Source organism: Rattus rattus, chromosome 1 (assembly GCF_011064425.1).
Source record: "Rattus rattus isolate New Zealand chromosome 1, Rrattus_CSIRO_v1, whole genome shotgun sequence".
Taxonomy (NCBI): domain Eukaryota; kingdom Metazoa; phylum Chordata; class Mammalia; order Rodentia; family Muridae; genus Rattus; species Rattus rattus.
In genome coordinates, this window is record NC_046154.1 from 212,016,213 (window position 1) to 212,135,321 (window position 119,109).

The window sequence follows — 119,109 nt, forward strand, 5'->3', positions numbered from 1 at the left end:
TTTTTTTTTTCTTTTTTTCGAAGCTGGGGACCGAACCCAGGGCCTTGCGCGTGCTAGGCAAGCGCTCTACCACTGAGCTAAATACCCAATCCTGTTATGTATATTTCTTAAGGGATGGATTTCTGTAGGCAAATTTATCTTATCTAGGTGGGTGGTTTATATTCTTAGCAATTGGTTGTGAGTTTATTATGTGGATGTATTGTGGACTGAGAATTTAACATATAAATCTGATTGTTGGGTTGCAGTTTGTTGAGTCTTAATTTTACCGGGTGGATGGAACCAGAGAGTTTATGGCTAGCAGAGAGCTGCCAGGAGAAATACTAATTATGTTTTGTTCCATATGGCCCTATGGGTGCTGGAGCTAGGGCAGGATAAAAGGTTACCAGTTTTTTAATATTTGCCACAACAGTAAAATAGTGCAGTTGATGTGAAGAACAGTATAGTGTAGGTTTTTCTCAAAACGCTCAACTTAAATTACTGTATGATTCAATAATTCCACTCTTGGAAACATCGCTGAAAGAATGTAAGACATGTAGGAAACTAAATGTGTGCACACGAATGTCTATAGATGCATTAGTCCCAAGGGAATGCTATAAATGAGTTAACAATATAGCATTTGAAGACAAAGTGTCTTCAAATTTTATAAAAAAGAAATAACATGGGCCTCGGCAGTTAAGAGCACTGATTGCTCCTCCAGGGGACCTGGGTTAACTCCCAGGATCCAGTGATGATATATGTTTACAGCTGCCTTGAAAAGTGCATTCACTTACTCAAAATAGGACTAAAATTGGTAAATAAACTTTATAGAAAGCAGAGGGAGAGGTGGCTTAGCAGTTGTACTGGATAGTTTTACGCCACCTTGTTACAAAGCAAAGTCATCTGAGAGGAGGGGACCTCATTTAAGACAATGACTCCTTAAGATCAGGCTGTGGGCAAACCCATAGAGCACTTTCTTGGTTGGTGATTGATGTGGGAGGGACCAGCCCATTATGGGTGGTACAATACCTAGGCTGGTGGCCATGGGTTCTAGCAGAGAGCAGGCTGAGAAAGCCATGAGGACCATGCCAGTAAGCAGCACCCTCCACAGCTTCTGCATCAGCTCCTGACTCCTGGTTCCTGCCCTGTGTGAGTTTCTGTCCTGACTTCCTTTGATGAAGAATAATGTAAGCCAAAAAAAAAAAAAAAAACCTCTTTCCTCCCAACTTGCTTTGGTCATGATGTTTCATCAGGCAGCAGTAACTAAGTCAGCAGTCTAAAGTACCTTCTGCTCTTTCAGAGCAATTGTTCAATTCCCAGTACTCACATGGCAGCTCACTTAACTGCAGTTCCAGAGACTCTGGTGGTCTCTTCTCCTCCATAGATACCAGGCATGCCATGGTACATAGGCATACATGCAGGCAAAACACTTAGACACATAAAATAAAAATGTTTTAAAGAAATTCCAAAAATAAATTAAATATTGACCCATCTATGATAAAAGCAACATCACAACCATCATACTAGTCAGGAAGCTTGATACAAAAGCTCACGCATTGTATGGCCTCCCACTTAGATGAGATACTAGAAAAGCCTATAAATCCACATGGATAGAAAACAGATTAGTGGTTTCCCCGGTTTTCAGAAATGGAGAGTGGCAAGCAATTACTTAATAAGTACAGGGCTTTCTGTTAGGATGACAAAAAATCTCTTAAAACTTAATAAACTATCAGTTGTAAAGCAGTGTGCACACATTCGATGTCACAGAAATGTACATTTTAAACAGGTTAATTGTGTACAAATTTAACCCTGATTTTAAAAAGTCAATAGACAATTGTTATTGAATGAACTGGAATGCAAATTTGAAATTAGACTTACTGGGTAATCAATATTTAGTTCAGACAAGTGATATTAACTTGAACTTTTCTTGTTCTGAGTTGCCAGTAAGCCCCTTGACTGTGTTAGATGTTGAAGCTGATAAGACTGTATGGGACAGATCAGGAGCTGTAGAAGCCCATCCATTCTGTGGTGTGCTAGTTGGGGGTCCACAGGGAGGTTCTTGGGAAGACTATAATGCTTTCTACTGAAAGCCAGGCAGATCTATTTTGGAGACACAGACTGAGGGTAGAAGACCTAGGAAGCTTTACCGGGAGGCTGTGCTTTCTGTTTCATCAAAGTCAGTTTCACCAACTTTTACAGAGAATGCCTTGCTGCATGAAGTCAGGATAAATTACCCAGACCCCTATTAAAAGGGATTAACTTTAAATTTCCTCCTTTCTGACGTGTGACAGACCTCATCTCCAAACTGGTTCAAAGCTATTATCACTCTAAGGATGATTCTTGAACTTGGCTACTACATGTATGTTTTGATACATTGCTCATTTGTACATATATATCATCGAGCTAGGGTTTCTTTTCCACTTGTTAAAAGAAAGTCTATCTTATTTTTAAATTGGAAAAAAAGGAAAAATTTAATGATTATTACACATGGGGCAGTCCTATCTAGTATAGATAAAAAAAATAAAATGAACAACATCCATCTGTCCTTGAGAGTAAGGGTGGATTCTCAGCCTGGAACATGAAACATGTTTTCCATTGGGATGTTTCTCAGCTGTAAACATTCGGAAAGTCAAACTAACAGCAGATTAAATGTAGGGACTTCTTAAATATAATTTGAAGAGATGTGACAGGAGGTTATCTCTCTTGCTGAATAATGCCCTACTTCTCCGTAATGTCCTTTTCTATATTGCCTTTCTAATATAAGGATATTAAAAGATATGGGATATTAGAATAAGGGTATTACAATAATAAAAATACATAAAATAAATATAAAAATAATGATATTAGAAAGTGTCATATTTTTGAGCACCTGGGCCTGGCATGTCACCAGAATGGCAAATAACCTACGTAATTTAAGACAAAGATGAGTGGAGCCGAGAGTGGGGAACACTAAGCCAAGCTTCTGTGTCAGGCATAAGACGCTCTCCCAGGAATCTCATAGTGCCCTCTGCTTAGCAAGAAGAGACTCATACGCCTCTCTCAGGATGCAGGGGAGGCAGAAAGACAACTCCAGCCTCCCACAGGTAGAAGGCCAGGAACAGAGGAGGGTCTGGGCATGGAGTTTTAAGTTAATCAACCTTAAATTTAAGTTATTTGTCATTTTTTCTTGTAAAATGTTGAAGATATTCTTAGATGAGATGCGTCTGTGTGTGTCTCTGTGAGTCTGAGTCTGTGTGTGTGTCTCTGTGTGTGCCTCTCTGTATTTGTGAGTCTGTGTGTGTGTGTGTGTGTGTGTGTGTGTGTGTGTGTGTGTGTGTGTGTGTGTCTGTGGGTAGTTCTGTGTGTGTGGTTGTCTGGGCAGGTGACTAGACGTGCCTTCGGAAACCAGAAGGTGTCAGATGCCCTGAGGCTGGAGTTACAGATGCTCGTGAGTCACTAGATGTGGGCTCTGGGAATCAAACTTGGTCCTCTGGAAGCATGGTCGCTCTTACCTCTGAGTCATCGCCCCATTCTTAGTTATCAGGCACACTTGAGCTTGTGCCTGAGGAACAAGAAGACTGGAAGAGTAAGAGACATAAAACAAGCTTCAAAATCATTTATTTACCCAAATACAATGCTTCAAGAAGTCTGGTCTAGAGCTTAAGATACTTGATAATAACGTTTAATTTGAAAATTAGATTTTCTCTGTAATCTTTCATTCCTTTAAACACCCAATTAGTCACATGTACTTATGCAGACACACACACACACACACACACACACACACACACACACACACACACACAGAATCAGAATGAGCAGAAGAGAAGGAAGCCATTATTTAAACCTTGACCTGGGTAAAGAAAGGTCATGACCGCATGTCTAAATGCCAAAAAATTACCATTTTCCTACAGAATACAAATCTATTTTAAGTTATTACACCTGAAAAATGATGTATGCAGCAATATTTCAGGAAAGGGCAGTCAGATTTATGATGACCTAAAATTCATTTAATTTACAAACAAATCCAGCTTCCTCTGTGTTACTCACCAAACCTATCTTATCCAACCAGGCAGAGCAAGTCCAGCCCTGACAGATTCTCCCCCTGCAGCAAATGCTTGTGTCGACTGGCAGAGTCTCCCAGCTGTGGATCTGTAATTACTTTCTGAATTGTGAGGAACAGATTAAATGGCTACATATGAATCTGAATATTACCATCTACAAATCTCTCTGCTAACTGATTACCGTGAGCTATTAAATGAGTTTCCCATGCTCCCAGAGCATTTCCTGTGCTGCTGTGTCCTTTGTAGTGGTACATATTTTGCCTCTGACAAATGAATCAAAAAAATAAAATGTGAGCTTCGAACAAAATGAAGCCAGGGATGTAGTAGAAGGGATTTCAGGAAAGGTGTGGATATGTCTTGTGGGAGAACATTAAAATACATTTTCAAAGGCAGAGAAGGGCAGCTTTTAACATTTACTCATAAATATTAGACTTCATTTACCAAAAGAACAAAAGTCTTCATAAAGTACGTTTGTAGGTTTTGAGCTTTAATAACTTGGGTTACAACTATGAGAAAGATAATCTGTAAATATCACATACAGGGGAAATTCGGCCTCTTTTGTTTGGTTGAAATGGACTTCTAATTTGCTATCCCTATGGCAACCATCTTTTCCATTTATTATAGCATCTGGAGAAGGAGCGTGGCACATAGACAGGGTAGTGCAGTTGTTCTAAACTTTAATGAGTGTTCTCTTATGTGACCTTTTACAGATTGCCATCAAGTCTACGGTCATACTCATTAAGGTTACAAGGTTCACTGGGTCTTCATAAAGTCCTTCTGCAGATACCTAGCTTTATCAATCCCCATCAGCAGGCTCCCACAGTACAATGTGCTGTGCTTGGAAAGTAATTCTGATCACTTCTGTTTATCTTCTCAATATCCATTATGAGTGGTGTCACCTCTGAACAGGATAGTGATGGTTAATATGGAAGGCAGAGGAAGCTTCTGGGCTTTCACAGAGACTCTACCACAGTCCAAGACTGAGAGAACAAGTTATCCTGTTGCAAATGTCAGGCAGACTTGAGAACCTCCTGTTAGAATGTAATGAAAGAGTTAGACCTGAGTACTAGTAGTGGCACTTTGGTGAGCACGGTGTCTGGGCACTAGGATAGTAAGTTATATACCTTACAACAGCCCAGTGCAGAATAGACGATTACCTTCATTAAATAAGTCTAACATGCGTCTAAACATGACTGAGTAAATGAGTATCCTTCACTGAATATTGTCAGAGTGGAAGTTACAGAGAAGTTATCTGACTCTTACTGGTATAATCTCATTATCATTTGAAATGAGCCCCCCTTTCAAATATAATGTAGGACTATTGTGGGAATGCATTGAAAGGAAATTGTGTAAAAATACTAAGCCCTACACTCACAGAACTATCTTTGCTCTACTGATGACTTGCAAATTTGCCCACTGACAGATTCATTTTGAATGCTTGGCCCCTGGGTGTTGGTGCTATTTTGGGAGGTTCTAAAAACATTGGGAGGTAGGGTCCCCACTGGAGAGCCTTTAAAGGTTACAACCCACCCTCGCTCCTGCTTGCTGTCTCCTTGGTCTGCAGTGACATGTGCTGCTTTTCTTTGCCATATGCAGCATTGTTTCTCCGGCTATTTTGGCCACAAGGCAAAATTAAGTAGTGCAGTGTAGCACAAGGTCTGTTCGGTTAATGACAGCACCGAGTACTTGCGTGGAATGAGTTGTCTATAAAGACTGTCCTGAGTGTTGACATATTATTGTATCACTTAACTGGCCCAACATCTCTAGAAGAATTATAGTTATAATAATGAGAAAGCTAAGTCATCGGTAAATGCTGAGAAGTTAGTACATAGGAAGGCCTGTCTCAAGAGGGGGAGGGGAAACAAGAGGGCTGAGCAGGTAAAGACCTATGTTTGATCCTTGAAACCCATGGTGGAAAGAGAACTGACTACCAAAAGTTGTCTTCTAACCTTCACTCACACCCACACCTGTGCTCACACACAGTACACACACACACACACACACACACACACACACACACACACACACTAATACTAATAACAAGGTAGAGGAAGAGGAACAGTAAGAGGAAGAAGGAGGAGGAGGAGGAGGAAGAAGAAGAAGAAGGAAGGATTTAAAAGATTTGAAGGTTATTAGGAGATATCCAGAACTTTACAGATAGTATAGAGACAAGGAGTAGCCAATGGCGTGTAAATAGAAGTCTAATATCAGAATGAACCAGTGGAGCGATGCTGTCTGCTGCTGGACCAGTAGGAGAGGTAACCAGCAGGATGCAGGATGAAGGACGAGCAGCATTGGACGGGGTGACATGCAGGGTAGGAACTGTGCTTGCAAGCCGAGTCTGCAGGAAGAGACACTCTCCGGAATCCACTTAGTAATGCAAAAGTACTTCTTGACCATTTTACTAAATTTCATCACAACTGGGACTTACCATTCAGAACAGAATTTGAGGAAATACCATTGTCCCTCCACATCTATGTTCTTTCCATCTGTTTGTTTACCAACTGCAAAAACAATTTTTTAAAGGCATCTCTACAGATGTTTTACACATATTTTGTATTAGTCCCTAAATAATGCAACACACTAAATATTTGCAACTGATGATGTAGTAAGTATTTTAAGTGAACTATTGATCACGTAAAGCATATGAGAGGATGTATATAAGCCAAACATAAGTCCATGCCACTTAATACAGGGGACATAAGCTGCCATGGGGCTTGTTACTGGTGGTGAACTAATCCCTGTGGACAATAAGGTGTGATTGAGTTTTAAAATAAAAACCAGTAAATGTCAAATTTATATCTTCAAGACATATTAGCTTAGTGCCTTCTTTAGTAGCTCAAGTCCACTTTGAGAAGAAATCTCTTTTACTTAAGCCTTCTTCGCAGGCAGTTCACAGCACACTGAAACGGCCTGACTATTTCACAAAGAATATTTGTGGGACTGCAAGACAGCTCAGTGATCAAAGTGCTATGTAAGCATTGAGGACTCCACTTTGATTCTCAGGATCCATGTAAAAACGTCAGGTGTGCAGTACACATCAGCAAGCCCAGCGTTGCAGACACAGAGGTAGAGGGATCTCTGAGGCTCACTGAGGGATCCTGCCTCAGAAACTAAAGTACGCCATGATCCTGGGTAAAAGTGTGTGCACACAAATCTAACAATCTCAGCTTGATCCCTAGAGCCACATCAATAGCCAGATGCGAAGCTACCATTAGTGATCCCAGCACTCCAATGGTAAAAGAGAAGGGGTAGTTCAGAGAATCATCTGGAAGCTCAAGTGTAAGCCAGCCTCAGTACACCATGCAACAGCAGAAGCAAAGGAAATTTTGCTTCAAGACAAATGGAAGGAGGGAGCCAACTGACCCCCAAACTGGTCCTCAACCTCTACACATGCACTTGGCCTGTTAAAGCACACATTGCAACTCACATCATTAAAGTAAATTAATTAATTGAAAAATAAAGTAGACAGGGCATGAGGAAACCACCTGATGTCAGCTTCCAGCCTCCACAAGCATGGGTACACAAATGCTCACTCTATTTTAAACCTATTCACACATAAATATTATATACATTATTCACACACATAGGGAGGGAGGGGAAGAGAGATTTGTGTGTGTGTGTGTGAAACTACTGTTTCTGGAATCTTTTCCTAATGGAAAAATCAAGTTATAAATAATGGATAAATTTCAAATGTGGCTCATAAGAACTTCTTTTAAATCTTAATGCTGCTAGAATAGGGATTTATACAAATCATCTTAAAGAGATCCCTCACAAGTCTTCAACCAACTCAGCTGAGTACCTTCAATACAGCAGATGCAGCATATGTGCTGAGAAAGTGTAAGTCATACAGGGCTGTCCTTCCTGTAAAGCACTGTAGCATATTAATTACTTTTCTCATTGCTGCAACAACAGGCCTGACAAAAGCAGCTTAAAGAAGGAATGCATTTTAGTTACAGTTCAAAAGTATAGCCCATCATGGTAGCAGGAGGGTGAAGTAGTTGGTTGTGTTGTACATGTGCTTGCAGAATGCAGAAAAAGATAAATGTTGGTGTTCAGCTTGCTTTTTTCTTAAAATGCTTTTAAGTATTAAAAAGTTGTTTTGAGTGTTAGTGTGGCCTACACAGCTTTCTCCTTTGTATTCAGTTTGGGGTTTTGTTCATGGAATGATGCCACTCACAGTTAAGGAGGGCCCATCAACATCTACTAAACCAATCTAGAAAATCTCTCAGATATTCATTTCCACAGGTTTGTTTCCTAGGTTATTTTAGGTTCCATCAAATAAGCAATTGTCTTAGTCAATCTTCTATTTCTGTGAAGAGATACCATGATCACGGCACCTTTTATAAATAAAAGCATTTAATTGAAGCTTATAGTTTACGATTTAGTCTGTTGTCATCATAGCAGGGAGCATGGTGACAGTGCAGACAGACATGATGCTGGATAAGTAGCTGAGTTCTACCTCTGGTTCCATGAGCAATAGGAAGACACTGAAACTGGCTTGGGCCTTTGAAACCTCAAACTCACACCCAATGACACACTTCCAACCACAAGGTCACACCTCCTAATCCTTTCAAATAGTGCCACTTCCTGGTAACCAAGAATTCAGATCTAAGGTATGGGGAACATTTTTTATCCAAACCACCACATTCCACTCCCTGGCCTCCATAGGCTTCTGGCCATATCATAATTCAAAAATCCATTCAGTGCAACTTCAAAAGCCCCCATAGATTATAACAGTCTCAATGCTGTTTAAAAGTCTGAAGTCTAAAGTCCCTTCTAAGACTCAGGCAATCTCTTAACTGTAATCTCTGTACAATCAAAATGAAAAGGCAAAGCATATACTTCCAAAGCATAATGGCAAGGAATATACATTACCAGCCCACAGGAAAGAAAGGAAAGGACAGCTTAGTGAAGAAATACTTGACTGAAGCAAAACTGAAAACCAGCTGGGCAAACTAATTCTGAATCTTCAAGATTGATGTAAAAACATTCTTCAGCTTTTCGAGATCTGAAGCTTTCCTGACTGCAGCAGACTTCTCTCACTTGGGCTGGTTTCACACCCAATTTCCATCTTCCCTTGACAGATGTCCCATGACTCTGGCACCTCCAACATAATCTAGGCTTCACTTTCACAGATCCATGCAGTGGCCTCTCTGGAACCCCATACAGGGACAACCCTGATATATGCCTGACCTCAGTAGCCTTCCTTAGTCACGACCCCTTCTTTCCTTTTTGGGGCTGAAACTTGGCCCCTCTTTCAATGACATTTGTATCAGCTTTCTGTTTGCAACAGTTTCCTTCACTACTTAAGCTTTTTTACAAATGCCTTTTCCCAAGTTGCAAGCTTAGGTGGGTAGTCTTTCCCTGAAGTCACCACTCCCTTTATTCCATTTAGCATCAACTTTTTAAAAAACTTTATATTTCCTTGAGCATAGATAGGACTTAGCTCCATGACATTTCCTAGTGCTCCTTTTCTCCTCAAACTGTACATTTTCCTTTACTCAGCTTGCCCCTTTTCTTTGTAGATCTACAAAAGAGTCTACATTAATAACCACATGACATAGTCAATACTAAATTGTCTTGAAATATCCTCTGCCAACACCATTAGTTAAATACTCTTCAATTTAGCCTTATGCAGATTTTTTGCACAAAGTCAAAACAGCAGCTACATTCATTGGCAAAAATATCACTAGAGTGGTCTCTAGGTTGCTTATTAATTTTCTCACTCTCTGAAACTTCTTGACAGGGCTGTCCTAGTTCACATTGCTCTCAATACTGTTGTCTATGCTCCTACTAGTATGGCCCCTTAGACGCTGCTTTCCTAATCCAAAGTTCAAAGTCCACACTCTGGCAACGAGCAGTAAGGGCAGGCCTGTCACAGCAATACTCCATTCTTGTTACCTGCTTTTATCTTAGATAGTGTTCTATTGCTGTAAAGAGACACCATGACCGCAGCAAGTCTTATAAAAGAGATAATTTAATTGAAGCTTGCTTATAGTTTCAGAGGTTTATTTCATTGTCATTATAGCAGGAAACATGGTGTCATGCAGGCAGACATAGTGCTGGAGAAATAGCTGAGTTCTACATCTGGTTCCACAGACAGCAGGTAGAGAGTTAGAGAGACACTAGGATTGGTTGGGGCTTTTGAAAGCTCTAAGCCTATCCTGCAGTAACACACTTCCTCCAACAAGACTTCCTCATCCTTTCAAATACTGTTACTCCCTTGTAATCAAGCATTCAAATCTACAAGCCTATTGGGGAGGGGGCATTCTTATTCAAACCACCATCAAAATATTACCTATTGCATAAGGCAATATTTTTTTAAAAACATTTCTCAGAAGGACAAGATTTACTTAAAAGTTAACAAGGGCTGGGAATATACTTCAGTCGTAAAATGTTTGCTTGTGAACATGTACAGGGCCCTGGACTAGATCTACGGCATGAACAAAAGAGACAAAACGTGCTCATAAATTAGAATTCTTTCTAATGTAACTAAAGAACTATGAGACTATGTGCTTGGTTACAGCAACAGAAACTGACTTTTTCGAACTTCAGAAGAAAGGGGACTTGTTGGAAAGGTATACAGTAATCTACTCGCTGACTAGAAGGACTGGATTCCAAGACTGGAAATTGAATAGGAGCTGGGGGAGATAAGAGCAAAGTCTCATTGCAGAAATGATGTTTGAAATGTCTCCATGTGCATGACTGCTGTACTTAGACACTGCTAGAAGCTCTTCAGTGAATTGTTTGAAATTTGCCCTATACAAAATCATCACTAAACTCAAATTCAAATTCTTGGGCAGGAACATCCAATTGCTTTTGTTCAGATCTTTAAGATCCACCATTTCTAAGAATCACACAGCATGGATTCCATCAAAATAGATTCTGGGTAGTCAAGAAAATAAAAATGTTTACTGCACATTACTTGTAACACTTTATTAAAGCTTTATTGAAATAAAGACAGATAATTCCAATGTGGTTTTTTTAACTGTTTGCAAAGGCAACAGAAGGTCTGCTCAAGAATTACATCCATTGGAACAAGGGATTGTGTGGTTCCCAGTCCCAGCTACATCTATACATCATCTATACATCTACCCGCTGCACTTGAGGCTTGTGGATAACTGAGGAAGAGGGAGTGGAATGATTGGAAGATCCAGAGGAACAGGAAGTTTGCTGAGACCAAGTCTCCTAGAAACCCATGAAGTTTCATCAGTATGGGTGCCTAGACAACATCTGGATGAGGACAAAACCAACAGACATCCAAATATGGAAGGAGCAAAGCTCAAGGTCACAACCTTGGAGCTAAAAGCAACTAAGTAAGGACTGTTAAGAGTGGGGGAAACAGGGGCTGGGGATTTAGCTCAGCGGTAGAGCGCTTACCTAGGAAGCGCAAGGCCCTGGGTTCGGTCCCCAGCTCCAAAAAAAAAAAAACCAAAAAAAAAAAAAAAAAAAAAAAAGTGGGGGAAACAGTCTTCCCTGGGAAGAGCACACCAATTTGCCATCCAATATCAAATGGTCAGGCCTGAAAATATACATACAACTAATAAAGACTGAACAGGATGTGTGTGTGTGTGTGTGTGTGTGTGTGTGTGTGTTGTGTGTGTGTGTGTGTGTGTGTGTGTGTGTGTGTGTGTGTGTGTGTGTGTGTGTATGTGTGTGTTCAACAAAAAAGAAAAAGAGGCCAGGAATTTGAGGGAGAGCAAGATAAAATAGGTATGTGGGAAAAGTTGGTGGGCATGAGGAAAGGAAAACAGAAAAATATTTTAATTTGAAAAACTGCCTTCATTGGCCAACTTAAACACCATCCTAGGTACCACTGATTTTTTTTTTCTTATATCTTGAAGCAAGCAACTTCATCAAGATTTCGATTTACTGAGTTCCATTTTTTATCCAAAATATTCATGTATATAAAGGTGTAAGTACATTTTACATATGATATGACAGTCTCAGAGAAGGAAACTAGAAGCAACTTAGTTATTATGGATTATAAACAGATTTGGAACATTAATTTCTTCTGTCTTATTTACTCTACTTAATCAAAACTTAAGTAAAATCATTCAAAGATATAATTTCCTGTAGGAAATGCTTGACATTTATTTTTATGAGTAATAGCAATTTGAAAGACACAGATGGCTGATGAGAAAATTTACTACAAATGAAATTGAATTCATTCATTATAATCCAGATTGCACAATGCTATTCAAAGCTTTACATTTAACTTGGAAAGAAAACTAATTATTAAGATTGCTTTTTACAAATTAGTCTTCTGGCCCATTTCTTTACAGAATTGAGACTGGAGCCAAACCTATTTGTTCTGACTTAGTTATATCTGAGTTTGAAAGTTTTATATCTGGGTCTCCATACATACTTTAATAATACTTTTAAACCCAAATGAATTTTATATTAAGATTATAAAATTTGAGAATAATTTTAGAGGAACATGCATTACTGTCATGCCAAACTCAGTGTTTGGGTCCCTGACAATTTTAATTATTTAAAGGAATTTCCTCATTACCTAATATTTTCATTTCTCCATCACTTCCATCTTATTTCTGCAAAGGACAAAGATAAAATTTCCTTTCAGGTAATTATGAAGTCTGCACATTGTGTCCTTATTGAGAACACAGAATGCAGGGACTCAGTTCTGTCTGGGAAAGGGGGCTTTGGTTGATGAGAATGGCTACAGTGTGGTCAGTAGTCCAGTGGTTTCACATGCTTGGTCAAACTTCCAAGGCTCATCAGTAGAAAAGTAGATGGCACAAAGGGTTTCCGTGTGGTTGTTTGGTTTAGCAGCCAGATGAGGTGAGCACACAGTCCATTGTGCAAGAGACCTGCCCTTGGCTAACTGCCAGGAGGAAGCAGCTTTGGAAAGGAGGGGCGCAAGTGGAGCCAACTGGGGAAAGGATGGAAACAGAGGTCCACTCCTGGGGAGGAGGATGCTGAACCTCAAACCTTTATATCCTTCCCATCTGTTAGGAAGAACAGATCAGAAGACACCTAGGCAAGTATTTACAGGTGCATATCCAGAGACAAGCTAGAAAAACAGGTCATCAAAAAGTTCTAAGGTTGACATTTCCCATAACCTTTCATCAACTTAGCGATGACCAGCCCCAAGTCATCCCAGGTACCTTCAGAGTTTTCTTATGATATCACTCTGTTGCTATTGATTTTGCTGATTAGCTAAAATGTCCTGGGCTTGCTTGTTCCAAGGTTCCCACTTCTAGGTCATGCTAAATCAGTGGCCAGAACCAGATGTCTCCGCTGATAACTCTGCTTTAAGGACTCCACTCCAAATATAAGCAGTTCTACCCCTCAGGAACTGAAATGGAAGGCAGACAGCCAGGGGTTCATTAGAACTGGAAAGTGACACCAAGCCAGGCTAAGGCAACTGCATTGAAACATGCAGAGCTGAACAGGAGAACAGAAGTCAGCCTCTGGAGATCATAGAGTATGCAAGACTCAGCTGAGTCAGGGATGTTTGCTTCAGCTGTACTGAAATCCTGTCCCTGGGGTCCCACTGCTCCTTCCCAGAGATTTCTTAAACTCCCTTGAGGCAAACACTCATTGTAACAGGATGATCCCCGTCTCCAATCATGTATTAACTAGAAATGGTTTTTATCTTTATGTTGTAATAGATATTCACCCCCTCTCCCTCCCTCCCCTTCTCTGTTGTGACTCCAGCAAGTGAGCTGATATTTGAAGAATGTTCTACCACATCTTCCTTCGAGCTTCTTCTGATCCTCCTGCATCCACCATTCTAGTGCTGGAATTACAGGTGGGTACCACCACACTTAGTTTTATGTGGTGGGGATCAAACTTAGAAACTCATGTATGCAGGTGAGAATTTTACCAGCTAAGCTACATCTCCAGCCTATTTAGGCTTACTTTGAAAGCTGGCCCTAAAACTGATTTCTTTTTCTTTAGCGGGGTGCATTATGGGACAAAGACCCAAAGACCTCTCCTTCCCTTCTTCCGTTTTTGTGACTAGATTTCTCGGCTCCTTTGCGAAGCATGAGGTTGTGTATGTAGACATTCGACTTGGCTTACTGTCTCCTCTTTTGACCACTTTTACCCATGCTTTCTGCCCTCTGCTCTAAGGCTCCTCCTGCATGTTGACCTGTGTGATCCATTAATCTCTACTTCCTAACTCTTCTCTCTAGAGAGACTATTAACTCAGACTGTATATACTGACCTGGGACAGGAAGTTTTTAATAACTTGGCATTGCTGGAAGACATTTCCTTCCTTTTTTTTTATTTAATTTTTTAAATTTACATTTCAAATGTTATCCCTTCCTGGTTTTCTATCCATAAACTCCCTAGCCCATCCCCTTTCCCCCTTCTTCTATGAGGGTGTTCCCCCACCCATCCACTCCCCAATTCCTGCCACTCTGCCCTGACCTTCCCCTACATTGGGGGGTCCAGCCTTGGCAGTTCCAAGGGCCTCCCTTCCACTGGTGCCCAACAAGGCCATCTTCTGCTACATATGCAGCTGGAGTCATAGGTCTGTCCCTGTGTATCCTTTGGGTGGTGGTTTAGTCCCTGGGAGCTCTGGTTGGTTGGTATTGTTGTTCTTATGGGGTTGCGAGCCCTTCTCTTCCTTCTTTTTTAATGAACACACTGGAGAGTCTTGAGTTTACTTTGGAAACATCCTTCCTCCACTTCTAAGCATCCCTGCCAGGCCAGAATCAGCAGGCATTTGGTAAACACTGCTCTTCTCAGGGGGATGGAGGGATGGGAGAAGGACCGTGGGAGGGGGTGACCAGGAGGGGGTCAGTAAAGCAAATAAATAAAAAGATTTAAATTAAACTTAAAAAAGAAAATGTAGTAATAGTATCAAGAGGACCAACAGAGTCAACTAACCTGGACCCTTGTGGGCTCCCAGAGGCTGGACCACCAACCAAAGAGCAAACATAGACTGGACCTAGGCCCTCTGCACACATACAGCAGATGTGCAGCTTGGTCTTCATACAGATCTCCCAACAACTGGAGCAGGGGGCTGTCCTTGATTCCACTGCCTGCCTGTGAATCCTAGGCCCCTAGCTGGGCTGCCTTGTCTGGCCTCAGTGGTAGAGGATGTGCTCAGTCCTGTGGTGTCAGGATGTGCCAGGGTGGATTGGTACGGGGTGGGGTGGGGTTCCCCTTCTCTGAGAAGAGGAGGGACCCAGTGAGGGGATGATTGGGAGAGGGGGCTGCAATCTAAATGTAAAGTGAATAAATTAATAGAAAAAGCAAACAAAACAACCACTGCTCTTCTCCGGAGGTCATCTTCCTTCCCCAGCAATTAATTACTTATTTTCTTTGAGACTGACCCCTTCAGATTATGTAGATTGAGTACAGACTATTTGAACTATAATAAGAACTCCCTTTGGGGGTTCTAATGAGAATTCGAGGTAAATTTACTTCAAATAAGTGGATGTAAGACACACTGTTTAGAAACTAGCAGGTCGGGGTTGGGGATTTAGCTCAGTGGTAGAGCGCTTGCCTAGCAAGCGCAAGGCCCTGGGTTCGGTCCCCAGCCCCGGAAAAAAAAAGAAAAAAAAAGAAACTAGCAGGTCAACAGATACTATTGTTACAATTATTAATAAAGCCTGTAGTCAACAGATACTATTGTTACAATTATTAATAAAGCCTGTAGTCAACAGATACTATTGTTACAATTATTAATAAAGCCTGTAGTCAACAGATACTATTGTTACAATTATTAAAAGCTTATACAGGATTTTTAGAGACTCTCTGTAGGTGGTAGGTATGGTATTCAAAATGAGAATGCAAGATACGACACTGAGGCTTGAAGCAAAAGAGCAAGTTCATTTCCAGACACTTTCATGAAGAAAACCAAGCACAAAGCTGGCACTGCCCTTGGCTTTAAAATTACACAGACACAGACAGACAGACAGACACACACACACACAGGGATGGGGGTTGGGGACAGAAGGGCATAGACACATGTGTGAGCACCGGCTTGCTAGGACTCAACCTAGGTTAATGAAGAGAACACTCATTCAACAGACACGTTATCTACCCACTCACAATACCCAAACACCGGCAAAGACCAATTCACCCGCTTCAAAGTCTCTGCCCTCAAACACTTCAGTTCTTTAACTCTGATTTAACTACACAAAGGCCCAGCTGCTCCCCAAAGACATCCTGATTACCTAATGACTTATACCCATGACAGGTCATTCCTGAACAAGACAGTGGGATAAACAAGCTGAAGAGTGACCTGCTTTCTGTTTCCATCAAAGAGAAGGATGGGTCACACCGGCCACACAGCAAGACTTAATACAAGGCATTTGATACAGGGGCAACTCTATGCCTTCTCTACTTCTGCTCCTCTCTCTCTTGAGCAATTTCTCATTACCACCAACCTTACTCCCTTCATTCTACTCTGCAAATGTCACTTGTGAAAACCTACCTGTAGATTTTCTTACAAGACACTGTGAATGCCAAAAGTGACTTTTCAAAAATGGTCAGAATCATGCTATGTCTAGATTAGTCTAGGCTTGAATTACAGGAAACTGCTCGTGTCTCTCACTAGTCAGGCTTGGTGATGTGCAGGACCCTGAAATCACTATGGAAACCAGGTTGTGTGAGGAAGTAGGGCCAGTGACTCAGCAGGTGGCACTTCTCTACATGGCAGTAGCATCCAATGCTCTGACAAGACACCAGGCAGACACAACAAGGTTTCCTTTGTTACCTAACGAACAAACTGACAAGTGATTTGGCTATTGTACGAGCAGCTTTTAGATCAGCCAAAGTGTACGTAGTAAGAAAAGCAGAGAAAGCTGAGTCAGGCAGTGCAAAAAGGAAAAACAAACAAACAAACAAACAAACAAAAAAAACCCAAAAACAAACACACATACACATACAACTGCAGTGTTTACTATTAACCAGGGCCAGGACTTTTATTTACAGAGTTCCCAAATCAAAATAATTATATATCAAGCTTGGTAGGAAGACAAAACATTATTTCACAACCGCCACTACGTGTTTCTTCCTCTCTGACACAACTGGCACAGATCCAGGCTTGCTATGTTTACGACGATTCATTTCCCTAGAAAAAATAAAATATATAAAATGAGCAAGTACATAAGAAATTACCTCAGCCAAAAGAAATTAAATCATAAAGCATTTTCTTTCATTAGAAGAACTACTTAAAAAAGAATTTTCCAATGAGAATAGGCTAAAAGTTACATTCCACTTTTGTTATTTAACTGCTTTATATTAATAGTGTCTAAGGCCAGACCATTGGAATGCACCTGGTCTTGTGTGACCTTAGAAGCTAAGCAGGGTCACGACTGGCTACAGGTGGTGGGAGCCCACCGGGGAATACCCCTTAGAGCTGTCTGCTTCAGAGCCGTGTGTGTGACACAGGCCTTTAATCCCACCCTCAGGACCCAGAGACAGGTTGATCTCTGAGTCTAAGGCCAATCTGGCTCGGACCACCACACTGCAGACTCTCAAGAAAGAACAAAAATAAACCCTACAGCCCAGCATCCTTTCCTAAGTTTAAAAACAGTACAGTCAGTTATTAAGAGACATAAATATGATTAAACATGTACCCAAAGAGCAACAACAGTGACCCATAACAAAACCCAAAGCCTGAAGAACTTCAACACCGCATTCATCACAGGCTCCAGAGAGGAATTCTACAGGAGAAAGTGTGGGGGCTGGGCGAAGTTCTTTGGATTCAAAATGTTAACTCTTCAGAAGGTTGAGGAAGGAGGGTCACTTTAGCCCAGGCGGTCAAAACTAGCTTAGGAATCACAGTGAGTCCCTTACCTCAAGAAACAAGACATTAGCTCTCAAATGTTATGATTTGAATTTTTTAAAGAAATGATTGTTAAATATGAGTTTTTAAAATTCTTTGTAGTCCAGACTGGCTTTGAACTCATGGTCCAGAGTACTGGGATTCTAGGTATGTGCTACTGTACCCAACTTCTCTGAATTATTTAGAAAATACACAGTGTTTTATAATAATAGCTATATTACAACTGCTTTGTTTTGTTTTGTTTTTTTAAGACAGGGCTTCTCTGTGAATCTCTGGCTGTCTTGGAACTTGCTCTACTGACTGGGCTGGCCTCAAACTCAGAGTTCTTTCTCCCAAGTGCTGGAATTAAAGGCATGTGCCACCACTACTAGCTATAACTGATTTTTTAGCATTATGTCAGTAATTATAGCACTGGAGAGATGGAGACAGGAGGACCCCTAAAACTCACTGGCCAACTAGACCAGCAAGCAGCTGACTTCCAGGATCCCTGAAAGACTGTTCCAGACAGTAAGAGGGAAGGTGACACAGCAGAACACCTGACCTTGGCCTCTGGCCTGCACATGTACTCACATACATGTGCAAGGTCATATTTTAAAGTGGAACATTGTATGTTTCATTCGTGTCAAAGATGCTATGCCTGTACTGTTCCAAAGTTACCATATCTGTTGCTCAAACAAGCACAACAACACATTTTAAAGTCATGTACAAGTTTTAAATGTGGGCCTTTCCCTCTACCACCCCCTTTCTTTCATCCACACTGGCAACTGAACCCAGGGGCTTGTGCCCACGTACTTCCTCTACCATGATTCTGTTTCTCCAATGGAGAAGTGGGTTTTTTATAATTATTCACTTTTATCATTTGTACTTTAAACAAACATTCTCAAAAATAAATTATCATAATCTTATGAGATTATGTCTCCCTCTTTTTGGGAAAACCCAAGAAAAGTCATTCACACATGTGTCTAGTACATCAGTGTATAGACCACTCATTATGAGAAAGCTCTGCTCATGAGGGATGAGAGAGGGAAGACAGCTAAGAGCTGAGCTGAGAGTCAAATGTCTCAACACATACTTGCGGCGACGAGCCTCCTTCATAACACGCTGCTCCTGAATCTGGCTGTAGATAGATTTTGGCAGATGTCGGTGGCGAGCAATCCGTTTCACATGTGGATGGTACTGAAATTTTTCCTTTAACTTCTGGTTATAATCATTTGCTGCTCTTTCTCGTGATGTAAGCTAAAAATAAAGTGCATTTTGGTATCTCAAATTGTTTATAGTTTTTTGAGTATAAAAATCTAGGAAGCACCCTTTTTCCCCTTCTCAAAATTCAACTTTTACTACACACAAACAAAAGCAGCGGGGAGCTTGTGGACCTTACAAAGTTGTAGTATCACTCTGCAAGCAGCTACTGCTCTAGAACCAACAACGTGACAGGACGCCAGAAGGCGAACACAGCAGTGTCCGGAGTGGGCCGTGCCATGTGACCTGCTGGGGCCAGGCTGGTGCAGCCCTCAGAGGTTGAGTATACGAGGCACAGGGTACAGAAAAGGCATCCAGAACAATCAGTCAATTTAGATTTTGGTAAAAATCTAACTACATGAAAATAAAAAAGTATGCAACCCCATAAGGAGGTTTTGTTTATCAATGCTAAGAATAAAAGAAACACAGTAGAACATTTCATAATGAATGGAGACTGAGACATAGTGAACACCTAATGACAACCGAATTTAAAATAGAATTACCTTTGATCATTGCTTACTGCTGCTTGACTTTCCTGCCAGGGCTAAGCAGAAATCATTTCAAACCCAACATCCCTTCTTAGTACTTGTCTGTCACATAAACATGCCGCACAGCCCACCCGGGAAAGTGGACATTTAGAAAATATCAATAGCGACAAAACCCACAATCATCTTACAGCCCAGATGTAGCTGCACTTTCATGGAATCTATTTTAAATTTGGGTTTTCAGGTGTTTGCCATCAGATGATCTCTCAGGGACTTGCAGCCTTTGACATGTCCAATCATTACTGTGTAACAAACAGTAGAGGTGTACATCTAAATCCTAGGTTACTACTCTCTACATCATTTCCGTGTCCAATCAAAGAAAACAAAGAATGAGTGAATGTCAATTGATAAACCCTTTTGAAAGTGCATTTGTGTGTGCGCACCGATACAGCAGGTGTCTGTGAAGGCTAAAGTCCACACAGGATCTTCCTCCATTGTCCTCCACCTTATTTCTGGAGAAAGGTCTGCAATTCACCTAGCTGGTCAGCCACTCTAGCTAGTGAGCCCCAGGGACATTCCTGTCTTCTTCATGACACTGGGAGTGCTGGCCTACTGCTACGTCTGGCTTTTTAAAAACAAGAAACAAGAAAAGAGAAAAGAGAGAAGAAGGAAGAGGGAAGGGAAGAGGGAAGGGAAGAGGGAAGGGAAGAGAGACGAGAAGAGATCTCAGGTCCTCAGTCTTGCTTCCCAAGCACTCTACCAATGAGCAGACTCCCCAGCCTTGAAGGTGACTTTGATAGGAAAAAAAGTACCAGTGAGCCCTTGTTTTATTGCTAACTTTCTATGACAATGGTGTTATCCTGATTAAGTATTTCAAAAAGCTCTTAACCATGATATTCAATGAAATCGAAACCTGATTCTGTAGCTGTGAAAGAAAATCGGGCCTTACCACACCCAATTTTTCAGAGGCATTGGCTTTCCACAGCCGGATGTTCATCTCATCAGACCCACACAGAATGTACTTGCTGTCAGAAGTCCATTTCACGCAAATAACATGCTGCATGCGCCTCGTATGATACACTTCCCTGTAGAAAAGGAATTAAGTTTGTACCTTCAGGAGATGTAGAAGAGATTTTCTTTAAGCACTATCTACTGATGACCAGAACCCATTTCTGTGTCTGGAGGAAGTGTAAAAGGACGACTCAATTGAAACTCATTGTGTTTCCATTGACCTTAACTAATCTGGTTCTATTCTAAGTGCTTGAGAATTAGACAGACAAACAGACAGATAGATGGCCTGAAAGAATTTATAACTTAATAATAGATCTCTCCTGAGAGACACAGCCAGAATATGGCAAATACAGAGGCGAATGCCAGCAGCAAACCACTGAACTGAGAACAGGACCCCGTTGAAGGAATCAGAGAAAGGACTGAAGAGCTTGAAGGGCTCGAGACCCCATATGAACAACAATGCCAAGCAACTAGAGCTTCCAGGGACTAAGCCACTACCTAAAGACTATACATGGACTGACCCTGGACTCTGACCTCATAGGTAGCAATGAATGGCCTAGTAAGGGCACCAGTGGAAGGGAAAGCCCTTGGTCCTGCCAAGACTGAACCCCCAGTGAACGGGATTGTTGGGGGGAGGGCGGTAATGGGAGGAGGATGGGGAGGGGAGCACCCATATAGAAGGGGAGGAGTTAGGGGGATGTTTGCCTGGAAACTGGGAAAGGTAATAACAATTGAAATGTAAATAAGAAATACCCAATTTAATAAAGATGGGGGAAAAAATTAAAAAAAGAAAACAATATAAAAAAAGAAAGAAATATAAACACGCTAAGAAAAACCATACATAGAAAACTTGACAAAAACCGGCTTCTCCTCCTCCCTTCTTCTTCCTTTTTTGTTTTTGGTTTTTGGTTTTTTTTTTTGTTTGTTTGTTTTGAAACAGAATTTCTCTGCGTAGCCCTGGCTTATCCTACTCTGTAGACCAGGCTATCCTTGAACTCAAAGATCATCCTGCCTCTGCCTCCTGAGTGTGCCACCACTCCTGGCTAGACATAGCTTTTTTTTTTTTTTTTTTTTTTTTTTTTTTTTTTTTTTTTTTTTTTTTTTTTTCGAGCTGGGGACCTAACCAGGGCCTTGCGCTTGCTAGGCAAGCGCCTACCACTGAGCTAAATCCCCAACCCCGACATAGCTTATTTTTAATATTTACTCATCCCCAATTTAATTTGGATCAACAGTCACTCTCTCTTCAATGCTATTTTACTGGAAAATAAAATGAACACAGTGGCCTACCTACACAAAGCGCCCTATGTGCTCAGTCCAGCTCTCATTTTTGCTTGGGCACACTGTTCTAAGAGCCTAACTGAAGTGCGAGTTTATTCACAGGTGTGAAAATGCAGGGAGGGCTGCAGAAGTGTCTGACGGGCTGAGGTAAGAATCAGTTAATAAATGGCGATGTCAAGTCAGACCTATTTGGAAATGCTGTGAAACATGCTAAATGAATTCACAGAAGATACTATATTGGGAAGTGTTAAGAAGAGCGTTTCAAACAAGTAAAAGGTCAAAGAAATTAAGATGATACTTCTTAATTCCAAATACAGAAAAAAAAAGTCAAAATGCAGAGGGTATGACAGAAAGGACCCAAGTGCACAGTAAAGTAAGAACTACAGGACAGCCACATCAGATATAACCTATGTTTATAGACCGATCTAAAGTGCACTCACAAACTGGCCTTGTTCATTGCTTCTAAGATACATATTAAACATTAAAACCTTCAAGAATGTTATTTTTAAAGAGGGGACAATAGTTATTGAAATGAAGCTTGGATAAAAGACTCTTCCCTGCAACGTCCTGCTTTTTGTCTGTTGAGCTCTTACTATCTTTTTTACTTTTTTTTTTTTTTTTTTTTTTTAAAGGGGGTTTTTTTTTTTTGTTCTTTTTCAGAGCTGGGGACCGAACCCAGGGCCTTGCGCTTCCTAGGTAGCGATCTATCACTGAGCTAAATCCCCAGCCCCCTATCTTTACTTTCTTAAAGACCACTCCCCTAACACACACACACACACACACACACACACACACACACTTTTCACAAGGTGGCTCGAGTTACGACTGAAATTCAATGAAGCTTCAGTAACCATCAAACATTACTTGTTCACCTCTAGGCATTTCAGTAAGTCAAAAGCCTCCTCAGTGGTGAACTGTATGGTTCTTAACCTCTGTTGCAATATGCCACATGTATTAGGTTCACTAAAATCTGTATCAGGAGACACTTTTAAAAACTTAAAATAGTTGGAAGTAAATTTATTTTCTCATGCGATTGCTACTGATTTTCTTTGCTTAGTAAGTACTGAATGAAATCTCACTAGAAACATACTTCCAAATACCGTTTTTATTGAAGTTTAAAAACGTGGGTAAAAAAGAGTTTGCTGCCAATATAATGAATTGAGTTTAATTCCTGGAACCTGCATAGTGGAAAGGCCTGCACTGAGTTCCACAGTGGTTCTCTGACTCCACATGTACACCACAGCAGGTGTGCAAACACACATATACACAATAAAGAGACAAGTATTTTCAACAATGAAAACAAATTTACTCTTCAAGGGCCAGCACAATCTATATAGCCCACCAGCAAATTTACTCAATGGGCTGGGGAGGTAGCTTTCTGGCAGGCATGAAGCCCTAGGTTTGCCTGCAGCACTGTATAAGACCAGGCATGGTGGTGGGCATGTGGTGTATGCCTGCAATCCCAGCACTTGGGAAGTGGAGGCAGGATCAGAAGTCCAATGTCGTCTCTGGTTAGATAGCAATTTTAAGTCCAGCCTTAATACAAGATATTCTTCAAACAAAACAAAACTATACCTAAAACCAAAGACTGAATTTCAATCACTTTAAAGTCTTTCAAGAGTAAGCATTTAAAATACAGGCATTCGGGGTTGGGGATTTAGCTCAGTGATAGAGCGCTTGCCTAGGAAGCACAAGGCCCTGGGTTCGGTCCCCAGCTCCGAAAAAAAAAAGAACCAAAAAAAAAAAAAACAGGCATTTGAGGCATTGGCTAAGCTTGGTTATACAGGCTCTGTAAGGAGAGAAAGGAAGAGCAGACCATGGGAAATGAACTGGAACTGGCTCTCAAGCAGATGAAAGAGAGGAATGACATGTATCTAACAGAAAGAACACTCCTAAGACTGTATGTTCCCATGACAGCAGGACAAAATCCTTCAGCAATGGTACATAAGAATTCCTTTCTACAACTGCGGAACCAGCCGAGCTTTCTAGCTAGACCTGCATTTAGAAGCTCATATGGCTTTGGAGTAACTCCTGAATGTGGCTGCAGGGCTCAATGTACCCTGATGTACTCAAGCCATCCATTCTGCTCCTCTGGCTTGTTCTATCCACTCTGTTTACACAGAGTCTTAGTATGACCCTGCCACCTTTAGAAGACTGGGTGCCAAATAAATGATGGACTCTGACTCTTCACACTTCTAAAGGGGAGACTCTTGTAGGAAATGATAAGCTATGCAAAGAATTGTGAGGCCACATAAGAGCCACCTAAGAACCACCATCAGCAGTTTCACCGGAGACATGAACAGAGGTAACTGAAACTATCAGAACATTCTCATTAGTGTGCATCTGAGTCGTCTCATCTGTGATGACAAACAGTGATGGCAACTGTCTGCTGGTAATGATGGGAGACACAAGAGTCACATGAGAGTGGAGACAGATACAACCATCACACGTTAGAACATGGAACACTCTGGCTAAGCAGACTGCCTCCAACTGCAAAGGAAGTTCTCGGCTCTCAGCTGGGACGACAGAGACCAGCGTGGTAGGCCTTCAGGGAGGTGTCATTCTCTAGGTGGGCAGAGGCTCGCTCAACACTTGCAGAACTGAGATTAAGAAGCTTCTTCAACTCTACCCTCCACACCCTGCCTAGTCCTGACCCTGTCTCACTGAATGGAGAGTGAGTCAGGAAGGGACAAGAAACCAAACTTCATTCTTCCAAATGGTCCAAAAGCCTTTGCTACAGGAGGGGGGCTAGTTTATTACTAGGAATAATGATCTAAATTCTCACTATTGCACTACAATGGTCTGTTATCTTCATCCTGTACTAACTGCATCATCAAAGTGGTCGTTCTTTAAAAGGAGGTGAAAGGTTCTAGAAAAACTCTTCCAATCTCTGGAAAGTTATAAGCATGGCACCACCTCCTCACAGAGCTGACAGTAGCACCCTTACCACCTCCTACCTCCCACACAGGCTCTGTCTTCTCCTTACCATACACACTTTCTCCTTCTCTTTCCCATCACCGACAATGTCTCCTCAGTGTCTTCACCTAATTATAATCTTGTCAAATAAGCCTAGGCACTTAACCAAGAAAGGGTACACACACACACACACACACACACACACACACGTATGTTTATGTATGCATATATAAGTATATATACATTTAGTTATATTATAATGTGCGTTATAAGTAGCCATATATCTTTGAGTGATACTATCAATCTTTTAATAGTTTTTGTTTTATTGTGGTTTTAGAGGGTTGCCCAGGATAGCCTGTGTGCTGGTCTTTGTCAACTTGACACAAGCTAGAGTCATCTGAAAAGAAGGACCCTGAGGGGTTGGGGATTTAGCAAGCACAAGGCCCTGGGTTCAGTCCCCAGCTCCGAAAAAAAGAAAAGGGAAAAAAAAAAAAGGACCCTGAAGTGAGAAAAATGCCTCCATCAGACTGAGCTAAAGGCAGGTGTGTGGGGCATTTTCTGTAATGACTGATGTATGAGGCCCATCCCACTGTGAGTGGTGCCATCCCTGGACAGGTGGTCCTGAGTGATTAAAAACAGTTGGTTAAGCAAGCCACTGGGAGGTAAGCCAGTAGGCAGAATCCTCCATGGCCTTTGCTTCTGTTCCTACCTTCAGGTTCTTGCCTTGAGTTCCTGTCCTGAATCCCCTTCATGATGGACCAACTAGGATGTCTAAGCCAAGTAAACCCTTTCCTCCCCAAGTTGCTTTTGGTCATGATATTTCAGAACAGCAAGAGTGCAAGCCGAATACTGCCTGACGATCTTCCTGCTTCTAACTCCTGAGTACCAAAAGTAAATGCTACCAAGCTTTGCTATCACAATTTTTATGAGAACAGTTGTTTTGGTTTCCTTTGGTTTATGTGTACGTTTGGGAACATGTCTAAGCATTACTAAAGAACAAGGAGAAAGTGTATGTAAGTGCTTTGAACACCACAGCACATGAATCAGGCTTTAAGGAGGAGTAAATGGTCCAAGGGAAGGACTCACTGGTAGAACATTCTCCTGAGGGCTCATGTTCAATCTGCAGCATCACAAAGTCAGCCAGTAAAGCAAAACATAAAGCACAAAATTTCCCCGAAGTCCCTTAGAGGGCCATAGTTTTCTATAAATTACCTCAACACAAACAGAAATCTGTTATGGTATAATACATGGATGCAAACATGCTATACTGAGTTATATACAATAAGCAGTAGAGTTAAGCAGTAGAAAACAACATAAATCTTAAAAACAGGAACGACAGTAAATCTGCCCACAGACTGAGATATACAAATGGGATGGCTCAGCACTAACTCTCCAGCTCTCAGTGAAGTCACTATGGCAATGGCATCTTGTCCCCACTTTGTTTCTGTCTGCTCAGAATACTTCCCAGCCTTCCTTCCCAGCCAATATTTGGGGACTGCCCATCAATCATGGTCCAGGTTATGTGAAAGCTTAAACAAAAAAAACCAGAAATAACTGTCATGCAGTTTTCAGGATATACTGCTGAGCTTTGCGAGAGAGCAGATGTTACTAGGCACTAACCCACACACGAGCACTGATGTAATTGGGACTTTGTCTTTAAAACTGCTGTACCCAAGCTTGGTCACCAAGAGACTTTTCAGAGGCATAAGCCTGCTGTAGGTCTGGCCATTAATAAAATGCCCAAAAACTTTTAATTGGGTCACTCAGCACGGTTGTCAATAACTACTATATCATGTGGTTCAGAACTTATTACTGAGTAAACTAGAAAGGAAGGAAATGAATTTACCAAATAAAACTGTTTTCCTTTCAATCTTTGGCTGGTTAAATGAGTTGGATTTGAATGTATACAAAACAATATTAGGGAATATTACTTATTGCTTTAAAAAATACTCTCAGCACAAAAATCCCTGAAAGAATTACAGGAAAACACAATCAAACAGGTGAAGGAATTAAAAATGGAAATAGAAACAATACAGAAAGCACAAACAGAGACAATACTGGATATAGAAAACCAAAGGAAGAGACAAGGAGCCGTAGATACAAGCATCACCAACAGAATACAAGAGATAGAACAGAGAATCTCAGGAGCAGAAGATTCCGTAGAAATCATCGACTCAACTGTCAAAGATAATGTAAAACGGAAAAAGCTACTGGTCCAAAACATACAGGAAATCCAGGACTCAATGAAAAGATCAAACTTAAGGATAATAGGTATAGAAGAAAGTGAAGACTCCCAGCTCAAAGGACTAGTAAATATCTTCAACAAAATTGTAGAAGAAAACTTTCCCAACCTGAAGAAAGAGATGGTCCAAATAGATTGGACCAGAAAAGAAACTCCTCCCATCACATAACAGTCAAAACGCAAAATGCATAAAACAAAGAAAGAATATTAAAATAATCCCATGCTTCCTATCAGACCACCACAGGCTAAAGCTGGTCTTCAATAACTATAAGGAAAGAACGCCAACATATACATGGAAGTTGAACAATGCTCTACTCAATGATAACCTGGTCAAGGAAGAAATTAAAGACTTCTTAGAATTTAATGAAAATGAGGTACAACATACCCAAACTTATGGGACACAATGAAAGCTGTGCTAAGAGGAAAACTCATAGCGCTGAGTGCCTGCTGAAAAAAAACAGGAGAGAGCATATACTAGCAGCTTGACAGCACACCTAAAAGTTCTAGAACAAAAAGAAGCAAATACACCCAGGAGGAGTAGAAGGCAGGAAATAAACTCAGAGCTGAAATCAACCAAATAGAAACAAAAAGGACTATACAAAGAATCAACAGAACCAAAAGCTGGTTCTTTGAGAAAATCAACAAGATAGATAAACCCTTAGCCAGACTAACCAGAAGACACAGGGAGTGTGTCCAAATTAACGAAATCAGAAATGAAAAGGGAGACCTAACAACAGAATCAGAGGAAATTCAAAAAACCATCAAATCCTACTTCAAAAGACTATATTCAACAAAACTTGAAAACCTGCAGGAAATAAGACAATTTCTTAGACAGATACCAGGTACCGAAGTTAAATCAGAAACAGATAACCATTTAAACAACCCCATAACTCCTAAAGAAATAGAAGCAGTCATTAAAAGTCTCCCAACCAAAAAGAGCCCAGGTCCAGATGAGTTCAGTGCAGAATTCTACCAGACCTTCATAGAACACCTCATACCAATACTATCCAAACTATTCCACAAAATGGAAACAGACGGAGCGCTACCGAATTCCTTCCATGAATTACTCTTATAATTACTCTTATACCTAAACCACACAAAGACCTTGAAGAGAACTTCAGACCAATTTCCCTTATGAATATCGATGCAAAAATACTCAAAAAATTCTTGCAAGCCAAATCTAATAACACATTAAAACAATCATCCATCATGATCAAGTAGGCTTCATCCCAGGTATGCAGGAATGGTTTAATATACGGAAAACCATCAACGTAATCCACTATATAAACAAACTGAGAGATAAAAACCACATGATCATTTCATTAGATGCTGAGAAAGCATTTGACAAAATTCAATACCCCTTCGTGATAAAAGTCCTGGAAAGATCAGGAATTCAAGGTCCATACCTAAACATAGTAAAAGCCATATACAGCAAACCAGTGGCTAACATTAAACTAAATGGAGAGAAACTTGAAGCAATCCCACTAAAATCAGGAACTAGACAAGGCTGCCCACTCTCTCCCCACTTATTCAATATAGTTCTTGAAGTTCTAGCCAGAGCAATCAGACAACAAAAGGAGATCAAAGGGATACAGATTGGAAAAGAAGAAGTCAAAATATCACTATTTGCAGATGATATGATAGTATATTTAAGTGATCCCAAAAGTTCCACCAAAGAACTACTAAAGCTGATAAACAATTTCAGCAAAGTGGCTGGGTATAAAATTAACTCAAATAAATCAGTAGCCTTCCTCTACACAAAAGAGAAACAAGCCGAGAACGAAACTAGCGAAACCACACCCTTCATAATAGTCCCAAATAATATAAAATACCTCAGTGTGACTTTAACCAAGCAAGTGAAAGATCTGTACAATAAGAACTTCAAGCCTCTGAAGAAAGAAATTGAAGAAGATCTCAGAAGGTGGAAAGATCTCCTATGCTCATGATTTGGCAGGATTAATATAGTAAAAATGGCCATTTTACCAAAAGCAATCTACAGATTCAATGCAATCCCCATCAAAATTCCAACCCAATTCTTCAAAGAGTTAGACAGAACAATTTTCAAATTCATCTGGAATAACAAAAACCCAGGATAGCTAAAACTATCCTCAACAATAAAAAAGGATTTCCAGGGAATCACTATCCCTGAACTCAAGCAGTATTACAGAGCAATAGTGGTAAAAACTGCATGGTATTGGTACAGAGACAGACAGATAGACCAATGGAACAGAATTGAAGACCCAGAAATGAACCCACACACCTATGGGCACTTGATTTTTGACAAGGAGCCAAAATCATCCAATGGAAAAAAGACAGCATTTTCAGCAAATGGTGCTGGTTCAACTGGAGGTCAGCATGTAGAAGAATGCAGATCGATCCATGCTTATCACCCTGTACAAAGCTTAAGTCCAAGTGGACCAAGGACCTCCACATCAAACCAGATACACTCAAACTAATAGAAGAAAAACTGGGGAAGCATCTCGAGCACATGGTCACTGGAGAAAATTTCCTGAACAAAACACCAATGGCTTATGCTCTAAGATCAAGAATTGACTAATGGGATCTCATAAAACTACAAAGCTTCTGTAAGGCAAAGGACACTGTTGTTAGGACAAATCGGCAACCAATAGATTGGGAAAAGATCTTTATCAATCCTACAACTGATAGATGGCTTATATCCAAAATATACTAAGAACTCACGAAGTTAGATTGCAGGGAGACAAACAACCCTATTAAAAAATGGGGTTCAGAGCTAAACAAAGAATTCACAGCTGAGAACTGTCCAATGTTTGAGAAGCAACTAAAGAAATGTTCAACATCTTTAGTCATAAGGGAAATGCAAATCAAAACAACCGTGAGATTTCACCTCACACCAGTCAGAATGGCTAAGATCAAAACCTTCGGCAACAGCAGATGCTAGCGAGGATGTGGAGAAAGAAGAACATTCCTCCATTGTTGGTGGGATTGCAGACTGCTACAACCATTCTGTAAATCAGTCTGGAGGTTCCTCAGAAAATTGGACATTGTACTACCTTAGGACCAGCTATACCTCTCTTAGGCATATACCCAAAAGATGCCCCAACATATAACAAAGACACATGCTCCACTATGTTTATAGCAGCCTTATTTATAATAGCCAGAAGCTGGAAAGAACCCAGATGCCCTTTAACAGAGGAATGGATACAGAAAATGTGGTACATCTACACAATGGAATACTACTCAGCTATCAAAAACAATGACTTTAAGAAATTCATAGGCCAATGGATCGAACTGGAAAATATCATCCTGAGTGAGGTAACCCAATCACAGAAAAACACACATTGTATGCACTCATTAATAAGTGGTTATCAGCCCAAATGATCGAATTACCCTAGATGCACAGAACAGATGAAACTCAAGAAGGATGACCAAAATGTAGATGCTTCACTCCTTCTTTAAAAGGGAGAACAGGGAGGCAAAGTCTAGACCAGAGGCTGAAGGAATGCCCATTCAGAGCCTGCCCCACATGTGGCCCATACATATACATCCACCAAACTAGATAAGATGGATGAAGCAAAGAAGTGCAGGATGACAGGAACCGGATGTAGATCTCTCCTGAGAGACACAGCTAGATTACAGCAAATACATAGGCGAATGCCAGCAACAAACCACTGAACTGAGAACAGGACCCCCGTTGAAGGAATCAGAGAAAGAACTGGAAGAGCTGAAAGGACTTGAGACCCCATGTGAACAACAATGCCAAGCAACCAGAGCTTCCAGGGACTAAGCCACTACCCAAAGACTATGCATGGACTGACCCTGGGATCCAACTGCATAGGTAGCAATGAATATCCTAGTAAGAGCACCAGTGGAAGGGGAAGCCCTTGGTACTGCCAAGACTGAACCCCCAGTGAACGGGATTGTTGGGAGGAGGGCGGTAATGGGAGGAGGATGGGGAGGGGAAGCCTATATAGAAGGGGAGGGTTAGGGGATGTCTGCCTGGAAACCGGGAAAAGTAATAACAATTGAAATGTAAATAAGAAATACCCAATTTAAAAAAGATGGAAAAAATAAAAAATAAATAAAAAAAATGTGTATAGAAAAACTACTTTCAGAATAAAATTATCTGAGTTCTGTACTGTCAAACTAAATTTTTATTAATTATATAGAAATAATCTCCTAGTCAATAAAACAAACCACCTGATTTATCCTAACTTGATACTGCAGTAGTCTACAATCCATTTCACAATACATGGGTGTAAGCTATACTATATACACATAACCAACCCACCTTTTAAGAAAAGATATATCATTATCAAGAGTAAATTTCACCAAGAGTAAGTGGCTGTCTGGTGAGCACATACCTGCTTCGGCTTTTGTCCACAGGGAAGATTCTAATAGACTTATCAAAGCTAGCAGACACAAATTCCTTCCCAGTCGGAGAGTAGTCTACATCAAGCACTGCAGATACATGATCCAGGTGGACCATAACAGGAGTGTCCAGTGCACGCATATCAAAAGTATACAAGCTGTAAAACATTGTTTAAATATTAGATTTAAATTTCTAGAAAGAAGCCATATGTAGTATTAAAAGATATTAGTAAAAATAAGAACATTAGCTAAATAATGATCCTCATAATAAGCACTCTGATTCTGAATACCAGCAAGGTAGGAAGGTACAGAGAATTCTCATTACTTTGTAAGATCGTACAAAACCAAAACAACAACAAACAAAAAAAATCAAACCATTAGATGGCTCAGTTGATAAAGCTCTGTGTGCTCCTGGACCCGAGCACAAACCCCAGAACCCACATGGTAGGAGAGAACCAACTCCACACAGCACCACGGGCTGTGCATGTGCAGACACAGCATGCACGCACACATACAAACACCCCACTACTAAACAAACAAATGTGGAAGAGGCCAGAGAGCTGATTTGCTCTTTGAGGACAGAAGTTGGCTGCGTGCATTCTGGAAGACAGCCCTCTGGAGAGCCTGAGCAGTTGGCAATTCCCAAACTACGGAAAAACAATTCTGTTTTGTTGTGGTTGGTCTTGTGTGCCGTGTATTCAGATGCTGAGTTTATACCTGAGATCAGATTACAGTCTGCACATGGACATTTTATTGACAAAGGCTGCAACAAATGCTCCCCAGTAATCTGACTGGACTATAAAAGCCTGGAGCTTGTGACTGGGCAGGAGAGGAAGGTGAGTCTTGAGGTGGGGTTGGGGGGATCTCAGGTAGGGACCATAAGGAAAAAGAAGAGAGAAGAGGTAGAAAAGATGGCTGCCATGAGGTAAGATGAACCATGAGCATGTGGCCTGAGGACACACATGGACAGTAACCAGACGAGACTCAAATTCAAGTAACACAGGGCTTATGGCTGGGATGTAGGTTCAACAGCTCAGAACCCTTGCACAGTGCCAGCAGGCTGTAATACAATACCAGGATTCTGTGTCTTTTATTTGGGAGCTAAACTAGATAGAATGAGGCAGAAACTCCCCTTAAAATTACAATACTCTTTTCTTTTAGCAAATTGGTTTTTTTTTTCTAAATATATTGTCTTGTCATTGTGTGAAGGAAAAAAATACAAGTCTGTTCAAATTCCAAGCAAATAAATTCATGTGGCCAGAAATGCCTAACATTGTGAGCTATGAGAATCCTTTAGGCAACTCTCTATTCTAAAGCTCCTGACAGACAACAAATGCACTGCACTGACTGGTTTAAGTGATCTGCCTACTGCCTACCGGAATAATCAGCTGCTGTAGACCTGAATTTAGGCTTTAATTCAAAGTTATAATATTAAAAGGAAAATAAAGATACAAAACAGAGACACCACAAAAGGATCTATGTTGTCTGAGAGAAGCCTTCGTGTGGTCCTGGTCCTTCAGCCATGTATCCAGTTTTTTTCAACTCCTCCTTGGCTCAGCTTTCCCAGTGCTGGGATTACAGGCGTATGCTATCACAGACAGCCACCAAGGATATTTTAAAGATAGGGACAATTATGGAAAAGTACTAGCCATTTCTTGTGAGAAATATGTTTTGTTTTAGAAAATGTATATAAACCTTTCCAAGGGGGAAAAATGAGAAATTCTGAAGCAGCTCTGAAAGAAGATTATGTCGGCAAACAGTTAGCTTCAGTGAACTTTAGAAATCTTAGCAGCGAGGTCACCACTCTGCAGTATTGCTCGTCTTTTACTGCCCTTAATGGTAACAGCCCCATTTCATTTCCAAGCATCCATCACAGTGAGCAAAGGCTTCAATGTGGTTGGACATTGCTAATTAAGGAATCCCCTGGGCTTCGTCTCAGCACAGGAAATTCTGAGGGAGCACCCTGTAGTCCTGTGTACGATCTGTCACTGTCATATCTATACACTGGACACTATTTTTTACTTATGTGTGTGCTTCCTTATCTGTATGTGCACTACATATGTGTAGGTGCCTTCAGAAGGCATCATATTCTTGAAACAGAAGTTACAGGTGGTTGGTTGTGAGGTGCCTCATGTGGGAGCGGAGACCAGAACTCCTCTACGAGAGTATCAAGTCCTCTAAACTGCTGAACCATCTCTCCAGCCCCCGGTGGACAAATTTTAAATAAAGAAAATCTAAAGGTAAAACTTACCAACAAGCTTGTACCTTCTCAAAACATATATTAAGAATGTACTTAAAAATAATAAATACATTACAAACATAATTTTCACTAGATTAACCTCTCTGGTTGTAAATCTCACCTGATGACAACAGTGAAGAGATAAAATGAGACAGCAATGTTCAATGTCAACAGGAGTAAAGCACTAGAGAAGGACTCGTTAAATCTCAGAGTTCAAAACAAGCCTGCTAAGCCATTTTACAGGCACATACTAAACTAAAACCTGAATAGTCACTTTCTGTCTGCTTTAATGACAGCAAACAGTGTAACCACAGGATCCTCACCTGAGGGGTCACAATACTTGTGAAGAAGACACCGTTCCTAACAAACCAGCATTACATGCTCACCTTTGTTTGTTTGTTCTCAATGTCTTTCCATAGAACCCCAGCTGGCCTTGAACATACTACCTCATAATCCATGGGAGTCTCAAACTCAATCCTCCTGCCTCAACCTCGTGAGTGCGAGGGAAATAGAATGGCCCATATAAGAGAGCACTCAGTTTCTTCCGTTTGGTCAAGTGAGCCATGAGGTATTCACTGTAACTATCCACCCTAGGCATTACAAAATAAAAGCAGCCAAAACCCGTGCGTAAGCAAATAAGCATGGCCTTCCCATGAACTGTGCAAACAGGCTTTACCAGAGATGTTAGTTTACGATGCTTTGTCTAAGTCATTCTAAAATTGGACAAAATATTTTTTCTAAAAATCTCTTCTCCAATGTGGAAATTATTTTTAGCAAAAGAAATATGAAGGTTTATTTACCAAGTAAAATATATTATATTAACAAGGCAATGTGACAGAACCATTTTTGTTAGGAGTAAGTTTCTAAAAGGAGAGACACTTACTTATAGTCTTCATTGGCTGCAGTAAAATTGAAAGCTTCCATAGGGTTCCAACAGATTGTATTTGTTCTCATATCTAGGATAACCTAAGAAAGGAAGATAACATTATCCCATTACTATAAAACTAATAGATACAAAATAAGTAAATTTTCTACTTTTTTTCTGATTTAAGCTAATACTTTCGGACGCACAATACATAATGCAAAGAAGTCGGTGACTGTTTTCTGAGAACAGATTGTAGTATAAACAACAGAACAATATTTAACACCTAGTCCCTGAACCTCAAATAACAACAATTAGTTAGAAACTGAAGCATGTATTATTTTTTTAATACTTTTAATACTTCTGAATTTATCAACACATTAGAAAATGTTTTGTTTTTCTTATTCTTTTGACAGAGTCTTATGAAGTCCAGGCTGGCCTGAAACTCAGTGTTTCAAAATGACCTTGAATTCTGGATTATCCTGCCTTCACCTAGCAAATGTTAGGACGACAGACCTGAATCACCGCATTTAGCTATCTTCTGTTATATGTGAACTGTGCCAATGGACTCATGGTACATAAATGATATCTAGCCCTTCTTCTGCTCTAGCAATAGTACAAATGCTTGCTATCAATCTTATACTCTGCTTAAAACAGCAGTCCATTCTATATGCAAACAGTAGTTCTCTCTCTCTTGAAAGTCAGCATAAGGAAGCATTAGCTTTGATAGCTAAGTCCTGAAATGACCATGGTGAATGAAATGACTACTAAAAAGCCTCTCATCAAGCAGAGTCAAACTAGCATCAGCATATAATTAAAATAGTTCATTATGTGAGTGAGTTCTAAAACTGTCTTGAATAAAATGCATATATCATGTGATAATCAAGCCCCCTTTCCCAAATACCTTTTACTTTAAAAGTTTCAATTTAGCAAGCATTAATTAGATGCCTAAAATGTACTAGCATTATGGAAGTCACAAAGAAACAGAGTCTAAAATCAATGGAGAGTTGAATGTTAATATCATCATTCTGGGGTGAGAGAACAGCTCTATGAATAAAAAAGGAACTATGAAATACTGATTCTATTTTTTCAGTCATTTGATATATAAAATGCCTTAATTGTATAAAACAAAGACAAGACTGAAACCCACCTTTTTCAAAGGAGTAGCTTGCCGCATATCATACAGTACTATATTCCTATCAGAAGCACAACTTCCCAAGAGATATGTCTAAAGATAATTGAAACAATCACCAATTAATCGCCAGGATTGGAAGCAAATGATATCTATTCAAAGCACAAATTATTTAATTATCTTTAATATTTATGTTAAGCCCTCAAGCTGTTACACTCAATACCACTTTATGAGGATATAATATATCACCCATAAGCTCAGCTAAGTAAAGTATTTTCATGGTTACATCTCCAGTAATAACAGTGTGTCCTATTTATAGCAGAGCACAATTTACTTACCTGCTCTTCAACTTAAGACTAACTGCTTTTGGCTATTATAAGTAACACTTCAGTAAAAATTTAACTCTTCATTTGAATTTCCTTAACATAAAATTTCAGGCATAGCATTAGTGAATCAAAAGTGTAAACAATTTTATGACTTGACATTTAAGGCTGGTTGTTTTTTTTGTTTTGTTTTGTTTTTTTAATTTAACAATATCACTGTAATGTGAGAGTGTAACTTTTATCATAACTGGATGAAATCAGACAGTTGTTTAAATGCTCTACACAACAATATTTCCTAAAGACTCAAATTTACAGGCCTGATTTCTCTCCTACCATATAGGTTCCAGGAATCAAACTCAGGCTTCATGCTGGTGGCATGTAGGCAGTGTGCTTAACTACTGAGCTGTCTCCCCCATCTCCCAAGCCCCTCACTTTATAGTTATAAAACCCTTTTAGGATTCATTTATTTTGTGTGAATGACTGTTTTGTCAGCATATATGCTTGTGTACTACATGCATGCCTGGTGCTGCTGGACTCAGGAGGGGGCTGCTGGATCACTTGGAACTGAAACTACAGATGGCTGTGAGCCACCATGCGGGGGCCGGGCACCAAACCCAGGTCTACAAGAACATCAAGTACACTTAACCACTGAGTCATCGCTTCAGCCCCCTACTCACCCCCTTATTTTCTGAGATAGTCTCTCACTGACCTTGCAGCTCACCATTTTGGCTAGAAGGCTGACTGGTGAATCCCTGGGATCCCTGTAGCCACCTGTAATGTAGGTTACAGACCCACCTCCATGCTCAGCTTTTACACAGGTGCTGGGATCCTAAATCAGTCAGTGTGCTTAGACAGCAGGCACTTTACCCACTGTTTCTCCAACTCGGGACCCCACTCACTGCAACTCTAGTCTTCCTTATTCATGATTCCAGGTACCATAATTCTTGGCTTCTGCCTAATGTTACTTCCTACTGCAAACAAAGCAGTAAAAGTTATTTACTAAATAGCTGTATGGCCAGCTAACACCTACTGTGTGCATACAGTTTAAATAAAACATAACTGTTTATGATCCGGGCTCCCTTCTCAAACAGTCTCAAAAACAAAGCTCTGAAGTCCCAGAAGACGTCTTTTAGTTGCCCCTTAAGCTCTTAACCTTTACTGGCTTTTCATAACGTTACTTTTGGCAAGACAAGGGTCAATTTCTAAAACAAAGACTTTGATCTGAACATAGCAAAAAGTTCCACCTAGACTGAATGTAAACTTTCACACTGCAAAATACGGCGATCCTCAGTATTAACTTCTGGTTTTACCAGAATTTTAGGCTTTAATATTTTAACAGAAAATTAATTATTAATGAATAGAGGAAATAACTATACTCTATTTGTTCACAGCAATCTGCCCTGCCCTTTCCATTAGCTTTCACACAGGGTAGGGGACATGTAAATAATCTGCTTTTATCACCAAGTCAAGTCATAAGATTAAAAAACAGCCAGTGGACAAATAAATATCAAATAGGCAAGTTTCAAAAACATAGTCGAAAGGCCATAACCAGAAATTATGATTTTAAAATTAGTCCTCAGCTTTTCTAACATGTTCATCAAAATAGGAAAGAAAATATTTGAAATTCAAAAGGAGGAAATCACTATCTGTGTTTACTGTTGTTTGATGACAAATTGCCACCTTGGACTTAAGATGTTTAAAATGTTCATATCTATCATCACAATTTTTCCCACAATAAACCTATAAAGTACAATCAGAGACATAGTCAATCTCCTATTTAAAACAAATAAATACAGAAAATTATGACTTGGATGAGGTGGGTGGTAAGGCAGTAAGGTAAGCTTTAACACGTTATTTGTAACTGTAGCCTGTTCTTCTCTCGTGTTCAAGGCCAAGCTCAATAAAGCTGGCTTACCTCTCAAGGCGGAGCTCACTTCTAAAACCAGAGTGAATATGGGAAGTGAGAGAGAGGCTGCAGCCAGGAACACAGAGCTCAGACAGAAATCCCAGACTAGGGATCAACAAACTTTTTCCATAAAGAAACAGAAAGAAAGTATTTTAGGTTTTATGAGCCAAGTGATTCCCAGAGCAATTATTCAATTTTTCCACTGTAGTATAAAAGCAGCTGCAGATAGTACAGGAAGAGGGTCTGCCTGTGTTCTGGAAAGGCTTTATAACATGTGGGGAATACACTGGCAGTCCCTGCTCTAGACCTGTATGTAGCCTCACACAGAAGCATGCATACAGGAGCACGCTAGTGCAGGATAGCCTTGTCTGCTTGCCTCTTGGCAGCACTTCAAGCCAAGCTCACACTGTACTGCAGCACATCATGTCCCAACAGCACCCCATGAACAGTCAGTACACTCTGCCACCTCGGCTTAACCTCCCCTCCCTCTCTCATCACGTTGGGTCTCTGAGTACAAAATTTACATTTCAGGATTTTCTCTTATAAAAATTAACATGGTAACTTTCTATTAACCCTGAGGCAAAAGAAAAAGCATCTTGACTGAGTCTTCTGGACAATAAGGGTCATTATTGTTATGTGTTCAAAAAAAGATCAGAGAAAGATCTGGAGCCCAAGGACACATTAGCCCCCAGTTCAGCCCCTCTTCTTAAGTTCACATACAAATATAGCATGCAGTAGCCGACCTCCAAGTCCACTGAGACTAGGAAGAAACTCAGATTGTAAAGCAAAAGAAGAAAACCTAATAACTGTAATTATCATGCAGCCCACAAGTGGTCATGCATATTATTATAAATACGGACAGTATGTTCAATGCTACTTTCATGACTGCCAAGAGGCTTAAGAAAAGGGAACATCTTCCTCAGAGCACAGCGGTACAATCTGATGAAACAAGAGCAGGGAAAGCACAGGAAAGTAAAGGTAATGTGAGGCTTAGGCACAAAGACCACACACTCGACCCATCTGTGCCATCCAAGGTCTGTCTCAAAATCAAAACCAAAAGGAGCCAAGTATTCATTTGGAGTCTACTCTGATGTGCAGCTGAAATTTCACAGAACACAGGTATAACCTGGAAAACACATTAAAGCTAGAAAGCCATTAAAATGTAGAAACAGGGATACAATTTCATGGCAAACAATAATCAGAACACATTATTAAAAAGACCATTACCTCAATAGGGTTAAATTTAACACTACTTATACTGTCAAATCCCCAGTTCATTGAGCACACGGGGCTGGTTCTTTGTTCATCCCAAATGTCTACTTGCTGTCCACACGTGGCAAAGGCCGGGTCTTTCCAGTGATGATCAATGCCAGTATATACTGTCTTTAAAAGCAAAGAGCGTGTTACATAGGCTCATTACTATTTTAAATCAGCATATTTTAAAATTTTTTAAAGAAATTCTTGCTACAAAGACATTTCTCCCCTCTTCTCCCACCACCTTCTACCACAACTGAGTCACCTATATTTTTGGAATGCAATAGCTTCACCTTGAAAAAAAGTCTAACTGATCATGGTATTCCCCCTAGAGTAAGTCTAAAGAAATTCTTTTTTTTTCTTTTTTCTTTTTTTTTCGGAGCTGGGGACCGAACCCAGGGCCTTGCAAGCACTCTACCACTGAGCTAAATCCCCAACCCCTAAAGAAATTCTTTGAGACCCTTCCTTAAAGGGAAAAAGAGTATCATAAAATGCTAAGGCGTTTTATAAAAATGAAATGGAATTTGCTTTGGAATTACTAATTTGTTACACCTGGGCATTTTCCCATCTTGCACACATTTCCTACCTCCATCTCCCTTTAGGAATATTGATGACTTGTTGAAACCTGAAACATCACCTACATATACACTAGTGTGATAATGAAATAAATGATGGCTTTCAAAGGCACATATCTAAAGAGTAAACCTAACTTCAGGATTTTGTCTGTGTAACGTAAGAATATAAGCAGTCATTACGTAAAACATGCAGTCACATGTTCTAACCAAACCACTCTTAGGCTCTAACTGACCCCATCTGACTTGGAGAACAATTTGTGAGAAGTCTAAGATTACACAGGAAGCTTATGCTACTCTGTGTTTCTTTGAGAAATTCTGAGCTTTGTATAAGATCTATGAAGATATAAACCAGAGAGAAACTAAGCCATTATTTTCCAAACATTACGCAGTTTCTTCTGTGGCCTTCCTTTAAGAACTACTTCATTGCATCCCCTATATGACTTGTATGACCTAACACAGCCAGTATTTATTAGCCACCGAGAAGTCAGACTCTGTTACAAAGAACACCAAAGAGATGTTCATATTCTTTAGCTTCAAAGAACTTTAATCACATAAAATGTTGCATTATTATTAAAAACAAACCATCTCAGCTGTTAATTTTTTTCCCTTTTGGAATTACAAAAAGAGATACAGAATTTTAATAGGCCAAGCATCATTCAATGTGTTTGGTACCTTTCCTAACACTGTGTACAACGGTTCCTCCTCCTCTCCGTAGCCTGGTCCATCCATTTTCCACTGCTTCACAGTTTTGTCATCTCCAACCTACACACAGTTATTTTATGATGAGTCTAATGACCAATAACTGTAAACACAAATATCAAATTGCCAAGTCTCTCATTTCAAATAGTAACATACACCACTCTTTCATTTTCACATTTATCGATGCATTTATTTTCTACTTTGGCATAACAAAAATTTGTAACAAATATATAAAGCACAAAAACCCACAACAAAACAAAAACCCCAGTATGAGTAAAGCAAAAAGATAAGAACAGATCAAAGTTAGATCACATGAGAATAGTATTTCAAATCAGAAGAGAAAACTTATTACTATAATATGGGTATTGGAATATAAGATTAATCACTTGGAAAGGTCTGACCCTGGTTCGGTGGCACACACCTTTAATTCCAGCATTGAGGAGGTTAAGGCAAGAGGATGGTGAGTTTAAGGTCAGTGCTGCCTACATAGTGAACTGGAGGATGACTCCCTCTCCTATCTCTCAAAAAACAAAACAAAAAGCAAACCAAGGAGCAGTGGGATGGGTTGGAGAGAGAACTCAGAGGTTCAGAACACTTAGTGCTCTTGCAGAGGTCTGAGGATGGGTTTCCATATCAGACAGCTCACAACTGCCTCTGCCTCTGAAGGATCAGATATTTCTTCTGGTCTCACCTGCAGGCATGTAGTCCATGCACATATACTCAAGGCATACACATAGACATAAAGTAGTTTTGTTCTTAAATCTCTTTTACCAGTGTGGTGGCACAAGATTTTTAATCCCAGCTGTGAGGAGGCAGAGGCTGGTGGATCTCTGTGAGTTTGAGGCCAGTCAGGTCTACAGAGTGAGTTTCGGACAAATCAGGCTCTCTCTCTCTATATATATATATATATATATATAGATAGAGAGAGAGAGGGGGGAGGGAGGGAGGGAGGGGAGGAAGGAGGAGGGAGGGAGGAGGGAGGGAGTGTAAGATCCTGTCTCAAAACAAAACACAAAAAGCAAGGACTGGGGAGACTGCTCAGCAGTTAAAGCATTTCCCCTGCCAACATGAACAATCCCCAGAATCAATGTCAATGCCACACAGGCACGGCAGCTCGCTAGTAACTTCCACCTTAGAATTCAGAATCGGGATCCCAAGAGCAAGACTGCTAGTAGGACTAGCCCTCCAGTCGGAGCTGCTGAGAAAGATCCTTAGTATCTGGGATTGATACTGAGGCCTTTACACATATAATAATTCATATGGATACATACATGCCACATACATAAAAAGATGAACAAAGTTGAGCCAATACGATGTGATACACAATAAATTTCAGATCATTTCAAATGCAAAAAAAGGGTAAAACATGAAAATGCTTGTGAGAAGGCACTGTTGTATAATCTTGAAGTAGACAGAGCCCTTCTCTACTGTCACACAACTCCTCACTTAGCTTTCTGATCCAACTACCGACCTCTGGAGAAGCTCTCAACATCCCACAAGATCATGGCTTCTCACTGTGCTAAAGTTACAGACACTGAAAACATAACAGTGATTATACTGGTGTTACCTCAGCCCAAATCAAAGTGAGTCAAAAAACTGTGGTAATTTAGACTTGGATATTTAGCAGACATGTTTAACACAGGTCAAGTAAGAACTTAGAATGTGCAATATAATGTGGCTTGTGGTTAATAGCACAAACAACCATGTATGTGGTACTACGTAACAGTTAGCAGCCTTATCTGAAGAACTTGGAACCAGGAGTGCTCTGAACTTTGCAGTATTCACACATAGGTACCTAAGGAACTCTTTAGGAAGGGAACTCAAGGACAAACTTTTCAGCCCTATTAACTGAAGATAATTTCATATGATAGCTTTTAATTCTTTGTATATGAAGCAGTTTTACAGTCTTCCACTTCTGGCATCATGCTGATGGCTCAAGAGTGTTCTGGATTTCAAAGTTTTATTAGCGATGCTCAAAATATACCATATTCCAGGATTTAGTTTAAAATGTACATTCTATTCATGTATCACACACATTTACTCCTTCTGCCTATCTCAAAGTTTATATTACCGAACAACATCTTCTTAGTTTCTTCCCCTGTAGCTTCCAATCTAGGACTAAAGTGTTTTATAGTCTATATAAAAGTGAGATGCGGTAGTGTTCTTTTTGTGGCTGGCTTATATCACACAGCATAACATCCATCTACACTGCTGCAAAAGAAAGGATTTCCCCTTTTCTAATGGTTGAATACATCAAAATTTTCCAATCTATTCATTTGTTGATGGATAGATACTTAAGAAGGCTTTAATTCATTTTGAATGCTTAAAAATATGACCACAGCCCCCCAAAAATTATTCAGTAGGGTTGAGAATGAAGTTGAACGATAGAGCCTTGTCTAGCATGCACAGTCTGTTTAATTCCCAGCTCCATAAAAAAGGGCAAAAACATATTGTAAATAGTCTGGCTGGGATATTATTGTATCAATTCAAAATAACCAGAATGCCAACGGGAAGAACAAAAGTCTTAGCTGCCTGCAGCTCTGGCTTGCTACCAATTCCTTTTACCATTTATGGCATATTCACTGTGTTATCGGTTCTATCTGCTCTGTAGTTACTGTGTTTTCTTCCTTAAGGAGAGACATTCTTCCTCATACTGATATCATACTATACCTCAACAATTAATTCTATAGAGATGATTGATGCCAGGGTGAGTTCTGACTTTTCTTCTATGCCCCAGAACTTCACCTATAAAGGACAGTCAGCTTCACACAAATAACCTGTAGTGAGTCCAGTTCATCATACCAGACCCTTCCTCGCCCATAAACATGCTGGTAACTGCTGACTTCTCCTTTTCTATGGCAGGAATGACTGTCTTCCGGGGTACCTCTCAGTCATCTGACAAGCTCATCAAGCCTCCAAAACATTATTCAAACTGATCACTACTTTTATAGGTTTTATTCATCAGGTAACCCCCAATTGTTGCTTATGCAAACAATAAGAATTGCCTACAAGCTGAGCATTTATTGCTTTCAAAGCAATCATCTCAAAGCATAGCAGGGAATCTGTTGTTCATCTGTTATAAAACCATCAATGAACTTGAACGAGTATTGATACATCAATGTTCATAGCAGCATTACTCATAATAGCAAAAAGGTAGAAACAAACTAAAAGTTCATTGATAAATGAATGGGTTAAGAAATGTGGTATAAATACATCACTTGTTATTACTATAAAACTTCAAAAAAACTTTTCTAGCATATGCTACATCACAGATAACCTTGAATTCATCATGCTGATTGAGTAAGGCCTAGACTATTGCACATACAAAAATCCTGAGTCCACGTTTGTGGAGCACCCAGAAAAACCAAATTCTGAGAAACAAAAGTGGAAGAGCTGCTACTATGCGGGCTAAAAGGAGCATTCGGGAGCTATGACTTAGTGATCAAAGCTTTAGGGTACAGGGTGAACTCTGGAAGTGGAAAGGATGGTAGCACAATGACATATACACATCAGATGTCACTAAATTGTACACTCAAAATCGGCAAATATGCTATGGATTTATTCTTTCCTGAGCACATACTCTCCAATCCTTGCTGACAAAGTACAAATTATTCATCGTAACACTAAACATTTTCCTTAGAACGTCAATCATTCTGTCATTGCCTTAATTCCCATTAACCACACCTCTCAGTGCTTAGGATATTAGATCAATGGTGTTAAGTACTTATTTATAAAAAGGCAAAAAATAGTTAAGTATGAGTAAGGTTGAATTACTTACAGAAAATTAGTGCTTTTCCAGGTTTAATAAACTCTCTAGTACTAATGAGCTCCAAAGGCCATTGGAATAAATACATGAACTTGAAAATAATTTATACAATTACATCTTTCCTGTGCAGTTGAAGAGATAGTGAGTTAAAAGTACACTTACAGTAAAAAAAGAAGTCCCACAAAAGCGAGTGCATATTCCTCGGACAAAACCTTCATGTGCTTGTATTGTTCGGATACATTTTCGTTTAGTCAGGTTCCAAATTTTAACCTATGATTCAGAGAACTCGAAATGTAAAATATTTTAGAAATTCCACATTGAAAAGGCTATGAATCACTCTAAATACTAAAACCAAAATCTTCTGAATTATAATAATGTATTGAATATGGACAAATATATCAACAACAAAAATTCAACCTGTCAAATACTCTGCTGATTCTACAGTGTTTCAAAGTCTTTCCCCTTACCAGATTAGGAAACTAAGTGTTCAGTCATCAATAACAACTTCTGTGAAAAATTCAAGTACTTTTATTATAAACATGATAATTTATATACTGTCAAATTGAACCTTACACCACTGAACTGACACCATTTAACAGTCAGTGGATGGAAAACTACTAAATCACTTCAGAGTTTAGGTTTAGGAATTAAACTGAAGTCAAACTGAGAACAGGGAAAAGGAAAGAGGTTTGTAATAGAGTGTGCTAGTTTAAAACAAGCTTTAAAGTGACACTTGCCTCTCCATCACACGCCCCAGAAAGAACAGTAGCCAGGCTCTTTGGATGCTTGGCCAGGCAATTGACTCCATCACGGTGACCATCCAGGGAAGCAAGGAATGGTTTTGCGAACACCCGTTCCAACTTGGTAGCATTTAAAGCTCTTACATATTCTCTTGGGACTTCAAAAGGATGTAAAGTAGGATCATAGTTTCTTGGAACTGGAATAAGAATAATCTCTCTGAATAAGATAATCACATTTACTATTTCCTGTGCAAAACCCCAGCTAATTGTGTAATCTGTTACTCAATAAGCCTTTACTTAGGAATCCTGTCTTCTGCCTAGCACTATGAAAGACACAAAAGTATACAAGTCACTTACAAACCTTTTCAAATTATGGGAAAATCATAAAATATATAGTCCTGTACAAGTAGATTTGTACTCCTTCCTATGCCTAGTACAGTATCTGGAACAAGCCTAGTGCTATGACAAAGTTCTGTTTGACTAAACGTTGTGCTGCTTGTACTAGATGCTAAGCACTGCACTGACACACAACATTGTGATGTTAACTATGTAATACAACTGCTATTTATCAAACACTTCACATGTGTTCCCTTACTTGAAAGCATTGACATAGAGGTTACTCACTGACTTCCCCACACTACTCCAGATTCTTTCTTAGCTCATATTCTCTCCAAAGTACCCCACAGGTTACATCTATTCCTATCTTCCACTCTATAGTTGTGAAATTGAGGTACAGAGGGGACAAGTAACCTGCCTATGAGCCATGTTCTTTCTTAATTAGTCTGCCAAACAAGTTGTCTTAATCTAAGTCCATGTCTAACCAAATTCAATCTGTACATACACTTTCCCTTCACCATCCCCCTGCTATCTTTGCTTTCTGACTCCACACTAACAGTATATCCTATCCTGTAGGTTCATGTCAAGGTGGCACATGATTGGACAGTAGAGAGTAGTGCAGGGACAAAGTTTTTGTAAGGCGGGAGGGAGGAGGAAGGAGGAAGGAGGGAGATCAAGATGGAGTCTACAGAGAAGGATGGTTCAGATTTAGGTGAACTCGATCAACTTTATCTTGTCTAGGTGGGTGGTTGATAGCTTTATCAATTGGTAGTGAATTTATTGTGTGGATGAATTGTGGATTGAGAATTTAACATGTAAATCTAATTGCTAAATTACAAGTCTCTGGGACTTTGATTCTACTGGGCTAAAGAGTACAGTGTGTGAAAGAAATGGCTAAGATGCAGTTGGAGTGTGTAGATCTGGTTTTGTTGCCCACTCAGAGTGAGAACACAAAGGGCCTGTAGAACCAGAAATGTGTGTGTGTGTGTGTGTGTGTGCGCCAGGTGTGGCAACCATTGCCTAGGGGAGCCTTTAGAGAGGGCAGCTAAAAGGGAGACAGCGAGAGAGGGCAGCATGAGGACCAAGTGGCAGAGTAGCAACCCGATTGAGCGGAACCGGCTAGCAGGAACTGATAGCAAACAATCCTTATTAATTTTTACCACAACAATGTCCAACATGCAATAAAGCTCAAACCTTGGCCATTCCTGAATCCCATGTTCCACAGTCTCCAATCCCAAAGCTCAAACACTCATCCTCACTGAACTAGTCACCCTTCCCCTTCTTCCACGTATCTGCTAACTTAGTGTTAGCCCTTAGTACCTTACCCCTGGACTACTGTTTCACCATACTTGGTTTGGCAGCAGTTTAAACTGTTATCAGATTAATCAAGCACATGCCATTCTCACAATCAAAATCTTTTAAAGGCTCCCTGCAGTAGTCCTCAAACCTTTAGATTGTATGTCTCATTGTAACAGTTTTTGAGCTGGTATACTTAGTAAAAACATGTACTAAAGATGCTTGGCTTTCATTAAAATTTTGTTTCTAATTAAGTCCCCTGAGAGAAAAATTCAACATCTCCAAATGTGTGTCTTAACATCTGATTTTAGTGGAGAAAGAGTCACTGATTTCCACACAGTGTCACATCAATGGAGACCGAGTTCTTGCTGGCATGTTGTTCTGTGGCACACAGGTGACTGCAGTCACGAGGAACCTCTTTTGGTTTAGTTCATTCAGTGCAGAACAGAGTGAGAACTGACTGTACCTCACAAAAACAAGCAGACCCAAGCAGAGGAAAGGTGTCCACATTGATATTGACAGCTCTAGAACTGGCAATATTTATTTAGTACATTTACTTTTTGGTCATTTTCACTAGGTTTGAAAGGCTATTTAGAAATGTTTGATCTACTGTGATGTCAACAGCTATTTCTACAACTGATACTTTAATAGTTATAAGAAGGTAGATCATGCTGTTTCCAAATATTTTCTTATAATGATGATAACAAAAACCCATCATCATTATAAACAGCCCGTTTCATATAAGAGTTTTTAAATAGAAAACACATTTCCAAGTGTGTGGTGGTTTGCCCTGAAGTCATCTGTATTTTGATGCTAATTCCACTGCCCCAAGGACAGCTGCCTAGTCACAAACTCAGGAATCAGGTGACTTCACCAGAACCTTCTCCCCATTGAATTTGTAAAGTACAGGTGAGGGGCAGGTACAGGATAGAAGGAAGCCTGTCATTGGAGGAGAAGGAAGGATGGGCAGGAGAGAAGTTTGAAGGAAGAGGAGGAGACTGAAGAGAAAGGAAGAAACAGGAGACGAGAGGGTGAGAAGCCATGGTTGGCAGGGGAAGTTAAGATTCTGCTCTGTATATTTACAGGTTGTTATTAATGTTCTCAAGGGATGGATGGTACCGGGCTTTGTATGTTTAAGTGGGCAATTATATCTTATCAATTGGATCTAAGATTATTGTGTTGTGTGTTCTTTTATGTGAGGGTTTGAGTGGAGGAAAATGTGCGGCTGGGATGTGTTTCTGCCAAGATATCTAGCAGATATCTTGGGGCACCATGGTGCAGACCTTGTGAGGTAAAAGACAACTGTACTTTTTTATTTTTATATTTTTACACAAGTGTGTATTTTCAGAAGAATCTCTGAACCACACAAGATTTTTAAAAAATAATTTACCACAACAAATGTTTTTACAGTCTTTCCTTTCGCTCTATAAATTATTATACCACCCAACAAATGTAAACCACAACATGCTACGCTATTCTAAAGGCAGAAGCAATTCCTCCCTGTCAACCCTACTCTTCCCAGGATACACAGCATATGGCTGAAATGAAGTTGTAAGTTCATTAAATATCATATAAATAGGAATTAGACGACCTTGTTTGTTTGTAAACAGGGTCTCACTATGTAGCTCTGGCTTGCCTGGAACTCACTATGTAAACTGGAACTCACTATATAGACCAGCCTAGCCCCCTTAATGAAGTTGTAAGTTTATTAAATATCACATAAATAGAAACTAGACAACCCTGTCTGTAAACAGGGTCTCACTATGTAGCCCTAGCTTGCCTGTGGAAACTGGAACTCACCATGTAGACCAGGCTAGCCCCCTTCTGGTCTTCTATAACTTAGTCTCACTGTCTCATCAGCTTCCAGTACTTCCTGGAGCTCAGTTCAAGTACCTTCACTCCCTGTCACCTAAAACCAACGTGCACTTTCCTTCTATACAATAGCCTTTGCATCAGGACAACTTTCACCTAAATCTACCCAAACCTCATGCACCCTTTACAATGTTCACTTTGTCTTCTAAATCACAATCACTGTATGCACTTCCAACTTTATTCATCTGGTCACAGACAAAAAACTAACACTAATATAGCACCTGCCATACATAAGTGCTGGATACCATAGTTAAAAACTCATATAAAACTACATATATTTGTATAAGGTGCTCTTATACATTAACTAAACAAATCAGAATTCTAGAGGATATTTCAAAAATAAAGCTTCATCAGTACTTACTCAGTATTTAAATCCTGCATAAAATTTACAAGGAAATAACACTAGATAAAATATAACAGATGTGTTTCTTGCTTTATATTTTATAGCACTCCAGAAATTCTATCTTTGTTTTGCTATTATATTTCTATTATAAAAATAGGGAGATACTGTTGAAAAAAAGATCTTACTACAACAAACAGGGCTGTATCTATCTCCTAGCATGAGATTCTGTGTCCAGACTGTCACCCACTCATTCAGACACTTACAAAGTAGCTATTGTGCATATAGGAATATGATTCTTCCTCCTCTTTACAAGCTCAGTATGATGGGAAAGCCTGTTAATCAACATATAGTCATGAGACAACGTGACAACTAATTGAAATCCAAACAATGTGTACTAGAAACACAGAAGAGGATGCTGAGATTTAGGAGGGAGGGCAAGTGCAGGGAATACATATGTAAAGATTACAGCTGAGAGAAAGCTTCCCATAGGTACAGCTCCAAGACAAAGCTTGAAATGCACCCACATTGGCAAGGGTAATGTAAGCCACTGTCTTAGGGTTTTACTGCTATCAACAGACACCATGACCAAGGCAACTCTTATAAAGGACAACATTTAACTGGGGCTGACTTACAGATTTAGAGGTTCAGTCCATTATCATCAAGGCAAGAGCATGGCTGAGCCCAGGCAGGCATGGTGCAGGAGGAGCTGAGAGTTCTAAATCTTCATCTGAAGGCTGCTAGAAGAATACTGACTTCTAGGCAGCTAGGACTAGGGTCTTAAAGCCCACACCCACAGTGACACACCTACTCCAACAGGGCCACAGCTTCTAACACATACAAACCATGACAGCTATGTACCAGCAATGCACTGATTGGTGAAAGTGGAAGAAAAAAAACCCAATGAGTTCAAAAGACTCAAAATAATATCAAACCCTAGTGACAAATCTACTGTTCATTTAAGAAATATTACCATGTTAAAACACCTTGGGAATAGGGACCATGCACCACACCTTAGCAATGCTGAAGGGGTCGGGGGAGAACCTCTAGTAACCAAGAGTTACTCTCACTCTCATTTACTCTAAAGGCTCCATTTCTTTTCTATGCCTTAGTTCTATCTATTCTTGTCTTCAGTTACAATGGTCGGCTCATACAAGATTAGTCTCCTGTCATTTCTGTTACCAAGAAATAACTTATAAAGGGTCGGCATGCTAGTGGAAACAGACCAATCAAGATAAATAAAACTCACCAACTTCATCTTAACCATTCTCTCCTCAAATTCTCAAGAGTAGTTATGAGAAAACATGCTGTTTTAAATCTCTTCTAATCCTCTTTCCTTTCCATACCCAGAAGTAGATAATCTAAAGTTGTAAAGTGCCCAAAGCGCAGCTTTAAAATGTTTAAAAACAAACAAACAAACAAACGGAGAACGCTTGACTCGTGCGTTTGGCTCAAACTCCACTTTCGAACAGCTAGAAGCCTGAACACAGAACGGCCAAACAGGAAGCATTCTTCCTATACGCAATTACTTCCTACTAGAGGAAAATTCTTACAAGGGACTTAGAGGGATAAGTCATCCGCAACTCAGTTCCTCAAAAGCCCTGTATGGACATAGTAGCCTAAGCGGAAAGGGAAGACCAGAGCGCTGGCCTCCCGCCCCTTTTACTGTTCCAAAGCAGCCCAGACCCAGGGAATCCGGAAGGACGCTCCTTCCTCGGTTCCAGTTCCTCCCACCTCTTTGTATGTCCAGCTTGGTTTCGCGGACATAATTGTCAGGGTTCCGGCTCAGCATTTTCACCTTCATCTTGGCGGCTCTGGGTCTAGGACTCCTCGAGCCTTTAAGCCGAGCTCGACTTAACCCGGCCTCCACGCAGACACACTACTTCCGCCTTCCGCAGGCTTCTTCCTGTCACGTGGCTCCGCAGTGTGGCTCAGTTGGCCCCCTTGGCGTTCCGTAGTCGCTCAGGCAAGGACCTGGAGGGGGCGGTCCTTCAGCTATCGCTCGCGTCGCGTCCTGGGGCCGAGCGCGCGCAGCTGTGGGCGGGGCTAGCCCGGCTGGGCGGGGCTAAACTGGCTAAACTCTGCTTGTTCTCCTTCACGCGGCTTTGCCAGGACTGTGCCTTCTCCGCTACAGGTCCCGGGCTCCAGTTCCGGAAGTGGGTTCGCATCGTGCGGTTCCGGGCCCCGGACCGTGACTGTAGCCACGGTGGCGGCCACTACATCACGCCCCACGCCGGCGGCGCTGGACGCCGTAGTGTCGACGAGCCCGGAGCCCATGACAAGCCAGGGCCAGTCGGCGGCCGGGTCGGCGGCATGGAGCGCAGTGTTCCGCCACGTCCGATACGAGAACCTGGTGGCTGGCGTGAGTGGCGGGGTCTTGTCCAACCTGGCGCTGCACCCGCTCGACCTCGTAAAGATCCGCTTCGCTGGTAAGAACCTGCCCACTCCCGGGGCTGCTTCGCTTGGTGCCAGCCCCAGCGAAGCACTAAACACCCAAAGGAAACATTGGTCTCTCCAGACTCAGTACTACAAGGGGGAGGGCCCCGAAGATGATGTTGTGTGCCCTGTGTTACCTGGAACTAGGATTTAGGAAGGGAGTCCCGGCTTTCCCAGTGTCCTGTAACCCTAAAGGATAGAGAAAGTGGGTGAAGTTTGAGAGAAAGGAGGTTGTCACATTTGACCCTCATGTTCACGAGTTCACTTTTAGGAGTAATTTGAAGTCTTAGGGCAGCCACGTGTTTGTATAAAGTCAAATGAAAGTGCAAACGTTTGAGCTGGAGCATTGTCCCCAGTCGGAGGATAAGGTCTTAGTTTGGGATTAAAATATTCTCAAAGGTTTTTTTAGTTTGAAGTATTTATAATATGCATTGTCTGGTGAAGGTAGGAGGAGCTTTTGCACTCTGAATAACTAAGAGTTAATTAAGTGGAAATTAGCACGGCATTTTAGGAATTAATACCAAGTTTAGTTTCAAAGGTGATCCTTGGTAAGTAACTAGAAATCATTTCTGTTATTTCATTTATTGCAAGCTAAATTCTTCCTTGAAAATCAAATCTTTAGAAACAGCTTTAGTAGAGTATTCTAATTTCATTCAATTTACTTGATGTGTGTGTCTTACTGTTTGAACAATGGTGTTTGCTAACAAGTACCAACAGTTTCTTACTGTTAGAAAACTAAAAAATGTAATTAGTCTTTATAAAAGGATTCTATACAACATGAAATCAAGAGTTATGTAGAATAAATCCAAAAACAAAACAAGAGTAAAAATAGACAGTATAAAAAGACTAAAGAAAACTAGGGCTAGGGAGATGGTTTGGCACTCCCATGGCACCCACATTGGGTTCTCAGCACCCACTTTGAGCAGGTAGCTCACAGCTGTCTAACTCCAGCTTCAGGGAAACCCAACACCTCTGGCCTCTGCTAGCACATGCAATACGTACCCAGGGACACATACAGCATGTAAAGTAACAAAGAGACACATACAACATGTAAAGTAATAAAGGCACACATACAACATGTAAAGTAATAAAGGGACACATACAACATGTAAAGTAATAAAGCACATATTTACAAAATAAACATAGGTGCTTGTATGTGTCTGCAAAGGTCCCGTATTAAAGTTCTCAACAGGATTAATATTGTGGCAGTCAGAGTGAGACAAGAAGATATTCTGTGGTGGAGACTGTGATACCTGTGAAGAGTGTCCTAGAAAAGATACTGCAGAGACATAATTCCGTGGAGTTGCTGTAATAGTTATAAACATTGACAACTAATTTTGATTGAACGTGTACTAGGAATTTATTATTCCCTTTACATAGATGATAGTGATGGGGTTGAGTGAGTTGTCCAAGATAGTAAATAGCAATCTGAGTTTTGAGTTTAGCAGTTTCACTCTGAAACTGCCCTGCACTACCCACTCCCCACAGCACCTGTGAATCCCTGCTGACAGTGTCTTGAACTTCTTGAGATATTGGTCTGTGTCTTGGTGTCCCTCTTACACAGACAGTCTCCTCTAGGAGCAGAAGGTGGGGGGCTGAGACTTTTATTAAGGAATAGGGTTGGCCAGATTGGTTTTTGGACAGTGCTATGGAGCTGACTAGGCTTGAGGGAAGGGAATTCTTGGTACCTGAGAAGAGTATTGGAAACTTGTAGGGTAGATAAGGCAGTTAGTAACAGGATAAGGGATTAAGATAAGATAGTAATCCCTAATTGAAGTCCTTCCCACATCAGAGCAAGCCTGTGTTTGACTGAATGCTGATAGGAAGGAGAACTGAGGAAGATAAACAATGAAAAGTTGAGTCGGCTTTTTAGTTAGGGCTGTGATAAAACACTGTGAGGAAAGCACCTTGGGGAGGAAAGGGTTCATTCCTTATAGCTTTATCTACCATCCATCATCCAACAAAGTCAGGTCAGAAACTCAGTAGCAACCTAGAGGAGGAGCTGATGCAGAGGCCATGGAGGGGTACTGCTTCCTGGCTTGCCCCTTGTGGCTTGCTCACCCGCTTTCTTGTACAACTAAGATTTCCTGAAGTGGGGCAGGATTGAGGGGCTGCATCCCCACCTCCATACTGTGGGCTGGGCTCATCCCCACCATTAGTCAAGAAAGTGTTCTACAGACTTGCCTACAGGCCATCTGGAAGAAGGCATTTTCTCAATTGAGGTTCCACTTCCGGAATAACACTGGCTGTGCCAAGCTGACACAAAACTAACCAATACAGTTGTCAATAGGCGTTGGTACTGAATAATGCCTACATTTTTCTGCTTTCATATAATTAAGCCGTCTAGCGGTGGTGAGGAAGGTTAACCCTGAATGCATGTGCTATAAAACCAAACAATTCATTGACTCCCAAGTAAACTGGAGCTCCACTGTTGACTGTTAGGTGAGAAGGGTGAAGGAACTCATTAGGCTTCATGTGGGAAGGGAGGTGCCCATTGTGAGTTGGTCCTAAGAAAAATGACAGGGATGCAGAATTTGCCCTGGCAAAGCTGTGGTACTCTGCACTGAAACACAAAGTGGCCCAGACAGATGCCTTTGGAAGAGGTTGGGTACGGGCAGTGAATGAGCTCAGTGGCTGAATGATACCTTAGGTTGGAGCACCTGTAGGTCTTAAGCTCAAAACCTAGTATCACAAAAAAAAGGAGAGACAAACTCCACATAAAGCACAAGGGAAGGGAATTTGTTAACTAAGAAACAAGCTCTTCAGGTGTGATCAAGAAAAGGAAGGTAGAGTGGCAGGCATGTGAGGCACTTTGTCCTGGGATGGTGGGACTACACAGTTTTTAAAGCCAGTGTATTGTTGTCATTCTCAAAAAGAATTTAAAAATTAATGTCTCCTGTCTTGGCTCCTCCAATACACCAACTTTTTTCTTAAGTCACAATCTCTGGTGTGAGATCACTGCTTTCATGAACTGCCTCAGGTCATTTAGACTAAAAGCTCACTGTGCATATAATTTCAGGTCTTCATCTTTTGTTTTCTCTGGCTTCAATTCACGCTATCTGAGCACACCACAATTTCCTTTTGTGGGGAGGGGGGGAGCAAACACGTATGTATGTAGATAATGAAATGTTTTGCCTTGGTAGTAGGGCAGTTACCATATTTCTCTTTTGTTGAGCCCAGACCTAGCCAAGGCTGGTCGTTGGCATTTTTTATATTAGAAAAAGAAAGGAGCCATTTCCTTTCTCAAAAAAAGTATGTGATTATTTTTCCCACCACTATCCTCTCAAAAGATGTTCTATCTAGCTATAAACCTTTTTCACCTTCTGAAGACCAGTGCCTAATCATTCTTATCTATTATTCACACAGTCATTACTAAGATTAACTCCTTAAAACAGTAAAGCAAGCATTCGTTTATGGCCATGGAAGTCAGGGGTATTTGTCCTTTGTTTCACAATTGAATTGTGAGCTTATTATTGAGAGAAAACTGGAAAGATGCCCAGAACAAGAAAATCTGTACAGAGTGAGAAGCACAAAACCCAAGGGGCACATCAGAAGCGGGTATGCTGCAAAATGCCTCTCCTAGACAAATGGCCCTGCTATCTGAAGGTTTGTGTTTTGTGTAAACCTTACAAAATTTAGGATAATATACCCACTTTACAAAGGAGAACGCTGAAGCTCAGAGAGGGTAAGATCATGAAATTAATAAAGGAAATTTGATATGCAACCCAGACCTCTCCTGAAGCTCAGTGCACTTTAATCTCATTCCGTAGTGTAATGTTGACAGGTTGATGATGAAAGAAACGGACTGTTCCACCTTTGCATGGCACTGCTAAACAGCAATGACCTTCTTTGCCAGGCTCTATTCAATGCAGTAGGAAGTGGGGGACGAAGAACTGGACATGCTTACATGTAAGACTATAGTTTGTATGAACTCTTTTGGAAGGTACTTTTCACTGTGTTTTTAAATTATTATTTATACTCTTTAACCCATATCACTCCCTTTCTAATGGCTAATGTTAAAGAATTAATAAGAATCTATATAAATCACTTTACAGCTATTAAAGAACTTCTAACTAGTAAAAAGATGAGCAGACCAGACAGAGGGAACAAGACTTACAAAAGAAGGTAGTGGGAGAGAAGGCTGAAATAGAAACAGTACAAAAGCCAAGTGGTGGTGGCACTCTCTTTAATGTAGTACTCACTGGTGTAGGCCAGCCTGGTGTACAAAGTAAGTTCCAGGAGAGCCAGGGGTACAGAGAAACCTCTCTCCAAACCTCAAAAAAAAGAAAGAAAAGAAAAAGTATAATGATGCAATATAAAAGGGCTGTGATGAGACCCTGTTTACATATTAAACCTAAAATATGGATTTAAAAGATGAGAAGCAGTTCAGTGTGAGAAGGGAGAGTGAGTGGAGAAGTGACTTAAGAGCCTCATGGTCTCAGCATCTTACTTGTGGAAGTTTACCAGCAAGGAGAAATGCTTGCAAAGCCTAGAGTAGAGAAGAAAGGAGCCTGCAGAAGTATATAAAATAAACTTTGTATTGTGGAGCTTTATAATGCGGAATGTGGTTTTATATTCTGGTGTCATGTGCATGATGTGGAATGTTCTCTGATACTCAGATACTTAATATTCTACGTCCAGGATTAAGTGACCTCTGAAAACAACAAAGCAATTGTTAAGACTGCATTGTTCCATATTGTTTTCCTACAGCCTGTTCACAGACCTGTTAAGTAGCCTTTATTTCCCTAAATTATCTTATTTCAAATGTATTTTTCATTTCCTACAGAAGCAAAATAAAAAGAAATGCCAAATATAGCCAGGCATAGTGGCACTCTGTACTTCACAATACTACTGCTGCTTAATAACAGACAGCAACACTTCCTGAGATGCAGGCAGGGCCAGGAGAGCTTTATGTGGTAGAATAAAGAGATATAAAGGACTTTTTAAAAAAAAAGATTGTTTACTAAAAAGGGAAGGACGAGTATGGCGACTGGTCCTTGGTGGTGTGAGCCCTGCTGTAGACAGTGGTGCCGTATTGTTGAGCCATTAGGGACCCAGAATGAGAAGAGTGTGGGGAAGGATGGAGGACACTAGCTCAGCTTTAGAAAACAGTGTTCACATGCAGCACTTGGGGACTGTACATTCTGACTGAGGTGTGTATTGTTGGTAAAGGAAATGTCCAGGGGTGGGCTGCCTTCCTCAGCTCCCTTCTCTGCTGCCCCTCAGACCATGCTGATATTCTTGATAGAGTTGAAGCAGCTGACTAGGGTTTGTTTGTTTTTCTATTTATTGTATTGTATATGTCTGGGTGTTTTGCCTGAATGAATGCGGATGTACCAGTTGCATAGCTGGTACCTGCAGAATTCACAAGAGGGTGTTAGACCCTGGAACTGGAATTACCACCGTGTGGGTGCTGGGAGTCACACCCAGGTCCTCTACAAGAGCTGTCATTCCAAACCACTGAACTGTTCCCCTACACTCTGAATAATAGTTTCAAATATTTGAGTTCATAATCTTGAGTATCTGTAACAAACATACAAGTGTTTTGGGTTATTTAAAGGCTACTTCCTAAAATATTAGGGGTTTTAGTATGCTCTGGCTGAATACTTTGGTAAGTTGACAGATGTACTAATTAAAAAATACAAATATCCTAAAACAATTTCCTTTACCTGACATTTTCTTGGTGAATGTTTTTCCTTTATGGATCTCATTGTGTGCTGTGTCTATGTGTGGTTCGTGGCCAGCAGCCCTTCTCACCTGTATGCTCTTCAATGCAGTGAGTGATGGACTGGAAGTAAGACCAAAATATAAAGGAATTTTACATTGCTTGGCTACCATTTGGAAAGTCGATGGACTACGTGGACTTTATCAAGGAGTAACCCCGAATGTGTGGGGTGCCGGTTTATCCTGGGGACTCTACTTTTTCTTGTGAGTAGATCTGGGGGAGTTTACAGTATTGAAGAGGATCCTTGTTTTAATGATTTCTGCTTACCACTTTTTTATAACATGCATAACTGATGAGTCATTTAATCAATTTTTTTTTCGATCGGAAGGATTGGGAAGCAGAAAAACTTGTTAATTCCTGTGTGCCAACTGTTACAGAGATAGTGCTAACTCTTTGTAACTCATGGTGACACTGTACCACTTCAGGAATTCCAAGGGACCATATTAGTATTCTTGAGCACTTTTTTTAACAGCCAGAATAGATTAGAAAAAGGTGACTAAACCAGTTGTTTGTTAGTGGTTTTGTAAGTGTTACAGTAGGAACCTGAAACTGGTTTTTAAGATAAATCTCACAATTTCAGTCTGTAAATTCAATCCTATAAAATGAACTACTGTTGTCATGTATAAGAGATTAGTTCCAGAATATCCCCAAAGTAGAAAATGTCTGTGGAATTGAAGTATCATAACATAGTTATATATTTATCCTCAGCTAGAATAACAGAAATCCCAGATTGTTTGAGATGGCTTAGAGAAGTGCATTTGATGCATAATAAAGTTTAAATCAGAAGGGGATAGAGCTAGGAGCACCTGTAAGCACATATATCAGAGATCTCTGTTGGGAAGAGAAAGCAATGACCTGTTCCTAGAAGAGCTTGAGGTACACTCCTCAGCTTTTTTTTTCCCACCCCAACATCTTCATAACTTAATGACCTGTTAGACACCATTGCGATTTGGAATAACTCCTACTGCATCCCTTAAAGGAGCTGCTGAAGCTCTGAGCAGGTCCACTCCCCTTACTGAGTATGAAAGAACGTAGTCCAGAGCACCATGACCCCGCAGTTGTGAAGCACATGCTGCCACTGTCGAGCGTGCTGCTGGCAGGACCCTGTGTCTCAGTCACTGTTCTACTGCTGTGAAGAGACCACATCAGCGCTTACTCTATACAGAAAGCATTTACTCTATACAGAACTCAAAGTGTGTGTGTGTGTGTGTGTGTGTGTGTGTGTGTGTGTGTGTGTGTGTGTGTGTGTGTGTGTGAGAGAGAGAGAGAGAGAGAGAGAGAGAGAGAGAGAGATATAATATATATATATCCTCAAGAGGACATGCTGTGTGTAATAAGAATTTCTTACAATAGAACAGTTTGCTTCATGTTAAAATATTATGGGTAACGTTTGAAAAGTTTCCCTAATCAAAGTCTTTCAAGAGGAAAGTGGGAACTGGGCCTGATGCTACACCTCAGATCTCAGCACTCGGTAGATGGGTGCAGAGAGATCTGGATTTCAGTGTCACCTGTTACTCATAGTGAGTATGGGGCCAGTCTGGGTCATAGAAGACCTGCCTCTTAAAAACACAACAGGGACTGGAGAGCCGACTCAGCTGCCGCTCTAGAGAATCAGGCTGGTTTTCTCACCCTGCATTAAACTGCTTACAGCAACTGTAACCCCAGCTCCAGCTTCTGGGGGTACACATATAAGTAAATACACATAGTAGAAATTGTATTTACAAAACAACAAAAACAGACCTGCTTTATGTTTCCTGCTCAGAAACATCTTGTGGCTGTGCTTTTGCCAAACGAGACCCAAATCTCAGGCTGCCTGCCCTGTAGCTGCTTTTCCCTCACCGTGTTGTCCACTCTTCCTGTCACTCCCCATGTGTATCTCTTCCCTGTTGAAACTGAACCTGTCTCAATACCCAGGTCAGTGCCACTTCTACATAGGCACTTCTGGGATCTCCCTCTCTTGGGCAGTTTCTAAATGCCTTAGGACACTGTGGCCTACTAGTTACTGTTAGAATGCTAGAGTCCTTGTCAATCTATCAAAGGGGTCTGGTGCATGTTCGCCTCTTACCCATCAGAAATCAGCACAGCATCTCCTTCTCCTTCTAGTTTCTTTGTGCTGCTGTCAATTGTTGAAATGTCAGGAGCCATCTAGGAGAGGCTAAGGCTAGCAGGTGACTTCCTGGAGGTGGCCCATCTTTTTGCATGACCTTCAATGGCTGAGCTCTGAGAGGCAAGGTCCCAAGAGACTTCATCTCAGGGTTGCTTCTTACAGATGATAGGCTTTTTCCTGTCACTGTTACATAGTCCAGTGATTCCTGGGCATTAGTCCACCCTATTGGGCAGATTTTCTATAGATCTACAAAGATGTACCATTATATAGTAATGCTGTATTGACAGATTGATGATTTCATAATTCCTGATAATGATTTTATAGAATTCCTGATTTGATTCACATAATTTTAGAAAATTTTAAGACTTTTTTTGTTGTTTTACCAGAAAGATATAATAAAGTTAGAATCAAGAATAAAATGTACCACTCCTCACAGAAAATAGTAAGTAAAGGCTGCATAATTAGGGATACAGTGAGCTTTCACAATTACACTAAAAAGAGAAATAGGCTTGGGACAAATTTGTGATCAAGGAAAAACATTTATTCTAGGTCAGGTCTAAGGATGAAAGCACAGGTGTGCACTGTGATAAAGCGAGGCCATGTGAAACTGCTGCTTTGAACTTATAATGAACTTGTAGAACGAAAGACTGTCTTGAACTTAATTATCAACATCCTTGTGTAACTAACTCCTCCTTTGTGTAACATTTATCTATGAGAGAGTTTTCTAAAGAACTTTTGTCTAAGAAGGTATAAGAAGGCCAGAGAGAGGGAATAAAGTGTGGCATCTAGGGCTCTGCCCACCCACCAAGTGTGTGTGTGTGTGTGTGTGTGTGTGTGTGTGTGTGTGTGTGTGTGTGTGTGTGTGTGTGTGTGAATGAGAGAGACAGAGAGAGAGGAAGAGAGAGAAAGAGAGAGACTGTGCATATTACTTGTATAAAAGATTTTAATTTTTTTCTTTTCTCTCTGTCCATGAAATGTTAATGAGTTCTAAGCCTCTCACCTGGCCAGAGGGGTCCTTGAGCTGGAGAGAAAGGAAACCAGTGCTGATTAGCACAAAATAGTAAGAAAAGGTTACAGAAAAACCCAGTGCTCATTAAAGCACAAATAGTAAGATTACAAAGCCGGGGATCATCATCATCAGTCTGTGACCTTTGTCCAAGGTAGTGTCCCACCCATACAGGTCCCCTAAAGCTGGAGCAGGCCCCTGGCCCCAGAGGAGTGATTAGAACGTTTCGCATATATGTTGCTAGGCATACTGTTGTGTGGGGAGGGTGGTATAATCCCACAGTGAGCCATTCCTGGCATATCCATTCTTTTTTTTTTTTTTCTTTTTTCTTTTTTTTCGGTGCTGGGGACCGAACCCAGGGCTTTGCGGTTGCTAGGCAAACGCTCTACCACTGAGTCAAATCTCCAACCCCTGGCATATCCATTCTTAAGCCTTAATTTGTGTTTGCATTGACTTTTGCTTTGCAGATTATGCTTTTAAATGTACTGTTGCTTTATGACTCATGTTCAGATTAAACTTGGTCTGTGTTTAATACTTGTAGTTACAATGCCATCAAATCGTATAAGACAGAGGGAAGAGCTGAACAGTTAGAGCCATTAGAGTACCTCATCTCAGCTGCTGAGGCCGGTAAGGCAATAATATATATCATCTTCCTTGGGCAGCGATGGGATGCTTGAGTGTGTAAGCACAGGCCTCCCTCTGACCCAGATTGGGCTTGTGACCTTTTGCCTCCACGGTTGATTTGTCTTTTCTTAAAAAACTTCTCCTAATTCCCTGGTAAACATTAGAGGTTTAAATGTGCTCATCTAATCATATGAAGTTAGGAATGTCTAGACTAAGCTGATTGGGTGGGGCTGGGGAGGTGGCCAAGCACTTAAAAACACCGGCTGCTCTTCAGAGGACCCAGGTTAGATCCTAGCACCGTGTGGTGGCTTGGCCATCTGTAACGGCACCCTCTTCCGACCTCTGAGAGCACTCTATGTACACATGCTGCACATGCATATATATACAGGAAAAACACTCACATACATAAAGTAATTTTTGAAAAATTATTCTTAAGAGATGATTTAGTTATGATGTTTTCAAGTCATGTAACTTAGTAACTTTATTCTCTTACTCCTGTATGTGTGCCATCAAGGAAAAACAGTGAGACTGAATTTTCATAAAACCTATTTTGATCCATTGTATACCTTGGTTTGTTCATGTTACCACTTCTTTTAAAGCTTTTAAGAACTGTCTTAATTTTCAGATACTTAGCCATATGCAGAGACCCAAGTCATGATAGAATTTGATATTTATTTACTAAAAAATTTCTCAGGAAGCTCAACAAATGAAAAATTTAACCAGATGTATTTTTCGGTAGGGGAGGGGGTTAGTCAATTTTGGTTGGTTGGTCGGTTGGTTGGTTGGTTGGTCGGTTGGTTGGTTGGTTTGCTTTATAAGGTAGAATCACATATAAGATGCCCAGGCTGGCCTTGCAGTGATCTTCCTGATGCCCCCTTCCAGCTGCTGGGGTGTCCCTCGTGTGTCACCAGATGAGATTGTTAGCAGAATGATCACTTCTACAAAGATTGTTAGACTTTTGAAGGGATCTGAGGAGGACCGTGACAGATCTTGGGTGGACACAGATGTACACATGCAGCTTGAGGAACCACACTCCTGCTTCTTTCTCCCCTCTGTTTAACGGGTGACTCCTAAGACCTAGTCTCTGTCCAGGCTGCATGGTTAGGAGTGTAAAGAGCTTTGCTCTGTCCTTAAAAAGAAACTATTTTACATTTATCTCTTAATTTACCTCTTACTATCCACAGGAGGAACTTTTTTGACCATCAAAAATGAAATTTTCCTTGTGACTCTTGGGTAGTACCTAAGCGCTCACATCTCCCTAGCCCAGATAGAGCCTCCTGTGCTCAACTGATTGGAGGAATAGCATTGCCCCCATTTTATTAATTAAATTTAATGTCCTACTTATGCCCAATGATTGTGTCGTTGTTGTTGTTTTATTTTTATTTTTATGACAGGGATTCACTCTGTAGCTTGGGATGTCATAGAACTCTGTGGCCCAGACTGGCCTTCAACTCAGAGATCCGCCTGCCTCTGCCTCCTAAGTTCTGGGATTAAAGGTGTGCATCACCACGCCTGGCCACACCCCAGATCTTGATCAAGTGGACCTTTTTTATGCTTATGTGTACACTTTTGAAAAAAATGTTCTTTATCTAATGAACTGTTCTTAATTTCAATTTCTTGAAACAGTACCTTTTTGCTAATCAGTCTTTAAATATGATTTTAGGAGCCATGACTCTCTGCATTACAAACCCATTATGGGTGACGAAAACTCGCCTTATGTTACAGTATGGTGGTGTTGTTAACCCTTCACAGAGACAGTATAAAGGAATGTTTGATGCACTTGTGAAGATATATAAATATGAAGGTGTGCGTGGATTGTACAAGGTAACAAACTATGAATATATTTTGAATACTGGAAATTGCAATTGATACTAGCTTTTGGTTTTGCTTATGCCTTGTTTGTGAGACAAAGTCTTGCTAGATAGCCCAGGCTAGTCTTCAACTCTCAATCTTCCTATCCAAGACTCCAGAATACTGAGATGATAAACATGTTTCACCATACTGGTGTCTTCTTGTCTCGTAAACCATCTCCTTTTTCCCTTCTACACATGACCTGTATTGGTCCTAAAAAGACCACACATATTCAGGAAATAATTGGGTAAAACAGAAGTCTTCTTTATAATACTGAAATTGTACTTTAAGCTGTGCTTCTTAATTATCGTGTCTTTGTTGGTGTAAACCTTTGTCAGGTTTCTTTCCAGTGAGCCATGCAGTTAGATCACCCTTTTCTTGTTGTATCCCCTGGAAGTTGTCTTTGATAACACATGAAGAAAAGATCAGTGAGTCTTAACAGGATCTTATTTTTATTCACTGTAAATACACATGAATTTAAAAATAATAACCGAAAGAAAAATCCAGCACCTTGCCTGGTGTTTGTTTTTTTCAGTGCTGGGAGTTGAATGCAGTGTATTTAAATTTTCTTTAAATACACTGTTCTTAAGACCTATGTCATGTATATCTACATACATACATATATAATCTCACACACACATATATGTATGTGTTAAATGTATATGCTTATATTTAATATATAATAATATAAGCATAATGTGTTAAATATGACTTATTAAAATCTAGTTTAAAATATGTTTTAGGTGAACAGGTGAAGATACATGAAGTAATATGAAAATATTTTAAGTACATCTGTCATAGAAGGCTGTTTAATTTTGCTTCTCTTCATCTTCATCTTTCCTTCAGGGATTTGTCCCTGGGCTGTTTGGAACATCACATGGTGCCCTTCAGTTTATGGCATATGAAGTGCTAAAGTTGAAGTACAACAAACACATCAATAAATTACCGGAAGCCCAGCTGGTAAGATAATTATTTTAAAGTGACAGCATTTACTTTTGTGGGCACTAGACAGGTAGAGGTTTTTACAATGTGTTTACTTTGAAAATATTGCTATCATAATAAATAGTCTGTCACTAATTTAACAGCTAAATATCTTATAAGCTAATGGCACAGATGTTAACTAGAACCCCATTTAAATAGACCTCGTGTTAAAGAGAGAACTATTTTTTTAGATTATTCTCTATCTATTTTTTGCTTTTAAAGAGATCCTGCTTATGTTCTCATTTCAGAGCACAGCAGAATACATCTCTGTTGCAGCACTATCCAAAATATTTGCCGTGGCAGCAACATACCCGTATCAGGTTGTGAGAGCCCGTCTTCAGGACCAGCATGTGTCTTATGGCGGTGTAACCGATGTGATCACAAAGACGTGGAGGTGAGAGCGTGTGCGAGGAACATCAGAGCTGCACCAGAATTACTTGCATGCCCAGACTATCCACTCCATACTAGTTTCTAGGACTGGCCAGCCTGCTGTGACAGATGTTTGGCTGTCCTTGCTTTCCTGTGTACTGTATATGACGTGGTAAAATAGTGTCTCTGAAGCCTGACTGCCTCGTTTGTCAAATAAGACTGCTCGGCTCACAGAGTTGTTGTTGTTGTTAAAAAAAATGTGAAACACAAATAAGTGCTTTGAAAAGATATCAGCACAGAATTGAAGTCTCAAAATATTTGATTGACATTGGATATAAGTAGCAGAAAGCTAGTTAAATACATTTGAAAAGCCCGTATCAACAGGAAGAGATTATGCATGAGAATAATTAAATTATAGGTAGACTTCCCGTGCATTTCCCTTTCATTCTAAAAGTCCTGAAGAGACTGTGCATGAATTTAGTTTACTTTAAGAAATACTGTTTGAAGTAGGAGCAGGGGCTGACTCTGACTACATTGCCTACCTTTGGATCCCTTTCCCCTGTCTGGGCTGCCTTGTTTAGCCTCAATAGGAGATGAGCCTAGTCTTAGTGCAACTTGCTTGATATGCCAAGGTTGGTTGGTATCATGGGAGGCCTGCCCTTTTCTGAAGAGAAATGGAGGAAGAGCGGATGTGGGGTAAGAATTAGGAGAGAGGAAGGAGGGAGACTGCAGTGGGAATATAAAGTTAATTATTTTTTAAAAAAGAGATTCTGGAAATCTGTATATTAACTTACTAGGCCTTATTCCCTATTTTAGGTATTAAGGAAATAAAATTTTATTTTCATATGAGCTGTATTTAGTGTTGTGTACCACTTGCATCAATTATGAGATCCAGGACATACTGACTGCAAACAAGCATGTTTGTTTGAGATGGTCTTGGGAATACAGCTCTCATTAGCATGGTGCTTAGTGTCTAGTCAGGCTGACCTCACAGACTTTACACTTGGAAAATCCTCCTGCCCCATCTCCCTCCTGAGTACTAGGATTAGAGGCCGGAACCACCACACCTATACCTGGCTGCCATGAGAGACAGTCAAGTTAGATCTGTTACACCTCCAGCTTCGTCATTCACTTAAAAACATTTGAATGCACCACTAAAAATGCAGTACAGCACAGTTTGGTTTTGAGGTGTCATTGTTCCTATAAAGATCTATAAACAGCTCATAAATTATATTCCTTCAAGGCATTGTACACCTGGTTCAAACCCACCTGTGAGTAGGGTGAGGCTGGCCTGCTCCTTCCGTGCTCTATACTAATGAAGTGTTGGTATATTCACACTGGCTGCTTAGAATATAAGTGTATCTCTTCCTCCTTTAAAGGAAAGAAGGCATCGGTGGATTTTACAAAGGAATCGCCCCCAATCTGATTAGAGTGACTCCAGCCTGCTGCATCACCTTTGTGGTTTATGAAAATATCTCTCACTTTTTATATGACCTTAGAGAAAAGAAAGTGAGCTAAAAGAAGATCCCAGTGTATGTGCTTGAAGCAGCAGCAAACTCCTTTGTGTCTGAAACACAAAGCTCGGAAGAGTCCTGCAGAGCAACATAGCTCATAATCGCATGTCTGTGGTAGAAGTCACAGGACTGCTAAGTCATCTTGACGTTTCTGCTCTTTGCTTCTCCATATGTGTGGAACATGGCTGCCTCTCCCTGGAGTGGGTACTATCTGATAATGTTGAAACTGATAGCCACTGTGAAAATGTACAAGATCTTCCATTTTGTTGTTCAAGTAGACGCTAATTTGCAATATTTATAAATAATTTAATGAATGTTCTTTTTTTTTTTCTGAACTCTCTTGCCTGGATTGGCTTTAAAACTGACCATGTGCAATAGCGAGGAACTGGCTTCTTACAAGAATGACTATATTTCAAGGGTAAATTAAACCTGGAGACTTATAAATAAGGTGTTACCCAAGTCTAGCCCATTCTGAATGGGGATATTTTTGTTAGAAAAAGTCTATTATAAATGTGCTTAGTGTTAATCCAGCTGGAACACACCAAGTACAGAAATTGGAGAAGTCATATATTTCTCTGAGAAACATCAGGTACCTTCTGCTGTTCCATTGCTTAATTATTTACAGTGAGGTTCTAGACCCAGACCTTATATTTTGGCCCTAAACACTTATGTGTGGTTAGGATGTATGCAATCTGAACTTCCAGCATCCAGTGAAACCGTCATTTAGCATGTGCGGCTACAGATCACTCATGAGGAATCCTGGCTCATGTTTCACAGAGATGGAATGTTTGCTGTGAGTTTGAAAAACTGAATAGAAGTAAACATTCCATTTTCCCTTAATTTTTAGATTTATGGTTCCAGTTTCCAAATGTGTCTACATTGGTTGCTCAGATTCAGGTTGAAATACAGATTACATACATGTGTTTGTGGCCATTACTGGTTTGATTTCTGTGTCACTGTAGATCTCCAGGTGAAAGGCATCCCTGAAGGACGCTGGACTGACACTGACTCCTCTGTGCAGCTGGCAGTGCTGTGGCACCAGCACCTGTTGTTTGTAAAAAAAAATCTTTATGATCAAAGCTGTATTTAAAAGGTTCTTTGAAAATAAGCCTATTTTTTATATTTTGGAAATGGAATTGTTTTTAAAATAAAAAGTGAAAAGATAATTTATATTAACAAGAATGGTATTTGGTATACTATCCTTTACCTTTATTTTTTTAACTATGTTTATTCAGCAAAAAATGATACATTTTAAAATCATGATATACTGTAACAAAAAGCAAGTTTTTCAGCATTTACAAATTCCTGCCATGTAACTGTGAGATTCAGGGACAATAAATCAGTATTCCCAGGGATTCTTGGAAATTTCAAAATTACTATTTTAAATACAGTCATGCCTAAATCTATACTTTATTTGGGTATCTCAAGTTTTTGTTACAGAATAAAACACACTGAATTTAGTGTAAGTTAGTTACTTACACTAGTGAGTAAATACTTAGCAGTTTACAAAGAACTACATCCTATAGGAATATTTAAGCAATGAGAAACATAGTTTGTAATTCAGATCTCCCAGGTAAATAACTTTAGAATGTTTTATAAATTATGCGTTTTATAGTTCTGGATTATACTATAACTTGCATGGGATTTGTCCTGATACTAACATCTGTGTGGAAAAGCAAGCTACACTTGATATTAAAGGTTTAGAAGTAGAACAATCATTTGAGTTCTGTGTGCCTCAAATTAATAAGACAGATCTTGTCCTCTGAGAGATTATAAGCTTGCATACTAAATATGTTACTATAGCTTTCGGTTGACACATGACCATGTAGAGAAGTACGGTGTCCTGTAAGAGCTCTGTTAACATTCAGCCTCGAACATGGAGGTACTTCCTCTGTGTGAATGCTGCTGGGCACTGAAGGCATAACAATAAGCAAGCCGATGGGACTCATGTGGTCCTCATCTTATAAGGATACATATATGCATAATATAGTTGTGGGTGTCGATGCTGTGAAACAGAAGCAACAGTGAAAGTGGTGCTGCCATGTTGGTAGGAGAGTATGAGAAATATCCAGGCCCCGAAGCAGGAGTTAAGCTGGCCAGAGGAGAGTAGATTGAAGATGGGGCTGTTGCAGAGTTTTGAGATTACAGGTTGGAGAATCAGACTCAATTCAGATTTTAGTTTTCTGGTTTTCTGTTTGACCTAAGACAAACATTTCACTCCTGTCTTAAGCACCTTTATTTGTAAAATGGTGTTAGATCAGTCCTAGTGATTCCCAAAGAGGACATTCTTAGTGAAGTGACAGTAAATGCTTTAAGAACTCTGGTGGCACACACCTTTAATCCCAGCACTTGTGAAGTAGAGGCAGGTAAACCTCTAAGTCTGAGGCCAGCCTGGCCTACATAGAGAGGAATAAACAGAACAGCCTTAGCCTAACAGTACAGAGTATGAAGAATGGATTGAACCATAGGTGGTCCAGTCCAGAGATCACCTGTTTTGTAGACCAGGTTGGCCTCAAACACAGAGGTCCCCAACCTCTGCCTCCTGGTGCTAAGATTAAAGATGTATGCTGCCCTGCTCAAAGCAAGCAGTCATTGACTTAGGGAAGCAAGTTGTATGGGGGAAAGGGTGTCAAGGTATTACTAACAAGGGCAGTCTTCCAAAGAGTGGAGATGTGAGCTGTTAGCTAGCTCCCAGGGCCCCCAAAAGGGGGTCTGCAGATGTCACCAGCAGTGCGTGCTGCAAATCAACAATTTAAAGTACATAGCTATACTTCGATGGATTAAATGAATCCAAATAAAGAGTGTAATGCAGTAGCTGGGCTAATTAACATTAACAGAAGCCAGTTCTTACCCAGTATTGTAGACTGGTAAGAAATTTAGACCCAGAGCTCTTTCTGGGTTGTGTGAACAAGGCTACAGTTGGGATGCTTTGATGAGTATCTAGACAAGAGCTTGTGACTTCGACCTGGTAGATGGAATCAGAGATGGTGACTGATAGCTTGCAAGGAACTGGAGCGATATTTCAGAAGGGTGGTGCTGGGCTTGAAGAAATATGGCAGGTGATAGCAGACGTGGCCCGTTCTGAGCAGTGAATTATCTGTATAATTGGAAGGGCAAGCTGAAAGACTGAGACCAGAGCTTGAGAACTCTTGGAGCTTTACTGTAAACATGCTGGGGTTTGAATGGGTAAAAGAGAACACAGTAGGTGGATCAGAGAACTGTGTCTGCCTCTTAGGAGAAGCAGGAAAACACGTCAGGAGCAACTCAAAAGGAGCGGCATCAACCCTGTGAGTATTTCAGTAGGATGAGGGTCGATGCCACTGCTAACTTTAATCAAATCTGGATTAATGTGGAGATAGGTGGCCAGCAGCTATCATTTCTCCTTTTTGGAGTTTGGCAGATAAAAGTGAAGAACTATAGCTTGAGAAATAACGGAGACTGAGGGAAGGTGAAAGTTGGGGAGGTTGGCAAAAGGAAAGCCAGATCATGATGGGGGCGCACCTTTGAAGATAAAGGGCCAGCCAACAGACAAGCAGGCATGTGAACCAGAGAATGGGATCCACTGGTGGCTGCCGTGCCTGGTGAAAGTCTGTTCTACTTGAGTATATGCTTTTGAGGCCCGATTATTTAAGTTTTTTACCCTAGGGATGTGTGTGTGTGTGGGGGGGTTGTTTTACCTTAAGGGATGTATGTGTGTATGTTGTTATTATTTGTTTGTTTTATTTCTGCCTTATCACAAACGAGATGCCAACTGATGAGTGTGTTTGAGTTCAGGAGTAATCAGAGTTAGTTTTCCTTGGGATACAGGCGCCATTTTCAATAGAAAATAAAGTTCTGAAGAGAACAATATGTATTCACTTTGGCAGCAAAATCAAGCACTTACAAAATGATATGGACATTAAACGATTTGCTTAACCTTTGTGCTGCTTTCTAAAAACGTTAGGTAACATATACATACTGTGCAAGGTTCGGGGTTACTTAAAGTCTTGCATTTCTGAAGAAAAACAGACGCTGGATGTACTTGAAATAAATACATACCTATTATTAGCTTCCATTTACCTTCCTTGAAGAAGTTGTCAGATTTTCTTCTGGAAACTACCCGCTCACTTTGCTTTGTGATCTAGGGGCACCAGCCTCACTTGTGCTGGAGCTGGGCCCTCATTGACAGCACCGATCTGGATGTACATCTCTGTTTATAGTCGTAAATGAATGGCTTGAAACCAACAGAGAGAAGCAGTCCAGAGTGGCTGAAAAATTTTCTTTTCTTAGTATCCTGCACAGATTCTCTCCTTGCTTCACTCCTGAAGATTCATGTAACTCAGTCCTCCCGAGAGACAATTTAGGCTCCTGATTGGAAAACATTAGTGTCCAAAATGGAGTCAGCATCAAGAATGTAACAGATTTATAAAAAGAAATCACATGGGATTCTGGATCAACTCTTACCCTTGGCAGCATGTACCTGCAGAGTTTTTATCTAAGTGAACAATAAATTTATTCGAAAAATCTCAATTTGGCCTTTGAATTACTTGCTGTGACTAAAACTCTCTAGGTAATACAGAATCCAACCCTGACACGAAATCCTGTCATTCTTCAACCAGCTGTTATGGTGGGCCCGTGCTTCTCTGAAGATTGTTACAACTTGTATGAAGCGTATCCTCTTAGGGACCTTGGTGTGATGACATAATTTCTCTAGCGTCACTGTAGTAGCTGAGGAAAAGAGTTGGTCCTACCCACAGGATGTTTGTCCTCATTCTTAAGATGGTGCGCAGTGGCAGGCGTAGGTGAGAGACACAGATATCTTCACATTCAGAGAGTTCTACCCACATCCTTGAACAGCCTCTGCTTGTTCCCTTTCACCATCCAGCCGTCAGCACTGCCTTTAAGACAGTGGTAGCAGTCTATGTTTGTGACCGCCCTTCACTCCATACGGTGAGCACTACTGCTTCATGTTACCCTCAGTAAGAGAACTTTCCCTTCATTCATCCTTTGGGACTATGGTGCTACAGCCTGGGATTCAGCCAGCATACCTTCTGTGGGCCAATATGCAGACTTATCTATAAACTAGGTTCATTTTTTTCTTTTCCAATCAGCTGTTCAGTGACCATTCCAAGAGACCAGAGTATGACCTGTAGAGGAGCCAGCAATTCAACAGGAGTTGTTTTAGAACAGTCTTGGCCACCTGCTCATGTATCTTATTTGTAACTGGACTTCCCACTCTGTGTTCCCTAACCCTTTTACGATCACCTTCCTACACACAGCTTAAGAGATGTGTCCACACTGAGGTCATGGTGACAAAATCCAGCCATATAGGTCACATGATGTTTCTACAAGAGCTCGCTACAGGAAGCCAGAGCTGTCTTTAAAAAAGAAAAAAAAATAGCCATCTTCAGTAAAAAGCATAGTTTTCTTTCAAATCCAGCAAGTCCAGTCCCCTACAGCCCCATGCTTCTTACTTCAGATCACATATGAAAGAAGACAGAGAAAAACACACTGGCAAGACCAGAGCCTCTTCTCAGAAAAAACATGCATTTCCCAGAAGCTTCCAAGAAAGCATGCATGCTTCTTTGTGGGCGAGAGAACCTGGTGCTTGCTAAAATTGCCATTGAATACTTCTATTTGGCATAAATACTCATAGTTATCGGGTCTGCTGGACCAGAAGTACCAAATGGTAATGTTATTTCTGCTGCTGCCTAAACCTGTTTCAGAGCCTTTGGGGCTGGTTCTCCTTCAAAACCAGCAGCCATAGAGGTAACTATACATGGGTTAAAGTATCACATTCAGACGTTAGAAGCTGCCTCTAAAACTCAAGAATAGCTAGAAGTGCTGTGTTGGTGTTTTTTTTTTTTTTTTTAAGAGTTTTGTTTTTGTTTTGGGGTTTGTTTGCTTGCTGAAATAGAGTATTTCTGTGTGTAGCCTTGGCTGTCCTAAAACTCAATTGGTAGATCATACTGGCCTCGAACGCGCAGAGATCTGCCTGCCTCTGTCTCTAACTCGTCCTCTTGAATGCTGGAATACCCCTTGAGGCTTGTGTACCATGCCTGGCCTGTGATGCTGACTTTTTTTAATGATTGCAAGAATATCTTTCTAACAACCTCTTTGCCTCTTGAAGAACATATACCAACATACTTCAAATTAATAACCTCTCAAAAAGTTTAGTCAAGTTGTGAGCCCCTGTAATTTTGTAATTTTATATATTGGGATTTGGTAATTTTTTTTTAATTCCTAGGAGCTCTATACAAACAAGGGTGATGAATGAATGGGCTGTGATAGAAGTTCCAAATCAGTTATCCCATAGTGGAAGGGCAAGGAATAAGGAAGCCCAGATTCTTAGTGTTGCTCAGTTTCAGATCATGGTTCATTTAAAGATACCAATATGATATCAGTGAATGTGAAGTGGGGGAGGAGAGGTGCCAGCTGCTGTGCCACATCACTGGTTGTTATAAAACATAATAACCTTGGGGCTGGAGTGATGGCCCACTGTCTGCTTTTCCAAGGGTCCTGAGTTCAATTCCTAGCAATTACATGGTGGCTCACCACCATTTACAGTGGGATCTGATACTCTTTTCTGGCATGCAGGTATACATGCAGATAGAGCACTCATAAAATAAACAAATCTTTTAAACAAATATCATCAACATCTCTGAAGTATTCCATCCCTCCCTTCATTAAATCCTGCCTCTGGCTTGATGGCGTGCTCTGTTTTAGGTTCCTTCTCCTCACTGATTTTCCTCAATCTGAAATTTCCTCTCTTGCATGTATCTGTTTTCTTTCTTTGCAACGTGACCTCATCTCATAACTTTAATGTTCACATCTTACCTTTTTACTTCTCAGACAGTTTTGCTATATAGTCCAGACTGACCTTGAACTAGGATACTACTGGCTGGTTTTCAGGTCAATTTGACACAAGCTAGAGTCATCTGAGAGGAAGGGCTCTTATTTGAGAAAATGTCTCCATAAAATCAGGCTGTAGGCAAGCCCATAGGGCATTCTCTTAATTAGTGATCAATGGGAGAAGGACCATCCCATTGTGGATGGGCCATCCCTGGGCTTGTGGTCCTAGACTCTATAATGAAGAGTGGGTTGAGAGAGCCACGATGAGCAAGCCAGTCAGTAGCATTCCTCCATGGCCTCTGCATCAGCTCCTGCTTCCAGGTTCCTGCCCTCTTTGAGTTCCTGTCCTGACTTCCTTTGGTGGTAAACAGTGATGTAGAAGTGTAAGGTAAATAAGCCCTTTCCTCCTCAACTTGCTTTTTGGCCCTGGTCTGTTGCAGCATTAGAAACTAGCAACTAGGAGAAGACAGTTAGCAGTCCCCTTGCCCTTCTGCGTGCCAGGATCACAGCCACGTGCCACCATGCCCACCTTTACTCATCACTTCTTCAGGAAAGTCTTCCAAAGATCTGTCTCCATCTCCACACTTTCCCTGGAGCACCACGTCATACTTCTAGCTTCCTGTGGACCAGCTCCAAGTGGATATTCTATTAACAGTGAGCCCTAGCATGTTTAAAGCTACTATCTTGTCCCCAGATCTGCTCTGATCCCGTTCCTACTTCCCTCAGGGTCCCAAGACCAAAGCTTGAAGCAATTCTTGATTTTAAATCCTCCGTTATGTTGCTAGGCCTACCAATAAAGTCACAGTCTAGTAGCTGCGTTTAACAATTGTGGGTAATACACACGACATGAGCTTCCTATTAGACATATATGATTTGATGGTGTTTGATGTGCTCAGTGTAGTTCGATCATCAGCACTGTATCAGTGCAAAATGTAATCACTACAGAACAAGTCCCGTGCTGCTGATCAGCCGTTCTCTTCCAGCAGACGTTAATCTGCTCGTGCAGTCTGGTTCCTCACGCTTAGTGTGGTGATTTTAGGCTCGTCCATGTTATAAGCGTTTTTGTCCTTATGGCTGATGATGTACATTATATTCATATGTCTCCATTTGTTCATCTTTGTCTTCGTAGTTGGGTTGTTTCCACGTTTTCACCATTGTAAGCGTTCACATGCAAATCTTTGTGTGTACACCTTTTCCTTTGAATTCGTGCGTAGGAATACAAGGGCTGAGGTGTGTGGCAGCTCTACCTTTAAGATACTCAAGAGCCACAAAACTCTCTGTACACGTGTGCACATGGCCTCTAGTGCCCTATTGAAGTTCAACTTCATCCACATCCTTCTGAACACTTAATCCCCATTTTTAAATTCAAGCCTTCCAGTGCGTATAAAGTGGTTTTTCAGTTGAATTTTGATAATGACTGCTGGTACTTACTGGGAGTCTTTTTACACATTTGTGGGCTATTTCAGAGAAATGCCGATTTGCTTCTTTTATCTTCGATTGTCATTTGACTTCAATTCCCATTCAGTGGTCACATAGCTCCTCTTTATTACCCTACAGATAACTCTGGTCGCTTTTACCTCCATGGTGTTTTCTCAGTCTCCCTTGCCAGCTTAAACTCCTGTACGTGGGCAGGTCAGCCACTGAACATTGTTTATTTCCTACCTGAGAGTCTTCACTTAATGTTGTTGCTTTCATTCAAAATGTTCCTAATCCCCTCAGCCTTAGTTAGGGTTCCTGTGGCTGTAAAACACCATGATGACGAGCAAATTGGGGAGGGAAGGCTTTATTTCCCTTACATATCCTGAGTCACGCTCCACTTAGTTAAACCAAAGAAGGAACTCAAACTCGGCAGGAACCTGGGGGCAGGAACTGATACTGATGCCATGGAGGGGTGCTGCTTACTGGCTTGCTCCTCATGGCTTGCTCAGCCTGCTTTCTTACAGGACCTAGGACCACCAGTGAAGGGTATCCCTGCCAACAGTGGCGCTGGCCTTCCTACATGAATCACTAATTAAGAAAATGCCATACAGGCTCGCCTACAGCCAGAGCATATGGAGACATTGTATCATTTGAGGCTTCTCTCCACTAACTCTAGCTTGTGTCAAGCTGATATTAAACTAGCCAGCACACCCTTCTTTTGTCAAAAACTTTACCTGTGTCAATGCATGTCTTTAATATCATTCCATCTAGACTGTCCCACGTCTTCCCAGCTAATTTTGAAGTTGACTCCAGACATGCTCGATTAGTTGCTTTTCTTGTTGCTGTGATAATTGCAGAGAGCAAGATGCCCCTAATGGCGGGAAAGGCATGTGACAGAAGCAGGAAGTTGAAAGATCACATCTCAATTGCACATAAGAAGCAAATAACAAATAGGAACTGGGCCGAATTCATATGTTCTCAAAACTCACCTCCAGATGTGTATTCTCTCCAGTAAGGCCCCACATTCAGAAAATTCCATAACTTCTCCAAACAGCACTACCAACTGGAGACCAGGTTTTCTAAATATATGCGCCTACAGAAGATGTTTCTTATTCAAACCACAGCACATGGATTCACATTATCTTAAACGTTTCAATATCTCTAAAGACTGAGCAGGGTTTAAAAATAACCATAATACCTTATCATATCTAAAAAGCATTTATACCATCAATGTTTAGATGTCAACTATCTTAAGGAAAATTTGACCTTTTGTTGTGCTTATAATTTTCTTGAGTCAGTTCTGAGTACAGACCTTGCAATGGGTTGACATGATTTTATGCCTCTTTTTAACAGTTTATTTTTCTTTCAATTTCTTCAGGAAATCAGTCTTTCAAGTTTCCTATACTGTTTATTTTGCTGTTTATATCTGTATCTTTTATCTCCTGTTTCCACCAAAGAATAGTCATATCTACATGCTGAACTGAATCTGGGTTTGACCACAGCAAAAACTTCTCTTAGGTGGTGCTATATGACTTTCTTAGGGGGTACTTAGTCTGGTCTCTCTTTGGGGGATATTATGAGCTGTGAATTCACACTTAGAGATTCCTTAATTCATAAAGTGTTGTAAAGGAGGAGTCTAATGTTAGCATTCTTTCTTCATTTGTTAACTATGAATATGTAATATAATTACGTGTGTGTGTGTGTGTGTGTGTGTGTGTGTGTGTGCGCGCGCGCACGCGAGCATGTGACATGATTGTGGTCTTTTGTTACATTTATTTATTTACTTTGTGTGTGTTAATGTGGGAGCACATATATGCCATGCATGATGAATGTGTAGAGATCAGAGGGCAACTTTTAGTAGTTGCTTTTTGTCTTCTGTTGTGTGGATCCTGGAGATTGAACTCGCTTCATCAGGCTCGGTGGCAAACACCTTTAATACACATACACTCTTCATTGGACTATATATACTTCATTCCTAAATGGTTTGGTTACTTCTGCTTTGAACTATACTACCTCCTTTATCTATCTCATTTCTGTGTATGTTGTATTAGTCAGGGTTCTCTACAGTCACAGAATTTATGAAGTGTGTGTGTGTGTGTGTGTGTGTGTGTATGTATATATATATATATATATACATATATATATATATATGATTTATTAGAGTGACTTACAGGCTGCAGTCTAACTAACCCAATGGCCAGCCATGAATGGAGAGTTCACTCAGTCCCATGAAGCTGAGTGTTTCAGCTGCTCTCCTGTGCAAGCTGGAATCCTGAAGGAGGCTCCAACAGGTGTGCTGGTCAGTAAGTGCAAGCAGACAAAAAAGGAGTGATCCCTTCCTTCTCCCATTGCCCTCGTGTAGCCTCCCGGCAGAAGGTACGACCAAGAATAAAGGTGTACCTCAAGGTCACACACAAGGTGTGTGCCAATTCGGACCAAAACCATCTGTAATCCAAGATCCAGTCCACAGGTGTGCCCTCCATTTCTGGTTCTAGTTCATTCCAGATAAAGTCAAGTTGACGACTGAGACTAGCTATCACGTGCCTTATCCTTTCTACAAAATGGTAAATAGTTTGTGGCCAGAGTCATATGTTTTTACTCTTTGATATATTAAGATAAAAATTCCTAGACTATGTTATATTCCTGTCATATAAACACCCTTAGGTCTTCATGTTCCTCAGGATGCAGAGCCACATAATACATGTGCAACAATGTCATAAATTGCTAAATAAATACTTAAAATTTAGATTTATGTTTAACTTCTCATATGTTAAGTACTGGGAATTCAACTTCAGTGGCAAAATGTTCAGTTTAAAAATGCTAAAGTTGCCAGGCGTGGTGGTGCAGGCCTTCAATCCCAACACTTGGGAAGTATAGGCAGGCAGATCTCTGAGTTCGAGGCCAGCCTGGTCTACAGTGCAGATTTTAGGACAGCCATGGCTACACAAACAAATGAACAAACAAATATTACTAAGGTTGTTTGAAGCATTTTATTTAACATATAAAATAATTCTATACAGCTTTTACAAAGACATAACTTTTATATGTTTCAAAGTGTCAACAGTAGGAAATATTAAAGACTATAACAGCATTCCGGTATATAGGCTCAAAAAGTAATCAATGAGAAAAAAATCCTGAAGCCATCTTTGGTTGAAATAAAATGGATAATGCTAGATCTTAAAGTGTGAGATCACACTTTGGTCTGTAAACATATTTAACTTTGCTTTGTCATTTGGCTGAGCACATAAGTGACTTCTGAAATGTCATTTAAATGACCCATCCAGAGGCTTGATTTAACAAGTAAATGAGGCAGGGAATGAAACCTTCGGGGCTTTATTTTGGTAGTTCTTCAATGATGATGCGGGACACAGAATTCCACCCAGTAGAAGCATCTCCTTTGGGGTAATCTGAACAGGTGCCGACCCAGATGGCCACGTCTACCAGTCCAGCACCAATCCCTTCACAGAGGCCTTCCACTGCAAAACAGAGCCAGTCACAACTCAAGGACAAGAAGCAGAACCATTCACTTTGCATTTATGATAGAAAATCAGATTATAGTTCTGTTTAACGTAAAGCTAATTAAAAATTCTCATAACGTGATTTCATAGTCAAGGCCTCCTTTTTCTTAGTTGATACATAGACGTTTTCAAAGGCATTTACACAATCACTCTGCCATTACCTCAACAGACAGTATTCTCAAACCAAAATGTGCTTTGGTTACTGACAGCCAAGGAACAGTCTACCCAACCCCATGGGAAGCCTACGCTTCCAGCTTTCAAGACTTCCCAGCTTTGGAAGAGACCTGAACCAGAGCCTGGATCAAGATGTGCAAGTCTTTTAAAAGAAAGTCCTTTTCAACATTGATCCCTAGATCTGATGTTATTCAAATCAAATCAGGATAGCACTTTTATATAAGAAAAAGAAATTCTAGCTTAATTTATACCATCCCTTCAATGTGTAAATCCACTTTATATAGATTCTTATCTTTGGCAAAAAAAATTACATCTATGTATGTGTGTCTATCTGTATGTATGTATGTATGTATGTATGTATGTATGTATGTATATATTATGCATCTACCTACCCAGTCTATTGTCTATCTTATGTATATACAGGTGGATACACACATGCCATAGTGCACATGTGATGATTAGAGGACAGCTTATTACAGGAGTTGGTCCTCTCCTACCACCATGTGAGTCCCAGGGACCAAGCACAGGTCATCAGGCTCTGAGGGGTTGGGGGAGTGCCTTCTACTGTTAAACCATCTCACTGACCCTTTAATAGGCTTATTATATTAAAGAGAACTGCTGCTTCTGTTCTGTTTTGATGCTGTATCCTATACGTCCTCTGGGCTCTCACATGCTAACATACATCTTACATTCCAACTTTCCGGCGTTCTTCACTCGCATCTAAAGAAAGATTTCACTGTTGGTCACTGAAACAGGCAGAGAAACACAGTACCTTTGATGTCTGTGCAAAGTGCACAAGGAAACTGGACTTGGCAGATTCTTGAAGAAAATGGCTCTTGGCATAAAGTAGTACTGTGACTGCTCAGCTTTCCTACCTGGTTGAGATGGATGTGCTCATGTGCCCTGACAGGTTTTTACCTTAGGTGAACTTAATGCAGTTCAGCTGAGCCCCAGGAATATGGGACTGAAGCAGTCCGCCCTCCCTGGCTATAACATATGCACTAGTTCAGGCCTCTTCTACAGTTGGGAGGTAAGCAGTGAGCCCACAATCGCATGTAAGCTGTCTAGCAGTCCACACCATGCTAGCTGAAAATGCAGACCAGCAGTACTCAGGTTGCCCTGAGGCCTTGGCCCCCTGTTTCTCTAGAAATGTGTCCACTTAGCCCTGAAGGCAACAGACTCTGGACAGGTGTGAGTCTAGCATCAGCCATACTGCAAGCCAAACAATGAGATGATGACCTTTAATTGATGACCAAATCCCCATTAACTGAGTCTTCCTGGAGGGGCAGTGCCCAGAGCAGGTAATCTTTTTAAGTTTCCCAGGTGAGCCCATTGTGTTGCCAAGGTTGGGAACCAAAGCAACTGCTGTACAGAATTCCTGGCTGTTTCGCCATTTCTAACTTATCACTGACTTTCAATTTGGGGGCATGTCGTCACAGCTAGGGTTTTTGTTGTTATTTGCTTTGTTTATTTTAAGACACAGGTCCTGGAGTCTTACACCAGAGATTCCGAGTCACTTGCTCAGAGACGGCACCCTAGCATCTGTACCATTTGAAAAAAAAGATCTGTAAAATTATGTGACTTGCAGTCCAAGGTGGAGAGTCATATACTCTGAACGAACCTGCTAGAGGTTTACTTATAACAGGCTAATTACCCAGGATAACAGTGGAAATCAAACAACCTCTTAGGCAGATCTGAGGCCCGTTCAGCAACACCACTATTACACATACCGGAGGAAGTACGATGAATATTAATAGTTGAATTTAACTCAGGGCTTCCTTGGTCCAGATAGATGATAGCTTCAATGGGAAGAGGTCCCGAACATTCAGCTCCATTAAAGGTAAAATACCAGCGTTGACAGCAAGCGTTCCTGCATTTGAGCCGAAGCGAGCCACTGAACAGAACTCGAAGAGCGCTGTTGGAACGCATCTTTGTGAATGTACATTCCTGCCAGGGCCGGAAAACAGCAGACATTTATCATGTTAATTAAAGTTATTTCAACCATCAACCTGGAGGCTAACCGGGAACTGTGGCCACCCTCTGAAATTTGGGGGAGGTCTTTGAGACTCCATTGACCAATAACTCAAAAAGAGGTCCCCATATCTGGTATTTTCTTATTTGATAGTCTATGGTGTCTAGGGAAACGCCATTTAAGCTCCTTTTACACATGTGTATGTATATGTTTTAGGAAGCGTCTGCTGTAGCTTCCGTGTGGCTCTTTTCAAAGGTCTTTAGTGTTACTCTTGCTCACACACCCTCTCTCTCCTGCCCTCCCATCTACCCTGTTCGGGTATTTCCTTTCCTCCTCCATAACGTCTGCGTTCTATCCCCTTCCCTTGAATGGCCCCTTACTAACTATAACTTCTATGAATATATCCTAGTTTAAATGTGCATATCTAAAGATTCGAAGCTAGCAGCCATGCATGAGAGAAAACATGCTTTTTTCTTAGTCTTCCTGGGTCTGGGTGACCTCATTCAAAATGATTATTCCCAGCCTCCACCATTTACCTGTGAAGTTCCTAATTTCCCTTTTCTTCACATCTGAATAATACTCCTACTTCTGACGATACCACACGCTTAAGTCCCCAGGCATGGATAATTAAGCCACCTCTGACAGAGGACTCGTCCTTACTAGCTGGCTTTCACTGTACTGGGAGGCTCAGTGCATGCTGCCAAGGAGAAAAGTCTTACCCAGCCGTGAGCCCTATGGACGGTGATGCCACAGCTGCAGCAGTGGTTCAAAGTGTAAGGGAGTAACCAACTATCTAATGATGGGGTTAAAGCCTGCTCTACCACCTATCTAATGATGGGGTTAAAGCCTGCTCTACCAACTATCTAATGATGGGGTTAAAGCCTGCTCTACCAGAAGATGAAACTCATGCCTGATTTGGTTAAGTGGACCCAAAATCCTTATCTGACCAGCTCATAGGGTCCTAGTGGAGAAACTATTATTCTGCTAAAAGGACACAGTAATAAACTGGCCCCCAAGGATTCTTTTTTAATACATATAAATTAATACATTTCTTCAGCCCTCATCATAGAGCCTTCCTTTTGAAGTAGATGGAGATTAATACAGAGGCCCACATCTGGTTGATGTTCAGAGAATGGGGGCGAGGGGATGAGGTAGCAGACACCTGCAATGAAACAGAATTTGCCAGACATGACAGGGCCACGGCACACATGAACTCACAGCAGGTTACATGTGCAAGGCCTGCAGGAAATCAACCTAGCCAAAATCACAGCATGGATGGGGAGGAGCCCATGAAGTCCCACCCCTAGCTGTGGAACTGTGGGCCACTGATGGCTGCCAGGGAGACAGTATCTGTTTTCTTCAGAGATGAGGCCCCTGAGAGGCTTCCTATGCTCCAGTAGATTACCCTCCAGCTACACACATGTAGACAGCACTAAGTGGGCTTGGTGGAGCGTTAAAGCAAGTAGATGAAGTGAGAGGGAGAGGGGTGGAGTGGGGGGATAGAGGAGACACTGGAGGGGAGGGCATTGGAGAGACTAAAATACTGAAAATACGCTGTGAATTTTACCTCCCTTCTCCCGGTGACTTTAACAAGCTTACATTTTATAGAGGGATAAAGAGTACTTATAAGATCAATACAAAAACTAAGAAAATCAATTTCTGGCTTTCTTTGATGGTTTTATTTAACTTCGTGTACTTCCTGTTTATTTTCAAAAACAGTCTTCAGTACTTTCAGCTAATGGATTTATGTACTTTTCTCTATTGAAAATCAGTAACTGTTTAGAACAACTGTCTAACTTTAGGTTAGACAGTTGGATACAGAAGTTAACACAAAGGAAGCCCCACCCCCAGGAGCTGGCCCTCTAGAGCTCTGGTGGATCTCTGCTGGGAGGGATTATGTTCACTCTCTCCATCACCTGGAGTGGTAGTGGTTGTTGTTGTTTCAGTCAGTGTTTCCAGTAGTTCAAGATGGCCTCAAAATTGCTATGTAGCCAAGGACGGCTTCTACTTCCTAAATACTGAGATTACGGGCATGAGTCACCACACCAGGCTAGACCTTTCTTTTGCGCAACTACACAGGATACAAAATTACTGAACGACACAGTAATAAAATCTAGCCTTGTTTTCTTCCCTGTAGCTGGTCTCCACAAAAATCTACATTGGCTACCTAAAAATCTCTTCCTTGCAGAATATTTCTGTATTCATTGTAACCTCTGCTGAAAATCATGGCATCTTAATAATGCAGGAACTGCAAAGGGACAGCTTTTGGGGGAAAAAATGACAACTTCTGCTGAATAACTGTAAATAAGAAAGCAGTCCACCATTGTCAGATGTTGAAATAGCAGGCATCATTCAAATAAAACATGTTCTTTAAAAAAATCACATATAGGGGTTGGGGATTTAGCTCAGTGGTAGAGCGCTTGCCTAGGAAGCGCAAGGCCCTGGGTTCGGTCCCCAGCTCCGAAAAAAAGAACCCAAAAAAAAAAAAAATCACATATAAAGAGAGAAAAGACCTCTATTACCAAATATGGTGGCTAGATGAAAAACCTGTCACAGGGAATCAAGACATTCCTGAACTTTTAAAATAGAGCAGAAAAGGCTGAGAGGAAAAATGTGGATGATGCCGTCTTACACCTTAAAACCTTAGAGTTTTATGAAAATAAACTTCTGTTTTCCGGATGGTCGTGGTAAGTAGATTCATGAAGCGCCAAACTATAGCTAAGGAGGCAGGAACAGAGGTGGTCATCAAAAGAAGAGATAGAAACAGCACGGGTCTTCTCAGCCTTGTCCCATCCCACTGGACTTGCCCATGGCACGTCATCCAGCCCAGGGCCTGACACATGCGAGGCTCCGCACGCGCCCACTCAGCTACATCCGGGTCTCTGGGAGACAAAGCACTAATCACTGGTTCACTCAGTCAGTCCCTGGATCGTTCATCAAAATGCCGTATGGGATTTGCTATTTTGTGTGCTTCTCCTTACACAAATGTTACAGAATCCTCATAGTCACCATTTTAAATCTCTAGCAATTGACTTCAATTCTCTTAACTTAAGCGGTTTTAAGCGGAGCACCGGACCAAGGACTTCCCATAGCAGGGATCCCAGTCCCGTGTAATTTTTAAGCTCATCTTCTACTTTTAGGTCTAAAGCTACAGCAGGATGCGTTAAATTAATTTAAAGTTCCTTTATCATAAGAGCACAATGCTATACTTTTTGTGTTTGCTTTTATAAAATAGTGATTATCTTAGAAATGCCCTTATAATATTAACCAAAATGTTATCAATTTTTTCATTAATTTTAAGTAAAAAGTCACACATTACCTATTCTGAATCTTTTTTTTTAAAGTCCTTTGGTTTAACAAAAAATAAAATAAAATTGGCAAAGACTTATACGAACTCAATTTTGCTTCAACTTTACTATAATTTGGACTTTACTTACCGCAATTTTCCCAAGATCTATGCCATAATTAAGTGAACTCCATGAACACTGCTTGTAGTTTGGGGTCCAGGATTCCTCAAAGCTTTCCCTTAAGCACTCCCCTTTCTCTCCTTTGAATCCATCCCGACCTGGAATTCCCGGCGTACCAGGAATGCCATTGGCACCAGGGCTCCCATCTCGACCAGGAACTCCTGCTGGTCCTTGTAGACACATCCCATTATACTACAAAGGAGAAGGGGAAGGGTACAGTTACTTAAGATGCAAGCTCAGGATAGGGCATAGTGGTGTAGTTCAGTGGCATAACTCTCACTTAGCAAGCATGAAGCTCAAGATTTGATCGCCAGTACGGAAATAGGTAAATAAAGAAATACAGTCAGGCATACATAGACAGTATGTGAGAGTTAGATGATCACAGCTGCGTTTATTTTGAATCTGTGAGAGTCCTTCTAATCCACCTTGTCCGTGTTCTAATGGATTACAATGGAGAACTCTTTTTAAGCGTATTTAGAAACATTGTCATGTCTTCATACTTTTTTTTACCGCATAAACTTATACAAATCAAAGAGAAAATATTTTCAATTTTCTTTTTCTTTCTACATCTGAACACACACACACACACACACACACACACACACACACACACACACAAGCTCTATTCCAAGGTCCATGTCATTTGATCTTTTATTTTTAATTTGAACGTTGTTGTTATTTTATGAGTGTGGTAGCATGTCTGGTCTGTGGAGATCTGAGGACCAATTCCTGGGAACTGGAATGACAGACAGTTGTGAGCTGCTATGTGGGGGCTGGGACTTGGATCCAGGTTTTCCAGAAAAGCAGCCAGTGCTTCTAACTGAGGAGCAATCTCTCCTGACCCTGACACTCTATTTTAACCTCTTATAATCCCTTTCTTTTTATTTGTTTGTTTTTGCTTGTTTATTTGTTCTTTTGTTTGTTTTGTTTTTTGGTTTTGGATTTTTTGTTTGTTTGTTTGCTTTTGTTTTTTTTTGTTTTGTTTTTTGGGTTTTTTTGCTTTTTGCTTTTTTTAGAGACAGGATTTCTCCCTGTAGCCCTGGCTGTCCTGGAACTCACTCTGCCTCTCAAGTGCTAAGATTAAGACTTGCACCACCACCACCACCAAGAGTACAATCCCATATTTTAGCAAGGGACTTGGTCCCATAAATGCACTTTTACATTACTACACAAAAAGTTTAATGCTATTTTTTGGTTGTTTATTTCTCTTTTTGCTATAAATATTAATATAATGAAAATACTTACCCATATAGACTTTTCCTTCTGCGTGATTTCCTTAATATTAATTGCTAGGGAAATAATTGTGAAATAAAATGTTAGCAGGCAACGACTGTCTTGTATTGCAGCATCTCTAAGTTGCATGTGCGTCCCCTCTGCTCTTCCTACTTTCATGCAGAGGAAGGTACAGTGGGTGGAATTCGTCCAGTTCGTTCTGTCTCCCTACAGAGGAGTCTGTGGCCCAGTTTCATGTGACCACCTGTCCTCAACAGGTGTGTGGTAATCTACCAAACCATCCGTAAGTGCCAGTGTTCGCCAATTTGTTGTTCGTTTGGGTATGTTGTGGAATTTTAAATGCATGGATTCTAGAACCTTTTTTTTTTTTAAATACTAGACTCATCCTTTCTTAGATGTGTGAGACCAGGCCATTTACTGAGCATTTCAATGCCTGTTTCCTTATGAATAAAATGAGGATGATAATAAACGTTATTGCTGTGAAGTTAGTGGCTGGTAGGCCTGTAATCCCTGCACTTGGGAAGCAGGGGCAGGAGGATCCTGTTCAGGGTCCTTGCAACACAGCAAATGTGAGGCTAGCCTGGGATACATGAGAACACACACACACACACACACACACACACACACACACACAGAGGGGGGAGGGAGAGGGAGAGAGAGAGCGCGCAAGCGTGAGAGAACACATATTTACATTGCATTAGTGGGGCTTGAACTCAGAACCACATGCATATCAGCAAGTGCTCTACCATTGAGCTACAGTGCTAATATTTTGAGCTTTGCTTGTCGATTCCTGCACCTATGCTTAAATTGGTTCACATAGAAACAGGGGTGACATTAATTAGACTTTTCAAAACGCAATGCACTCCAATTAAAGTTTTTACTTTAACATTTCATTTACTGTTGTAAATTCCTCTAGTATATTTGATGATTTTTAAATTCCTCCCAGGAAAGATGCTACGTAGAGTAAGTTTGTTTTTTTTCAACTTAAAATGTTAGTCCCGATAGGTATTTAGAATTATTAGTGAAAGTCAACAAAATGAATACTTGTGAATGGAAGCTCAAATTCCCTCTCCTAAAGCCCCATTTCCGGTGTTGGCCACTAGGGGGCAGAACTCAGCGGAAGCGTGAAAGGCATGCTTTGAAAGCGCCTTACACAAAGTCGCTTTATAGAATCCGTGGAAAGCTTCCTAATGACTGAGTGGACTTTTTCTGTCACCAAGACCAAATCCGATCTGCAGGATGCACCTGAGCCTGGCTGCACAGTATGCTTTTCCAAGTTGGGTTAGAGGTGTGGGAAACCACAGGTACTGTAAAATCCTTAGAGGGGAAAATATTAGCTTTACGGGGAAAGGACTATTCCATGTATCTTAGCTACACATTCATAAAATGCAAACTGCCCATGAGCCACACTCTTGGCACAATTTCTTTTTTAACAACCTATGTACTTAAAATAGAACTGTAGCTCCAACATAGTATGCTTTTGTGTAAGAAAATTATATATCAGAGTATAAAATAACAACAAAAACCCTACCCCTGCTGTGTGAAACAGCAGGGACCACCCCCCACCAACTCCCCCATGCTTTTGAATCCAGTCTAGAACTAGCTGTCTGGGAGCATGGTTTATTAGCTCAACTTAGAATGTCAGTGGAAGAAATTCAAATGTTAAAATAATAATAATAAAAAAATCACTAAATGCCCCCTGTCATTTATGTATCGCAACGCCTGACATTATAGATCGGTTTAAGGACAGAAGTGCATGATGTGCCAAAGACTACAAATCTGTCAATGGCTGGCTCTTGCATGGGACAGAAAAACTCTCCGCCCTCCACTAGGTTTGTTGATTTTTAGAGGGAAAAGTTTAATGCAAACAGACTTTCCCAAAGATTAGCCTCTCAGAAAGCGCTTGGGATATTTGCTTTCCTGGAAGCTCTTTCTTTCCCCTTAGCTCAATTGCAGTGTTCCTGGCTGGTAGTCACAGGATAATACCTGACGGCGCATCAACTTTTAAAAGATCAGGTAAAAATGGGTCCTTGGAAGGGTTCCTAACGGGGCCCTTCATTTTCTCCTTCCAGCTTCAAACCAATCCTGACCCAAGCTGTGGTCCTCCAAGAAGTAAATTGCAGTTCATAGTTCCCGGAAAGAAGACCAAAGTGATTCATAATCTTCAAGTCACAAGAAGCTGGATGAATGCTTTGTGGGGGTTGTTAGCCTCTCCTCCAGGCAGACGTGGCCACTAGTCCTCAGAAAGGACACGTTGCACGGTCTTGGCCCAGGCCCAGGCCCAGGCGACCAGCTGGCCTAGGGTCTTCCTCAGACTTGCTTTTGAAATCGAATAGCTCAGTCTACTCCAGCTGCAGCCACAGCGTTCCCCACTTCTCCCAACGGTGGCCTCCCCTGGGGCCAGAAATTACTGGGCGACTATTCGGATTCGGGTCATCCCACTTGACCCACTTGGATCTGTAGGATGACCTCTCACTAAGATCTCCCGTGGAGTTTCAAGACTCCACCGCAGGCGTGCCTCAGATCCGCCCCCACCACACACACACACACACACACACACACACACACACACACACACACACACACACACACACACACACGGCAGGACACTGAGGCACTCAAGATACCTAACACACTGTCCTACATTCACCCCTACAGTCAGCACCACACAACAACTGTACTGATGCCCTCCCCCTGCGAGCATGGCTGGGTCCTCTCCTCCAGCGCTGAGGACCGACTCTCAGACTCACCAGGTCTACCACTTCCCTCTGCCGGATCAGCGCTTTTTGCTTCACCTTGGGATTCTCAGAGGCGCTGGACGGCGCGGACAGCTGCAGAAGCAGCAGCAGCACAAGGAAGAGGCCGAGCAGCAGCTGTGGGGAGGCGGCGCGGCCTTGGGGATGCATCGTGTGCGGTAGCTGCGAAGCGCAGAGCAGGAGGCAAAGGGGTCGGCAGAGCCCGGCCCTGCTCAGCGTCTGGCCCAGCTCTGCTGCCGGCCGCATCAATGCGCCTTTCACTGAGCGCCGCCCTCCCTTCTTCCCTCCCACCCCCTGGACACCAGAGCTTGCATACTGTAATAGGCCTGGGTCCCCGCTCTAGCCCGCCCCTCCTCCGCAGCTCCGCCCGCCCAGACCCTCGCGGGTTGCTGCCGAGCCAGAGAGGAACGCGCCTGCGGTAACCAGGAGGGTGACAGTGGCCTGGAACCACAGGTGGCTGGGAATGGAGACAGCACCGCCTGATTTTCTTAGAGGCACGTGTCTTAACTCGGGTCCAGGGATCACCTTCACTCCTAAAAAGCTTCGGCTCATTATTTAAATAAAAGAAAAGTGACGTTTGGGGTCACTATTAAACGAAGAAAGTCATAATATAACAGCCTTTAAGAGTCCTATGACCCAGATGATCGATAGTGTTTGAGTGTGTTACCTCCAAGATGCAAGGCTTCGTTCACGTGGCCTCTCTGGCAATCCTGTGGCGGGAAGAAGCAGCCCGCCATCTCCGTTCATAGGTGTACTGAGGCTCACGGAAAGTAACCAACATTCCGTGGTGCAGGTTCACTTTCACGCGCTTACTCCACGTCAGACTGAGATATCTAAAGTTCTATCCAACTCCAACCAGGAAAGCAGCCTCCAACTCCATCAGGCAGTCCCGGACAGGGAAGCAGACAGGCGACCTCAGGTCCAGTCCCTAGTTTTCTTCCTGAGCTCTGCCCCAGAACACGTGCAGCAGCCACAACCACCTCACCTCAACATCCCAAGATCTTCCCCTCTTAAACTCCCTTTCCCCATTCATTGTCCTGTCCTACCGCCTCCCCCAATTCCAGCAGGCACTCCCTGGGAACATACGGGCCACACTGGGCAGTAAAACAGACAGGCTAATTGCAGATCTTCACTTCTCCCTCTGCTCCCCGAAGTGGAACCCCTCAGTCTCATCCCCACTGCTTCTGCACCCATCTCCAGTGAACCATACAGATTTTCCCCTCCAAACTTCCCTTCCCCCACTCATTGTTTCATCTGAGCCTCCAGCTCTGGCTACACTCACTGGGAACCCACAGGCTACTCCTGTCCTGCAGTAACATTCAGGACAATAGGTCTCCACTAGAGCCCACCAACCCTGTCAGAGCAGGCCCTGAATATTCCAACCTAGCTGGAGCACAAATGAAGACCTTAAAACAGCCTATATATGTAAGATAGAGTCCTTAAAAAGACACCATTAAGTCCCTTAAAGAAATCTGTGGAAGCACAAACAGAGGAAGCAAAAGAACAAAGCCATTCAAGACCTGAAAGAGAAAATGGAATTGGTAAGGCCTAGGTAACTGTTACCTGTCTGCCTACCATTTTGTGCAGTTACTAACCGTAAGGAAACTTTCTCACATGCTAGTACTGTTGTCACTAGGGTGTCCTGTGCTTCAGTGCTCTTGGAAAGCAACACCTGCCGCACCTGTGTATAAGCCTTTATGGTATTTGCCTTTATAAGCTGCCCCTGGGATGAAACCCAAACAAGAGAGACACCTACACCTATTTAGAATATGACTTCCATTTTGAGTAGAGGTGGAATAAAGTTTACGTTTCCAAAGCATCCCTGGGAACTGACACCCTAGTCAGCAGAAAGAGACATGTATGTGGGAAACTGGCATCCTGGTCAGCAAGCTAAGACCTGAATATAAGACAAGGCGAGTCCCCTGCCATAGTTGAATGCCTCAACCAACGGGAGCAAGATAAGGTCACGACAAAGACATGCTCCTACGGAAAACCCCAGTCCTGATTGGTGGATTAACAGCACAGATGATTGAGGATCTCAGGCTTTAAAAGCCCTATAGGAGCTTGACTCTACATCACAGTTCTGCTCCTGAGTCTGGAGGGGGTTCTGATCCATCAGTCCTCAGGCATATGTGATTTGTGAAGTGATTTCTGGACACCCCCCCCCACACACACAGAATAAAATCCAGACTGAGGGAATCTGGAAATGAAAATATAGGAACAGCAACCACAGAGGCAAGCTTCACTAAGAGAACTCAAGACATGAAAGAGAATGTCAGACACTGAAGACATGGCAGAAGGCATGTATACATAGGTCAAAGAAAATGTTAAATCTAAGAATAACTCCCGGTTTAAAACATCCAGGAAATCCGAGATACTGTGAAGAGACCAAATCTAAAATAAGAAGGAAGGAAGAAGAAAAGTAGGCCAAACGCACAGAAAATATTTTCAACAGAGTGATAGGAGAAAACTTTCTTAACATAAAGAAGAGCATGCCCTTCTAAAGTGGAAACTTAAGAGTTCTTTGGAAAGTCAATTGTGTCAGAAGGTGTTTTGCTGGGACAAACATGTTGAAGGAATGTTTTCCTGAAGCAGTCACAAGTGCGAGGATGTTCTGCTAAAGCAAGCACGTGAAAGGACGTGTAATGGAGGATTCTTCACTAATGACACACATGTATTGTTCTGCTTTACATTGTGTAGTTGAGCTGCATTTGTTGGGACTCCATAGAGAGAAACACACCAAAAAACTTCTTGTGGTGTGCTGCAGTTTTGAGTGATGCCAGCTGATACACAAGACTCACAAGGACTTTTGCTAAGACAGACTCGCACGCTGAGGTAAGGCATGCGGTGAGGCAGGACCTGTGGAGGACACGTGATGTTTGGAGGGAGTATCAATAGGACTCAATGGACTGTGAGAGGGGCTTGCTTGTTTGCTGTGCAGCAAACAGTTCTTGGTCTCAAGTCTTCGCTGTTCTTCCATTCATTGAGTGAGGCACAACCAAGAACTTCTCCTGGCATTCCTGTTGGCCCTGGTCTCTCCTGCTGACTCATGCTGGTTGGCTGAGGCCTGGCTATCCCTGCTAGGTCATGCCACCACTGCTGTTATCCCAACACTACTGAACTGGACTGCTGGGATATGTCAAGTGTTTGAGAGTGAATTAAACTGCCTCTGCTACCTGTGAACTGAACTGCTGATTTCCTGACAGCACAGATGGGAGGTGCTCCACAGAACCAGTTCTAAGCGGATCCACTTCCCCCATACCCTTTCTTTCCACTACCTCTGGTGGGTGGTGGGCTAGAAGGGAGGTTAAAGTGTTTAAGACCCATCATTAAACGTAGACTTTGAAAAGTACAGGAAGCATACAGAATACCTAATAGACTGAACCAGAAAACCCCCTCAGCACCTAATAATCAAAACATTAGGGGTTGGGGATTTAGCTCAGTGGTAGAGCGCTTGCCTAGGAAGCGCAAGGCCCTGGGTTCGGTCCCCAGCTCCGAAAAAAAAGAACGAAAAAAAAATTAAATGTATAGAACAAATATTAAAAGCTGCAACGGAGCCTAATATAATTAATATTTATAACAAAACTAGAAATGAACACCCCAAAAAACTGATTATTAAAAACTTATTATGGTAATATATAAGTGCATTTATGGAACCTGAATCCCTTGATAAAATATGGGGTTATGGACTGGGTGGTGGTGGTGCACACGTTTAACCCCAGAACTAGGGAGACAAGGCAGGCAGATCTCTGTGAGTTCATGGCCAGCCTGGTCTACACAGCAAGTTCTTTTTTTTTTTCTTTTTCTTTTTTTTCCGGAGCTGGGGACAAGCGCTCTACCACTGAGCTAAATCCCCAACCCCTACACAGCAAGTTCTAAGACAGCAAGGGCTGCACAGTGAATCCCTATTCCCACAAAACAAAACAAAACAAAACAAAACAAAACACCCACCCAAGCTGCATTGAAAAAAGATCAATAAATATATCAATATCCATAGAGACCCTAAAAGCCAGAAAGGCCAGGACAGATGTGTTCCAGACTCTAAGAGATCACAAATGCTAGTGCAGACTATTATACCCAGCAAAAGCTACAAACTCGGAGAACCAAACAACTCTCTACTGGATAAAAAGTGGTTCAAGAAAGAAATTAAGAAAGAAATCAAAGACTTTCTGGAGTTGAATGAAAATGAATACACAGCATATCTAAACTCATGGGACCCAAGGAAAGGAATTCTAAGAAGCAAGTTCATAGTGTTATGTGCCTACATAAATAGAGTGACCTCATATTAGCAACTTAACAGCATACCTGAAAGCTTTAGAACAGAAAGAAGAAATCACACCCAAAAAGAATAGACAGCAAGAAACAATCAAATTCAAGGATGAAATCAGTAAATTAGAAACAAAAAGAGCAATAGAAAAAATTCAGTAAAACATAGTTGGTTTCTTTGAGCAAATGAATAAGATTGACAAACTCTTATCCAAATTAACTAACAGAAGGAGAGAGAAGATCCAAGTTAACAAATTTAGAACTGAAATGAGGGACATAATAACAGAGATCAAGGAAATCCAGAGAATCATGATAAGGACATACTTTACAAATCTATATTCTACCAAACTGGAAATCTAAAAGAAATAGATAATTTTTTCAATAGATACCACTTACCAAAATTAGATAAAGATCTGACCAACAACCACTAGTGAAATAGAAGCAGTCATTAAGTCTCCCCCCCCCGAAAAAAACAAAACAAACAGAAAACAGGGCCAGATGGTTTTAGTGCAAAATTCTACTAGATTTTCAAAGAAGAGTTAATGCCAATGCTCCTCAAATTATTCCACAAAATAGAAACAGAAGGGACATTGCCTAATTCATTGTACGAGGCCACAATTATCCTTATCCCAAAACTATGTAAATACCCAAGAAAAAAAAGAATTACAGACCAATTTCCCTTATGAATGAAGATGCAAAAAACACAATAAAATATTTGCAAATTGAATCCACGAACACATAAAAAAAAATCAACCAATATAATCAAGTAAGCTTTATCCCCCAAATGCAGGGATCATTCAACATACATAAATCGACACACATAATCTACCATATAAACAGACTGAAAGACAAAAACCATAGGTTCATCTCATTAAATGCAGAAAAGTCCTTTGGAAAAAAAATCCAAACCTCCTTCATAATAAAAGTCCTGGAGAGATTAGTGATACAAGAGACATACTTCAACATAATAAAGGCTGTTTACCGTAAGCCCATAGACAGTATCAACTTCAATGGAGAGAAACTCAAAGTAAGTCCACTAAAACCAGAAACAAGACAAGGTTTCTACTCTCTCCATATCTATCCAATACAGTACTTGAAGGTTTTACCTAGAGCAATGAGACAACTGACAGAGATCAAGGGCATAGGAATTGGAAAGGACGAGTCGAAGTGTCTTTATATACAGATGATATGGTATTATACATGAGTGATGTGAAAAATTCCTACCAAGAAACTCCTACAGGTGATAAACACTTCCAGCAAAGTAGCCAGATAACAAAATTAACTCACAAAAATAAGTAGCCTTCCTATATACAAATGACAAACAGTTTGAAAATGAAATCAGGAAAACCACACTTTTCACAATAGCATCAAATAATAAAATATCTTGTGGTAACTCTACCCAAGCAGGTAAAAAGCTTGCATGATAAAAACTTTAAGATTGAAGAAAGAAATTGAAGAAGATATTAGAAGATAGAAAGATCTCCTATGCTCATAGTAAAAATTGTCATTTTGAGAGGCCAAACTTACTCCATCTTGGGATCGACCTTACTCTATTTAAAAAAAGAGAGAGAGAGCACCAGAGACTGAGAACTTGCTCTACAGCTGAACCCAAGCTGCACTCAAAGTTCTAGGAAGAGCCACATAGTTTGTCTCTGGTCCATATTCCAGAGTTACTCCCTCCCCGCTCCCTAGCAACAGCCAATCAAGATTAGTCTGATAGCTCCGGATGTGCTTTCAGACCGTTTGTGATTGTTCATGGCCTTGCTTCAGAGCCCACACCTGTCAGCTCACAACAGTCATTCAAGTAGATGCTTGCCAGGCTGGAACCATCCCCGCCCCACCCCCACCCCCGATTGCTCACCATTTTCTATAAAACCTTATCCCACAAGGGCTCAGGGCTTCACCCCCGTGCTGCTGAGTCAGCGTCAGAGATGAGCCCAAACTGGAGCTTGAATAAAAAGACCCTAGTACAATTGCATCAGAATCAGTCTTTTGGGGTTCAAGAATGCTTCTTGAGCAGGCACAACAATCTTACCAAAAGCAGTCTACAGATTTAATGCAATCACCATCAAAATTCCAACACAATTCTGTAAGTATAACTTTTATTTACCAGAGATAATTGTCATCTCAGAGGCTTACTGCTGAATAAACTCATTCTTTCTAGCTCTATCTGAGCTCTGGCTAGCTGTCCCAGACTCCTTTCCAAGCTGACTGATTCAAACTGGCTTCTCTCACTTCTAACTGAATTATCCTGCTTGGCCTCAGACTAACTCAGGCAATCTGTTCTAATCTTCTGGTGCCTTCTCATTCTCTGGCTTATTCTGTTTTCACCTGCAACCTGTCTCTGTAAAACCTGTCCCAGTTATTCATTTCTCTCTCTCTCTCTCTCTCTCTCATCTCTCTCTCTCTCTCTCTCTCTCTCTCTCTCTCTCTCTCTTTTCTCTTTTTTTTCTCTCTCTCTTCCCCACCCCTCCTTCTCTTCCTCCTCCTCTCTCCTTCTCTCCTATTGCTCTCTTAAGTCACCTCTCTTTTTTTTCATATCTCTTTTCTGTTCTCATGAAAGTTGGGGGTATCCTATCTTTGACTCATTCAGTCAAATCTTTCTTTGACTTATCACTTTGTCTGCCCCTCAATTAGATGTCACCTTCAAACATGAGGGCTTCCTTCTAAAAACTAACCTTACCTCCATTGTTTGAGATTAAAGCAGTATACTAAGGATGTGCTTGTATTCCAGTCAGATCATACTGTGATCCAGGGCATGTTGACATTTCAACCTAGAAGGTCTTTGGATGTGATCCCTTGCCAGAGCGGCCATGTTTTTGGATTAAAATTCCTTTACACAATTCCTCACAGGACTTGAAAGAACAATTTTCAGCTTCATATGCAAACACACACACACACACACACACACACACACACACACACAGAGTAGCTAAAACAATCCTAAATAATAAAAGAACTGCTGGAGGTATCACCATTTCCAATCTCTAATTGTCCACAAAGTTACAATAGTAATACAGCATGATATTGCCACAAAAATAGACATGCTGATCAATGAAATAAAACTGAAGACCCAGAAACATAGTCCACACATCTATAGGAAACTAATAAAAAAGCCAGAAATACACACACTAGAAAGGAGACTGCTTCCCAGCATAGCTGCAGCCATTTTGTTCCATGCTTGCCAGCTATTTCATATTGTTGCTGCAATTGATGCAAAAAAATAATTTGACTCAGAGCAGGGTCATGGTGACCACATACCCTGTTATGTTCTGTATGTTAATCTTAAGAAAGTCCACAACTATAAGCATCAGGTAGGACCAATCAAATTAAAGATCAATGTGAACTGTTATGTCTTAAATTATTTGAATCAGGACCAACTACTGGGCAGCACTTGTGTATGAGCTCATCATGGTTTATGTGGTTTTAGCCTTTATAAGCTGACATAGAAAAATGTTCAATGTCATAGCCCCAGCCCCCAAATTCTGAGCTATGGCCCGAATTGATCAGTCTTAGGGTATGCATTCAATCAACCATCCCTAACTGACTGAGATAGGTGTTTGTGTGGTTTGTGGGGTGACTCCCGGACCTCCTAAAGACAATATCTTCAACAAATAGTGCTGACCAAACTGGATAGCTGTGTGTAGAAGAATACAGACATATTCTGATCACCCTGTGCAAAACTCAACTCTAAAATGTCTCAAAGACCTCAACGTAAGGCCAGATAAAGTGAATGTTATAAATGACAAAGTGGGGAGTAGTCTTGAACTCATTGGGGCAGGAAAAAAAACTGTGAGAACAGAACAGTAGTAACACAGGCACTGGGCTGGTTTGAATAAAGATGTACCCCACAGGCACAAATATCTGAATGCTTACTCATCAGGGAGAAGGATGAAGAGGTGTGACCTTGTGTCTTAGGGTTTCTATTGCTGTAAAGAGACACCGTGACCAAGGCAACTCTTATAAAGGACAACATTTAATTGAGACTGGCTTATAGGTTCAGTCCATTATCACCACGGTGAGAAGCACGGCAGCATCCAGGCAGGAACGACATTGGAGGAGCCAAGAGTTCAGCCAGGAGAAACCGACTCTTCTGCACTGGGCCACCCCCAAGTGATGCACTTCCTCCAACAAGGCCACACTTCCTGATAGTGCCCTTTCCCATCCACCAAGTATATTCAAGACACCATACCTTGTTAGAGGAAGTGAGACCTTGTTGGAAGAAGTGTGTCACTGTGTTGGTCCCTACCTTGGTGTTTCCCTCCCCCCTCGCTGAGCCTTTTAGCCTACTATAGCAAGAAATTGTTTACACCCTTGGCAGCTGCTCTTAGCCCCTGATTTGGGGCTGGGATTTTCCATGGCACCCTTCTTCCCCACCAAGCCTTCCTGCTTGTTGTTGTTAAGAAGTTGTTTATGCCCCTGATTGGGCCGGAACTTTCACCACACAGACTTTTCCTGTTTTCCTGGTTGGGGATTTTCACCTGCCTTGTTGTTTTTTCCAAGGCTTTTGCCTCGGGTATATAAGGAGATCTCAGTAAAGCCTTGGTGGCACTCTCTGAAAACGGGTGACCCATGTACGTGTTTTCTTTCAATCTCGAAGACCTACACCTGATATTCACACACTGGCGGTGCAGGCACCGTCATCACTGGAGTGGCCTTTGAAGTTTCAAAAGTTGACCCCAGGCCAAGCATTTTGTTCTTCCTCTCTTTGCCGACAGATCAGGATCCAGCTCCCAGGTACTGCTCCAACAACTGCCTGCATGTTGTCATGATCCCCACCATGGAGCTAATGGACTAAATCTGTGAAACCGCAAACTGACCCTCACTAAATGCTCTCTTTCGTAAGAGCGGCCCTGATCATGGTGTCTCTTCACAGCAATAGAACAGAGACAAAGATAAAACATAACATGGGATTTCATAAAACTGACAAGCTTATGTATAGCAAAGGATACCATAATTCTGACAAAGTGACAGCCTACAAAAAAATAAAAAAAAAAGTTTTACCAGCTAGCTACACATTAACTAGAAGGATAATAACCAAAATATATATGGAACTCAAAAAAGGGGACATCAAGAAACCAACTCAATTAAGACAGGAGGCACAGTTCTAAGCAGGGAATTTGCAAAAGAAGAAACTCAAATTGTTGAGGAACAGTTAAGGAAATGTTCAACATCTGTAGCCACCAGGGAAATGCAAATCAAAACTATCCTGAAATTTTATTTCACACAAGTCATAACCAAAATTAATAAAACAAATGACAGTTCATGCTAGCAAGATGAGGAGTAAGGGAACTTTTCAGCCATTGCTAGTGGAACTGCAAACTTGTGCAGCTTCTATAGAAATCAGTGTGGTGGTTCTTCAGGGAGCTGTGAATTGATTTATCTCAAGATCCAGCGATATCATTCTTGAGCATATACCCAAAGGACACTTCATCCTGTCACAGAGACACTTGCTCAATCATGTTCATTGCTGTTCTACTCTAATAGCCAGATATTGAAAACAACATAGATGTCCTTCAACAGAAGAATGGATAAAGAAAATGTAGTACATTTGCGCAATGGAGCACTATTCAGATGTTTTTTAAAAGATAAGCTGAGTGAGGTATCCCAGACTCAGCGAGATGAGTATGGTATGAATTGACTCATGTGTGGTTATTAGTTGTGAGGTCAATGATAACAAGCTACAAACCACAGAGCCATAGAGATTAGGTGTAAGGTAAGGGAACAGGGGGAACAGATAACTCTCCTTAGGATAGGGAAACAGGATAGGTAGTTATGGAAAGATAAAGGGGGCTGGAATAAGAGGATCATGTGGGGAGGTGGAGCAGGGGGTTGTGGGAGAGACTATAGGGAGAGGCAACTAAAGTTAAGGGTCATTAGAGGAGTAATATGGAAACAGTATAATATAGTAGAAACTTCCTAAAATATACACATATATGAAGGCAATCTAAATGATCACCAAATAATGGGGGAGACAGAGGCCAACTGGCCACTTCTTGTCACTAAATGAAGCTTTCGGTACTGGGATTGGGTTACACCTAACTGAGTTGCTGACCAAAGGAATCCCATGGCTCTTCACAAAGTGAGGGCAAGGCCCCATTGCTGAACACAACATCTACAAAACTCACTGAACCTGGAGATGTTGAGTCAGTGCCTACATAAGAACTCCTATGTTTCTCCCAATGTCTTTGGTGCAGGAATATATTCTGCATGTCTCAAAGGAAAAATGTAAACACCAAGCCAGACACAAAACCTTTATCTACAATCGCGTAGTGCCTGCAATATTAGGCAAAGGTATCATAAAGCTTGTGGGAATATTCAATAAACTGATTTGACTTACGCCATGACACTGTTTAGGTGACCAAGAACCTGAGAGACTAGCTCAGGGATCTAGAGTAAAACCAAGGAATACTGACTTGAAAAATATAGATGGATAAAATGGCTCTGAATGATATTTTGCTATCCTCTTAGATCAATGGCCTGTTTAGCCATCATCAGAGAAATGTTCTCCTGCATCAGACAGAGACAAATAGAGACCCACAGCCAACATGCAGAGAGTGAGACACATTGGAACACTCATCCAATAGGAAGGCTCCATCAAACCTGTCCTCTCAGGGCTCAGAGAGCCTCAGAGAGGAGGAGGCAGAAGAGGAACCTAAGGGCATGGAGGACACCAGGAGAACAAGGTCCCCTAAATCACCATGAGCTAAGCACACATGAACTCCCAGAGACTGAAGCAGCATGCCCAGGGCTGGCACAGGTCTGCAGCAGGTCCTCTGGGTATAAATTATGGGTACCAATTTAGTGTTTTATGGGATTCCTGTGTGTGTAAAAAGGAGGGTCTCTGTGCCATCACTTGGCCTCTTTTCCTTTTGTTAGTTTATCTTGTCTAATTTTTTTTTATCTTATACTTTTTTTGTTTTTATCTTATACTATTTTGTTTTATCTTGTCCAACTGTTTTATCTTATATTTTATTTTGTTATATTTAAAATATGAATTGATGAATGAAACTCGGATAAAGGTTAACAACCAAACTGTCCCTTATATCTGTGGGAGAGGGAAAATCAGATTTCTCCAGTAAAGTGACACTGGGTATATCCACAACCACTCCAGGACAGGTTTCACGTTCAGCTGACCAACATGTAGTTGGACTACACAATTTTTTGTGTGTTTTTATTTGGTTATATTTTGGTGGTGTTTTTGTTGTTGCTTGGTTGGTTGATGTTTTTAATGTTTTACTTTACTATTTTTCTTGGTTTGGGGAGGGGGTTTGTTGTATTGGGGTTTGGGTTTTTGAGAAAAAAAACTTAAAGTTGGGTAATTAGATTGCTGATGCTAAGAAGTGCTTGCTGACAGAAGCCTGATACAGCTGTCTCTTGAGAGGCTCTGCCAGAGCATGGCAAATAGAGAGGCAGACGAGATCTGAGAACAGGGTTCCCATTGGAGGAGTTAGAGAAAGGATTGAAGGAGCTGAAGGGGTTTGCAATCTCATAAGAACAACAATACCAACCAACCAGAGCTCCCAGGGACTAAACCACCATCCAAAGACTATCCATGGACTGACCCAGGGCTCCAGCTGCATATGGCCTTGTTGGGCACCAATGGGAGGAGAAGCTTTTGTTCCTGCCAAGGCTGGATCCCCAGTGTAGGGGAATGTCAGGGCGGGAAGGTGGGAAGGGGTGGGTAGGTGGGTGGGAGAGCACCCTCATAGAAGAAGTGGGAGGAGGATGGGATGGGGGTTTATGGAGAGGAAACCGGGAAAGGGGATAACATTTGAAATGTAAATTAAAAAAATCCAATAAAAAAAGTTGGGTGATTAGGGATGGGGAGTGGATCTGGAAGGACTTGGAGGCGGGAGAATGTGATCAAAATATGTAAATTAAAAATTGTTTTAAAAATATATAATTGAAAAAAAAAACAAAAAGCTCCATTCATATGTTCACTGTTCGTGCTGGGAAAAAATCCACCCCCCACAACAAACCAAGCTACCCACCGGGTAGGGTCAGCTAAGGGCAGGGGACTCCTGTGGAACATCAGTGGGGGATGGAAGGTCTTGACACTGCAGCATGACAATAGGTGTGAAGCCAGATTCAACTCAGCAGGTTCCTATTAGAGACCCAACCAGGGACCCCTCCCCCACTGGAGAGAGCCACAGCTAAGGAGCAGTGACAGAGGAACAGCATACTCCCCACAACCTGCCTCCATCCCTCCCTCCCTCCCACCTATCCCTCCTCCAGTCAAGCACACTCATCCCAGGCTAGTTAGTGCCTCCTATGCTGTGTGACTCCAGCTAGGCAGAAGCAGCCATGCAAAGACATTTGGAAGCGACATAATGTATCCTATCAACTGTGAATTGAAAACACGGTCTTTTGTTGTTTAAAACCAACTAATATTAAGAATCCCTTGGCCGGGGTTGGGATTTAGCTCAGTGGTAGAGTGCTTGCCTAGGAAGTTGCAAGGCCCTGGGTTCGTCCCCAACCACAAAAAAAAAACAAAAAAAAAAAAAAAAGAATCCCATGGCCTCAGTTGATGTCAGAGGTTGGCGCTGTATGCAGCCCTTACCAGAGGATTTTCTCCCTGCAGCATCAGAGGTTAATATGGAGACTCAGAATTAGACAAAGCACTGAGTTAATGATGGTAGGATAACCCGCCCTAAATGGGAGAGCAGTATCAGTCCTTCCAAGGTTCAAGGGGCGTGGTAGAAGAGAAGTCATTGTAGAAGAGCCAGAGGACGGGAGGCTATGTACCAGAGAGACCTCTTTAGGACACGGTGCAGATAGTGAGTTCATTAACTCACCAGCCCGCACAGCCCTGGGCCCCTCACATTTTCATCATGGAAGGGGAGGGGCTCACAGGGCTCCAGCTCGCCAGGGACAGACTATTGACATTTAACTGTTTTTGACGGAGGAGGGTATCATTTCTTCAGTGGGATAGCCACTGATAAATGGCACTTTCTCCAATAAACAACCCACTATGAGCACTATGACAAGCAACTCTAACTGAACTCACTGGGTCACACACAAAAGGAGACACGAAAAAAGAAGGGGTGGGTGTTGGTGGGGGATACAAAAAGGACGGGAGAGGGGATGAGAAGTGAAAATGACTACAATTCATTTTATGAAACCGTTAAACAATAAAATATATAGTAATAAAAATGTATTGGAAAGCTAGGAACAGCAGTTCATTCCTCTAATCCATGTTCACAGAAGGCTGAGGCAGGAAGAACGCTACGATCTCAGAGATAAAGTGGTCTAGGTAGTAAGACCTTGTTCCAAGTGTAGGATCCCTCTTAAATGCCCCACTCTGTGTGATGGATCAGATCACATGCTGGTTAATCCTACTTTATCATCCAGCAGGATGAAGATCTCATGGAAGCCCCTCTGTAGACAATGTACTATCCGCCTAGCAGTCTGGTGGCTGAAGGGAAAGGAGAGACGCAGCAGAAAGTCTGTCTTCAGACATTTCAACCCCTGCCTCTGGTCCCTTTCTATGTAAAACAAGAATCCAGATTGGTGATGGAGCCATAAGCACAGACTCTACCCAGTTACAATGTAACACGTGAGCTGTGTTTCATTATCTGTAGCTAAAAATATAACAAAATGAAAGTGCTTTGATGCATACAGAAGACTCCTGAAAATCCAGTCTTCCAGGCCTGGAAGTCAGTCCCCAGCATTGTCACTCTGGATTTTAGTTAACTTCACTATGCTTCATTGTGTAGGTCTGTGGGTTCCCAAAGGTGCTCACCTTATGACCTTTGGGAGTTTCTGCCTTAGCTGGCTCGACTGTCCTGGTCTAATCCTTAGGCCTGTTCTACCCTTCTTGGCCTTCCTTCCACTTGGACATGATGAATGGGCTCTGGGTCCTGTGTGCTACTTCAGAATGATGCTTCTCCAGGCCCAGGTGAACAAGTGAGACTTTTCCGATCTAATTTTAAAGTCTAATGTTAGTAATGTCTTATAACAGTTGTGATGACATAATTTTGTTAATTCTGAGCATATGTCATACTTAAGAAAATTTAACCATGGATGGTAATATTAATTCTAAATTAGTATTTACATTCGGTCATCTTTGTAAAGGTTTTATATACTAAATAAGACTTAGTTGCTACAATTATAAGCCTGAAAAACTTTAGTTTTTTCCCCACTTAGGGAGGAGGGAGTTGAGCACAGGGACTGACTCTGCTACACCCTCTCTGTCTATAAGCCACAACTTCAGCTCCTTGGTCTATTGAATTTATAGGAAGTCCTGGGACAATTTGAAATAAAAAAATTCTACATACTTTATTCTTAAACTTTCCTTTGCAGGAATTTTGCAAATAAGGCAATAATCCAGTGTAATAATGTAAATATAGCTTAAGTGTATAGAATAATTTATTCAACTTGGTTTCTAACTAGAGCTGAGTTTTAGGACAATTAAATCTTGTAAATGTATAAGCCCAGTTGAACCCAAGGCTTCTATGTTGAGCTCAAAAGCTTATGAGAAACTTGATTTTTCAAGTGAGACCTTGAGTGAGAGCTGGGTCCAACCTTCAGCACTGTGGAGGGGAAATAAGAATATTTAAGTAGTTAGTAATTGAAAGCAGCTAAAGATGGTATTTTTCCATGCACCTAAAGCACCCGGTCTCAAACAAACAACAAACCCTACTGAAAACTCAGGGAAGGAAACGAGTGGGTTAGAATTATTCAGTTCAGTTTATCTGTGATTCAAGTTCTAATAAAGTCCCATTGGACCAAAGAATTGCAGTGTCGAACTTTAAAGATCACCTAACTCAACCCACATATCTTATGATCGCAATGCACAATTGAGAGCAACTCATATCACATAGTAGTAATTTTAATTAACTTTTATCTACATGTCACAGCAGAAGAACAGAGTGATTCTATTGCATAGACATGTATGGAATAGAAGGTAAACATTACGTAGACATTGGATGAATTCTAATCCAGCCACGTAATCAACAAGCTGCCTAAAATGTATTTGAAGCTCAATTTTGCCAAATGAAGATCATGATAGTGGACCGTGGTCTTCATTGGACCACATGAAGGGAGTCTGCCTTAACAGAGTGAAGAATTCATTCATTCATATTTGTGGTGGTTTGAATGAAAACGACCCCCATAGGCAGGCTCACAGAGAGTGGCACTATTGGGAGGTGTTGCCTTGAAGTAGGTGTGGCACTGTTGGAGGAAGTGGGTCACTGGGTATGGGCTTTTAGGTCTCAGATGTTCAACTCATTCCTATGGTGGCTCTCTCTCTCCCTGCTGTCTGCTGATCCAGATGCAAAACTCCCAGCTACTTCACCAGCACCACGTATTCTGCATGCTACCATGCCTCCTGCCATGATGACAATGAACTCTGAACTGTATAAACCAGCCCCCAATGAAATTTTTTCCTCTGTAATAGTTGCCATGGTTGTAATGTCTCTTTACAACAACAGAAACCCTAACTAAGGCAATATTCATTACACTTATTTTTATCAGACAAGTCAAAGCTCCATGTGAAACAGTAGGAGTCCAGCTCAAGGAGAGCACCTAACCTAACGTCAGCAGGACAAGCCCAGCTGAAGCCGGGGAAGCGGCCTGAGGAGGTAAGAGCATAGCAGCAGACACGAGAAAGGTTCTGAGGGCACACAGTGCCTACTGGTCCTGGAAGAGGAGCTAAGCCCTGTCATCCATCACTGTGGTGGCTTCTCCTCCAGCCATAAATACCTAGCTTGCCAGCCAGTTTTGAGCAACTCAGTCTCACCTCAGAGAGCAAGCATGCTCACTAGCTCACAATGGTTAGGAATTTTAGAAAGTACAAGTTGATGGAAAATTATAGAATCTAAATTATTGGTGAAAGATGACCAAAGTCTCTGACCTGCAATTGTGGTAAGTATTTCTACATCATCCCTTTTTATTTCTAGATGTTTATAGAGCTGGGACTTGGCGTCTGCTGCAGGTCTTCAGGCGAACACTGTGAGGCCTGGAAGACTCCGATTTCATTTACTCTGCATGCTGCATGCTTTCGACTTGGGTAGTCTTTCATTTCCTGTCAATTTTTCTTCCTTCTTATTAAATTACCCAAAGCTGTGCCCATTTCCCCCTCCTCATTATGCTTCCTGTACGGGAGGGTTTTTTTTTTAAATCAGCATCCTCTGAACAGTCTGAACAGATGCTACATTGTAAGAATTCTTCAGAAAATAATTCACCATGGAGATCTGGGTTTGAAAATGGTCAAGATTAAAGACATTTCTGGGCAGTTCAGATGACTCTTTGCAGCCTGTGTGTCTCTCAAGGTACAAAGAGCTGCCTGTGTTGTGATAAAAAGGAAGCCAAAGAAATCAGGATTTTGGAATTACATCCTTGAACCTTTAGTTTTATAAAATGTATCCAGTTCCCCCATCTCCTGCTATAACCTGACGTCTCTCTCTACCATCAGTCCAACTGTGTTTGTGTTGTTTCCCGTTGCTGTTGCTGCTGTTGTTTTGTCCTCGTTTTTCCTTCAGCTCCCTGTGCTAGATGGAAGGATGTGCTTTGTTGACATAAAGTCGAGACATTGTGGTGGAATTGTAAAAACAAGACAAAAATTCCACAATATTAATTGCTTTCACCTTGCAAGCTTTTTAGCAAGTGACAGAACAAACTGAATACAGAAACACCTCTTTAAAAAACCTAATGCAGGATGCTAAGAGGCTTCAGAATGAGAATCAACTGGTGATGAGAAAAAAGAATGGCCAAGAAGTTCGGATATAAAACAATAAATGTGTGACCACCTAAAGAAAAACAAGCATAGCAAAGTAGCTATGGCCAGCTATGACACTGGATGCCACAGATGAATTTACTGACTACTGCATAGAAAATTTAGTCTAGACAAATTTTCTTCCCATATTCTTTGCAATAATTGGAAAATAATCTCTTAGAAATATCAGTAGATATTATAACTTGGTATTATCAAAATCATCAGAGAAACTTTACTGCCTCTTCCTTCTAATTCTTGATTAAAGTAATGATTCATATGTTTATGGACACTGCTGACCCCATAATTTCTTTTCTGATGCTACAGAAAGCACAGTTTGACATAAACAAATAGTGCAGAGTCAGAAGAAATGTTACTCCAGTGCCCAAGCTGCTTGCACCAAAGCCAGAAAAAGATGAGGTGGGTCGATGTATAGGGATGAGGTGACCTTCGGGTTTTGGAGGGAGTTGGCTTTCTTGAAACCCTGGTGCTAATCTATTTCCTCTATGTCCACAGCATCGTCCTTGAAATGACACTGTTAAATTAAATACTCAGAGACTGATAAAATTCTTCCCAGAGTCCTCTTGGTAGATTTCCCTACCATCTCATTGGTCAAGGCTGTCTCACAAATCTGTTGCCAAATTAAGTCACTGAGCAAGTAATTTTCCAAGGCCATCGCTGTCTGGAGCATGAGGAACGTTCAGGTTCTCCTAGCAGAGGGCCCTTCTTTGCTTGTTAGCTGTTGGTGAGGCAGCTTGGAGTGTCTGCCACAGAACGCAGTCTCACTGGGGTGGGAGGGTGAAGATCTTATCAGTTCCCCATTCCTGTAACCTGGATGGTGTGTTGTTTCCGTAATGTCCCCATTAATTTCTGTCTAGGTACCTAGTGGAGATGGGAGACCTCTAGGGGGCAGGCTTAGGATGAACCTGGATAACCAGATCTAAGTTCAAAAGATGTGTCACAAATTGGCATTCACCTGTGGCATCCAGTTCTATTCTGAAGGGAGTGCCTAGCTTATTCCTGATTGCAATGGAATGTTCCAGAGATCTTTTTATGCAGAATCCCCCACTGGGGAGGTAAAATGTTTGTTCCCTATTTCCCAAGGACCTCTAATCTCAGTAGAATGTCTGCTTCTCTTTTGGGGATGTTGTTTGAGGACCCTATTTACTGAAAAGTCTTGAGTAAGGCAAGAAAAATGCCTTACTCCACCTGGGAGCTGGAGTCTTTTGCCCATTGTGTTGTATTCCCCCGATGGAAGGTGGCCTGACTCACAGTGAATGCTCATGCTCTCTGTACTCATCACCAAGTTCCTGGGGTGTTAGCCTGTCGGCAGAGAGTTAATTATTAGACATTTAACTTTCACAGTGCTAAGGCTGGTTCCTTTCCTCTTATGGCTTTGGCTCCATGGCGTTTGCCTCCATGCTGACCTGTTCCTATTTTTGCATCAGAAAACCCGAGTCTGAGTCCTCAGCTAAATCCCTGCTAACACAATCTTCCTCTGGTTTTCCTGCTTGAGGCAGTGGAAGATTGTTGTTCCAGCGCCTCTTTTATTCTGCCTGCTGCAATTCAGCACACCAGAAAGAGTGAAGTGGGTAAGCAGTTTGTAAGTGTATGTGTTTCTCAGTAATACCTTAGCAGTTTATCTAATTTTTGCAAAATAACTTTCAAATATATATGTACAGAAAATTTGGGTTTATTTAGCATTAAAAGAGTTGTGTGGTACTTGGAAGTAATATCATAATTTACCAACATGTTTTTAATGCCTTTCAGCTTTGTCTCTTTTTTGATTGCCATATCAATTATTCCCAAACACTGTCAAGATGATGAGTATTGTCTCTTTCATGATGCCTAAACTATTTAAAACAATGAGTTGGCACTTAGATGCTGAAGAATTAGCACCACATTGGCCTGAATTTGTAGTCCTTGTCTTCATATAAGCGTTGGTGCATCTAGAATAGGTGGGTAGAGTCAGGTTGGAAAAGGCCCAAGCTCTTGAAGTCTGTCACTGAAATGAAGTTAGATGTTTGACTCAACAGCAGAAAACATTGGCAAACGGCAAGTAAACCCATGAAGCAGATGTGGTTAGAAACTAGGAAGGCGCTTTCAGTTTCCATCTGCGCCCTGGAGCTGACCCTTGCCACAACTCTTCATACCCAAATCCCACCTAAAGAGAGCGGGTCTCCCAGGAGTGCTGACACACCTAAGAGTGGGACCTGCCTGAAGCCCTCAGGACACAGGAGCTGCGGAGCAGCTGGGGACAGGATGCTTCCAGTTTCCATCTGTACCTGGAGCTAACCCTGTGCCACAGCTCTCCACACCCCAATCCCACCCGGAGAGAGCGGGTCTCCCAGGAGTGCTGAAAGAAGCTCACAGAATCACAGGAGAGACAAGTTATGCTCAGAGACAGCAAGGCCAGTTAACACTAGACTTAAGCAGATGGCAAGAGGCAAGGGCAAGAACAAAAGCAACAGAAACCAAGGCTACTTGGCATCATCAGAACCCAGTTCTCCCACCACAGCAAGACCTGGATAACCCAACACAACAGGAAAGCAAGATTCTGATTTAAAATTATGTTTCATGATGACGATAAAGGACTTTAAAAAGGACATAAATAACTCCTTTAAAGAAATACAGGACAACACAGGTAAACAAGGAGAAGCCCTTAAAGAGGAAACACATACATTTGTTAAATGTGTTAGGAAAACACACCCAAACAAGTGAAAGAATTGAAGAAAATCATTCAGGACCTAAAAATGGAAATAGAAACAATAAAGGGAGAGAGTCCTGGAGATAGAAAACCTAGGAAAGAGATCAAGAGTCATAGATGCAAGCATCACCAACAGGATACAAGAGTTTGAAGAGAGAATCTCAGGGGCAGAAGATACCACAGAAAACATTGACACAATAGTCAAAGAAAATGCAAAATGCAAAAAGCTCCTAACCCAAAACATCCAGGAAATCCAGGATACAATGACAAGACCAAACCTAAGGTTAACAGTATAAAAGAGAGAGCGAAGATTTCCAACTCAAAGGGCCAGTAAATATCTTCAACAAAATTATAGAAGAAAAAATTTCCTAACCTAAAGAAAGAGATGCTCATAAACATACAATAAGCCTACAAAACCCTACATAGATTGGACCAGAAAAGAAATTCCTCCCATCACATAATAATCAAAACACCCGCTCTCGGTCTTAGCGCCATCTTCCTTGAGACTCCTGTGCCATGAGAGCGAAGTGGTGGAAGAAGAGAATGCGCAGGCTGAAGTGCAGGAGAAGAAAGATGAGGCAGAGGTCCAAGTAAACCATCTGTGCACCCATGAAGCCTGCGGGAGCAGAAGTAAGGAATACTGAAGCCCAGGACGCCGGAACAAGTAGTTGGACTGTATGCTGCTGTCGGTAATAAGTCTCACTAGACCCGGAACATCACCTCGCTGAGATCAGCTGGGAAAATGACTGCCTTCCTCACAACCAAAACAGTTCCGCTGGCCCTCTGCCCTGGACCTCTGGCATTCTGGAATAGTTCTCTTCTTTCTTGTGGTCAAGTGTAACTCGTGTACAATAAACCCTCTTGCTGTCAACTGGAAAAAAAACCCACCAAATGCACAAAACAATGAAAGAATATTAAAAGCAGTAAGGGGAAAAGGTCAAGTAACATATGAAGGCAGACCTATCAGAATCACACCAGACTTTTCACCAGAAACTATGAAGGCCAGAAGATCCTGGACTGATGTCATACAGACCCTAAGAGAACACAAATGCCAGCCCAGGTTACGTATCCTGCAAAACTCTTAATTACCATAGATGGAGAAACCAAGATATTCCATGACAAATCTACACAATATCTTTCTACAATTCCCACCAAAAAGACATAGAATAACAGACTGGATACATAAGCAGGACCCAGCATTTTGCTGCGTACAGGAAACACACCTTAGAGACAGACAGACACTACCTCAGAGTAAAAGGCTGGGAAAAAAATTTTCCAAGCAAATGGTCCCAAGAAACAAGCTGAAGTAGCCTTTCTAATATTGAATAAAATCAACTTTCAACTAAAAGTTATCATACACACCAAAAGAAAAATCTACCAAGATGAACTCTCAGTTCTGAACATCTATACTCCAAACTCAAGGGCAATCCACATTCATAAAAGAAACTTTATTAAAGCTCAAAGCATACATTACACCTCTCACAATAATAATGGGAGACTTCAACAGACCAATCTCCTTAATGGACAGATTATGGAAACAGAAACTAAACAGAGACATAGAGAAACTAACAGAAGTTATGAACTAACAGATATCTACAGAACATTTCATCCTAAAACAGAAGAATATACCTTCTTCTCAGCACTTCATGGTACCTTCTCCAAAATTGACCATATAATTAATCACAAAACAATCCTCAACAGATACAAGAAGTGTCCAATGCACCCTATCAGATCACCACTGACTAAGGTTGCTCTTCAAGAACAACACAAATGTTAGAAAGCCCACATACACATGGAAATTGAACAAGGCTCTACTCAATGATAATTTGGTCAGGGAAGAAATAAAGAAATAAAAGACTTTTTAGAATTCAATGACAACGAAGGTATAACATACCCAAAATTATAGGACACAATGAAAGTAGTGCTAAGAGGAAAATTCATAGCTATGAATGCCTCCAAAAAGAAAGTGGAGAGAGCATACACTAGCAGCTTAACAAATCCAAAAGTTCTAGAACAAAAAGAAGCAAATACACCCAAAGAGAGTAGACGGTAGGAAATAATCAAACTCAGGGCTGAAATCAACCAAGTAGAAACAAAACGAACTATACAAAGAATCAACAAAACCAGGAGATGGTTCTTTGAGAAAATCAACAAAATAGATAAATCCTTAGCCAGATTAACCAGAGGGCACAGAGAGTTCAAAAAAATCATGAGATCCTACTACAAAAACCTATACTCAACAAAACTGGAAAATCTGGAAAAATGGACAGTTTTCTAGACAGATTCCAGGTACCAAAATTAAATCAGGATCAGTTATCCATCTAAACAGTTCCGTAACTGGTACAGAAATAGAAGCTGTTATTAAAAGTCTGCCATCCAAAAATAGTCCAAGACCAGATGGTTTTAGTGCCATCAGAGCTTCAAAGAAGACCTAATAACAATACTTTTCCAACTATTCCACAAAATAAAAACAGAAGTAACACTACCCAATTAGTTCTATGAAACCACAGTTATGCTTATACCCAAACCACACAAAGACCCAACATTATTAAGAAAGAGAACTTCAGACAGATTTCACCTATGAATATCGATGAAAAAATACTCAGTAAAATTCTCACAAACCGAATTAAAAAACACATCAAAACGATCATCCATCATGAACAAGTAGGCTTCATCCCAGAGATGCAGGGTGGTTCAATATATGTAAATCCATCAATGTAATCCAGTATATAAACAACCTCAAAGGGGGGGAAAAAGCCCATGATCACCTCATTAGATGTTGAGAAAGCATTTGACAAAATTCAACACCCCTTCATGTTAAAAGTCTTGGAAAGATCATTCAAGGTCCATACCTAAACATAGTAAAAGCAATATACAGCAAACCACTAACCAACATCAAACCAGATGGAGAGAAACTTGAAGCAATCCCACTAAAATCAGAACTTAAACAAGACTGCCAGTCTCTCCCAATCTATTTATTATAGTACTATAAGTCCTGGCTAGAGCAATTAGACAATGAAAGGAGATCAAATGGATACAAATTGGAAAGGAAAAAGTCAAGATATAATTATTTGTAGATGATATGATAATATACTTAAGTGACCCCAAAACTCTCACCAGAGATCTCCTACAGCTGAAAAGTAACTTTGGCAATGTGGCTGGATATAAAATTAACTCAAACAAATAAGGAGCCTTCCTCTACTCAAAGGATAAACAGGCTGAGAAAGAAATTAGGGAAATGACACCCTTCACAATAGTCATGAATAATATAAAATACCTTGGTGTGACTCTAACCAAGCAAGTGAAAGATCTGTATGACAATAGCTTCAAGTCTCTGAAGATCTTTCACTGAAGATCTCCGAACATGGAAAAATCTCCCATGCTCATGGATTGATAGAATTAAAATAGTAAAAATGGCCATCTTGCCAAAAGCAATCTACAGATTCAATGCAATTCCATCAAAATTCCAACTCAATTCTTCATAGAGTTAGAAAGAACAATTTTCAAATTCATTTGGAAGAACAAAAACTCAGGATAGCAAAAACCATCCTCAACAATCAAAGGACTTCTGTGGGAAGCACTATCCTTGACCTCATGCTGTATTACAGAGCAATTATGATAGAAATTGCATGGTATTGGTACAGAGATGGGCAGGTGGATCAATGGAATAGAATGAAGACCCAGACCATTCCTGTGTTCACTTGATCTTTGACAGAGGAGCTAAAACCATCCAGTGGAAAAAAGAACATTTTCAACAAGTGGTGCTGGTTCAACTGGTGTCAACATGTAGAAGAATGCAGCTCGATCCATGCTTATCACCTTGTACAAAGCTTAAGTCCAAGCGGATCAAGGACCTTCACATAAAACCAGATACACTGTTTGTAATAGAAGAGAAAGCGGGGGAAAAGACTTGAACACATGGGCACAGGGGGAAATTTCCTGAACAGACTCCAATGGCTTATGCTCTAAGATCATCAATTGACAAATGGGACCTCATAAAATTGAAATGCTTCTGTAAGGGAAAAGGACACTGTTATTAGGAGAAAACGGCAACCAACAGATAGGTAAAAGATCTTTACTAATCCTACATATGATAGACAGCTAATGTCCAATATATACAAAGAACTCAAGAAGTTAGACCCCAGAGAACCAAATAACCCTATTAAAAATGGGGTACAGAGCTAAACAGAATTCCCAACTGAGGAATATAGAATGGCTGAGAAGCACCTAAAGAAATGACATCCTTAGTCATCAGGGAAATGGAAATCTAAACAATCCCGAGATTTCACCTCACACCAGTCAGAAAGGTTAAGATCAAAATCTCAGGTGACAACAGATGCAGGCGAGGATGTGGAGAAAGAGGAACACTCCTCCATTGTTGGTGGGATTGCAAGCTGGTACAATCACTCTGGAAATCAGTCTGGAGGTTCCTCAAAAATTTGAACATAGCACTACCTGAGGACTCAGCTATACCACTCCTGGGCATACACCCAAAAGTTGCTCTAACATATAACAAGGACACATGTTCCACTATGTTCATAGAAGCCTTATTTATCATAGCCAGAAGCTGGAAAGAACCCAGATGCCCTTCAGCAGAGGGATGGATACAGAAAATGTGGTACATCTACACAATAGAGTAATACCCAGCTATTAAAAATAATGACTTCATGAAATTCTTAGCTAAATGATGGAACTAGAAAATATCATCCTGAGTGAGGTAACCCAGTTACAAAAGAACACACATGCTATGCACTCACTGATAAGTGGATATTAGCCCAAAACTTGGAATACCCACAATGCAACTCACAGACCACATGAAGGTCAAGAAGAAGAAAGACCAAACTGTGGATGCTTCAGTCCTTCTTAAAATGGGGAACAAAAATACTCATGGGAGGTAGAAGGTGGAAGAGACTTGGGAAGAAGAGAGGAGTAGAGTGGAAAGTGTGTGGGGGAATCAGGGGAGGAGACAGAGGGTCAGGAAATTGAACAGAGGTATGTAGTAATGGGGGATAGGGAACTGGTGGTAGCCACCAACAAGTTCCAGATGCCAGGAAAGCAAGAGGCTCCCAAGTCCCACGGTCATGACATTAGCTGAAATTCCCAACAAAGGGGAGGGAGAACCTGTAGAGACCATATCCAGAGGTTAAGCAGAGCCCTCGTTTGAGGGATGGGTCTATCCATGCACCTCCAAAAATTTAACACAAATCGCCCCTGTCTAAAGGAAACACAGGGACAAAGAGTGGAATAGAGAGGCCATCCTGAGACTGTTCAACCTGGGAATCCATCTCATATGCAGCCATCAAATCCAGATACTATTGCTGATGCCAAGTGCATGCTGACAGGAGCCTGGTATAGCTCTCTCCTGAGAAGCTCTGACAGAAACTGACCAATACAGAGGCGGATGCTTGCAGCCAACTATTGGATTGAGAATAGGGTCCCCAGTGGAGGAGTTAGGGGAAGGACTGAAGGAGCCGAAGTCGATTGCAACCCCATAGAAAGAACAACAATATCAACCAACCGAACCCCCCAGAGCTTCTAGGGCCTAAACCACTAACCAAAGAGTACTTCTGGAGGGACTCATGGCTCCATTCGCATATGTAACAGAGGATGGACTTATCTGGCATCAAAGTGAGTGGAGGCCCTTGTCCTGTGAAGGCTCCATGCCCCAGTGCAGGGGAATGCTAGGTGGCAGTGGGTGGGTGGGGGGAACACCCTCATAGAAGCAGGGGGAGGGGGAATGGGATAGGGGGCTTGTGAAGGGGAAACAGGGAAAGGGGATAGCAAATAAATGCAAATAAATAAGAAAAAGATTTCATTAAACAAAACTAGGAAAGTAATATGGTGCCACATTTGGAGTGGCCAAGCACCACACACAGTCCACATCATGGTTTGGTGAGGATATGGAAGAGGAGGAACACTCAGTCACTTCTAGGAAAACCCTTAGAATGTGCAACACAAGGAGTGGTCCCTGGTGTAAACTACAGGCCTCAGGGGAGTTGTCAATGATAATTTCACCAGTGGCCACAAATATATCGCTCTGGTGGGAATCCCGATAGCACAAGGAGCTTCATGTGCTTGAGGACAGAGGAACCTGAGAAAGCTTTGCAGCTTCCACTGAATTTTTTCTATAAATCTAAAACTGCTCTTAAAAACAAACAAACAAACAACAACAACAACAACAACAACAACAAAAACTAAAACCTGGGGCTGGAGAGATGGCTCAGCGGTTAAGAGCACTGACTGCTCTTCCAGAGGTCCTGAGTTCAATTCCCAGTAACCACATGGTGGCTCACAACCACCATGTGATCTGATGTCCTCTTCTGGTGTGTCTGAAGAAAGCAACAGTGTACTCATATCAAATAAACAAACAAACAAATAAATACATTTTTAATAAAGGGAAAGGAAACTCCTTTTTAAAAAGTTATTTAAAAAATGGGTGTGACAGGATAACTAGCTGGGTACTGACTCAGGTGCCCACACATGGCTCTGGGTCTGAGGTAGGCCCGGGAATGAATCCCAGGCTTTATGAATATCAGGAAGCATTTGACTACTGAGCGATTCCTCAGACCTAGATCATGTTTTAATAAAACTCCCTAGAATTTTCATTGCTTCATTGCAAATTTCACTTCAGCTGTGGCAATTTCCAAAGCATCTCCACGTGGAGTGGCCCTTCTCTAAGTACCAAAGAGAATGGACGCTCAGGACCGGGGTGGGGGGTGTCTGAAAGACAAAACAAAACAAAACAAAAACCCCCCCAAACCCTTTCAATCCTGTGTTCATTATCGCCTTACGTTACACTAAGCAAAGCTGCCAGCTCATTGGACTCCATTCTGCCACTACTCCCTTCTGCTGACAGCGGTGATTCCATATTTAAGGCCGATGTCCCTGTATACATGAGGCATATTTCCCCAGCCAGATATTAACTGTTACTTCTCCCTCGCTCCTGCTGTCAGTGATTCCCAGGTGTCCTTGCTCTACAGAAATCTCACCCTGTCATCTTCATTTATTTTTACTTTTCACATGTGTGTGAACACTTGTGTGTGTGCGTTCATGGAGTTAGTATTCTCCTCCCCCAAGGTGAGCTCAAGGAATCAAACTCAGACTGTTAGGGTGTCAAGTGCTTTGTCAGACGTAGAGATCGCATCTGCTCCCTCTCACTTCAGAACCCTGCTTAAAGCACAAAAAAACTGACATTTGGGCTCACCTAGAATATTTTGGTAGACATTGATTGTTTTTCATGTGTATTGGCATATAAAAACCACTTCCAAGGGAGTAATTATCGAACTGATTCATAGACTTCCAGCAAGAGTAACAGAAACTCAGAGCTGGGGAGATGGTGTGGTTGGAAAGATGACTCCCATGAAAGCCTATGAGAATCTGAATTCAGATTCCCAGCACCAACAGAAAGAGCATGTCTGTAACTGCAGCAGGGAGGTGAGGGGTAAGAATAGATAGATCCTTGGCCACTGGCCAGCCAGTGAGGAGGATTGGCGAATTACAATATCTATGTCTGGCCTCCACATGTAAACACACACACACACACACACACACACACACACACACACACACACACACACAAGCACACATATTAGATATACACACGGGGAAAATGAACTTAATACAACCCATAATGCAATTTATTTTCTCTTAAAAGGTAATTCAGAAGGAGGGTAAATCTAGAGTTGGGTAAGTAATTCAGTGACTCAAAACACATCTCCCAGGATCTGGGGCTTTTGTTTCCTCCCGCTCTGTCGTTCTCAGGTCCCCCATTGGTCTTCACACTGTCATCTTCCCTTGGTCACATTTGGCCCAGATGTCTCTGATGAGTACAAACATCTGGAGCAGCAGCTCTCAACCTATGGCTTGTAATATCTTTAGGGTTCGAACCCCTTTCACAGGAGTCTCCTAAGAACATCAGAAAACACAGATGTTTACATTATGATTCGTAACAGTAGCAAATTACAGCTATGAAGTAGCACCAAAAATAACTTTATGTTTGGAGGTCGCCACAACATGAGAAACTGTATTAAAGGGTCATAGAATTAGGAAGGCTGAGAACCACTGCTCTAGAGGAAGATGAATAATTCTGGTTACCTCCTTCCCAGAGACTACTTATCCTCCTTCCTCTCAGTGGCCAGAAGCTGCTCACACATCCAACCAACTGTACAACCACAATAAACCAAGGCAAATCAAGAGCCAACCTGTAGGACCTGTGGTGGTTTGAAAAGGTTTAGCCCCCATAGACTCATGGGTTTGAATGCTTGGTCCAAAGGGAGTGACACTATTAGGAGGTGTTGTTGGAATAGGTGTGTCGCTGTAGGCATGAGCTTTGAAGTCCTATGCTCAAGCTCTGCCCAGTGTGGAAAAGGCAGTTTCTCCTAGTTGCTTTCCAGTGAAGATGCCAGAACTCTCAGCTCCTTCTCCAACACCATGTCTGCCTGTGGGCTGCCATGCTTCCTGCCATGATGATAATGAACTAAACCTCTGAACCTGTAAGCCAGCCCCAGTTAAATGTTGTCCTTTATAAGAGTTACCTTGGTCATGGTGTCTCTTCCATAGCAATGGAAACCTTAAGTTAACTAAGACAAGACCATTTCCCCACTCCACAAAAATAGAACTAATAATAATATTAGACCAGGGCTATTCAACAAAGGAATGGTGGATGGAGGCTGAGTTGGCAACAAAAGCTTTGCTTGAAGACACAGATGTGATAACCTAACTGTTGCTTTTGTCAGAACTTTGGATAGAAGTTGGATAGCTTGAATAGACGACATCTACCTGGACATTTGACAGAAGGGTGCTAGACATGCCAATTCAATCTTTTCACCCTAACCATCACCCACCTCATTCTGGGCCATGCATTCTTTGTACACACAATTGTATCTGGATTCTTTTATTTGGCATAATTGAGGTCAATCAATCATCATATGAAGCAGTTACCTCTGAGTAAAATTCCATAACTTAATTGCCATTTATCTGAGATCACATCCTGTGAACATTTATGTTTTAAGGTGAATATGTATATAAACTCCTTTCCAGAGGAATGGGTTTGTTCATACGTATAAAAGTCTCTTCCGTTCACCAGATACAATTGTTGTCTTGGAGGCTTACTGATGAATAAGCTCACTTTTTCTAGCTCTTTCTGAACTCGGGCAGACTGGTTCAACCCAGTTGTTCTGGCTCAAACCCCTCTCCAAGCTGACTGATTCAAGCTGGCTTCTCTCAGCTGCTCACTGAATTGCTCTGTTTGGTCTCAAACTAACTCTGGTAATCTTCTGCCCCCTTCCTATTCTCTGGTTTCAGCTGCCTCTGCTGACCTCAACTGAACTGCCCAAACTGAGCAGAACTCTAATGAACTCAACTGCTCTGCAGGAACTGTACTGACTGAACTCATTCAACTCTCTGCTCTATCTCTGTGCTGCTCTAAAGCAGCCTCTTTTCTCTCCTCATGTGACTTGGGCGTATCCTATCTCTGACTCATTCTGTCAGATCTTTCTCTGATTTGTCACTTATGTAAATGTCACTTTCAAACATGGCTGCTTCCTTCTACAAACTAACTTTATCTACATTGTTAGGGATTAAAGCTGTGTACTAAGGGCCTGTGTGTATTCCAGCCAGAGGGATTAAAGGTGTGGGCCATGTCTGCATTCCAGCCGGATCACACAGACTTAGAAGGTCTTTGGATGTGATCCCTTGCCTGAACAGCCCCATTGCTGGATTAAAATTCCTGTATACATAGTAGTCTAGAAAACCCTAAAGTCATAGCGTTCTGGCTCTGTGATGCTCAAGGACAAGTATGACGATGTACCCACGGCCAGCTGTCATCCTTTCTGGCTGATGGAGGGAATCCACACATGGTGGAACTCCCAGGGAACTCCCGAAAGGTTTCTCTTCTTTTGCAGTTTAGTCACTAGAGCTCCTTCTGTTCTGAGATTGTTAGACAGTTCACTAGAAGTAAGCAAGTCACACCCTGGGCTGCCTCAAAAATATTTCTGTCCTCCTGTCTGACAGAGACTTAGAACAAAAGCAGCCTGAGGGAGGGACACAGGGAGGCTCCTGTCTTGTCTGAGCCTAGCAGGGTACATTATTAGCGAATTCTTGGCCTCCAGGTTAGAAATCAGGTCCAGTATAGCTAATTCAATCTCATTTTTTTAGAATTATAATAATTTTAGATCCCAGCACATCCAGAACTATGAGCTAAACATTTAATTCTTCAGTATATTTAACTCATGTGACTGTGAGTCACTGTTAATATGTTCAACAGATATTCTGGTTTCTAGTCTGCTTATCCAAAGTAAGGATTTTAATTATTTTTCTTAGTGATTTGTTCATGTCTGCATACCAAGAGTCAGGCTTGGCTGACCAAAGGCATCTTGAAATGTTTAACTTAGAATTCAGTGTAGGTGAGATGTGCCAAATATTTCTAAGCTTTCTATCCAGAAACATAGGTCACTTGTCAAAGTCGTTTAAAACCAAGCTGCAGCAGGAGGAATGATCAACTGTGTCAGTTAGATATTCCATATATTCGTGTTCACATGCAGAATGAATAAACAAAACTTTGTGTGCCATGTTCCAGAAAGAAATATGCAGTTACTGAAAAGTGAGGGGTGAAGGAAAGTGGAAATTTTTATCTAGTGAATACTGAAAATTCTAAGATGACAGTAAAATACTGAATATCATTAAGATGATTATATCCACACACATCTGGATATACACATAAAAAATATGCAAATATATACTCTATGCCTTCATTTAAGAGCAACGTCAAATCAAGCACATAATAGAAGCTTGCTAAACTTACGTATATGTAGCCATAGTAAACCTAATGTATCACTCCCAGAGGGTTGTTCACACAGCACTGTTATTTACAAGTACAATTTAGCTCTTTGATTTTTGGGGGGGTTTTGTTTGTTCGTCCACAGAGGTTTTTATACCAAGGTACTTAAACTTCTGTTTATTCTCTGTAACTGCTATTTATGTATTCTTATCTCTTGCGTACTCAAATTCCGTTTTTTCCTCACTTTGTACTTGTGAAGATCAGATGTGCTCTATCTGGACTTAAAACCCAGGAGCTCTCTTGTCCCATGCGAAACACCTTTGGGGAGCCAGGTGTATGCGTAGAAAGAGCAATTGCCTAGCATACCTGAAGCCCATGTTCCACCTCTAGCACCCCAACTACAACAAAACACAAAACCTTTGAAACACGATGTCTGAAAACCCTACGCATGAGGAGGGAGGAAGGGCCTATCTCTCTCTAGGGGTATTAGGCTAGGAAATCGGTGTCGTAAAATAGTGTTAAGAATGTTAATGTGGGGTTGGGGATTTAGCTCAGTGGTAGAGCGCTTGCCTAGCAAGCACAAGGCCCTGGGTTCGGTTCCCAGCTCAAAAAAAAAAAAAAAAAAAGAATGTTAATGTGGGGGCTGGAGAGATGGCTCAGTGGTTAAGAGCACTGACTACTCTTCCAGAGGTCCTGAGTTCAAATCCCAGCAACCACATGGTGGTTCATTAACATCTGTAATTAACATCTTCTGGTGTGTCTAAACAGTTACAGTACATTTATATGTAATAGATAAATAAATCTTTAAGTTGGGTGTAGTGCAACTACAAGAAAGCACTGGAAAGGTAGAAGCAGGCAGTGCTCTCTGCAAGTTGAAGGCCAGCTTGGGCTACACAGTGAGTTGCTGGTCCAGTAAAGTTATATCACAAGAAACTTTCAAAACAACAACAAAATGGTGACATTTAATCCAACACATGTTCGTTATTGTTGTCAGTTGATGGACATCTAGACTGTTCCCCTTTCCTAGCTGTTGTGAATAGGGAAGAAGTGAACACGGATGCACAGGAATCTGTACACACACTGCTGGAGGAGACACGTAATCATCACTCTGACCTAGCTGTGAACTTTGCAAGCTATGATAGCCACAGGCATTGCAAGACGTGACCATGGGTGAAACAGTAACACCAACATCACTTTCTGTTTGATAACATCCCACTCCAAATGAAACCCATACCTGACACCACCATCAGGCCCAGAATCTGTTACTACATGCCCTAGGCTCTAGGGGAGAACCTATCACTATTATCCTGCTAACGGACATAGTCCTGACTCCTAATGACTTGTGGTTACTCTCATAGATCAGTGCATCTATGACCTTCATTAGAGAAGGTTCTATTTACAGCAGTTGGTGATTAACATAACTGTGAGACCATATCTGGTTAAGAAGAAAAGACTGTAAGTTGTTAAGCTCTAAATAGAATATAACATCCTTTCTCCCAAAGTTCAGGAATCCTTGCACAACACACACACACACACACACACACACACACACACACACACACACAGATACAGAGACACAGAGAGAGAGACACAGAGAGACACAGAGAGATACAGAGACAGAGAACACAGAACACAGAGTGTAAGAGACAGAAGCCGTAGATGACTACAAGGAGCCAGTGTCTTCTGAACACCACAGGGCAGTTTCATGAATGAACTCACAGTGGTTGTGATGGCAAGTACGGGATCTGTGCAACCTCAAGCCAAACTCCAGCATGGAGAGGAGAGATGGGCAAGAAGTCCCACCCCTAGCCTAGGAACTATTGGAAACTGATAGCTGCTGGAGAGGGAGTCAGTCTTTCTTTGAGAGTGTTGTTGTTCCTGGTAAGGCAACCTTGCTCCAGGGGAAGACCATACAATATAAGAACGCATAGGCAGCATAAATTTGACTTAATGAGTGTGGTAATTTGAATATGCTTGGCCCAGGGAGTGGCACTGTTAGAAGGTGTG

The 119,109-nt window shown here is 41.2% G+C and overlaps 3 protein-coding genes across 3 annotated transcripts; 1 reads left to right on the top strand and 2 right to left on the bottom strand.

The window, feature by feature from the left end:
- Positions 1–16,901: 16,901 nt before the first annotated feature.
- Dcaf13 (DDB1 and CUL4 associated factor 13) lies at positions 16,902–50,555 on the bottom strand. The gene is made up of 11 exons (XM_032914590.1): positions 50,389–50,555; positions 44,808–45,007; positions 44,233–44,340; positions 40,278–40,367; positions 39,004–39,159; positions 35,566–35,643; positions 34,437–34,519; positions 31,308–31,472; positions 20,467–20,602; positions 18,866–19,029; positions 16,902–17,076 (listed from the first exon to the last, which is right to left on the bottom strand). Exons 1-11 carry the CDS (start codon positions 50,456–50,458, stop codon positions 16,989–16,991), a joined length of 1,338 nt encoding a protein of 445 aa, XP_032770481.1. The 5' UTR covers positions 50,459–50,555; the 3' UTR covers positions 16,902–16,988.
- Positions 50,556–50,759: 204 nt separating this feature from the next.
- On the top strand, positions 50,760–66,429 carry Slc25a32 (solute carrier family 25 member 32). Its single transcript, XM_032914591.1, has 7 exons — positions 50,760–51,083; positions 56,868–57,018; positions 60,470–60,555; positions 62,216–62,376; positions 63,250–63,363; positions 63,633–63,778; positions 65,133–66,429. Exons 1-7 carry the CDS (start codon positions 50,930–50,932, stop codon positions 65,269–65,271), a joined length of 951 nt encoding a protein of 316 aa, XP_032770482.1. The 5' UTR covers positions 50,760–50,929; the 3' UTR covers positions 65,272–66,429.
- A 10,059-nt stretch (positions 66,430–76,488) lies between these two features.
- Positions 76,489–86,837, bottom strand: Cthrc1 (collagen triple helix repeat containing 1). The gene is made up of 4 exons (XM_032890827.1): positions 86,632–86,837; positions 82,619–82,840; positions 78,940–79,156; positions 76,489–76,993 (listed from the first exon to the last, which is right to left on the bottom strand). Exons 1-4 carry the CDS (start codon positions 86,785–86,787, stop codon positions 76,851–76,853), a joined length of 738 nt encoding a protein of 245 aa, XP_032746718.1. The 5' UTR covers positions 86,788–86,837; the 3' UTR covers positions 76,489–76,850.
- Between the last annotated feature and the right edge of the window lie 32,272 nt (positions 86,838–119,109).

Excerpts from the sequence above, each read along its gene's own strand:
- Dcaf13 (XM_032914590.1), bottom strand. The coding sequence starts at position 50,458 with ATGAAGGTGAAAATGCTGAGCCGGAACCCTGACAATTATGTCCGCGAA. Across the intron at positions 45,008-50,388 it reads CAAGCTGGACATACAAAGAG|TTCCAAGAAACTATGATCCT; the intron begins GTGGGAGGAACT and ends TTCTTATTCCAG. Across the intron at positions 19,030-20,466 it reads CCTCTGAAAAATTGGGTGTG|CTTACATCACGAGAAAGAGC; the intron begins GTAAGGCCCGAT and ends CTTTATTTTTAG.
- Cthrc1 (XM_032890827.1), bottom strand. The coding sequence starts at position 86,787 with ATGCATCCCCAAGGCCGCGCCGCCTCCCCACAGCTGCTGCTCGGCCTC. Across the intron at positions 82,841-86,631 it reads AGAGGGAAGTGGTAGACCTG|TATAATGGGATGTGTCTACA; the intron begins GTGAGTCTGAGA and ends TCTCCTTTGTAG. Across the intron at positions 76,994-78,939 it reads TATTCATCGTACTTCCTCCG|TGGAAGGCCTCTGTGAAGGG; the intron begins GTATGTGTAATA and ends TCTGTTTTGCAG.
- Slc25a32 (XM_032914591.1), top strand. The coding sequence starts at position 50,930 with ATGACAAGCCAGGGCCAGTCGGCGGCCGGGTCGGCGGCATGGAGCGCA. Across the intron at positions 57,019-60,469 it reads TGGGGACTCTACTTTTTCTT|TTACAATGCCATCAAATCGT; the intron begins GTGAGTAGATCT and ends TAATACTTGTAG. Across the intron at positions 62,377-63,249 it reads GTGTGCGTGGATTGTACAAG|GGATTTGTCCCTGGGCTGTT; the intron begins GTAACAAACTAT and ends TCTTTCCTTCAG.